Consider the following 140,237-nt stretch of genomic DNA (forward strand, 5'->3'; position numbering starts at 1 on the left):
TGTCATGTAGGTAGATAAAAATTCGTGATTTACGCATGCTTTTCTGTTAAGTTTCCCATCCTATGCAATCAAACAAGTGCATTTTTGGTATTCTATGGGAAAACCATATAATTCTCCCACCATTATTTCACCATCCAACTATATTCCGAAAAACAAGCTAGGCCTTAATGAGTTTCAATTCTTCCAAACAATAGGGAATAGAAGAAAAAAAAATGGTTTCTTTTTTCTTCTTATTTATTTTTTTTTTTTTTGGGCAAGAGATCGCTGCTTGGTTGTGTAGCCCTTGTACCAGCGCGGGGCCAATGAGAGAGTACGCAAGGGCACCAACACAGTTGGGATTTTTTAGTTTAATAGGGGTTGGACAATAATATTGCGCACTCTTGTCTCCGAGTGTAGGAGCCACGCAACCAAGCAGCTTTTTATTTTTAACAATGATGGAAAAAAAAGATAACTCAGTAAGGCTAGTTGTTTTTTATCCTCTCCAATTTCTAAAGCTCAGATGCCGACACATTGCAGCTCAGACATCCAAGCACTGCCAAGTGTCCGAGCTGCCACATGTCAGAATCTCCACCTAGCACTGCCGCACTACCAAGCTTTAAGCAATTGGAGAGGATAATTTTCCAGCCACCACTCTCCTGGTGAATCATCTGAGAGAATAAATTAAGATTGGCCAAAATAACCAAGTCTATATTTTTTCCGTTAGCTCTTTGGACCAAGGTTGGCAACAATGCACAGGGACACACCGAGCACAGAGCTTCATCTCAACCTACAAAACCCACACAAGGCATTGAGGAACCATTTTAAAAAGCTAAGAAACTAGTTCCTCAAGCCACTCCCAAACAAACCCTATAAAAAAAATAAAAAATAAAAAACTGATGGAAAACTCATCTCCATTGACAAATCTATCACAAATTCCGGCAACCCACCCCTTGTTCTTCTAATTATTAATCCCCTCAGCCACCTAGCCTCTCAAACCACCCCAATACCTACGCCCCAAGACACAAGCCTTGCCTCACATTCCATGCTTGTCCACATCAGGAAACGGCACTAATGGGAAAACCATTACAGGGTTCTTCTTTGGACATATTTAAAATCTTCGAAGAGGTTGAAATGGCTCCTTTCTCAATAGCAAATTGAATTGCCTTCATAGCTACAAAGCATTTGGCCTACAGAAATAAGGTTCCCCTGATAATTTTGGTGAAAGCGTGTCCCTTGTATTCACTAAATGAGAGAATACCATAAAAAAAAAATAGACCTATACAAGGTAGGTCTATATAAGGAAAGAGCATACAAAGTAATAGTGATACATAATATTACATAATATCCATGGCTAACATCCCCCTCAAAGTCAAGGTGGGTTACAGTAAACAAACTTGAATTTAGACATCAATAAATGAAAGAAACCAAAAGGATGCATTTTGGTAGATAGACCTAAAGGGGGATGGACTGGTGGAACAATGGAAGACTAAGAGTTCCGTAAAGCAAATGATGAAGTAAAAAAAAAACAATCAATCTAAATATGTTTGGTGTATTCGTGAAACATATTATGAGCAATTTAAGTAGCAATCTTGTTGTCATAGTAGATAGGGGTTAGAGTGGATAAGGTGCGGCACATATATCCTGAAGAAGTTAGTGTAGCCAAATAAGTTCGTAAGTTGCATCAGCAAGAGCACGGTACTCAACTTTAATACTAAAATAAGCAACAACACTTTGTTTCCTATTATGCCAAGAGAAAAGAGAATCACCAAGAAAGAAGCACTAGCCAATCGTGAAACATATATTAGTAACATTACCAACCCAATCAGCATCAAATAGGCCCTCAACTCAAGAGAGGAGATGGAGTATAGTAAGCCATTGACGAGAGTGCTCTTGATGTAGCGAACAATCCGAAGAACAATAACAAAATGAGTGGGTTGGGGAGTTCATGATGGACAACATTATTTTGTCAAGATGATGGATCAACAAGGTGACGGTAGAGGGTAAAATCAACCAAGGTTCTCCACTAGTTGCTCGCAACTTGGTGTTTAATTCAATAGGAGTGTCAGCTGTTTTGTTATTGGTGATCCTACTCAAGAGAATAGATCAAATGCATACTTGGCCTAAGACAAGAAATATCCACCAGTAGCAAAGGAAATTTTATGGCCAATAAAATATCCAAGTTAGGAGTGTGGAAAGCCCCTCTATTGTCTCACGCAGGTAGATATGTCTTGATAAAGTCGGTGTTGAATTCTGTCCCAACTTATTAGATGTTTGTTTTCCACTTCCCTATAATGGTCTGTGCTCAGTTATACTCTTTGTCAGCTAGATTTTGGCATGGATACAATGATGAGTCTAAGCATTAGTAACCTATGTTATACCCCATCCCCAGAAAAGTATTGATTATTGATGTTTATGATTGGCAGGTGTTTGATGGGTCCGTTTTGACGGAATCCGGTTCAAGTCAGCCCAATAGATACCCTACTTACAGTATAGGTAAATATAATTTAAATTATTTATAGCATTGAGTGGGTTAGATTTACCTTAAAAATAGTGTGGATGCTACCAGTGTTCCATGGTAAAGAGAAAAGACTGTCATATTGTACAACGTCTTCACGTGAGTTTTAGAGGACCATCTAGTCAGAGTTTGGGAAACCCAAAACTTGAGGAACGAGGGTAAACGAGTTACCTTTCAAGTGGGAAAAAGAATCACGACAATTGGACTTTAATCGACCAAGATATGGCCAATTTAGTAAGCAAGGGTCGATCGAAGGATCCTGAGAAGGCAGGCATCATGAACCAGTTGATCTGGTTTGTCACCGTAGCCACATTGGCTTGAGCCAATTGAGAACCGGGTGGACCAGATCTGACAACTGGACAAATATTTTCCATCCGATCATTGTTCGGCGGCTGACCGAGGTATATGGTTAGTTGTTGAACTGCCCAATCAGTCGGTCGAACCGATCGACCGTTTGTACCGAAAAGGATTATATTAGGGCCAATTCGAGTCATTTCTCAAGTGTTCTAATACTTGGCAACCAGAGAGGAAAGAGAAAGAGAAGGATTTAAGCCTAAAGCTTGAGATTTGGAGTACCGGATCGTTAGTAGAGGTTCTTGGATCGAAGGGGAATTAAAAGAATCAATGAAAAGCTCTCTAGTTAGGGTTTTGAGCTTGTAAATGTAAACCCTAAGCACCTTTTGATTCCTTTGAGTGTTTTGTTATGATTCGATTCATTAGAAAGTCCCCTAATAACATTGTTATGGTTTTAAAGTGATTTATATAGGAAGGGGACGAAATCGGATAAAGTTATTGGAGAAAAAGTAGTAAAAATCCTATTTTATAGTTTAAATTTTCTATTTCGGACTATTGGTTCGACCTAGGGATCAATCGGTAGTGCCCAGATGCCCAAGTAGGGTTGTAGAGTTAAGTTTAGTTAAGTATGGATGGTGGGGGACTTTACTTACTATTCCAAAAGTATAGAAGAGATGTTTAATGATGATGAAATATTGTGTAGGGATTCAATTTGATCCGGAGACGACAGAAAGCTAACAGATATCATTGTTTGAGAATAGAAAATACAGTATAGTGTAGATACACAAATAGGTGAGGGGATTCTATCATATCCTTGCATAGTTTTCTAGTATAGTATACAATATCATTGGTTCTGAGATTCTTTATGTTTTGTATATAAATGAAATGACGATTTTATGAATTGTTAAGCAAAGTGAGGCATGATAAGTTACAAGAATAGTAAAGCACAATAACGAATAGTTAAACACATTAGAGAATAGAAAATAATTGAAACTGAAGTTTTCTACAATATCTAGTTTAACAAAAGGAATGAGAGGGGTAATGGGGTCCCCCAATGTCCCCTTCATTAGCTGGGAGTGGACAGTAGAGATTCCATTAATATCCAATTCATCCCCCTAGAGTTGAGGTAAGCAGTGAGGACTATAACTGGAGGTTACTAAAGAAAGTAAAGAAATACTAGTGGCTCCAGAAAAGGAAAGGTCAGAAAAGCATAGCAAAGACCATATGACTACCAATCCTTTTCAGTAGGGGTATAGGTATTGGATGAGGTACACAGAGATTAGGGCATGAACTTCCTCGACGTTGAGGTGACTGACTAGGGTGGAGACTAGTCTTCCCCCGTACTTTGACGACTGGTCAAGGTGTCAATTCACATACCTCCAGAGATAGTTGGATCCTCACAGATCGCAAGAATTACATAGTATTGTATTCTTACCCTTACATAGCTTAGTGGTAGATTACATGGAGAACTGGACATAGTAAACCATAGAAAGAGAATAACAGATAAACAATACTTTCATTGTTTAGAGTATCATGCATGCCATATAATGTATGATCAGATATAGTACCAAATTGATAAATTATGATAACAACATATTCATAGCATGATTTATTACATTCAAGAGAATGATATGAAGTGCATTCTTTCTCTCTGAGCTAGTTAGCTCACCCTGCATTTTATGATTATTTTACAAAGCATGCACATGTCGAGTACTAGTGTGTTGACTGCGTTGGGAGAGCCGAGGGAAGAACATCAGGCCTTTCTAGTAGATCAGAGAGATTCACAAATTAGAGATTCTTTTTTATGTTTTTATATACTTGAGGTGTATATTGACAAATAACATTTTGTTATAATCATTACAATGGTGAAAGAGATGTATTATGGATCAGCCATGACTTATGGAGCGAAATGTTGGGCAGTTAAGAAGAGTAATATAGATAAGATGAGTGTAGCGGAGATGAGGATGTTGAGGAGGATGTGTGGTAAGACCAGGAGAGATAGAGTAAGGAATGACTGTATTAGAACCAAATTGGGAGTTGCACCAATCCAGGACAAGCTTTGTGAGAGCCGCTCGAGGTGGTATGGTCATGTCCAATGGAGACCTATGGATGCACCGGTAAGGAAGAGTGATCAAATTCAGTTTGACGAAGCTAAAAGAGGTAAGGGCAGGCCTAAGATGACTATAGGAGAAGTGGTAAGAAAGGATATGCATGCGGTAGGGCTCGATCTTAGTATGATCGTAGATAGAGTTGTTTGGAGGACTAGGACCCGTGTAGCCGACCTCTTGTAGGGGAAATGTTACTGGGATGCTGTTTTTACTTTTTTCCTTTACTTATTTTCTATTCTTTTTTCTTTTACTTCTTGTACTTCTTTTACTTCTCTTATTTCTTTTACTATCATAGACTCTTCAGATCCATGTAGCCAACCCCATTTAGTTGGGATAAGGTTATGGTTGTTGTTGTTATAATGGTGAAAGAGATGTAACAGGTAGATATTACAGTATGATTTATGCTAGTATTTACAGATGTTTATAGAAATGTTTACAGATTTTCTGTTGTGACATTCTGATGTCTATGATATATACTTATAGTTTTCGCATTTAGAAAGTAACATAAATAAAAGTACAACCGTTATTTAACGGCAGTTCGTGAGGACCGACACCATATCTTTATCCAGATTTGGGGTGCTACAACCTATCTCATGGAAATTTTTGTGCTTACGGGGTTTAGGTTTTTGACCCAATTTTTTTTCATAATAATGTCTTGTTGGTCAAGCTTGCGTGGAGGGTTTTATTCCATCCTTAAGTATTATGGGTTTAATTAATTAAGCCAAAAACTTTCCTAATACTACTCTATTAATCTTGGTGTTATAAATAAAAAAGGTTCCCTCAATTTTTATAATATTTGTTGTGCTCTTCCGTTGTTGAAACAATTGATTTGTTGTCGTGTTATTAGTCTTTCACCCCTCTCAATTTAGGATGAACCTAGGCTCCTAGTTTGAGGGGTTTCAAGGTTTCTTGGCTATGCCAAACGACTGTCCGTTTTCATTCTGTTCTTGACTTAATGGATGGGGAACCCTGAAATAAACGTTTGATATTCTCTATAGTCCCTACCACTGTTGTTAGATCTATTTGTAGAATGTCAATTTTTAACAATTCCACACTAACCAAATGGTATTTCCCTCAGTCTAATTCTTTGATGTTTTTGTCTCGAAAGTTAGTTGTGTTTCTTCTTAAACTTGAGTTAGCGTATAATTTCTATTCCTATAAAAAGTGTATATGGTGCATCTTATGGAAATTGAGAATCCACCCTTGGTTTAAAGAATTTTTGTGGAGGGTTTTGGTTGATGGGCAAGTTTCTTCGTGTTGATACTTTATGCCTCCTTGTAAATCTGCACCTGTTCCAAGCATATTTGGGTGGCTAGGCCGATGAGAGTGCATATGGAGTTCCTCCAAGCACCGTCCATTTGTGCTTTATTTGAATTGGTGATTCGTTCCTCTACTTATTCTACATCTGCTTGACACCATCTGTTATCTATCCATGCTATTACTATGTATGCTATTTGAAACGTTACAATGAAATAAGTGTATTTTTTCAGGATACTCAACCTTCACCCTATGATACTATCAAATTTATTTATGAATGGGCATATGATCTGTCGCTTCTCTTTGCTGCTTCTTTATCTAATTCGTCGGAATGCTTGTTATTGATGTCCCTTGCTAAATATCAAGCCTTGCCAACTGGGTATCATCTAGTTCTTATATGTGATGGCTCTTTTGAGGAGGATACTTATCGTAGTGGATGGGCTTTTGTAGTACTCTATAATTCCATTTTTTCTTATGTTGCTTTGAATTCTAGTATTACAGGGCAGATGTTACCGAAGGCCAGAGGGATCTTGTTGCTATTGTTGATGTCGTGGTGATTAGTGTGAGAACCAAATAAATTGTTGACAGAGCCTTATACCTATTAGTTACTGAACTGAGACCCCACCTGAACCATGAAATCATTCATGAATCAGATTGAACCAAAACTGAATCAATCCAAATCAAGCCGAACCATATAGAACCAAAGAATGAACCATAGAACGAGTCATTGAACCATCACATCTGTCACCTTACTGTACACAATGTGAGTGTGATTGTCACACTGTTGACTTTGTTGCCATGTGTCACACCACTCTCTGTCTGCTCCACTATCACTGTACACCACTGTGTAAGTCTGTCTGTCACTGCTAGAACTGCCACAATACCTGTGCATCACCCAGACACCTCCAATATGCCACCAAACATTGCCACACAAGTTGCAACAATGACAACCTATGATCCAGTTGTGCAACAAACTTCTATTTCATTATTATTAAAAAAAAAAAAAAAGATGATGCTCACTCCATTAATGTCCCCTCTAATAATTGTAATGTGGTTCATTGCTACTCATATATATGTATGATTTATTGGTCTTATCGTTCAATCCTTGCCTTCAACTTTTATTTTCTTGATGGTGTACACAACAATATGGTTGATAGGTTTAATTTTTCTTATCGTCCCCTTTAATTGAACTTAGAATTCTGAGAGGCTTTACTAACTAATAGCCCTGGTCAAGAAGACCATTTGACCTGAGTTTATGGACAATTGATAAGGCCTTGTTGAGAGATTAATTTACTCTATTAGTTGTTCATATTTTGGGATTTTAGTTTCCAATTCTAGTTTTCCTAATATGTTCTGTTAGCTTTCCTAGAATTTCTCTGTTATATGTTGTGTTGGAGACACCTTGGCAGATCCCTTTGAAAACTTTTTTTTTTTTTTTTGGGTATTTTGTCAATCTTATGTAGCCAGAGTCAATCCAGCCTGCACAATGGGAATAACTCCAACACTCACCGAAGAACACGTGCCTTCCAATGTTTTCAAATGTATCAAATTAAGGTGGTGACCGTTGGACTGTGATGGGCTAGGTTTACACCCCTTGAGCAGATAATGGTAGACCTATTCATTAAAGAAACGCTTTAGAAAGTGGACCAGAGCAAATGATTATGTGTATATGTTGTTGCTGGAATCTGATTTGTTGTGTTGGGAGGAGATCTGTGGACCAAGAACGAAGAACAGAGCAAGAGAGAGAGTCGAAACGGACTCTGAGGGGGCCTCTCTGATGCTTAAGTCATAAATCCAAACAACTACAGTATGGGCTGTGAGACTGAAAGAGCACGAGCTTGAGAGAGTAATTGAGTTTATCATATCATGTACCCTACCTTCCTATTTATAGGATGGGCAATGGAGAAGTCTGATTCCTAGTAGGAGACAGAAAATAAAAGTTTCCTTGTGAAGAGTCCCTCTTTGTGGCAGCTGCACGCTGAGAGATTTTAAGTCCCAATGGGCCATAGTAGCTTCAAATCTTCAATCATAATTTTCCGTGTTAACTTGTCTTCTGCCACGTGTCGATCATCCATTGGTGGACTTTTTTATGAATATTAGTATGGTAGAGTACAACTTATTGGATTACAAGTTGTTAAAAATCTACATCAATTTTACATTCAACCAAAGAGATTTGCAAAATTAATTTCAATCCAAACACTTTTATGAAGCTTTATGCCTTCGATGAGAAGAAATCTCAATATTAAAGAAAAGATAAATTCATTGTTTCCTCCCCTGTACTTTGCCCTGATTAAACTTTCCTCCCCTCGACTTTCAATTATTACACTTGGATCCCCTCTAGCTGACGGTGGTAGCCTGCTATTAGTTATATTTTGGAAAAGACTATTTTACCATTATCTGGTGTTAATTATAGTTTGGTTTAATATAAAAGCTCGGAGCCACCACTTCTTCTTCTTCTTCAACCACCATTGCACCCCATCACACCCTCCATTTGGGATCTCGATTTCAATGGGGAGGACAACCACCATTTCAATGGTGAGACCCGCCCACTATTACTAGGAAAAAAGCTAGGTAGGTCGCTTCACTCATAGTTTCAAGTGTTCATCAGTCGCACTAACCTAGACGCCCTACTATCCTACAGAGCAATTCATTCCGTCTAGGGTGACTCATTCTACTCTCTCTAAGGTCAGGTAGGTGATCAAAGTTGCCTCCATCTTGCTCTCTAGCCGTAGCCGGAGGAAGGGGCGAAGTAATGCCAAGAAGAAGCAGCTTTTGTTTGTGCCAACCCTCTTTTCTTTTCTCGCCTATAAGTAAGGGGAACTAGAGGTGATAAAGAAAGAAAGGAATGGAGCATAGGCAGAGAAGACAGGGCTATTGCAGTGGCAGCTATGGGGGAGGTGTCTTCAGGGATCAATTTGGTCGATTCGTTTTTGAGTTCTCTGAATACGTGGGCTATACATATGCATACGTGGCCAAAGCCTTGGTAGTCAGACAAGCTCTTCAAATAGCAATCCAACGTGGCTACCAACGAGTCATCATTGAGAGCGTAGGAGTTGGATGAGAAGAAACTCTCATGTCCGATTATGCAGTAGAGATGGAATTGAGCTGATCGACTACAAATACCTATTGCATCTTTAGTGGATTCGAATATCCCATTGGGATCCTATAAAACAATCACTTATCCCATTCCAACGAATGATCCTATACAGTTTGTATATCTATTTCGTAATTCGATCACGAAAACAGTTCTTCTTGAACGGGGAAGAATCGTTACGATGAAGGAGACTGTGGGAGAAGAAAAAGCTCATAGACCAGAGCTAGTACAAGCACTTTTAGATAAAGGGGGTGTTAAGCAATGTCTAAACACAAGTCGTTGTTTACCACCCTACAGTTCGAGCTCTTTTCTTTGACTTTCCTGCTGGAACAAATTCATGTACCACGCTGCCCCACCAAGGGATAGGTTTTTAAAAGATAAAGTGGCAATAAGAGGGCGAGCGGAGCATCAATCTCATCTCCGCACAAGTATTTGGCTTCGCCCCCCCCCCCCCCAAACAACCGCTGCAACCTCCAACCACCCTTAGCACAACTTGATGCAACATGTGCAACCTCCAATAAAGGGAGATAGCTGCCCCCACCCCCTTTCAACCCTTTCCTTGCAGCCCCGCCCCCACCCCCTTTCCCACTCTGTTCACCACTGTTTCTGCTCTCTTTCAGCTATACAAACCTCACTCCTAATCTCTAAAGAATAACAATAACTAAGCTTAGGCTGCAGCAACCAAAATCACCATTCAAAAAGATGTATAGCCAATAAATCATCAGCTATTTGCTTCCTCCCTTCACCAAACCCACTGCATCCGTAAATCCCAATACAAATTCTCAAATTTATCAACAGCACAACACCATAAATCAAGGGAAAAGCAGTGGGGAAAAAAAAAAAAGATAAACGATGAATTTCCTTGCAACAATTAACATCCAACAAATTGATGGAAACAGAATTCTGTAAAACAGCAACTTCTCAACCAATCAATCCTACCTATCTATCGTCATCCACAACCGAAAAATAACCCCAAAATCTATTCTTCGATCAAGAAAACCCTGATCTAAGTATCTAACACCAACAATCTACATTCATCGGAGGAAAGAAGAAACCCTAAAATCTCTACTCTAACAGCCACTGATCGGAACCTTAATTCCTGAACCACCAAACGACAATGCTTGAGATGTAATATAGCAATAGAAACCCCAATACAAAAACTATCTTGAAAGAAATTTTTAGAACACAATAGCAAAAGTAATGAAAGTTACATTAGAAACAAATCAAAATGTCTCGAATTCCACGGGCAATGTAGAAGAAATTCGAAGCTTATAAGGTAAGATGTAAAGATGAGGGAGAAGAAAATATCAAATTATTTGGAGAATATTGATAAGGATAATACAAAGATTGATGAGAAGAAATGTCGGAGAAGAAGGAAAGAAATAATAGAATGTTAGAGGAGAGGAAAGGAAAAGCTAGTGAAAGATTTTGACGATCTTGACTGGTTTGATCTCTGTTTTTCTTCAAATTATGACTCCAATAGCATCATCAATATGCCACCACCAACACCACAAGAAGCACAACCACCTTTACTTCAGCAGGTAGTCAATGACTGCAATGGAAACAAATCCATGGGAACAGAGAGTGAAGTTATGGAAAAAATTGCAATGACGATGATCGGTGCCCACATGTTTGTTTCTTGCACTGTCATCTAGGTCCATACCCTGGGAGTCGACGTCTCACCTTCGTCGGAGAAGATGAAGTTCAGAGGAAGAAGAAGGGCACATTGATGCCTTCTCATCCTTTTTTATTCCAAGGGTAATAGGGTCATCTTACATGCACCCAGAGTTATTTTGGGCATTAAAATTTTTTTTTCCTTGACCATGTCACGATTTAACAGATGAACACTATCAGATTGGATCTAATTGTAACAGATCATAAACGGTAGGGGAAATGGAGTAGTAATTAAAAGTAGAGGGGAGAAAAGTTTAATTTGCGGCAAAGGGAGGAAACAGTAAATTTCCCTTAAAGAAAAGGGTTTTTGACAAATACCCATTTATCCAAATACCGCCTATTACTTTTTTAATTTCACATATCCCCTAATTTCAAAACATTGTAGTATTTTGATCCAATCCGTTAATTTGGGATGTTAAACATTATTTTTAGGGAATCTAATAACCAAAATGCCCCTCTGATCAAAACCCATTAAAATTAAAGAATAAAATGACCAAATTACCCTCATCTTCCCCAAATGGTTAGGGTTTGAAACTGAAAATTTTTTCCCTAGATCGTTTAAGGCGCATTTGGTTGAAGGATTCTGAAGAGTCGGATTCGATGGAATTCGGATTTTGTCATTTTTTGCGTGTTTGATTTCTCGAAACCTGATTCCGTGTTGGGATTCCAAGAATCCATGAAAATCCATTTTTCAATGTAAATTTAGGAATCCACAAGAATTCGTCCCTTGGGGTGAATTCCAAATCAAGTCCAGGATTCTAGGCCCTCATATATATGGCATGGATTCTTGGGTACTCAAAAAATCAGGATTGATACGAAGTTCGATTGCTAGGGTTTGGTCTTCAGCCTTCTCGTTTTCTTCTCCAAGGAACCAAAGACAAAGACAGTGTGTGCAACACTCTTTCTCTCTCTGGTCTGAAACGAAGGTTCTTCACGACTCTCTTTGGAATCTCTGGTCTTCAGCCATCTCGAAACGAAGACGAATCTGCAACTCCGGAAGCGAAGACGAATCTGCAACTCCAAGGAAGCGAAGGTTCTTCACAACTCTCTTCCTCTCTAGTCTTCAGCCATCTCGTTTTCTTCTCCAAGGTTCTTCACTACTCTCTCTCTCTCTCTCTCATTGTTTCTCTGTCTCTCGCTCTCTATCTCGATCGTTGTCTCTGTCTCTCTCTCTGTCTATGTATCTCTCTGTCTCTCCCTTTATCATTCTCGTTCGATTGTAGTTAGGGCTTTTTTAAAAAAATTGGATTATTGATTGCTAACCAATTTTTCTCTCCATTTCAGGTTCTAGGAAGTTCAATAGGGTCATTTTGAAAATCTCCAGTGGAAGGAACATCTTGGATGAACGCAGGTATGGCACATTTCTTCGCTCTCTCCCTTATCTCAGACTGCTGCTTATATTCTTTCTTTGAAAACCTTATCCATCTCAAACAGTATAGTACTGTGGATGTCCATGGATTTCTCATATATAGTCTCTAGGTATATGCTTATAGCAATTAAGGAATATTAAATGATCACTAAGCTATGGCTTTAGTATTATGATGCAAGGAACTACAAAGATCTGTGATTGTAATTATTGACCAAGATGTGCTAACTGAGTTCACTTATTAACAGCTGTAAGGGTGGCAATACCAAACTTGATTCATACACCATTATGACACATTTATGGAATTTTTGATGGTTTGTACCAGCCGCATCTTCAACTAGGATTTAAATAGAGAATCAGTCTCTTCCCCTTGTCTGATTATTATTGTATAAAATGTAGTTTATCTTATACCAAGTTCTACATGACCAAATAGCATTCAAAAGCACCTATATAATCTTGAAGAAAGAAGGAAATAATATATTTGATATTAAATGTATAGTATTGATGATAGAATAATACTCCTTGTCTGCATATGGAGTTTATTTTTTTTTTCTCAATTTTTTTTCTTTGTTTTGTTTGATTTTCAGCCCCACAATTTAACCCCCTAGAATCCTAGAAATAACCTTAAACTTCGCTCCATTTATTTGGTTGCTGCTTGCATTCTTCCATCAGGCCAGGGGTTCTTCTCCAACATCATCTTGTATATTTGAGTCCATGTCTACTATTTCATTTAGAATTCAAGGTGCAGATGTGATGGTCAGGGCAAAGGATTGAATTGGAATGATGATTGGCTAACACACAGAAGAATACTTTGCATTGACAGGGAGGGTAGGATGAGAATTGGATGGGCTTGCAAGAAAGAAGAAGAGATGGAATACCTGACATAACTACCGAAGCATATATGAGTTTAGCTCTTTAGGTATCTAATATAGGCTATTGCATATGCTTGGGACTGTTCTTTTTGTAGCAACTAGGTAGTTTGGTGGTAGTAATTGACTTGTTCAGAGAGGTAACTGATGACTAATCCATGTATTCTGGAGAAGGAACATTTTCCATGTTTAGGATTTCTAGGTGCAAAGCTAACACTTTTATATTGATTGATGACCTTGTCTATGATTAGATGATAGATTCCATTAAGTTGTCCTTTTTAGGGCTGTAAGGGATCCTAGTTATAAGGGTACATCTAAAACTGTGTTGAACCACCCTACCTTTGCTAGTGAGCTGGAAAATTGAAGTCTAAGATCATTGAGATCCCTTCATTATTTTCCAACGTATATAATCTTATTGCAGCAATTCTTGCAATCTTTATATGGGTTTTAATCAAATACCGTAGAGATAATTCCAGGAGATTGGTACAGAGTAGTAATTCAATTTCATTAGGATACAGCTTCCTTAGGAGATTAGCTGGTGTTCCAACAAAATTTAATTACAAAGAGCTTGAAGTGGCAACAAATAATTTCCAATCACTGATTGGTGAAGGTGCATCTGCTTCTGTTTACAAGGGGATACTTGATGATGGCATGCTTGTTGCTGTAAAAAGGTTAACTTCAGAGCAACATGGAGAGAAAGAATTCCCGGCTGAGGTTGCAGCCATTGCTAGTGTGCAACATATCAATCTTGTGAGATTTCTTGGGTACAGTTTTGTAGTTGGAGGGCCACACTTCCTTGTCTATGAATTCATTCACAATGAGTCATTGGATGTTTCATTGCATACAAAAGGCTAATTATATATTCTTGTTTCAAGTATGAACATATTGATCATCCATATGTATTCTAGCTACCCAAATAAAATGATGGTGGTTACTTTAATTTGCATCTAATAGGAACATTTTGGTCTTGTGCCTTGTTAAGGCAAAGGCTTTATGCCTTGGCTTTTTGAGGACTCAAGGACTACATAGGATTCTTTTTTTCTAAAAAGAAAAAACTCACAGATATGGGTTGGACTGAACCCTCAACCCCCCCCCCCCCTACCCAATATGTTTCAATGAGCCAGTTTTGAGCTCAGTTTCCTAAGTAGCCTCTTCTCTGCCGGCTGTGGTCTGTCTGATTATTTTGTACAATGTATCTCCTACTTTACAGAGTGACTATTGATCCAACTGCAGCTTGGTCTTTCAAAAATAGCAGATTTGAATATTGTATGAAAGGTATCAGGAGTTTAATGATGGAACTGTGCTGATTATTTTTCTGCATAGAAGTTTTTGTTCTTGTGTTTGTGATAACAAAAGAAAGTTTTTAACTCCTTCCACACTGTATCTAGAGGAAGTCCAATGCTCTATCCTTCAGCCCTCTTATTCATGTAAACAGTTGTACTGTTTTTATCATCTCAATGTGAAATCGACCAAGAATGCATACCTAACAGAAGAGGGGTTATAACTTATAGGAGGAAGTGAGTGGTGTATAAGGAGAGAGGTAAATTAAAGAGAGGAGATCAAAGAGATATTTGAGAGAGAAGGACTGAAGTTGACAGAGAGGGGCTTATAAAATGAAGGGGACAAAAGAGGGATTAGAAAGCTAGAGCTTAAGGGGAATTGCTTGGGTGAAAAGCCTTTTGTTTTATTGAATGTTTGAATTATGGCTTGATCTGTGTAAATTTGATTGAAAATCATAGGATAGTGAAACAGGGCAAGGCTTCACTTGGGTTTATTTTGGCTTCAAAGGCTCTTCTGTCCTCTTTGCTTGTGAAAAAAGATTGATTGTGCTTAATTATGCTCAGTTTTAGTACCTTACATCATCCTTTCACTTTGATTACTCTTAAATTGCTGGATGTTGTTGTGGGGATCTAGCCCAGAACTTGGTCCTGTGGATGCTCTTCTTCATTGAAGAGTTTATGATCCTCCTGTAGAATTGGTTGCAGCCTGGCTATTCTACATTACTGTGAGTCCTTTCACCTTCGCTATGTTTACATTTCCTTTTCAATACTTAAATAGATCCATGGTTTATTCTAGGTACCTAATAATAGCAATTTTCCCCCTTCTTTTTTTTTTTTTTTTCTCTCTTTTAATGTAAGTGGCTGCTCTTTCTTCATTTTTGGACTTACTGGATCAATGGTTCTTGTGATCTGTGGGCTTCAATTCAGAATTGGAGAATTAACTTGGAAAGGCTTTGAATGAGTATGGTGGAAGCATAGGATTTGTTTTTTGTTAGTCTTTTCTTTTATTTTAATTATTTGTAAATTTCAAGCTCCACTTGATGGGTCTTTAGCTCAAATTGGTAGAGCACTTGGAACATGCGCATGTTCCAGGGATGATGGTTCGAATCCACCAAGGCCCTTTTTATTCAACTGTTCATAGCATAGTCAGTTATGACACTAATCCACACAAGAACCCAAATTTAATGACATCTTTACAAAAAATTTATATGTATGTACTTAAATTAAATGGATATGGATTTTTTACCATATGTAGAGATCTCTATTGTTTGAAAATGCCCGTACTATGAGTTTTGCTTTATTGAAATAACATAACACCAATTAGTGTTAATTTTGTAATTTTTATGGACACATGAAAAATTGGGAAAGACTTTCTTTTGAGAATTTTAATCCAATTTTTTGATTATCTTATTTTTTATAAAGTTATATTAAATGTATGCATATGTTGTATAACAAAACAAGGTTAAAATATTTTTTCAAACAAAATTCAAGTAGAATCCAACTGACAAACTCAGGGTAACCAAACAATCTTACATATGGATTCAGCCGGATTCCACCTGACAGAACCAGGGCAACCAAACAGTTTTCCAGCTGGATTCCACCTGACACATTTTGAGTAACCAAACAAGTTTTTTATCAGAATCCAAATCCACATGAACCAAATTCTTAAAAACCCGATCAAATTTAAGAATCCGACTCCTACGACACCTTCAACCAAACGTGCCCTTAGGGCTTGAACCCATCTGATTTGGGGGGGAAACTAGAGGGAAAATTATACCAAAATTTCTGACAATTTCGGATGGCTTGTGATCTTGAGGGGAAGAGAAAAAAAGAGCATGCGAGTTAGTGAGAAAACGAGATTACTGCACTCTGTGGACTTGAACTTGACAAATCTCTTGCTTTCCCCTAGAAATACTTCTGTTTTAGTTGAGCCAAATTGCCCGCAATTGGCATGTGGTGAACATTTTTTGAACATTCTCATGCTCTATGTGTAGGTCTCAAGAGAAGAATTCGCAAAGTGGATCTACAGTAGAGGGGAAGAATAGGAAATAATAGGAAACTAACAGAGAACAAACTGGAATAACAAAATAAGAATAGAATTCAGAACATGGAAACCAAAAATTCCAGAACCAAGGGAGTATTTCAACTAAGAAATCAATAGAAAATAGTAGAAAAACATCAACCACCGAATTTCAGACCAATCTGAACTGGAATAAACTCGATGGGAGAGAATTCCTTCTAAAACAGGGTATCACCTAAGACAGCAAAGATCTTGAAATCACTGATCAGAATTTTGAAGAATGAAAAAGGGAAAGTAAGAAATGAAAACTAAAACAGGAAGCGAAAGAAGTCCACTGTAGTTGGATTTGCATCCACTCAGCTCTCAATTTCGGAAAAACAAGATTTATTAGTTTAAAATTTGTAGGGGAGGCCTATGGACAGTACATCACTAATTCTCAAACAATCCTAAACTAACTTGGAATTTGACCTACTATTCGGAAAAACAAAATTGGACCTACAATTGACTCTCCTACTCAACCTAGGACTCCAAATTAAGTAACATATGTAAGAAATACCCATTACACAAACATGGTCAAAATTAAACAAAGGTAATGCACTCTACCTCCAGATGGTCCCAAGAAAATGTTCGAATCGTCTAATGCCATTGTCTCCGATCAAATTCTTGTTTGCTGATAAATTCTCTGTGACTAGCAGAATCCCATCAATGGCAAAGAAGGTTGATGTCTAGTCCTTGTGTCTCTCACAGAAAACACTCCATGAAGGTGAAGAGTGATGCATTACGTAAGACTAAAACCCTCAAAATCCTTATCCCTTTGTAACTACCACCATCAGATAGTTTCTCTCATGGATAGGAAAATGCACTAACCACCTTTTAGCAAAACTAACTTAAGTGATGTAACACTTTGGGCCACATCAGCCAACAACATAAACTGTAAATAAAAAGCACCTGAAATTCTTAAGGATTCAGTCCTCAAGGCGTTTAATTTCGGACAGCTTGTGATCTTGCTTTCCAGATGGGGTCAAACCCTAAATGATTTGAAGAAAAAAAATTTCAGTTTCAAACCCTAAACCATTTGGGAAAGATGAGGATAATTTGATCATTTTCTTCTTTAATTTTGATGGGTTTTAATCAGAGGGGCATTTTGGTTATTAGATTCCCTGAAATTAACATTTAACATCCCAAATTAATGGATTGAACCAAAACGCTACAATGTTTTGAAATTAAGGAGGCTTATACAATTAGAAAAATTGTAGGATGGCATTTGGACAAATGGACATTTTCAGGGAATATTTGTCAAAAACCTAAAAAAAAATAAAAGATAAAAAGCAGATCCACATACACACTCGAAAAATCCAAAAATCAAAAGAAATAGAAATTGAAAAGATCACTTCTACTTTCGGTAAGGCGGAACAAAGTAACAACGTTGCTTACTCGAATCACTTAAGGACCGGGCACAATGAAGATGTTGACAGTTAAAAGTATATTATATTATCTCTACCACAAAAAAAAAAAAAAAAAAAAAAAAGTATATTATTAATAAGGTGAAATCTGATTATAGGCTTAACGGTTAAAAATATGGGAGGAAAGGACAAGAAGTGCCACAAGGCAAGATGGAGAAGGAGAAGGTGCTCGCCGCATATCCCATGGAAGATGCGATCTCTCTAACACCATTTTTCACCCGCGGCCCCCCAACTTTTCCTATTAACGAAGAAGAGGGTCCCCCACGTTACTCCATTTCCACTATTAGAAGGGATTGGGCTTCTTCATAGTTTGACACGTGGTCAAGATGTTATTCGGATGGTGAGAATGGATGTACACATCTGAGCGTGATACACATACGATGAAGAGGAGGAAGTTGCTCTCTATCACTTTCGTTCTCTCAAAACTCAAATATACTAGACCTCAAGAAACCCTTATAAAACACAAGCCAAGCAATCTCACTCATTCTCCTCTCTTTGTAACTAAACCCCCAAACCCATCGGCCTTTAATGGCTATAAACCCTCTCCGCCGATGAGATTGAAGGGGAGTGGTGTTGGGTGGTTGCACGTCGTATCTGTTTCTCCGGCTGGCGAGACAGTGTTGTGAGGTTGACGGTGGCGATGGGAGTAACTCGTTTTTGTAACGTGGTATCTGCCCTCAACCTTTGTTCATCTGCTTTTATCTCCTCCTTCTTCTTCGATGTAGATTGCTTTGACGGCGGAAGGCAGAAGAAGGTGGGGGCGGAGGAGGGTTTTTTGGGGGATGACTGTTTCTTCACTTCATCGGAACTTAATCGCATCTCTTTGAAGCTGAAATTAATGAGGTGAGGAAGTTTATCTCCAATAGGGCAACTTGGATCTTTGGCATTTTTTCACTTCCTCGGAAGCTCTTTTCTTCGTCATGGCTGAACGGCTTATGTGATGTGGACCATACCCCCACCAAAAAACAAAAAGAAAAAAAAAAAAAAGGCTTATGTGATGTGGAGGTCCGTTTCGTGGAGTGTAGGTCTTCAGTCTCTCTCTCTCTTCTTCTTCTTCTTCTTCTGTTTTTCTCTTTTCTTTTCCTTTACTTAGTATGTGTTATTTTTTTTTTTTTTTTTTTTTTTTTCTGGTAAAATCCTTTACTAGTATGTGATGTAAGTGAAATATTCCAGCTTTTGCTGGAATTTTGATAGAGACAAAATACGTAAGATTTGTCAATTACTTAAATTGGAGCTTAAATATTTTTATTCACGTGTCTATCCTTACAAACAAATTTTTTTTTTAATCATATGAGTGTGGTATTAGGATAAAAGACCTAATGTTATAATTTCACAATCTGGTCTAACCTATACCTCTCCCCTCCCTTGCCCCCGTTCCCGTCCCCCTCGCCTTCCTTCTCTCCCCTCCCCCTACAACTCTTTCCCTCCCCCCCCCCCCCACCAACTCCACCCTCCTCCAACCTCTGCCCTCCCCGTTTAACTCTCTGGTGTCATTGCTGGAGTCTCCATCCTCGTCTGATTAGGTGTGGTGGGCAAACAGGGTGGCATGGAATGGGTTAGTGTGGTTGGCCTAGGTTGGTTCTGATCAACAAGAGAATTTGATTTTCATCCCCAGGGACCCAATGCGAGAGCCAAGTTTCAATATTGCTGGAGTTTTTCCCATGGAGGTGGGCTAGAAGTGCTCGACCTATGGGATGGCTAATTCCTTAGAAGCAAAAGTGTGGGTTTTTCTATTCGAAGATTTGATAATTCTAATTTTGAAACTAACGAGGCACCAAACAACTGAGCAAGCACTTGTCTGCTTTCCATTCATTATAAAGTAGACAATATTAGCAAATATAGATGAGCCTTCTGAATTGAGAGTCAATGAACTACAGTTTTATCATAATGGCCGCACGTTTTATGGATGGCCACGTCCATAGGGCATCATATCTATAGTTGAACCTCCTATTTGTACCACATAGCATGTCTAGTGAGTGAATTTCTGTAAAGTTAAACTCAAAGATTCTCTATTCATATGTAAAGTTTGAGTTCAATTGGAATTGGTCAAATAGCAAAATAAAGCTTTCAAAATCCAAGTCTAATTGAATTTGTGTGGAATTTGACAAATGATCAATCTAAACTATTTTCTAGATATACAATGGTCAAAATTGTCACATCATCAGACACAACTAGATGAGTTACCCATAGACACTCTATGGATGGAACCGTCCATAAAACATTTTTCCCTAATATCATGAGTAGTTCTTGACCTAGGTTAAACCTCTAAAGATAGCACAATGTGAAATAGGAGAATCGATCTCGTGACCTCTTGAGGGCATGCATTCTACTTGCAAGCTACCGACTAATAGAGCAAAGTTGTTCACTCTTTTTATGATGATATGACGGATTTTGTTTTCCACTTAATCGCATGTTTGGACTATGGAGTACATTTAGAAAGGCTTACTAAAATTAAAGTTAATGAGGCTCCAATCGTGTGACTTCTAGGCCAAAAGAAATTAATTGAGATTTGGGAGGGAGAGAAGGTTAGGATTTCCAATCAAGTACACATAATAATTATGGTAAATAGGTATAGACTCTTGCATAGGAAGCTGTTAAAGATAGGAAGGAGAGGGATTAGAACTGGAGGCTTGAGTCTTTAATTAGGCTACGTTTGATTGGTAAGAAAAGGAAAAAAAAAATCTGAAAAAGAAAACAGAGGGGACATAAAATCTTACTATATTTTTCTTAATTTGTTTTAGAGATATATTGATGAACCAATTGGATTATGGATATAAAAAGAGTTTTAAGGTGCCAAAGTAGGGCGTCCAGACATAGAGACGCACATAATGACCACCATACCCCTTACAAAAATAGAAATGATCAGGGATATGGTGATCATTTTGCACGCATCTATGTTTGAGCGTGTGGGCAATATGCACTGTACGGTCAATTGTCATTCTCTAACCTCTATTTTTAGAACGTATCATTAGTTCAATCTTAGCGATTTGGACAGTTGAGCTCATGTTCACATACGTGAGCGTGCGAGAACGGCTCACAGCCATGGGACCCATAGGGTGGATTCCATCTTGACGGCTGTGAGCTGTTCTTGTACGCTCACGTACGTCAACGTGAGCTGGACTCCGATTTGGATAATGCGTTGGAAACCAAAGCAACCCTGCACTTAGCAACAAAAAAAAAAAACCCGCACTTCTTTCTCAGAAATACCAATTCAAAAAGTCAAGAGTTCTATCCATTGCTGTTGAAGGGTAGTAATCTCTCTCTCTCTCTCTCTCTCTCTCTCTCTCTCTCATGTGCACACATGCACAAGTATATTATAAAAGTTTAATGGGCAAGTGATCTCTAATTAGTCGCATGGTCTCTACACAAGCGTTTGGACCAATGGGGAGCATGTCTGGGTATCTACCCATGAGGCAAAAACGTCATTTTACGATGCCCTGTGAGATAGCGTAGGAAAAACCACCAAGTAGGGATTTTTTTTCCCTTCATTTATTTGATAGATAAAAGCTTTATTTATACAAATCAATATCTTATAAATAAAATATGGATCCTCTAGACGTCACTATGCCTAGCACACTGTAACGCTTCACTATATCACTTGTTACATCTCAATGGCCAATTTTTACTCCAAATAAGTAAGGAAAGGTGCTCAAACTTTGATTCACAGTTTTAGTAAAATTACCAACATGTCATCAAAGAAGATGAACGTAAAATACAAAGTAACATCTTTTTTAATTTTAGCTATTTCCTCTCCTCATTTTATGCTGAAATTGTACCAATGAGATGCTTATCTGTTCCTCCATCATATGGAGTAACTCATGTACTAATATCTTTTGTAATAAAGTTTAATTTTATACTTTTTATGGCTCTAAGAGAATGATGAACAACTACACTTGGTATCAAAGTCATCTCTATTCCTTATGTGCTCTAAAAATCACAAATAAAATATGGATTAATTTTTCTTTAAAAAAAAACTGGTTTCCTACCATGGCCATAGCTAAGGTAGCAACCCAAGCCGCAGCCCAGGCGGTGTGGCTTACCACTTCAATCGCTTAAAGCGATAGAGGCACCTGTAATTGGGCGAAATTTTGTTGCTACACTTGTAGCAGGAATGAGGCTGGCAGCAAAGGAAATGAAATAATTCACTTCTGTTATTCCATTTCCTTTGCTGCCAGCCTTGTAGCAGGAATGGGAACATTCCTAAGCGCCTTTAGAGAGTCACCATGGGTGCTATGTGCGCAGCAACCCACAATGGCCCTGACCTACTCTTTCTCCCCCGTCGCACGCCCCCACTATACACAAGTTTCTCCCTCTCAAACGCCGTCGTTGCGCACAAGCCTTTACTCCAACCCTACCCTACATTCCCACACACTGGTCCTGCCCTCCCCGCGCATAGCTGGGCTGGGTTTAAAGACATGAAACCATGCTTAATTGTCCTCTCTATGATTTGTTTAAACTTTTATGAGCTTAACCTCATTATTATGTTTTTAATAAGTGGTTTAAAGGACTTTAGTTATTAGGCTTTCTATTTGGGTTGTTTAAACCCAGCCCGACACAAGGTAGCCAGTCTATTTATAAGCCCATCTCCTTTTAAAACCTGTTTTAGGACTAATTTTGTTAATAGTTTATAGGCCTCTTTTTTTTTAAAATATATATGTTTTGGCCCAAAGCCCATTTCCCATTTGTTAATAGCTCAAACCATAGTGTAATAGATTATGAAATATGGGCTTTAATGTTTAATTCTTGACCTTTATGTGTCAAGAGCAGAAACATCACTTGTGTTTAAAATAAGAGTTTTTAGGTTATGAGCCCAAACTAGTTATTAATATTTTAGAACTTCTAATAACTAATGTAAATTAAGGTTATGATAGCATGCTAAACAAGTTGTAATATCATGCATGAAATCGATGGAACAGATTTAAGGCTATATATCAAGGTAAATAATCGTTTTTCGTTAAGAAAAAAGATTTTCATTCGGATTTGTTTAGGGTCCACATTATGAACCATATAGTTTGAGGCTTTGTATAGTTAGATATAAAGTGCCATAAAGCTATGCAAAGTTGTGAGGTAAAAATACAATAAATTTTCTTCAATTTATAGCAATATTAAATGCATAAATTACTCAAGACTCCCTGAATACAGTAGTAAACATTTTCATATAAATACTTACCTGTAATCTTGACGAAGGTGACCCAGATGTTGGGGCTTGTTGTGTCGAGAAATCTCCCACCAAGGATCCTCTTGAGTTCAAACTTGCACAAGAGAACAAGATGGACACCAGAGAGCCGGTTTTCACCAGCAGGGGACTCTCCGATGTCTAAGTCAGATCTCTCTGAGCAATAATTAAGAATAGTAAAGATGGTTTGTAAGGGGTTATACCTGAGTATATATAGCGTTTAGCCAAAGAGTAGACGGTTTTTGCGAGAGTCTCAATATGGTAGTTTCCATATATTCTTTATATTTCTGAGAGAAATCTCTTTAGGAGTGAGATCCTTTCTTTCCTTTCTTCCAACTCCTCCTTTAGTAGTTTCCATATGGGAATGGATGATTGTGTGGCTCTTGAGACCGTACTTGGTTTTCTCTTTATGGATCTAGATCTCGGGTCGTCTTCCCCCGATGACGTGGTGCGATCCTATTGGGTGGTTATATTTTGGGTATAACAGGGCCACTACGGTCTTTGCCGCTTATGCCTTTGACTTGATGCGCCAATGTCATTGTATCAGACAATTTAAAAAAAAAAAAGATAAAGTAATAATAAGCTAGGAAGAAAAGAAGAGAAAAATATTACAAAATGACTAAACAATATACCCAAGAAAAAAAAATAAACCAGATGTGTTGTGACCCTCACGAGTCCAAAGTCAGGCAGGGGGGAATAGAACAAGGGAAAAGAGAGATAAAAACTCTAACAAAACAAGAAGAAAGATCATATCCTTAAATACCTATGGTAATCAACATCCATATATTGAATAAAATACTGTAATAGAAAAAGAAATAAAGAAACAAAATGGAAATAAAATAGAATACAAATGGATGAGTATGTGACTATAGCACCATAAGTAACCAACAAAAAAAAAAAAAAAAGAGTTGCTCCAACAAAAATAATGACCAGCCAATACTATACAAAACTTATAAAAATTTGCATTATTATCAATAAAAATTTTGACAAACGCAACTTCTCATCCATTAGAATAAAAAAACATACCTGATCAAGTTGAGCAACAATAGAGAGCATCACATCCATCATACTTTTGTGTGCTTCTTAGTCATGTTATCTAAGTCCTTGCCACCCACTTCTATGAGAAAATTCCACCACATAGACAACTCCAGAGTATATAAAGTATGAAATAAGAATATGCAACAATTGAACGAGGGGGGAGGGCAAGGGGAAGAAAACAATAAGCACATTAAGAGCAATCATCCACCAACAATCGCAAATAAAAGATTTTCATAATGTTAATCACAAGGTTCACTTACAAGTTCAACGATATCAGATACATGAGAGACTATCAGGACGATGAAATCCATCAAGATTTTGTTAACCTCAAAATAATAAACAAAGAATGGTAGCATTAATAAATAAACAATGCATACCACCTAATGTCTCTTCTTCACATTCATGTCAAAATGCATTAGCACTAAAATTTTCAAAACCTGATAAGAGAAAGATCGAATAAAATGAAGAAATGAATAGACATGGAAATGAAAGCTTTTACTTGCCAAGGTCAATTGCTTGAATGTGGAAGATGAAAAACCAATGATTACCTAGAAGAGCCCAAGAAATAGAACTATTAATATATTCTTCCACAAAAACATTAATACTCTCAGCTCAAATATTTCAAATGGTGGAAAAGGAAAGAAGAAATTTTAAGAAAGCTTTTACTTGCCAAGGTCAATTGCTTGAATGTAGAAGATGAAAAACCAGTGACTACCTAGAAGAGCCTAAGAAACAGAACTATTAATCGAGATGGAGGTATATCATCTATGGTGAACAAATTCTTTGCATCGATATTATGAGATTTATATTAGCAATCTTCCTCAATTTGGCAAAGTCCAAAATTGAAAGAGTTCGAAATGTATAGTAACCCTAAACCATGAATTGAACCTTTTTACAACTTGTTACAGAAATGTAACCCAATCGATTTAGGGTTTTTGAATCTTTGTAGGACTGCTAGAATTTTAATTGTCTAGAAACTGGCTAGGATGAGAAAATATATATTTTTAAAAAATCACTCAAATTGAGTCATCAACACCTGTCGACCAAGAGTCATCAGACAATAAATTGTAATTGTCTAGAAATCGATCAATAAACTAATCCAATGAAATGTCACATAAACTCCAAACAAAGAAATGCCAGGAATAAAAAGAAAATAAAGAAGGAACCGGGAGAGGAATAGTTGGATTAAGCCAAGAAACACCACAAATATTAAGCAGAGTCTTAGAACAAGTCAAATGTTCTCTGTGTCGAGGGCGCAGGTTGCGTCCACGCACATGGGGGTGGGTGAATTGACCACCCTGCCCCCCTAAATAGCAGACCCATGTGTCGGGCACAGGTTGCATTGCGGCACAGAGAACATCAGCCCATATATATACTTGGTGGTGTTTCCTACTTCCTCTCATAATGCACCGTGAGATGACGCCTCATTCGATTTGGCACATTCATTGTCTTTAGGACATACCTCTTCATATGGACTATGTTTCTCTGAAGTGACATATTCATACATAGGAGAGGCCCAAGTGCATGGATTTGGAATCTCCAAGGGAGATTGGATCGTGGCCATACATTTTAGGGACACATCACCTTGTAGAGACTCCTTGAAGGGGCACTTACACATATAAATAGAGGGTGGATGTACCTTTCTCTAATCGTCCTTGATGGTTGTTTCATCTTGGAGGTTGAAGCACTGGATACCCAAAATATACTAAGAAGAGACTGGGCGTTTACTACCTTAAGGAGAGTGCTACTTGTTGCATGGCTCAACCTTACATCACTCATTCCAAGTTCATTTGAAGATTGATTACTTGAAGATTAATTGGTTCACTCACCTTCAATAGTGGATACGTTTTTCTCCAACAAAGATAAATCTTATATTCTTTATCGTATTACTATTAAACACACATTATCTACTACAACAAGCCTCGTCCAGATCGCATTATCACCAATGCCAAACGATGGCTTGAGGACATTAGCCATTTCATTCATGTATCTGCAACTTCTTCCTCTATTCTTCCTAGTGATACATATAATAATTAATTTCCTATCCCCACAGCAATTTTATATCTACTTCTCAGCAACACTCAGTTCATTTAATCGGTATCACTTTCTTACCACAATAAGGACTGGCTAGTTGGGGATCTATAGTCTTTTTAATCACATCTTTATTTTGGGACATATGAATTTTGAAAGTGCAGGATGCATACAAGAGGCATAAGCACGAGCATTCCAATAAGGACTATGAGGGATTTCGACGTCATGAGTTAAAAAAGTTAGACGTATGGATCGATATTAGAGATTTTACTAATTATCTTGATTGAGAGCATTGTTTACCAGGTTATGGGACATATTTCTTACTGTATATAAACCTTTCTTTTTTCTCTTTTTTATGTGAAAAAACAAAATAACATTACTTTATAAGCATAGAGGATACATCTATATATTTTTTATGTAGAAGAAGATTTACTTAATTGTTGTATTTGCTTGGAAGAGAGTATTCCCAACATAGGTTTTAAGCTTAGTCCCATTAATCTTTTTTTAAAATTTTTGGTAATAACTTATTAGCATTAATCACAAGGCATCTATATACTACATGGCAGGTATCTATATAAGTGGACGGAGTATATTACTTTAGTATTGCACATTTCAAATTTCAAAATGGTCCAGCAACTTAACGGCTATATTACTCCAATTGCCACGTGGAAATCCATCATGGTTGGCGCTCTCTTTCAAATTCCGAATGGCGTAGAGTGTGAAAAACGTATTTAGTTTCCCGCGAGTCACTTGTGATACCAGACGGTACAATCCGTCTACAAACCCGCGTCTTGTGCGCGTACGCGCTCTTCTCAGTCTTCGCATTCACACTGTACGATCATCTACCGACGGACTCTTGAGTTTCTTAAACCCTAAAAGATGTAAAGATCTTCTCCCTATTGGCTACTATTATTGCTGCTGATTGCCCACGGTGGGCTTCCAGAATTCCGGCATTTTAATTTTCGAGACGGGAAAGAGATGTAAACAATAAAGGGTGGTCATTTTCTGTGAGGGGAGCGTGGCCCCTTGTGCGTGCACAGGTCAATGAGAGCATGGGTAAAGGTCTGGGTATTGGAACACTGAACACCCGATATGCCGATACTGAACGGTTTTGAAAGTGATCGATATTAATATCATGTTGATACTATATTAGTGAAACGGTATGGACAAGGATAAACATAGTAAAATATCAGTTTTTTAAGGAAACTCATGGGCAAATTTATCCAATACAGCTGATCTGTGCTAATATCGTATCGATTTTGAAGGTGATTGATACCGATCCGATACCAACCATTAAAATCATGAATGAGAGCATGCAAATTGGCGTCATAGGGGGGAGGGCGGTCATTTTGCCTCCTCCCCCTCTATGTTTGGGCCATAGTTAGCAAAAACATGAACGACAAAAAATAAAAAATGGATGATACAAGTTTTAAACGGTAAAAAATTGCAAAAGAACGGTACGGGTTTTAAAAGTTTATATTTCAAATACATGCCATCTAATATCACCCAATATCAATTCCCAATACATATACCATAATGTCCAAAGTTGAGCAATGTGGCTTGGTTATGGTGTTGCTCATTGTTGTCAACACAGCCAACACACTCTTGGAGGTGATGCATGTTTAGTTGGAGAAACCCTTCTTAGTAGATGCATCAGTTTGGAACTAGGATCCTCTGTCGTATTACCGGGTGTGCGGTGCACATCCTGCGGCACAGCAGAGGCCACGTGGCACACATGGCCTCTACCTCTACCGTGCCGTAGGATGTGCACCACACACCCGACAGTACAGTAGAGGATTTTTATTGATCAGTTTGTAGCTCAATTTCGGGGTCCTTGCATTGACCTTGACTTGAAGGTGATATAATGAGAAATGTAGTCCTTCGAGACATCTTCACGTCGGTGAAAGAATCAGGTCGACCAGAGTTCAAGAGAGAGTGAGAGAGATATGGTCAATTAAGTAAGTCATTGTTCAACAAGTCCAAGGTCTTAAAAAAGGCCAAAAAAAGGGAAACGTTTTTAAAACAGGAATGCTTGCCGTTTGCCTTTTTCCCGTATTTTTGGGAAACATATGGCAAAATGTATTTAAATCGGTAAAAAACAAAAACACGTTTAAAACTCGCATTTTTGCTAACAGTTGTCTGGGTGGTACACTCTTCCACATAGAACTTTTTTCTATATCTATAAATAAATAAATGGGAGAAAGAATCCAGCTCGACAGTAGTCGACAGTAAGGTGACTACACCCATACACAAAAGGGTGGGTGGGGAAATGATCACCCTGCCCCCATGAATATGAAAAATCCCGTCCTTATTGATAGTCCCGCACACATTGTGATTGGCCCATGCATTGGCACAGGGGCCATCCCACTAGGCAGAGAACCCTCTCCCTAAATAAATAAATTCCTAGGGATAGGAACAACGTGGTTGATTCCCTAGCTCGGAAGGCCTTATCTCTAGCGAGTGAGATAATTTGGCCACTCTCCACTCCGTGGGTCTGTGATCTTTGTAATTCAGACTCCATGCATTGGACTCACATTAATAAATAAGTGCGTTTTTCACCCCCAAAAAAAATAAAAAATTCAAAAGGTTATATGCATGAACTATGTATGTATATGATCGTGCATTCAATCATTGGGATGGTAGAGAGATGGAGGAAATATGTTATTACACTTTTGTGGCCACCCCCATCTAATAGTTGAACAACACATTCTTATATGTACACGATCATGCATAGAAACTAGTCTGTAAATAAAACAAAAAATGTCTTGCTTCTCTCTTCCTTGTGAGTGAATCACCATGATTATGGGTAGTAATCCACAAGAAGACGAAGACGAGATCATGGTAGGGGATGGATTTGCAGATAACACTGCAATATTGGTTTCGGTATGGAATGTTAAAAGCGAATTGGAGGTTTTTAAGATGGAAGCGGGTGATGATAGAGTTTGGGGTTTCAAATACATTGAAATGGATACAATTTCATGGTGTTCTTAGTGAGGTACTATCTATCAAACTTGCTTTCAGCGTTGCTCTAATAATAGGTTTGCCTAGTAAGGCAATGCAAGTGCAAGGAATGATATCCAGAGAACAAAGTACACCGCTGCTTGCTTCCACTTCGATTCAAATTCGTTATGGGGTGCAAGGGGAAATCATGTCATCTCCTTCCATTCATCCACTAAAATATGGGTCTTCCCTTTGTGGAATTGTTCCTAATCAAAGAAGCTCGGAGCGTGCCATGTTTTTACTCCTTGAGAATTCAAGAACCTAAACAACACACTCTTCCACCATAGCTAAGGGTTTTGCTAGGATGCCATTGCCGTCAGGCTTGGCTGTTGGAGACCAGAATTGCACCAAATATTCGAACACTATTCCACAAAGCACACACTTGCGTGGCAACATGTCATTGGGCTCTATTATCCATGTCATGTGACGCAGTAGAAGATAGGTGAGCTAGATATTGTTCTAGCACAAACGACCCTTGAATCCACAAAGTAGAAGATAAATGATGAAATTGTCAAATTTCAATAGATTTCAAGTTGAGGATTACAAACCCTATGAACCTTATATTAAGGGTGTCAAAATGGAATCGGAACCAACCATTTATGATCGAACCAAGCCACACTGCGGAAAAATGATCCGGTTTGATTTTATAGGTTCTCTTTCCGGTTCGATTTTGATTTGCACCGCAAAACCACGATTTTAAACCAAATAAGAAATCGAAAAAAACTGAATAGAAACCGGTACCTCTAACTCGAATAATAACTTATGCATCAATTGGATTAATTAATAACATATAGTTATTTTAATAAACAACAAATATTGCATCATACTTGAAACATAAAATAAGTAAAATTTCTTGGGTTTTAACAATATATTATATTTGTTTGAGTATAAATTGAAAATAAGGGATGATGTTAAAATGGATTAACAAACCCTACTTTCTAATAGAAGAATAGTTTTTTATTATGTGAGAGTGGACAAGGAAAAAAAATTGGAAAAACAAAGAATAGAAAAGGAAAAGAAGGATGTGCGAAAATGGGAAGTGTTTTTTTTTAATCTCATATGCATGGGAAATATGATGAGTGAGGGAGATCGGGAGAGAATGGGAAAACACGGGAATATAAAGGCCTTGAAAACCAAGGTTGTCTTCATTTCTGTTTCCCACAACATTACACAAACTGCATGTAAACTAGTTGTGAATCGGATGATGAAAATTGAATAGAAATCGGGAAAACTGGACCATATGCAAAACGATTATGATTTTGGTTGATTCCTATCCAGTTTGGATTTGATTTCACTTTATAAAAAATAAACCGCAACACAACCTAACCGAATAACCAGAACTGCACCAATTATCACCTTTACCTTATATAATAGGTCAAATACAATTCGAATTTTAAAAAAATGCGCTAAAATTCAAATATTGTGCCAAAATTCAAAATTCAAATTCAAAATCCAAAACTTCGGCTGGGTGTTTCACCTTTGAAACGCACACAACGGCAAAAAAACGCATACATCAGCACCATTGGCATTGATTCTTGAAGAGCTCGTCGAGATCTTCGATTTTAGATATGATTCGTCCCATTTTGCCCTAATACCTCTTAGTAGTCCGGGTGGACTTCTGCTGGTCCAACCTACTCAATAACTCATCTGGTATCTCCTCTATATCATCATGTCACCTAATGGTTCTTGAATCTACCATTATTGGTCAGCACATTTATACAGATTCAGTCGTTTCAGGACAACAGTAGGGGGTTACATTTATCAATGCTCATAAACCCATTCAATTAGGCAGCGGTTAGCCGGTTACACATCTCCTAGTGGTAATCAATCTCTTTATCTCTTGTTGGTTACGGTATCTAAAGCTCCACCAACGTTTACATTTAGTGCTCCTCCAAAGTCTACACTTAGTGCTCCACAAACATCTATATTTAGTGCTTATCAATTATAATTTGTGGTCAGCGGTTACAATTCCAGTGAAGCAAATTTGGCTTTAAGTACTGTTTGTGATTCTGATTGGTTAGTCTTCGATGAATTAAGTTTTTATCTATCATGGCAAGAAAAGAAAGACGACAAAAATGCCAGTGAAGCAAATGTGACAATCCAGATTGTGAAGATCGACACTCAAATGCCCACAATGGCTTTACCAAGTATGAAGACTATATTTAATATATCTTCTTGTTTTGTAGGTTGAACATCCAACTTTGTTTCTAAGGATACTAATGGTTGTATCCATTCCCTCGCTCGGAGGGTCTTGTTTATGACATGTAAGACAGAGCCATATTGCACTCCTTGGTTTCTAAATCTAGATGTTTTTGAAAGCTTATATATTATATGTCTTCTGTTTTTTTGTTTTTGTTTTTTTTGGTAAATGGAAATCTATTGAGAAGAGGAACTCATGGAGTCCAAATTACAAAGTTGAACAATCCATGGAGTGGAAATAGGCCATAACATCACCTCCTCAAATGATAAGGCCTTCCGGGCTAGTGTATCAGCAACATGGTTGATACTCCTAGGAATAAACTGAAATGAGACATGGATAAAGAAAGTGCTTAGGTGCTGTATATCCTCCAATATAGGCACAATTTCTATTGGAGGGTGCTTGGTAGTTCGCTGAACACAGTGGTTCAGTGCTTGATTGTCAGCTTCTACTATGATGTCGTCAAAACACTCTCCAATGGCGTGAAGCAGACCAGAGCGAATGGCTAGGGCCTCGCATTGAATAATGGAGGAAAACTTTATCGGGGCAGAAGCTGCGAGCAAACATTGGCCCTCCGAGGATCGAATTATGAAACCAATTCCACTGCGGTGACCTTCAGAGCCCACCGAAGCATCAGTATTCAGTTTAACTTTGCCTTCTCTAGGGGGGCACCAGTGAGGGCACGACTGAGCAGATAATGCCGGCAGACTGGGTGTGGAGGGAACCCCTGTTGCATTCCAAAATTCGTTGGAGGCTCTAACTGCACGACTGGCAGTGTCGATTGGGGAAGGCTGATCTTGGCTCTAACTGCACGTCTTCTGTTTAAATTGCAAAATAAATAAATAAAACAAAAAATGGATGCCCTAATTCCTAAGTTACCAATTGTTTTGCATTCTTGGACCAAAACATCCCTTTCATTTATCATATTTTGTAACGGATGGTTGAAAGATTAAAGTTTTATAGAAAGGTAGACCCAATAGTGTCTTTCTCACATGTTAAACCTTAATTCAATAAGAAACTGCCAAGATTAGATAAAAAGTTTCGTTCACAATCGTGCTTGCAACTGTTGGATGTGATTGATGATCAATGTATTGTATACGATCATGCCCATCTAATGGTCGAATGCACGAACAACACCATGCATGACCATGTACAAAAACTCTTGCCTCAAGATTAATAAGAGTTGCATGATAATGCTTTGATTACCAAAAATGCTTTGTGGAAAGAAAGAAAGAAAGAAAGAAGACAAAAGGTTTCGTAAACAATTGCCTGCAACCGTTGGATGGGAATAATGGATTGTGTACTGTACATGATCATGCTCATCCAATGGTTAAAAGTATGATCGAGCATCATGCACCGTGCACCACCATATACAAAAACTTTCCCCAAGAAAGAAAGAACAATGCCAAGAAAGAGAGTATGTGAGAGGATAAGTGATTGGATTAAACTGTAGAATTAGAAAATTAAGAAGTAATACATTATTAATCCACGTGGCACAATCTGACGAGTCACCGATGGTTACAACCTTTTGTCAAAAGTTTACGATTTTTGCCCCCCTACAGCCGCTTATCGCCTCTCTCTGTTCCATTCTGTCCCGTCTCTTCGCATTCCTTGAGAGAGAGAGAGAGAGAGAGAGAGAGAACTGGTGACCTATCATCTTCATCTCTTCATCGCTTTTCCTGTTATCGATCAAGAGATTCATGCCTAACGATTAATCTGCCCTCTATCGGATCTGTTGCAGACGATTACCTCTTTTATAGGTTATCGATTTCAAGTTATTGAGATCGAACGCCAACGACACTCTTCCTATTCCTATTGAAGTTGTCCTGTGAAATCCCGTATCCATACGACGAAACTAGGGTTTTCTTTTCTCGCTTTGTAAGGTTTTTGGATTGAATAAACCGCGTTTTGGCCCGCAGATGCCTGTGTTCTAGTAGATCTATTGGTTGACTTGTACCGGATGGCTAACGGCACGGATTCAGAGCAGTTCGTGTTGCTGTCCGGGGTTCGAACTGGTCTTAAACGTGAATTCGCTTTCGCTTTGAAGGTTCAATCGGAGCTATCTGGTTCACTTGGTCGGACTAGAGCGAGAAAGTTTCAGAATAGCCCCACTGCTAATGGAGTTTCTGGGAATTCGAGCAATAAGAGATTCAAGAATTCGCATGCGAAGAAGGAAGCGAAGAAGGAAGCGAAGAATGATGCTGCGAAGCCTCAAATTGACAAGGTGCTGAAGAGAGATGTGGACAAATCCCTAACCGAGGAGGAGCCCAAGGTCGATCTGGCGAAAGCTACGGGTGGAGAGGAGACCAATAACGATCTCTCCGAGGAACCCAAGGTCGATCTTCCGGAACCCAATAGAGTAGAGGAGCAGAAGAATTATGGCCCTGTGCGGCCCCAAAACGATGAGGCAAAATCCGCAAACGAGAGGGAGAAGAGTGAGATTGCGAAACCTGTGAATGAGGAAGTGACTTGCCTGGAATCCCCAATGCTAATTGATGATGGAAACAAAATACAGCATGCATCGGAACCCACGAGAGTAGAGGAGCAGAAGAACGATGGCCCGGTGGAAGCCAAAACTGATAAGGTAAAATCCGCAAACGAGAGGGAGAAGAGTGAGATTGCGAAACCTGTGAATGAGGAAGTGACTTGCCTGGAATCCCCAATGCTAATTGATGATGAAAACAAAACACAGCATGCATCGGAACCCATGAGAGTAGAGGAGCAGAAGAACGATGGCCCGGTGGAGTCCAAAACTGATAAGGCAAAATCCGCAAACGAGAGGGAGAAGAGTGAGATTGCGAAACCTGTGAATGAGGAAGTGACCCTGGAATCCCCAATGCTAATTGATGATGGAAACAAAACACAGCATGCATCGGAAACCATGAGAGTAGAGGAGCAGAAGAGCGATGGCCCAGTGGAGCCCAAAACTGATAAGGTAAAATCCGCGAACGAGAGGGAGAAGAGTGAGATTGCGAAACCTGTGAAAGAGGAAGTGATTTGCGTGGAATCCCCAATGCTGATTGATGATGGAAACAAAACACAGCATGCATTGCCGGAGAGGCCCCTGAGGAGGTTTACTCGTTCAGCTTTGAAATCTAAGCCAAAGCCCGTGGAGATCTTAGAGACTTTAAATGACGCTTCTTTTGCATTAGCAGATGTAAAGGGGAGAAAGAATAGTGAGCTGAAAGAGGAGCCAAAAAGTAACTCGGTGAAATCTCTGAGCGAGGAGAATCGCAGGACTGATCTGGTGACCCTAGGGACACCAGCAAGAGAAGTGAAGCTCGAGGAAGAGGGTTTTGAGAAACTCAACTCCGATAAGAAAATATCAGAAGTAGGGGAGCAACTGAAGAATGATCCTACGAGAGTTCAAACGGAGGAAGGAACTAGTGTGGAATCCACAATGGTAATTGATGGTTTTAGCGAAGTACAGAATGCCTCGCTCAAGGGGCCACCAAGGCGGTGTATTAGTCCCACTGACTTAAAGCCAAAGGTAGAACCAATGGAGGTTTCCACCTCTGCAGGTGGTGACTCTGTCGGATCAGCATATGCTAAGGATGAAAAATCTGCAACAGGTGGTTCTTTAATGTCAGAGGAAGCGAAGACTGGGCCTATTGAAGGAGACGAGTGCAAAACTACCGATGTTATTAGCCCATTGAGGGCATCACCCAAGAAGAAGTTAGAAATGAAAATGTCGAAAAAAATTTCTTTGACCAAATTCCCCTCGAAGCTCCGGGAACTCCTCGATACCGGTATGCTTGAAGGACTGACTGTCAAGTACCTCCTTCGAGGGAAGGTAAGTTTTGCCGGTCCCATCTCTATTTCATCTCACTTTCCACTGCCTCATCTGTCTATATGTTTCAAAGGGATGGCATATTTTGTTGAGACTTGTTTGATGGAACTTTATTGTAGAAAGGACTTCGGGGACTGATCAAAGACTCTGGAATTTTGTGTTGTTGTCCTTCTTGCGAGGGTTGCAAGGTAAGCATACTTCAATATTGAATTTATGTTAGTTTGCTATCATTGTTTTGTTGTAGCTTTTAGAATTCTGTTATGTATGCTTTCTTTATGTCATTTTTTTTAGGTTATTACTCCTATCCAGTTTGAAATCCATGCTGGTAGCTTAAATAAGCGCCCGGCAGATTATATTTACTTGGAGAATGGGAACAGCTTCCGCGATGTTATGAATGCATGCAAGGATGCTCCTTTAGACTCGTTGGAAGCAACAATTCAAAGAGCAATTGGTTCCTCTCCTGAGAAAGATGCTACTGTATGTCAGAATTGCAAAAGTGAGTGGGTTGCATTGAGATCAAATGTCATGATAACATTTAATAGTTTATTGAGTAATTTTTCTTCTAAATGTAATACTGTTGGTGTTTATTGTTCTCTAGGGCCTTTTACTGCATCATGCACTAGGAGGTCAATGCATTTATGCAGTTCATGTGTAGAGGCAAAGGAATGTCAAGACAGTCCACCTTGTATAACTGGTGCTACTTCTAGGTATGCTCTTGCAGCCTAAGTATCATATCCTGTAAATCTGGTACCACCTATGTATATGGATATGACTGCTGTATAATTATCTGTATGAAACAGGGTAGCCCACTTCAACTTTTGTGTCTATACTTATTCATCAAAAAGAGGTGAAAAAAGATGCATTGGTTTTTTCTTAAGGGCTCTTCATTGAGCTGAAAATATACTTTAGTTCTTATTTATCCAGAGAAATATATTTTGGTTCTTTCTTTTTTATTTTTGCTGCTACTCATTATTGTTGATTCTTTGACAAGTTATTCTCTGTTTCATAAGTCTTGAGTTCCACTCGTCTAATAGACTATTTAAAACCAATGAAAATCCCCATGGTTTGACTTCTCCCTTTCCAGTGAAATTCAATATGTGAAGTGTTAAATCTTTCAAATGAGATATAAATCTATGGAAACCATTCTTTTTAATTTTTATCAGGGTTTCTGAATTGTAGTTGGAGTTTGATCTTGAATGAAGTTAATTATAAAACTTACCTGAGAAAAAGTTTCTATGCAATTTTTCAAACCATTATGAGCTTGAATAACAACTAGTTGGCAATGACATCAAGCTTTCCAAATCGGGTGGGATGGGCTTCCATGTTGGAGTTTTTTAATGGAATTTTTTTATGGCAAATACTTAGACCAAGACCACAATTCCTATCTTCTGCTTACTAAGTTATAACTTGAGCTGTATGTTCAAATGGCATGATTCTAGAACTGAGTGAGGTTCATATAGAAGCCAAACTAATTATTGCTTCATACTCTGCTAGTTTATTTTCTAAAAGCAAAATTTATGTCTGTATTCTTTCTAATCCCCTTTTTAATATGCTCCTGTGTATGGATTGCATCAGGTCGTCAAAGTTGGCTTTGACTCCGAAGTGTTCTACCAATGTTTCGAAGGGTATCTCACCACCAAATGGTAGTAAAGGGAAGATAACAAGAAAGTTGGTATTCTGTTCCTGTGTTTATATATTGATGTTGTCCATTTGTAGCATGTGTTCTTGTTCTGTTTTGGAAAGTCAGTCACTAAACAGTGTTAACTTAGTTATTTCTTTATTTCAGAGACTTGAGATTGCATAAGTTGGTCTTTGAGGAAGGTGGGTTACCGGAGGGTACTGAAGTAGCTTATTATGCACGCGGACAGGTTTTTTGACAATTCTGCAAATAAATCTATTTTTATTTCAATTTTTTAACCCATAAGGTTTCCTTTTGGTAACACATAATTTCCTGATGTTGGACAGAAATTGCTTGAGGGTTATAAAAAGGGGTTTGGAATATTCTGTCGTTGCTGCAACAGTGAGGTACTGCAAATACTTCCTAAACAATTTTATTTTTTATAGATATCCTCTCTATGACACTGACATTTTGTATTTTTCCTAAGAGCAGGTCAGTCCTTCACAGTTTGAAGCACATGCTGGTTGGGCTTCACGTCGCAAACCGTGAGTTATAATGGCAAAGACATTTTTTGTGGACTCTAAAGCTATCATAGTGGCATTTCCACCTAACTTGAGCTTATGTTCTGGCAGCTACCTACACATTTACACATCTAATGGGGTGTCACTACATGAATTGTCGATATCTCTTTCAAAAGATCGGAAACTTTCTGCCAAAGACAGTGATGACCTCTGCACCATCTGTGCAGATGGTGGGGATCTGCTGCTTTGTGATGGATGCCCCAGGGCATTTCACAAAGGTAAAGTTTTACTTTCTGTGGATAACTGATCGTATATTTACCATTTTGTTTGCTTCAGTCATTAACAGGTCTCAGGTATTGAGAGCTTGATAAAGGGAAAAATTGCTATATACAATCTTGATTGGTTGATGTAATACTGTTGTTATAAGTTGCAAGGTTTTGAGGAAAACTTGGTCCATTAATTCATTGCATCTCTAGCGACTTGCTTCCTCCAAATTTTTGGATTCCCATTCTCTATCATCCTCATAACATAGATTCTTGTTTTCTAAAGGCACGTGCACTTGTCATTTCCTGCATCTCTTGTAGTCCTTTTTGTGCATCTCAACTTTGGGTGACTCTTTGTCTCGTTCTCTACATCTGTATTAAGCTTTAGGTAATCTCATTTGGGTTATTTCAATCGAAATGTTTAAATTCTCACAAAATATTTTGATTTCGAAAAGGGTCGAAATGAAATGACTACCAAAATTGACCGAATTATTTCCATTTCGGCAGGGGCCGAAGTCCCACCGAAATTGGAAATTTTTAAACCTTGGTTGGAAGGACTGTTTCTTGATAGTAATGAACTTGTGAATTTGGGCCTTCATCTGTCAATTACTAAACGTGTATAGGGCTTGCAATTTCACTGGTCTCATCTACTTGCATGGTTGGTGTGCCCTACCTATGTTCTCTAACTTTTTTTTCTTCTTCTGGTTGTGTATTAGACAATTTTACAATTTAGGTTGTTTTTGTTATGCATGGTTGCAACTGTATTCCTCAAACAATGACTTGGAGTATTCACCTTGCATCGGTTTCTATAAATTTAACTGTGGCTAGCTGATGTGGTCAAAAGTGTTCTAGTTATGAAACTAGAGTAAATTAAGTGCTGGAACCACACTTGAGGGCCAGGATCAGATAAAACTTGATAGGATCAAGGATTCAAGATAGAAATAATTTAGAGAATTTTAAATAACTCACAAAGTAATGGTCAGGATGACCAGAATTCCTCGTTGATTGTCACTCTTAGTGAGATCTGCCAATAGTATAATAATCTTGAAAATAAATCTACATATTATTGATGAAGCCTAGGTGGGTTAATTTCTAAGCAGAATTCAAAAATACTGAAATTCTAATTAGGAACTATGACCAGGTCCAGATAAAACTGATTAAAGATGATTCAAACAGGGTCTAGGTTACAAGATTTGACAAATAGAACCAAGGATGAGTAAGTAGGTCAACAACCAAACTACTCAGCCTTATCCCAACTTAATGGGGTTGGCTACACGCCTACACAGATCCTTTCACACACACACACACAAACAAAAAAATGATAGCCCTCCAATTGGCTCCATCTGAGGTCATACTTGGCACAGACTACGCATGGTCATTTTAGGCCTACCCCTACCTCTTTTAGCTCCTTCAATCGGCATCAGATCACTCCTCCTTACTGGGGTGTTCCCATGCCCCCTTCGCACGTGGCAAAACCACCTTAGACGACATTCTCAGAGCTTGTTGCTAATCGGGGAACCTCCCTCATCAGCTCTAATACGTTCGTTCCTTACTTTATCCTTCCTAGTTTTGCCGCACATCCATCTTAACATCCGCATCTCCCCAACACATAGCTTCGCTATATGGCATTTCTTAATTGTCCAACATTCCGCCCCATACATCATAGTAGGTCGGACAACAGTCCTGTAGAACTTTCCTGTAGTCTTTAAAGGATGTGTCTCGATCACATAGTACACTTGTTGCACCTCTCCGCTTGATCCATCCCACTTTAATTCTTTGTGAAACATCATCATCTATGTCACCTTCTTTATGTCAAGGTTCTAAAACTTGGGTTTCGACCAGCCAGAACACCAAATATGGTCGAAACCAATGATTTTTTCCCTACCAACTAGAGTTGGTTTTTTCGAGGCCTAGAAATGGTTTTTTTGATTTGATTTTTTGTATACAACTTTTTTTTTGAGTCCAATAAAATAAGTTAAAAAATCAAATTCTAAAGGATAAAAGGCAACCCCCAGTTCAAGAACAAAAACTGGATTTTCGGCGGTAGGTGAAATATTCAACTCTCTAATGCTGGGGTATTTCTCAAATCTATAAATTCCATAAATCTTAATATGGTAAAGCATTGCTAAAAACAAAAAATGAAGTAAATATTCATTTGTTTTGATGTCTAAAAAATTATTTCCATTCAGAGCCATTTTGATAGCATTCACGCACACCAAATTAACCTGATTGAGATTTAGTTCTATGCTTTATGTATGGTAGATCCCAGACATCTGAAATAGTCACTTTGCGATATCTCTCTCTCCTCAATTATCATCCTGTCATCATCCATCATAGTGTGACTAAAGTTACACCTCATATACTCCGTCTTTGATCTACTAATCTTAAAGCCTCTAGCTTCCAAGGTAGATCTCCACATCTCTAAGTTAGTATTAATCCCTACTTTTGTCTCATCCACCAAAATAATATCATTGGCGAAGAGCATACACCACGGTATCTCATTTTGGATGCTCTTCGTTAATTCATCCATGATAAGCGCAAACAAATAAGGGCTTAAGGCTGATCCTTGATCCAACTGAACCGTAATTGGGAATTCCTTGCCCTGACCTCCCACAAATCTCACGTTAGTCACCACACCATCATACATGTCTGTAATTATCTTTATATACTTACTCGACACCCCTCTCTTTGCAAGAACATTCCAAATTAAGTCTCTAGGTACCCTGTCAGCTTTCTCCAGGTAAATAAAGACCATATGGAGATCCTTGTTGCTAGCTCTACATCTTACCATGAGCCTCCTCAGTAGGTAGATAGATTCTGTCGTGGATCTACCTGGTATAAAACCAAATTGATTCTTGGAGATATTAAGCTCTCTTCTCAGACGAGCTTGAATAACTTTCTCCCAAAGTTTCATAGTATTACTCATTAGTTTTATGCTTCTATAGGTGTTGCAACTGTGGACATCACCCTTATTTTTGTATACAGGAACTACAATGCTTCGCCTCCAATCATCTGGCATTTTCCTTGTGATCATAATCTTGTTAAATAACTTGGTTAACCAATATACCCCACAAGTTGTCTAGGCTGGGCTGTAAGTTTGGGTTTTGGGGTTTAGTTTGGTAATGGAGGATCTAGAGTTTAGATGACTGTAAGGGGCAAAGGTGTGGATCGAGTGAAGGGGTTATGTTGGAGATGTTGTGGTTTGAATTTGGTGTAATTCTGATGGAGGAATAGGTCTGTGGGTAATTTGGAGTTATGGGGAATTGAAAAAACAAAAGGGGAAGCTTAGGGTTGGGCTGTAGAGGATTAGGATAAGTATGGTGTTGGGAATGCTTTCAGGCTTACTTGCAGTAGCAGGAAGTAATTGGCAGCAGCTTGTAATGGTTGTAGCTTGAATAAAAATTGGATCTTGGAACTTGAACATGAAACTAGAAATTGAAGAGAACTAACCACTCGGGCTTCATACCTCAGAGTGTCGATTGGATCAGACACCAATCCCACCAACAGGCAACAACACACTCGGACTTCACCCTGCAACGTGTCGATTGGATCACACACCAATCCCATCAGCTTTGATCACACACAAAGCAAATCTTCAGTAGAAGAACAGTTGCAGGAACTTGCAAGAGAGAAATTTCATAAATATTAAATAGTGAGGTAAAAAGGATCCCCACGGTTTACCTTTATTTATAATTGCCAAAGGCCTAATTTCTATGCTGCCTAGGAATAGGAAATCCCAATTCTTTGGCTGAGTCTAAATACAAAACACTCCCTCTCTAAAATTCGTGTAGAGGTGTAGACCCTAAAATATAACTTAAGTTAAGAAGATTTTATCCTAAAAGAATATTCTAAAATCACTTAAATTGGAATAGTGGTTCAACCGGTTCAATTTAAAACACTAAAACATGAAAATAAATTAAGTATAGGGCTAATCCCGTATGCAACTTATGTACCCCAACTTTAGGCCCATAAAAGTCACCTATTACATAGAAAATCCCTGGGACCAAAGGCACAACATGTTTATAACCCAACCCTAGACTTATTTCTAGGGAAAGAAGCCCAGTTTGGTTATAAACCTGCATCAGCTTTCCCCAGCTTGAAAAAATTTGTCCTTGAATTTTGTATTGATGAGGGGGAAACAACATGTGAGTAGCAGCTTCGACCATTCCCAAGTAGAATTTTGGTTGCTTATAGACTTTAGGGATGTTGTGTTGAAGGCGTGGACCTTTGTCTTCAAAGAACCATGGTGGCATAACAAACTCTATGGGCTCTACCTCTGAATCAATATCAATTGTGTATGTTGTGTTCATATAGTCTTCAATAGTGGTAACCTTTTCATCTAAGACTTGAAACGCAAGCTGCAACTCTTCAAGAATAGCATCTAGGGCTCTGTATGGCAATGTTTCTGTGTTTTTTTCAGCGTTTCTTGGTTCTACACACTTTATGTGTTTCTGTGTTTTTTAAGTGTTTCTAGGTCCTGGAATGCTGAAAGTAAAACATTTCTGTAACTAAGAAGAAACAGAAACCTGTATGGGTCGTACTTAACAGAATCATTTATGTTGTTAACAAAATAAACTGAAATTTCATGGTCTCATTCCTCACTTCTAACCCTTCTAAGAATAACAAATATCACATTGAAAGGGCAAGCAATAAGGGAACTGAGTGGGCCTGAAATCTGATCTGGCAATAGGCTTCAAACCAGATCTGATTTTTATTTGGATTCTCACAACAGAGGAAGTTTTGTGGGACAATCCAACATTACTCTGGTTCTCCTTAAAGAGAGACAATCCAATTACTCTGGTTTCCAACAGTTGAAGCAGCTGCTGGAAATGGATTGAAGTAATGCTCGAACTGCAGGAACCCATTTGATGATACAAGAAATTTGGATCACTGTTATAACCATATAAAAGAGGACGACAATTTAGAGAAGCTGCAAAAGGATCTATATAATTTGTCGTCTTTTCAACTCCATCGACCCCCCAAAATGAGAATTCATCTGCACATCCTTTGGCCTTGAATTCATCATCAAAGACGACCCAATTCTAGGTCACTATGGTCTTCGACAACTTATCTGGATCCTCCTGTTTTGCGATAGCTTTCTTATCACCATTGTAGCTTTCATTGATCTTCTTCTCTGAAACTTTTCCATTTATCTTTTGCTCGAGAACTCGAATATCTTCTTCTGGGATTTGCTCAACTCTGGGGAATTCTGATGCATTAAGAACTGCAAAATCTTTACAGAACTCAAAATACAAAGAGAGTTATTCTCCTTCCGATGCCACCTTCTGCAGAACACGAAGAGCCATAGAAGCGCCTCTATCTTCCCAGCATAAAAAATTCCCAGAAGAACTCCAGCAATACCACGACACATTCTGCTATAAATATCGAAGATCTCAATGACAATACAATCCATAGCTTCAAGAATGAGACGAACATTAATCCCATCTGCATATCCAGCAATGTCTGCAATCTTTGCAATTCAATAAGCACTTTCTCCATAGACCCATCTACATCTTTCTCATCTTTAAGATCATCAAGTGGTGCATCACAACTTAAGAAGAAAGATCTCTTATCAAGATCAAGGTTCGAGAACTCGCGAGATCTCGCCGAGTTTCTCGGTTTTGGGCAAAACCGAGTCGAGTTCCTAGTCGGTACAAAAAACTACAATTTCTCGACCGAGATCTCGCCGAGATCTCGAGATCTCGCCGAGATCTCGGTGATATCTCGAAGGTGAAAATCATGGTTTTTTTAGTACAAAAAAACCAATATCTCGCAGAGATCTCGGTTGGGCCCAAAGATGCTAGTTAGTTGTATTTAGCCCAATTTTCACCCAAAAACCATTTCCAACATAAGAGAGAGCAGGAACAGAAGTTCTTAGGCTCTAAACCAAGGGGAAAAAACCTCTCCTTCAAATTTCTTCTTCTTTCTTTCGATTGTTGGATGGAATGCACTGTTTGGAGTTAGATTGAAGTGCCAAAGTGAAGATTCAACCAGTCATACATGCCTCAAACTCAATATGACAGTAGCAGTGGATCTTACACCTCATACCAACAGCCTCCCATGTACCCTAAGATAGGGAGATTGGTATATGTTGATCAGAAGACTTATATGGAAGCTGTGTCACACTATTTGCAACACTATAGCAATTCCATGACATGGGAATTATATGTGGATCGATATAGGGATGAATTTCTTGTTCAATCTCATTTTATGTAACAAATTAAGTGAACATTGATGTAATGTACATTTTATTTGAATGTTTTGATTGATGTGTGCTAATTAGAATGTTTTGATTGCTAATTTGCTATGTTTTACTAAATTATATATAGATTATGTTGTTTTAGACTTTTAGTACGACTCGTCGCCTACCAACCTATGGTCCAAAGTGAAACTCATATTTGGACTTGTTTTTTGGCAAATCTGGGCATGCCATTGTGTTTAAATGGCCTGAAATAGGCTGGATACCAAGTTTCAGACCCAAAATATGTGTACAACCCACCGAGTTGGGGGTCCGAGTCCAAAAAAAAAAATTGCACCAACTCGCCGAGATCTCGGCGAGATCTCGGCTCGACTCGGTTTCTGGCCTAGCCGAGATGCCACCGAGACCCGAGTTCTCGAACCTTGATCAAGATAAGCAAAATAAGCACGACAATCCAGCTTCGAGTCTTCTCCATTCGTTTTGTAAGAGCCCAGATAAAGGGTTTGATGAAAGTGGAAGAGGTTCGTACCCCAGCAAAGACTCGCTGTGTATTCTTATAATCGATAGAGAATTCATTATGGCTGGTGGCTTTGATGAGCTCCGATTCAAGATCTGGGTGTCGAAAGGGTTTGAGCATTTGTGGGTTTCGAAAAGGGGAAATGTAGCAGAAGTTGTTCAAGTTGTAGCGGCCATCGAGATTTGCAACGGTTGTCCTCCTTTTCTTTGTATAGATTGCAGAGGACAGCTGCTCTTCTCCCTTCTCACCTTCGTTCTCCAGAGAATGGAGAATGGAGCCTTATCTTCGTCATTTTGTTATGTTTTATTGTCAAAAGACAGATATACCCTCACTCACTTAAGATGTTGTGGTGTTTCTCCGACATTTTGCTAGAAGCGTTTCTCACATGCAGAAACACCAAATTGATGTTTCTTAAAATGTGTGCTAAAAGTATGCAAAATGCTTGGTTTGTTAAAAAAAAAAACAAAAAATCAAACCGGACATACCATACAGTTTTTAGCGTGTTTCTGTTCCAAAAAAGCGGAAAAACACTAACAACGCTAAAAAAGAACGTTGCCATACAGAGCCTAGATTGCCAATGATTTCTTGTGGAGTGCTCTCAACCACCTCTTTAGTAACCACATGAATTGTATAGGTGTCTTCCTCATCAAGCATATTGTCATAATATCCAGCTCCATAGTCTCCCAACATCCTTGGGATAAGGTTGCAAACCTTCATCTTCAGCTTGATCTTCCTTCTCAGCAACAGAAATAGGCTTTCTACGATGAGGTCAGTCCTTGGCATATTGCCCAATGTCTTGGCAGTGAAAGCATCGGACATTGTCAGTACTATCCAGTATCCATAGGTGCCTTACCCTTGTTGTCAACTTGTGGAGGACCTGCAGGAGATGAAGATCCAGCAGTAGAAGAGCCAGTAGTAAAAGGGTTGGGTGCTGGAAAATGGTGTTGTTGACAGCAGGAGTACCAAACTGTTTACTTGGAGGTGCCAATAGCCCTTCGGCCTTAAGAGATTTCTCAAAGGAGTCCCTAACATTAAACACATCTGCAACACCGATGGCCTTGTTGATATTATACCTCAATCCCAAACGGTAACGTGACAATACCTGAATCTCATTCTCTCTAATGCCAGTACAAGAAAAGAGAGAGTCAAATTTTTGCATGTATTCAGCCACTGTCATGTTCCCTTGGTTTAGGGTGTTTAGTTGATCTTGCAATTGTGCTCTAAAATGTTTGGGCATATACTTCTTCCTTAACTCATGCTTCATCTCAGCTCATATGATAGGTGCAATACCATCGTATTCCATGTCACCTTCAGTGGTTCTCCACCACTCACGGGCAGGTCCTAGCTTGGTACGTGCTAGTTTTATTTTTCTCCTCTCTGGTATATCATACCAGTCAAGGTAGTCATCCAATGCAACTAACAATCATAAAATACCTGGGGCTCATGGTTGCCATCGAATTCCTTTAATTCCAACTTGACTTTCTCAACACTATTATATCTTCGACGAAGAACACCATTATCAGCATTTAAGTAAGACCTAATAAGGTCTTCAGAACTCATACGGTTCTCTGGATTTCTCTGTCGATCTCTATCTTCCCTGTCATCTCTATACCTGTCTTCTCTATATTTGTCTTTTATATGCCTTTCCCTATCTCTTCGATGAGGTCGGTGGACTTAGGATTGCACCTGATATCTGTCCTCTTCCATGGGCGGATTGCTGTCTCTAACAAGGGTAACCTGTCGTTGCTCAATTAGTTGCTGCCTATCATTAATAGTCCTCTGTTCAGCAGACATAGCTTTCTGGTCTGCCTGTAACTGCTGCAGCATTTCAAGAACTTTGTCATAGGGTCGGTTGATGTTGATGGTAAGGGCTGACCATGTTCATCCATGGCTCTAATACCACTTAATGTAGTCCTTGATTTGTTAGAGACCAACTAGGAGGAGGGATGGGTTCAAGGCTTGGATCGAGTGCTAGGGGGAGTGAGAGTGAGATTCGGTGAGGCTGGGGCAGGGTTTTGATGGTTAGAATTGGCTAGGTTGTAAGTTAGGGTTTTGGTGGTTTAGTTTGGTAATGGAGGATCTAGGGTTTAAATGACTGTAGGGGGGCAGAGGTGTGGATCGAGTGGAGGGGCTATGCTGGAGTTGATGGAGGAATAGGTCTGTGGGTAACTTAGAGTTATGGGGAATTGAAAAAACAAAAGGGGAAGCTTAGGGTTGGGCTGTAGACGATTAGGAGAAGAAGTATGGGGTTGGGAATGCTTTCAGACTTACTTGGAATAGCAGGAAGTAATTGGCAGCAGCTTGTAAAGGCAGTAGCTTGAATAAAAATTGGATCTTGGAACTTGAACTTGAAACTAGAAAAAGAGAACCACTCGGGCTTCACACCGTAGAGTGTCAATTGGATCACACACTAATTCCACCAACGAACCACCCGGGCTTCACACCGCAAGGTGTTGATTGGATTACACAACAATCCCACCAGCTTTGATCACACACAAAGCAAATCTTCAGTAGAAGAACAGTTGCAGCAGCTTGCAAGAGAGAAATTTCAAGATTTTATCGTAAAAGAATATTCTAAAATCAGTTAAATTGGAACAGTGGTTCAACAGGGACAATTTAAAACACTAAAACATGAAAATAAACCAAGTATAGGGCTAATCCTGTATGCAATTTACATACCCCAACTTTAGGGCCATAAAAGTGATCTATTACATAGAAAACCCCTGGGACCAAATTCACAACATGTCTATAACTCAACCCTAGACTTATTTCTAGAGAAAGAAGCCCAACTTGGTGATAAACTTGCATCAAATAGTTAAAGGCTTGAAGTAGAAACTACCAAGTACAGTGAACAATGCATATTACATAGTCACCCCACTACAGTGAACAATACATATGTCATAGACACCCTAGTCTTTCATGTCCTAACAATACAATACTGTGAGTCTGTGACTCTACTGATATGAACTATGATGTGCTGGATTGAGTCCACACATGGTCTGATGGAGCTGTCATGCATTGTCTTCTGTTTGCATGACATATGAATGTCACGTCATAGTGTTCGAGAAGAAACGAGAGTAGTTTTGCACAGCTGCCTGTAAATGGTCTTATCTACATACTGTATGTAATATATCATAGGGTATAGGTTACCATAATGTGAAGAATTAGCCATTGAGCCGCTTACATAAGATGGGAATGGATGCATGTACAGCTGATGGGCTGGGTAGGAGAAGAAGCTGTCGACAAAGAAGATCTAGTATGAAGCAATTGGTCTCTTTGTATTGATGTGGCAGCCCCTAGTAGTGTATCCCTGTAGTATTGACTATTAAGTGGTGATGTGGCAAAAACCTTTAAGATTCCATGCCTTTTCCCCTTCTCCAGGTTGAAACCCACAAAACAAACGAATTACAGTCGAAATTTCAAAATGAACGCGTGAGATATGGGCTTTTTATGTATGGGGTTGTGTCATATCGGTGAGATGGTACAAACAGTACCGAAATCTTGCTGGAATTAGGGTTGTCTTGGTCGAAGCATTGCATGTCTTATGTTTCGTATATGGTTTCGTCTCGAGCAGGTCGAGCTTTTGCCGAGATTTCAGCGAGTTTTTGAATTATGAATAGTATGGGATGGGGTTACTATTTGTTATGGCATATCAGTAATGTTAAAGAAAAACTAGGAAAGAAAAAGGTAGGTCAGGGAGAGAGAAGGAAGGAGATGGATACGTTTTGGCTCTGATACCAAATTGGTGGAGGGCTGGGTAGAGGAGAAGGGAAATCTGAGAAGAAACTCAGAGTTGCAGGGGATAGAGGAAACTCACAAACACACACACTCACAGAATAAAACCCTATTCAATTTTCTATTCATTTCTGTGTTTTCAACGTTGGGTACATGCAATCATGTAAATGAAAATAAAAACTACTAATGAGACTCTAAAACTGAAACATAACTTGCAATCCAACTCTAAAACTAAGTAGCCTATTCCTACGTATCCTATACAAACAAATAAAAATAAAAAATTAACTAATTACTAATGGAAGACTGCAAAATAGGGTTTACAACCCTAATAATAACCTTCAAACGCCAATGAACTCGGTGAGAACACTCAGACTTTAGGTAGGGAAGTAAATAGACAAATCTGAGAATAAATTTAAATGTCCAGAAACACAACAGAAGTAGGTTTTCTAAATTAGAAAGTAGTACTGATGAGTGTGTAGAAACCAAACCAGCAATGAGAAGAGATCCAAACTTGGATCGAGTGGAGCAGGGACGGGGGAATCTCTGCTGAAAATTTCAGCCAATTTCAATGGCTAACTTGTGAGTTGTGAAGGATTTCCCAAAATTAGAAGGTTAGGGTCTGCAGGCCAAACCAGTGAGAAACTGGGTTCAAGTCAGGGGTCGAATGTAGCCTTTGATGGTGTGATACAGCCTTCCAAATATCAATTGATTTCAGTGGTTCGTTAGGGAGATATCCCAGCCTAAATCTGCAGCAAAACCTGGGCAGAACAGCAGAGCCACAGGATATTCAAAGTCTCCCTTCGAATTGGTACAACAGCAGCAATTCTGGTCATGATTGGGACTTGATTGTGATCTTCCAGAGGTCTTCACAGCACTTGCAGCAATCTTAGAATGACAGCAGCAGTAAGGGATATCGAGCAGGGAAGGGAGGAGGAGAAAGGAGAAGAAGATAGGAGAACGGGGGTAGGGGATGGGCTTTCTCAGCCCTGGGTCTCTCACCCACAGCTATCCCAGCTGTTGAACAGGGGTCTTACTCTCATAGTTGAGTGCAACAGTTTGCCTCAGGCCCTCAAAAGTTCTTTCATTACTTCTGTCAATCAATTGCAATAGCTGCCTTTATATAGACTGAGTCTATATTAGCTAATGAAAATAGTAACTAATGGAAAGTATAACTTAGCAACTGTTTGGAAAATAGAAACTAATGAAAATTTTAACTAATGGAAATAAAAACTGAATGAACTACCCCTTCGAAATACAATTATGACCCTCAATATTATCCTAAAGACTAAACTACCCCTTGGCCTGTCGCCAGCCCTTGTTTGTACCTGAAATATTGGCATGTGGCTTGTGCTCTTGGCTTGTTTCTCTTCAGCATGGTTCTCCAAATAGGATCACACCTATCCAGCCAAGCTATTGCCTCATGGGCTGTATAACCAGCGTTTATGAATGCTGAAGTTGTTTTTACCTGTCCTTACAGATTCTCTCTGATGGATTTTCTTCAACATTGGTTTTGATGTGTTTTTTCAAATGGCATTTTGCAGCTTGCGTGTGTCTGTCAAACATCCCTCATGGTGATTGGTACTGTAAATATTGCCAAAATATGTTCCAAAGAGAAAAGTTTGGTGAGCATAACGTTAATGCTAGGGCTGCTGGAAGGGTTTCCGGAGTTGATCCTATTGAACAAATATCCCAGAGATGCATACGAATTGTCAAAACCTCAGAAGCTGAAGTTGGTGGATGTGCCTTATGCCGGTGAGCTAAACTAAGGCTGTTATGAAGGAAGAATTTTCTATTTAGTCTGTTGTGAAGCTTGGAAAATTTAATAATGTAACTAATTATTGATAGTGGTTCTAGCTAGCGTAGTTGAATAAAACCCAGAATTTGACAAAAATAACCACTTCTAGAAGATTTTTCAATTGAAGTTTTGCATGCTGGAAAGCTTCAGAGAAACTGGCTTCAGTACTTTAATGGCCCATTTGCCACGCAGTCTGACCAACAGGTGCATTGCCTGCATGGTCCGTATTACCCGAAGGACTGGTCTTCATCAATGGACAGCCTCTTCTGAATGATCAGAATGTCAAGACCGTTCAAGTCGGTAAGTTTTGGCTGGCTGGTCTGAATGATCAGAATGTCCAGACTGTTAAAAGTGGGAAAGACTGACTGCGTGACCATTGGGCCATATTTTTGTATTAAAATAATGTTAATTAAGACACCCAACTGTGGAGATTTGAACAAAGGATTGTTATCTTGTGTACTGAAGCCTTACTCATCGCAGCAATTGTTTTTTGTGTCCATAACTGCTCACATTTAGGCATTTTATCCTGATGCTTAGGTATGGCTTACCTTTTTGGATTAGACTGATCTGATTGTTTGACATGAATGTTGGAGTGTTTGACGGTTAACTGTGGGGCTAAAACGTCCTGATGTGTAGTCTGATTTTAAAACATTTGACTTTAATCAGGCTTGTGACTTGATACACGTTAAAGGTGGAAAACAATAATGCCTAGAGCTTGAGTTGGTGTGGCTGGCTTAGTTTTTAAGCCTTTGGCTTCGGCTTATGTTTGGAAAAGGTTCTGTGTTTGAGTCCTACTAACATGAAACAATTTCCTTATTTAAGGGAAAAATGCTTTGGTCTCTAGTCACAGCATCCATAACAGTCTAGGCACTCCTTTTGAGACATGTCTCATCTTAAAATTATAGGACCCACTATTGATCTGCTGTGGCAAAGATCAGTGTGGTCATTCGTCTGTTTTTTCCTTTACTTCAATTTGAAATTGTTCTTGATATTGTGTTAGTAATTATTATTTTTTGATTTTACTCCTTTTGAATTTTTTGGGCTTATTGTCCTTTTTTATTATATGTTGTGATTTGTAGAGGCCATGGATTTAGCAAATCAGGATTTGGTCCACGGACTGTTCTACTATGTGATCAGGTATGTGTTTTGTGTGCTCTCAATGTCTTCCTGTGTTAACTTTGGTCTGAATTTTAAAGTTATTGTGCTTTTGTTTTGTTCTGGTTGATCCATTATATATTGTCAAACTGATGGGTATTTTAGTCAATATGTAAACTTGTGGGTGCATTTAATTCCTTCGGTTTTATTCATTGTGTAATGTGTATGTATGGTTGGTTCTGATGTACTGCTGTATTTTTTTTCTTCCACCAAGACTGTTCAGTTCTGTCATCTCTTTTCTTCATTTTCACTAACAATTAGCGTATATTTGTATTTGCAGTGTGAGAAGGAATTCCATGTTGGCTGTTTGAGGGATCACAAAATGGCAGATTTAAGGGTTGGCTCATAAATTATCTGTTAGATTTCTAGATGGACTATTTGTCATCTATTTATACCGTGTATCTGCAACATCTTTCCGTGGATTGAAATCTTTATGTACTGTATATAACAGGAATTACCCCAGGGGAAGTGGTTTTGCCGCCCAGATTGCTTTAGGATTCATACTGTTTTGCAAAAGTTGCTCGTTCGTGGACCAGAGAAGATGCCAGAGTCTCTTTCAAACATTATAAAGAAGAAGCATGAGGAAAATGGTGAAGATGGTGATCTTGATGTAAGATGGAGGCTTCTCAGTGGGAAGTTAGATTGTCCTGAGACTAAACTGTTGCTTGCCAAGGCTGTGGCTATCTTTGGAGTAAGTAGTTGTCTGCTCTTCATGTATCATGATACTTAGTTTCCCAGCAGTTGGCTGCTATAGTTCCATCTCTAGAGAAGTAATTATAGGTTTATCTCTAATGACTGCACTGAACTGAAGTTAATGGTTGCCTATTTTGGTTAATTGTGATTCTTATTCCTTATGGTTTTTCTTTATGTTCTGGGAGCAGGATACAATTATTGCACTTGCTGATGGTCTGTCTTTTCTATATTTTTCCTAGGACCGGTTTGATCCTATTGTTGATTTTACAACGGGTCGTGATCTTATACCATCAATGGTCTATGGGTGAGCAGAAATCCTATTGTATCTTATTGTTTATCTTGTTAGGACCCCCTGCACGTACTTGATCTCTATTCTTTGTTGCTTTATTTTACATTGATTTTCTTTGAGGTATAAGACATTTATGCAGCATTGTGGTGGACAGCTACAAACGTTTTTGTGGATTTGGTGTTTTTTTTTTTTATAAGTTTGTTGACTTCCTGTCCCATTTCTGCCTCATGGGTTGATCATTTGGTTAATCTAATTGTTGGATAGGAGGGGTATGCCCCGGATAGACCATGTTTAAATTTGGTGCCTCTCTCAACCAGCATGTCTACCATTTATAGGGCAGCTCTCCCCCTTGTTTTTCCAACAATCCTGATTGGAAAGCCAGGCCGCCGGGACCCTTGCAGCCTTAAGTAAACATTGGATTATAATATATGCGTAGAATAATGAGTGAATGTCATCTTGAAAACATGCCATATATCCTATGCTTATTTTTCTTTAGTATATTGTGAAACTTATTTCTTTTCAATTTTTACTTGTATTCGTAGAAGGAATATCAGGGGCCAAGAATTTGGAGGGATGTATTGTGCAGTATTAACAGTGAAGTAAGAGTTGTATCTAACACCCAACCTAAGCACTAATCTCTTCAAGGTTGAGTTGTATCTGACACTCAACCTAAGCACTAATCACTTTGTGGTTATCTTATATGGGCTTTGCTTCTGCTTTTGTAGCTCTTCTGTTGTATCAGCTGGAATTTTTCGGATTTTTGGAACTGAAGTTGCAGAACTTCCTTTAGTTGCTACAAGTAGTGATAAACAGGGACAGGTGAGGGTGTTATGTGGTTCCTTTTTCCTTCTGCATATTCTATTCTTGAAGTCTTTATCTATGTGCTAAGCTTTCTACTATGCTTATATTGTGGACGTTGCTTAGACTAGAAAATTATGGCACTTCATGTTTCTCTATGTGCTAAGCTTTCTAATTCTCTTTTTATGCAAGCTCTGATACAAATTTCACTGGAGGACTTGCAAATTTTTATGCTTTTATTAAATAACCAGTAGAAGTACCCTCCCAAATGAAAAACCTGTACCTCTGAGAGAAAGATGCACACAACAATGGTTACCCTTGGTACATTCAGCTTTGGAAAAAGAAGGGTTTCAAATAACTTTTTATGGACTGCATGCAAAATCAAAATCTATTGGCTCATTCTGGTTGCAAGGAAAGTGAAATGAAATCAAAACTAAAATGGAAACTTTTGTAATCATTATCCAACATGATTGTGTAACTCTAGCTCTAAATCTTTCTACATTTAGTTAACTAATTTACTTTGCAATCAAATATCTTGGATTCGGAAAGTCAAATAAAAATCACACCTGAAAAATATAACTACCAAATATGTTGCGAGTTTTAATTAGGTTTCAAAATCATGAAAGGTAATGATTACAAAAGGTTTTCTTTTTCTTTTTCAATCCAGTTTCACTTTCCTTACCTTCTTTTTTACTTGTAGTATGCAAAGTGAAATAAAGTAGGCAAACAGGTTAATTGATACCCAACCCAGCTTAATTACAGATCAACCCATGTGTTTTGGATATTTATGCGTACCTCCCCTGCTTTCCAAAATAATTAGTAAGTAAATCCACTCAGTTAACATGGGACTAAAAACATTGTTATATATCATATATTGACCAAATTGCCCTTCTTGCTAAAATAAACCTTTTCTTCCATTATTTCCCTTATGAGATCACCGCAGTTCGGTCTCTTGGAGGTGCTGGATTTCTGGTGAAAATTGATCATAACAGAATATCAAAACAGTAAAGGGGGGTGGGGGATTATTACAGACCAATTAAATTGAGATAAAATGAAAACTAAAACAAAGGAAATGAGGGAAAGAAGCTAGAAGGTCGCTGATAATTACAGTGGCATTTCTTCTGTCATGATCAAAAGACATGAACCTCTTTGGAACTGTTTACGGATTCGACTGCAGTTCCAGAACCTTGGGTTACCCCTATGAAATCGAGATGATGAATAATGGAACAAAGAAGTGTTCTCTGGTCAACAATAAGGCTTCGATTCAAGCATCAGAATGACCGGATCCTATTATCGTAAACATTTTCCATGAACAATCTAAAGAAACAGTTGGATGCTACTAGCAACAATCCTTGGTTTGTAAAAATTACAGAAAATCAAACGCCAGAGGCATTTACCATAATAGTTCATAGCAATCCAAACATTCATAGAGATTTATCAGAGATATGGAAGGAAACACAGGTCAAAATCCCAAAACTCTGTTCTGGAGGGATAGATTTTTGTTGTTTATTAGATTAGATGGTATCCCAAAACTCTGTTCTGCAAAAAAGCAAAACCCATCAAAATCCAAGTCCCTAGAAAGCCCAACTGAGAAAGAAAGAAAGGTGGATGGTACAGGGAGTCAGTGTTACATAGGTCTCTCCAACCTAAAAGAACAGCGGCGGAAAATATTCTTAGGGCTTACCATCTGTATCTTGCCGTGAGTCCGTTCAAGAAGATTTCTAACTTCTCTTCTAATTTTTTTTCGCTGTCAATGCTGGGTCAGTTGTTCAGGATACGGAAAGCAAGAGAGATTTTGAGTTCTGCAACTCGTCCCTATCAAACCACACCTAAAATTGAAAGTTCATTGAAAATTATCACATTTTCAAAAAGATTTTGAGTTGCAGTCCCTGGAACTTACCTCAAGATGAAGAAATCCACCTTGAATTAGATTCGATAATCACAACGAAGAAAATCTCCAAACCTCTGAGAGATGACTTAGCCATCTATTGTTTGTAGCAAATGCTGGAGTCAGTGATGGCAGCTGCGTGAGACAATAAGTAACGTTGTTAAATGCAACAGCATAGGATCTCCCACACAATTGCTTGGGCTATGCGGATTGAAAGAAAGATTTTTTAAAAGCAGTTCAGAGACTACTGACTGCCTAAAATTAATTTGGGATCTTTTTGAAAAGCTGTTCAGAGGATCTTTTGATTCCCTCTGCTTTAATTTTGTTTTTGGCTTTTTGACTGTGTGATCTGTATTTGGTATCCTTGCTGCTTCCTTCTTATAATAATTTTTCTTAAAAAAAGAGTAGAAGATAAAGGTGCTGCAACTTGATAACGTATCAAGAAATGATATTATGAATGAAAGTCTTTAAATTGGCCACAAAGAGGAAAAAGTAAGGAAATTTTGTTAGCAAATTGTTAGCAATGTAAGTTTTATTTCACTTCACTTCATCTAATGAAACAGGGCCTTAATTTTGACCCTTTTTTTTGTGTGTGAGGGTGTTTGCCTTGTTTTGTGTTCTTTTTTTTTTCTTTTCAAATTGTTATATGTTTTGAGAAACTGTTTATTTTGTCGAGTGTCAATTGGATAAACACGGGGAGTACAAATTATCCAACTATCTTCTGTATGCCAACATTTTTTAATGAATAATCTCTCTTCCAGAGGTAGGGAGTGCCACTTGCACAGGAAGCCTGTTTTAACGTGAATTCTGTATGCATTGAGAAATGAGAACAAACAAAAGCCTTGTCCCAACTACGTATTCAGAGGGTCCTGTTACTTTGAGCTTTGGATAGGTGCATTCCTTGGTTGTGAAGAACTCTAATAACATGGAGCTCCTTCTCTTGGTGCAGGGCTACTTCCAGTCCTTGTTCTCTTGCATTGAAAGGCTTCTGGGTTTCTTACATGTAAAGACCCTAGTGCTCCCAGCAGCTGATGAGGCTGAATCCATATGGACAAAAAAGTTTGGGTTCATGAAGATAGCTCCGGATGAGGTGAGTGGGTAGTCTTATTTTTTTTGCACAGGAACTAGTTTAGTGGTGAATAACATATTAATTCTTATGGTGCAGCTGAGCAAGCTGAGGAGAGATTGCCAGATGATGACCTTTCAGGGAACTTCAATGCTACAAAAACCAGTTCCCAAGTGTCGAGTTGTTGGTAAATCATCTGGTAGCTGATAATAAAGCCCCAGCAGGAGTGACCAAAGATGAGCGAGCCTTCTGTTTTTGTTCGTTACTATGCAGTTCCTTTCACTTCAATTGTACAGGGAGCAGTCTATAATTTTTGTGTACATAGAGAAATGGGACTTGCTTCCCGAAGAAGAATTTGTTTTGCAATTCTATATTTTTTTTCTGGTTAATTTTGATGTAGCAACCAAAGAAATGACGATGGATCCAGTTGGTTGGTAGGTGATGTAGGAAATTGCTAGCAGTTAGTCTATAGTCGGAAAAATTCAATCTTTTTGAACCGAGGGATTGTGAAGGACCGCAGCATCCTTTTGTAAATTGTGGGAAGTTTAGAACCTCATTTTACCCTGGTATGCTCTCTGGTGAAGTAAATGTTTATTATTTATTTCTTTACTGTTGCTTGATTAATCTTTTTCTCCACTGTAAAGTCATCATTTTGCTCTGCGCTGTCCTCAACAGTGTTGAGTAGGGGGGGAGGGTGTTGTGTTTGTGTTTGGTTGTTTTATGTGAGTGACTTTATTGTCTCTGTTTTCTTAAGTATGCTGGTTTTCTTTGGGGTTCTGTCTGATTGTAAGTGAATGGAAATGAAATCAAAACAAATGCAAAAGGCTTCTCGGAATGGTATGTTGAACCTCTTGTAATTTGTTTGTCACTTCGAGTATGGAAAAATCCCTCACTTTTCAAAAATGTTGCGTGTCCCTTGAGGTTCTTAACAGTTAACAAATAGGCAAATTGCCCTCATCTTTCCCAAATCATTTTCTCAAAATTTGCAACTCATCTTCTTCAAACCTGCACAACTTCCCTTTCTCCTTCCATTTTTGAAACCTAATCTAATTAAAACCCTCAACCCATTTTCTCCATCTAATCTCAAAACCAAATCCATTGTCTATTTCTGAAACATGGACCCTCTCACAAGACCCGTCTCTGCCAAAACAGAGTTCACAGTGATTTCCATTAATAGTATGTTTGGAAAATTTCATGGACACCCCCTAAAAGTATCCAATATCTTTGAAACTTACCATACTTGGTCAAAATTTCACAGACACCCCAAACGTTAAGCACAGTTAGTACCCAAAGGTGAAATATCCATTTTACCCCTTAGGTATTTAAATAAAAAGACAAAACTGTCATTTCATCTTCTTCCCTAAATATTCATTTTAGCCCTTAGTTATTTAAATAAAAGGACAAAACTGTCATTTCATCTTCTTCCCTCTATGGCTCCGGCTTCGGCGACCATCACCTGCTCCGGCGACCATCAGTACTGGTTTCGGTTCATTTTTGATAGGTTAAAATGAAAGGTACAAGAGAAATGGAATTTCTCCGGATCTGCTTCATAAGGTTTCGAAGACCAATGCTTTTAAGGTTTTGCAGAGACGGAGATCTGACAAATCTAGCGTCGTCTCATACACAGCACCCACATGATGATAACACCAGAGAGCCGGTAATCAGTAATCGACGCCATTGGTTACCATCACCACCCATACGAGTAGCACCACCACCTGCAACACCATAACTTCCACTACCGGCACTGCTGCCATCGCCAGCAACATCTCCACCACCAAAGCTGCTTCCACCACCATAGCCTCCAACACTGCCATATCCACCGCCACCACCACCATAGTTGCCAGTCCACCAAAACCACTGCCTCCAGAACCACCATAGCTGCCCCCTCCACTTCCATAGCTGTTATCACCACCACTGCCGCCATAGCCACCACCGCCATAGCCGCCACCACCACCTCCAAAGCCACCACCACCACTGCAGAATCCTCCTGCCCTATCTGTCGCATAGTTCACTCTTACCCTTCGGCCTTGAAGATCCTACCCATCCAAAGCCTGAATGGCAGAAGAAGCCTCCTCACTAGATGTGTAACTAACAAAGCCAAAGCCTCGAGATCTGCCCGTTTCACGGTCCATGATTACTCTTGCTTCAATAACCTCCCCATAAGCAGTAAAGGCATCTCTCAAGCCTTGGTCATCAGTGTTATGTGAAAGACCTCCAACAAAGAGTTTCAAAGATGACATGCATCTTATGGCTTGGAAAATAGAAGGATTTGATGCTGACAATTCAGCATTAACACGTCCGCTCACAGTTTGTTTAAGTACATTCCCCAATTTACTGATGAAAGCCATTGTCAGAACCTTCAAGAGGTTCGCCGAGAGCTGCTTCTCTGCTTTCTCTTCTCCAAAAACCCTTGCTAGGTTTTCTAGGTTTGAGAGGGATTGTGTGAGAATTACCATAGCAGCAACGGGGAAAAAATTGCAGCGGCTGATTAGCCTGATTAGCCACGGCAGTAGGGTGGGGGTGGGGGAAAAAATTGCAGCGGCGGTGGGTTACGGGAAAACAGAGGAGGTGGGTCCTGAGACTTCTGGCCGGAGAGAAGGGGAGTAAGAGAGAGAGAGAGTTGTAGATGCAATCCTCGACATTGTTGAGGTGCAGAACAGTTTCAGTCGTCGCACGGAGACGGGGTTGCAGGGAGCAAGAGAAGGAGGGCTGGAGGGGGTGGCGGTGGTGGTGGTGGCGGCGGCGGAAGAAATAGCAGAAGGAGAAGAAGGAGAAGAAGAAGGGAAGAAAATGGGTTTCACAGGTAAGGGTAATTTCGCCATTTAAAAAGAGTTAACAGACACTTAACTACAGAGACTAACGGAGTGGACTAAATTACAATAAATTCATAAAAATAGGGGGTGTCTGTGATATTTTGACCAAGTATGATAAGTTTCTGAGATACTAGATACTTTTAGGGGGTGTCCGTGAAATTTTACATAGTATATTTATTGGCTTGTAAAGCACAAGAGCCCTCTATTCATTCAAAGGTAAATTTGGAGGATGGTAGTGGTGTTGCAGGATGTGAACCGTTGAAGCTTCCTCGTTTCTACTCATTGTTCCATATCTTTGCAACTCATTGGACATGAATGAGGAGACAGCTGGAGATTGGATGTGGGTGTGGCCAATCTTCACCATTTTTGGGCATCTGAGAACAGGGAACCAGAATTCCATGAGGCCTGAAGCATTGAAGACATTAGTTAATTCCCCTGTGGCTGTGTAGTCTTCGATAAAAATGGTGACAATCGCTGAAGGGGTTGCAAACAGAAAGGTTTGAATCTCTTTCAAAACATTAATAGCAGGTTGCTGCTATATCAAATTTAGTAGTAGTTAGTTCCAAGATAAGATTGAGTCAATTGAGGAAGTCATCTTTGGTTCGGTGTTGTGGTGGGCTATAAACTGAAAGCATGAATCATGGAAATCAATAATTTCTCAAGAAATTCCAAGATTCCCTTTGTCCTCTTCCATAATTCCCATGGATTTTAATGGTGCAGTTGGACAAAGTCCATTGTTCAAATCCTTGGACTTCTTATGGCGAGACTTTTTAGTAGGGATGTAAACGGATCGGATTCAGTTCGGATAGTGCTATATCCGCATCCGCATCCGATTAGCTTTCAGACGGATTCGGATAGTGCTAAACGGATACGGACACGGATACAGATCAAATATTTTATCCGTTTACATGTAAATATAGTTTTTCGGATAGCTATAGCCTATCCGTATCCGTATCCGTTTAGCTTTCGGACGGATTCGGATAGTGCTAAACAGATATAGACACGGATACGGAAACGGATTTTGACTATTCATTTACATCTCTACTTTTTAGGTTTAGTTGTCTGGTCTTGCAAGGATGAATCCATACTGAGACTTGTGTTCTAAGGTCACCTTGATGGTCGGTGGCCATGGTGGAGCGGCAATTCAATTAGGTTTTAGAAGGAGAAGAGGTAGTGAAGGGGTGAAGAGGGTTTTAGTTGTAAGTTAGGGTTCTTCAAGAATAAAAAATAAGGGAAACAATTTGGGGAAGAAGAGGGCCATTTGGTCAATTTCCCTCCTAATTTTTTTTTTGGGTAAAAGGGAGCTTTTATATTAATAAAGAAATAGAGAAAATAGATTACAATCGAAAGTATTTTTTCCCATTATCATCATTCCGTATTAACGCGGAAAGAGCCATTGGGAGATTATCAATACATAGATGGATCTCTTGGGGAGAGCGGAGAAACCCTGTCAAGAAGTCCGCACAACAGTTGATCTTTCTTACATGGTGAGCAAAAACTGCTAACTGATTGATATTAGCCCAATCCATAGCAGCCCTCCGTTTGCTAGGGTCATTGATACCCCTGGTATTCCATGCCCCAACCTTAATCATTTAGATTTTGGAGAGGAGGAGCGTTGCACTGGGTTGCTTCGAACCGGACTTCGATCATGCTCACGAGTAGGTAACTCCAAAGGCTCACCTTCACCATCTCCATTTGCAATCACAGTAAATTCTAAGTTTTGCAAAGTTACAAATCTGTTGTGTACAGAACCCTTTGTTTCACGTAGAGGAGGCTCTTGATTACTAGTTATGAGACCTGGTATTCTCGTCATCAAGTTTAGATCAGAACCACTAACCAAGTTCGGACCAGAACCACTAACCACACTAGCTGTACCTGGCCCACCAATAGCAATGGTTAAATCAGAACTGCTAGATGAACCAGCCTTGATAATATCCATGGCAGTCCTGTTGGAATCGTGAGTCACCACCATAGAATTATTATCTCTAGCATGCATCACTTTCTTCTCATGATCTCCATTTTGTGGCATGGTAGTTGGGTTAACAACCGATCCAGTTTTACTTCCTTTTGCCACATCATGGATAACCAACGGAGTGTCCCTTCTAATGTGCTTCGTAGTACCATATGCTGCGCTAAGCTTGCCACCTGTACCCCCACTCTTCATAATAGCGGTTATGCCAGTTGCTCTTGAAGCAGCGCTGGTGGTGGTTGCTTTGCCCTACGGTGGCACTGAGGATTCAAGCCTTATCGGATTGGAAGAATCCGATGGTAAGGGCCGTTTGCCTCGAGGCCGGCGTCTGCTAGGTGTTTGCCTATGATCTTCAACTTCCATTGGGGAAACACCTTCTTCTTGGGGTCTTGTTCAAGGCCGCAACCAGACACGCTCTATCTCCATATCCAAAAATCTTGTAATTATTGCACAGTGGAGGCAACCAAATCATACTCTACTAGCTGCTCCACAATTGTCCCATCGTCCTGCAAAATGGGAATCATAGTAGGTAATCCGTCTGAAGGTTTGATGGACACGTAAAACCTAAAACGATAAACATACTCGATTGAAAGTCCTCCGATCAGCACGGATGGGATGTCCTAAAACACTAGCAATACGTCCCATGGATTGGGTTCCCCAAAAATGGAGATTAAGGCCATAAAGCTGAACCCATAATGGTAATTCAATCTCCTCCTTTTAGAGAGGGAAATCTCTGGTGTCCATGGCCTCAAAATTAATGGCCGTGTACCCAAACTCCATGGACCTTCATCCAGTATTTGGCGACTCAATTCACAACCTTGAAAATCGAAGACGAAAATCCCACTTTCAAGTCCAAAGACCTCAACTTTCCCAACATGGGCCCATTTCTCCTTCACAAACCTTTTCATCGAGGAGAACGCTGGCTTAGGACCAATGACATAGCCGACCAGCGCAGCTTCCCATTTGTCTTTCTCCTCAGCCAATTCAATAGAGCAACAATGTGCAACCTTCTTCCCATCTATCACAGATGGCTCGAAAAAGGGTATTTCATCAGCACCATCTTTAACCTATCCACTAGGAAAGGACTAATCCACGACCATTGTTGTTCGCTCCCCTGACCATTAGCATTGATAGCTAATGAGGAGGAATTCGCATCGTGGGACTCCGACGTAGAGACTCCGGTGACCATGAAAAAGAAAGTCAGAACGCAGGTCAAGAAGGTGACACAGAATCTCCAAAAACTTTTCCCTCCTAATTTTAACGTTGTTAGTCCTAGACTAATGGAATGGGGGGAATAAGTTAACTGTTAAGAACCTCAAGGGGCTCGCAACATTTTTGAAAAGTGAGAGATTTTTCCATAATTACGTCAAACCTCAGGTGGGTACATGAAAAAAACCCTTAAAATAATTCAAACACACAAAGATCCAACATATTTTTTAGTCTAGCATTGTTGGCCAACCGATGCGCTAGCCTAACGAGAGATCTAGGTTGTTTAATAATATTACAGACCCAAAAGAAGCAAAAAAGTGTTTGAATATCAAAAAGAAAATAGAAGAGTTTCCACGGCTAGGGGTGTTTCTCTATATCCATCAACCAATGTGTCACCTCCAGAGAGTCTGTCCATATGATTAAGTTTCTGCAATTCATTTGGAGTGCCCTTTCGATTCCTTCTTTGATTCCTCTGAGTTCCGTTTCCTGTGCTGAACTTGCATAACCATAATTCATACAATAATCCACAGAACCATTTGGACTTAAAATAATAGCTCCCTAGCCTCCCTTGTTATTGGACATATTAAATCCATCAGAGATGATGAGGGCGCAATCAGAAGGTGCAAAGTTATGGTAGAAGACGAGGCTATGCCAAATCTCCTCAGGGGTGTCAAGCTCATCACCCTCAATTTCTGTTGAGGGCTCATCCAAAATCCCACTACTAAAGAGTTTATTTTCCCCGATCCATTGGTCCACTTTCTGCATGATTGAGTGAGGATAGAAAATCTTTTTATGAAAAACCACATCATTCCTGCTTTGCCAAATGAAGTAGAGGGTAATGTTGATAATGCCAAGAACCCTGTTTGCCTCCAACTTTGAGAGGGGATCAATGAATGTAGAGAGAGTAGCCATCAAATTATTCCTTAACACAAATTCAGTTCGAAGACCTAAGGGACCTGCTGCCCAAATTCTCTTAGTATAGCAACAAGAGAGGAAAATGTGCCATTGAGATTCAGGTTCAAACTTACCCTAGGGACAAAGCGGTGATACCGAGTTCATCCATCTAAGCTTATCACTGGTAGAGACCCCTTCTAAAAAGACTTTCCAAAAGAAAAGTTTGAATTTTGGGTGGATATTGAGTTTCCATATTTTATTTTCACAAAGGTGAGTTCGTAGGTGGGTCAGCCAGGGTGTTAGTGTGAACAAAGTTAGCAATAGCTTTCACGGAGAATTTTCCTATCTTAATGAGAGGACAGATTAGTTGATCATCATGTGGGTGGTTTGCCAGGGGGATAGAAAGGATTTTTTTAGAGATGGATTGGGAAAAGAGAGATCGTATGAGGGGAGCATTTCAAGACCTATCACAGATGAGATCATTAACAGTAGAGTAGTTGGGGTTAAGAGTCAAGGTAGGACTGGCAGCAAATGAAGGGTGCGGTATCCAAGGATTAGACCAGATTAATTTTTGTTCCAGTGCCCACTCTCCAACGGATCATACTTCTAAAGGTAGTTAGAACTGATTTAATACTATTCCATGTCCAGGATCCATTTGGGAGCCTTTCATTTGGGTTTAGCAGGGAATCATTTGGGAAATATTTTGATTTAAACAGAGTAGCCCAAAGAGAGGAAGGGGTTAGTCTCCAAGTTAGTTTAAGGACGAGGGCTTGATTGTGGACCCAATGTGATCTCAACCCCAAACATCCCTTATTTTTGTTTCTGCAAATTTTCTCCCAAGAGATAAGAGAAAGTCCCTTAGAACCATGCACTTTCCCTTTCCAAAAGCTAGAACTAATGGAATCAAGTTGATGACAAATGGACTTGGGGAAAAGAAAACATGACATTTGGTGGGTTGGTATTGAGTTAAGAACAGTCTTCACTAGAATGGGCCTTCCTCCTTGAGATAAAAGATTGCTTTTCTAGGACGAAAGTCTATTTTGAACTTTTTTGATAATGGGAGACAGTTTTAACTTTGGAACGATGGGAAAAAAGGGAAGTACCTAAATACTTAGAGTAGTCATCCATATCCGTTACTCGCAAGGCTTTGCGGATCTGAATCTGCAAGGCAGAAGGGGTATTTCTACTGAAGAAATCCCACTTCTGGACATATTAAGCTGCTGGCCAGAAAGTGATTCAAACAGATTTAAGATTGCCTTTAAAGTACTGACATCTTCCATGGAGGCTCTACAGAAGAGAAGGGTGTCGTCTGCAAATAGTAGGTGGGTAATTTCTGATGCATGACGGGAGATTTTAATTCCTTTGAAAAGATTTAAATCCCTGTAGGTGAGGAGGAGTCTGGATAGGCATTCCATATAAAGGATAAATAAGTAAGGGCTTAGGGGACAATTGACCTTGACGTAGACCCCTAGATGGTTCAAAAAGATCGAAAACAATACCCTCAAGTTTAATTGAAAAAGAATATTTTAGGATATTATTTAGATCACACCAGATTTGACCAAAGCCCAGGAAAGAGAAAAGCGAAGTTAAGAAACCCCATTCACACCGATGATAGGCTTTAGACATGTCAAACTTAAGAGCCAAGAAACCACATTTTTCCCGCTTTTCCCTTTTTCACTTCAAGTGACATTGGATATCTAATAAATAGCCTAAATTTACCACGTGTGGAATCTCACATTAAATTAAATTACATACCCTTCCATGAATTGAGATATTCTCTTCGTTTTAATTGTAATTTTTTTCCTCCATAAGTTTCATTTTGAGATATCATTTAAAAAAGTTTCATTTGTGACTGGATTTTTCGAGCTTAATTTTGCCACTTGGATTAACTTTGTTTGACTCAAAATGAGTAAGAGGTTATTACCATTACCTTAGAGGGTTGCATAGGATTCACTTTTAGGCTTACCATGGAGTTAAAGGTATGAAATCATGTTGCTTGGTGTATATTGGTAAATAATGGTACCTTTTGGATCAGTTTTTTATGTATGGTCGCATATGTATACCGTCGTGCCTTTCAACCGTTGGAAGGGGTGAGGGGCATAAGTGTAATAACTCATTCCCTCTCTCCTTCATCTAGGCTGAAGGGATGATTGAATAACTCATCAAAATTGTTATTCTTTCCCTTTCTTCAAGAAGAATGAATTCGCGAAGGGGTCTAATAAGACTTCCTTTCCAGTAATATAGGGATGGAATGAACATGCTTTGTGCTCTTCCCTAGGCGATGAATCTCATTCCATATTGATAGGAGTTTCAAGGGCCTTGTGTTATGCATATATTAGTTGCTCTCTCTTTTGATTGAGGATCGATACCCCAGAGGTCTCGTCTCAACCGGTCTGCTATACGTCGGAGCCACTACTCTTTGGGGCGTTGAGCAGTTTCGCACCTCAACCTGGCCATTCTTGAGGTGGCATGATAGACAATCAAACTAACACACCTTAATCTAAACAAGCAAAGGGCCGGCTATATACTACGGCTAGTAAACCAAAACAAGCAAGGGATGAACACAATAGAGAGTAAGCTTATCATAGAGTAAAGTTATGCATTAGCACATCTGCTGGGCATGTTGATAGGTCCAGTTCTAACCGTAAGTAAAGGTTAGGCCTAATGATTGCTTTATTTAGGGAAGCCAAGCGTCAAATTAACTATATACAAGAACAATAATGAGAGATAAAAGGTATACCTCAAATCACAAGTCATGTAGAGCAATGTGACACCTAGAATTAGCTAGGTAAGTCGTGGCTTTGCCTTCTATGGACCTCGTTAGCTTGTTTTGTTTTTGTTGCTTAAATACTGGAAGAGACAACAAGCCAGTTTTGGGCTGTATTTGGTATGCATTCCAGGTCGATTTCACATTCTTTGATTATAAAAATAGTTGTTTTTATCATAAAAAAAAATACAAAATCGACATAGAATGCATTCCAAGAATGCATACCAAGCACAGCTTTGGTGTGTTTTTACCTTTACGATTTTCTTTTTCCATTTCCTCTCCCCTATTCGATGCAACATTTATGGAACTCTTTGCTCACGCCCCAAGGACAGCTCCAGCCGTCTGATGGACGCTGGACACACTAGTGTGTTGGAGAGGATTTTCTTGCTTGCTCTCCCTTGTTTCTTCTCTCCCTCTCCGTCCATGTGGAGTGTCTCTCACAAAATCACAACGCTCCTACCCCCAACCACTCTTTTTTGAATTCAGATCATCTACGGCCTGTCTACCTGTAGCAGCCATAGCAGCACCCTAATGAGGCGCGGTGCAATGACCGCCTTACCCCTGCCCGAGCACCTTGCCCGAGCAGGGTTAAGGCGGTCATTGCGACGTGCCACATTAGGGCGCTGCTATGGCTGCTACGGGCAGCAGGCCATAGACAATCCTGATCCCTCTTTCTTTCCCCTTCATCGAGTCTCCCCCATCCCCACCTCTCTCTCTCTCTCCACCTCACAATTACACAAATAGTGAGTTCGGATCTCCATTTTTCTTTTTGGAAGTAACTCGGGGTAGAAGCAAGGTTTCAAAACACATAATGGACACCAGTCCTTGCCGGCTGGAATCGGAATCGGCCTTCAGATCTGAAAACTGAACAATTCTAACGTTTTGAGCAATGAGTTGACCATATCAAATCCGCCATAATTGAGATTATCACTGCCGATTCTGATCTGAATCAGCCGATTCAACAATCCCATTCAGGATTCTTAAACCCGTGGGTAGAAGTGGTAATCTCTTGTAAAATCACTCATGCTATTAGACGATCCTTGCTCTACCTATATAGCCTCTCTCAATCATGAACTGTTTGGCATTTTAGTTTTGTCAAATAAAAACATAATCTTGAAAGAGAAAATTAGCATAAAAGCAATGCTTGGAGGGGCATTGAATGTAATTATGGACTCTCTAGGTCATAGGATTGGACAGAAGGGCATGATGTTTGTATAAAACTTTTCCAACTTACTATGAAATCTAATAAGAGTGTCGAGCCAATTTAGGAATTTTCCTTAGTGGTATGTTGAGGAAGTTTAGGAATGGACTCATAGTTCCGAATTTTAGATAAAATTATTGGATCATCATATTATATGATACATGGATTCTAGGATCCAGGCTTTTTATAGTCACCTAAGAATAGTAAGTAGGTCATGAGTAGAAGTTTAGCCAACTGAGGCCACATTATATATATGGAAAGTGTTTACCAAAAAAATATATATATATGGAAAGTGGGAGGAACAAAGCCTCTATTTCTGTTGTCCACATGCAATATGGACAATATTATAAAAAATCCTCTGCAGTGTTTTAATCTTCCGGTGCCTTGCAGTTCGGACATGAGACCTAGACACGTGGAAATTGTTTCATTCAATGGTACGAGCTCGATCAATCCAGTTTTTTTTTTTTTTTTTTTTTTTTCTCGAGCTCGACATTGTTGGATGTCGCATCTAGCGTCCACGTGTCGAGCTCTCAGGCTTGAACTGCAAGGCACCGCAAAATTAAGGCACTGCAGAGGATTTTTTCCCCCCACTGTGTATCTACTAATTTAAACGAATATTACTTAGACCTTGTAGTAGCGGGAGCCTCGTTATCTTTCATACCAATCATAAGTATGAAAAAAGAAAAAAAATGGGAAAAAAAAAACGTAGCTTGGTTGCGTGGTTCCTGTGTCTAGACTTCCTAGTTAGCATGGGCATGAAGAGACTACTAGTGAACATGAGCATGAAGCGCACCATAGCTCACCAACTGCACTAGGCAGCTGTTGTTACTATTTCTAAAATTTAATCCATACATAGTCGACAGGTAATATGGATCATTGTCGAGTATGCCTGACCTTTTAACTTCCAGTACCCGTTCCACAAGCACCATGGGAGTATATCCTCATGAATTTCATTTTCGGTCTTCCCCAAATATTGTGAGGTGTGGATTCCATATTTTTGGTAGTCGAGCCCTTTTCCAAAATGCTCATTTTATTTCTTGTCGAAAGGCTATGAATGCGTCTTGTATAACTGATTTGTTCTTTCAAGAGGTTTGTAAACAATATCGAATTCTTGAGACAATCACTTATTGATTGGGATTCCAAATTTCTTAGACATTTTTGGAGACAATTGTGGAGTTGTATTAATTAGTACTACCTTGCAGTTTAGTATGGTATTTCTTTTTTGGAACAGGAAGTATCTGGCCTTCGGTTGATTAAATCCCTCAGGGCTTATGTATGACCCCACAACACCATGGACCGTGAACTACTGGTCCCCCCATGTTCACCAGGGAGTTTCCTCTCAGGCGGGTGGCCCCAAGAGGGCAAGCGGAGTCGAACTTAGGACCTTCAGCTTCCCTAGGCTTCCTCCATGGATCTGGCTCCTCTCCAGCGCAGGGGTGCGCTGGAAATCGACCAGCGCGGCATGGATTTCTGACGTGTGGACTCGGTTATATCGAACGGTTTGGATTAATTAAGCACAGGAACTTGCATTGGGCTGCGATGGAGAGAATTATTCTCCAAACGAAATAGTTCTCTTTCACAACCGCCAAACGAAATTGCAGAGACATTCAAACGAGTTCCCTCTTCGAATGGATTCATCTCCACCGACGACGGCATCGAACCTTACCACCTTCGTCCCACATTCTCTCCCTCTTCGAATCAGCTCCTCTCCACCGGCAAAGACATCGAAGCTTACCACCTGCGAGCGATCTGCTGCACTATGGAGACCAAACGAAGTTCTCTCCTTTCCCAGTCTCGCCCTCTTCGAATCGGCTCCTCTCCACATCTGCTGCACTATCTCCCCATCCTCTCCCTCTTTGGATTTTCTGCAGAACCAGGTATGCATATCGTTTTTCCTTTTTTCTTTTTTTAATGAAATTGTTGCTTTTTGTTTATACTCTTTCGGTTTGGTTTTCTGTGTATAATCAGTCCTGTTCTTGGTTGGATTTTCTACAGAACCAGGTATGCATTTGCATATCGTTTTTCCTTTTTTTTTTTTTTTTGTTTTATGAAATTGTTGCTTTTGTTCATGCTCTTTTCATTTGGTTCTGTATAATCAGTGTTGTTCTTGGTTGGATTTGCTGCAGAGCCAGGTATGCATCTGCATATCGTTTTTTATTTTTTCTGATGAAATTGTTGCTTGACTCTATATTATTTTCGTTGGGTTTTCTATGTATTATCAGTGCCTTCTACAATATTTGGGTTAAAAGATAATGGCCAGTGTTGCTGATGGGTATTGAATTGAGATTGTTAGTGATTAAAACAAAATCTTTCTGCTGTTGAGTTTAAATTTGGTGAGGGAAATCATTGTTGTCTAGCTCCAGCCCCTGTTGTATGGAATTAATATTTACCTCAAGTTGTGGGTTTGTGTTGATTTTTCTTAAAGCTGAATAAATAGGCAAAAATTTGGTATTTTTTTGTCTTTATTTGTTTGGTGGTGATTGTTACTAGATTTTAATTTTTTTCATTTTATGGAGGTAGGTGAGTCTTTAGCTCCAAACGGAAGAGCAGCTGGGGTTAAATCCAGTATATGGTGGTTCGAATCCACCGGGACTCCTGTTGAGTGTAAACTGTTAGCTTTGTGAGTCCTGCCTTTGATATTTTATTTTATGTACACCGAGAAAAACAGAAACCATTTCGTGTAATGCAATTGTAAAACTAAATGTACCAATAAACCCTTTAGGTGGATGTGGTGTGGTTGATGGTAAGTGTTTTAACAGATTTTAAGTCCTTTGAGGTGGACAAAAAACACTAAAAGTTCTGGGCAGATGTATAGTATTGGGTGACAGCAGATTTTGGAAACTTTTGATTGCAGCTCAGAAGTAGGTGTTTATGCATATGTTGCAGCTCAAGTCAAGAAAGCCATGGTGGTAAGTGCTCCAGTATATGGATTTTATTCTGCTGAACCCTGATTTTTTCCCTTAAATCAAGGGTGGGGTGAGTGTGTGCTCAGGTGTAGGGGCAGCAGGGGGTGGGGCAGAGTGTGCGAGTGTGTGAGTGTGATAAGAGAGCTTATACTAGTATTTTCTTATTGTTTTGTACCTATGACATGGTCTGCTTCCACTCTTGCTCGGAGTTTGATTTGTTTTGTCTAGCCATGCATGTTATTCATTATCATTCTGGTTGTTATTTGTATTTCAGTTTGATCATTGACGATCTATCTTACTTGGAGTATTGTGAGCACTGTGCTTATATATGGCAATCTGCTTTCTCATCCTTGTGTGGGGAAATAGCAACATCTATTGTCATCCTAGTTAATTCTTCTCTGAAAAAGCTGGCTCTGAAGCTATGGTTGTACCTGTGAACTACCATAATGTGCTTGTCTATTGCCTTCTTGTAATATTGCAGATACAAGCTTGTTGTCTCAACACCAGAACCTAAGAAGCCAACATCTCCCACCATCATAAAGACATAAACATTCAGGTTCTCATTCATCACTTCCTTCCCTTAATAATTTGGGGAAAAGAAATTGAAACGAAAAGTTTCTAGAAAGATGCAACACAGATTTGGATTTCTGGTTCTCTATTATTTTGCATTGCTACCGTAATTTCTGTTCATGACTGAAGGTTTCTCCGAGACTCCTACACTGAATGTATTCCTCTAAAGCAGTATGTGTTCTTGGTCTTCAAACAGCTTTTCCAGGTGTATGCTAGATATTATTTCCAGATGCACCTTGAAGCCTGTTTTTCCCATTCTGGGGGAGAAACATTTGTAGAGGCAAGTTCCATTTGTGTTACTAGACTGAAATGTTGATTGAGCATCTTGATTTGGAATTTTAAATATGTTTATTGGAGGTTGCTGCTGACTGCATAATTGATTCTTTTTTCCCCCTTTACTGGAGGTTCCTTTGTGAGTGTGTGCTTAGGTGTAGGGGCAGCAAGGGGTGGGGGTGAGTGTGTCCTCTGCTGCACCCTCTCCTGCTTAATAAAAACCTGCAATTTGGGTTATTTTTTGATCTGTTTGGTTTCATTTAAGCATCACATTCAAACTTAAGCAACTCGATATGGAAATACTAAAAAAGAAGGGAAAAAAAATAGATAATAGGAAATAAGAAAAAGAAGAACAAGCTGAAGCAAGAAGGGAGTTCCCACATAAGGTGGACTTTGAAACAAGTCCATCAAACCCTCAAGAGTTTGACCCTATAAATTCACAACCATTTACAAAGTTTTGCAACTTAACAGAACAAGATTTAGAGGAAACTAATGCTAGTTATAAAAGCAAACTTCCAAAAATTGCCCTAAAAATCTGCTTTTATATTGTTTCTATCACTCTCATTTTTTGTATTGTTTTTTTTTTTTTTTTTTTTTTTTTTTGGACCTAGTTTCCTTCCACCGCGGGGCAGGAGAGGGCGGGAATAGGTATCAGGAGAGTATTTTGGAATATACTAAAACCCTGGAAGGGTTTGTGAACCCTAGAACCCACCATCTTCAAATTTGAAACCTACTTTTCTTGTAATTTCAGTTCTTATCTAGTAGATCTAAGAAATTTTTACTTTTTTATGTTGGATGAAACTAATGTGGTTTATGGAGCTAGGTGAGTCTTCAGCTGAAAAAGGAAGAGCAACTGGGGTTACACCCAGTATATGGTGGTTCAAATCCACCGGGACTCCTATTGAATGTAAATTTTTAGCCAGCAAGGGGTGGGGGTGACTGTGTGAGTGTTGTGTTCAGGTGTAGGGGCATCAGGGGGTGGGGCAGAATGTGTGAGTGTCTACTTAGGTGTAGGGCAGCAAGGGGTGGGGGTGACTATGTGAGTGTTGTGTTCAGGTGTAGGGGCAGCAAGGGGTTGGGGTGACTGTGAGTGTTGTGTTAATGAATCCTAGGTTATGACAGCATAGAAGGTATGACTCAATAGCTTTCATTTAAGCAAAGACACCCCATCTGAGCAGGAGAGATATGATACGGCAGTGCATGAATCCTCCTCAATTTGTCTTCCACGTCTGAAACTTGAAACTCAGAAACAATAGATTTTCAATTAACCAAAATTTGAAGTTGAACATAGCCTGAAACACAACACTTCCAATAACAGTAAAACAAAAGTTCAGATTCCCCCTCACTCTATTCTGATGGGTAAATCAGTTCACTTCAAGATAACAAATTAAATAAGAAGCCACTGCTACATGAGAGTCGTGATGGAATCGAACCATCATCTCCTAGGAACAAACCCAGGTGCTCTTCCTTTTGAGCTAAAGACTCATCTACCTACATAAACCACAGACCAGAAACATACAGAAACTGAACAAGAACGAAAAAAAAAAATTGAAGCTAACCCACAGGGGAACCATCAAAAGCAATCAACTAAAAACATCTGGAAAGGCATGAGGATAGTATTTATGAAATCAGAAATTCAGAATGGAAGTCGAAGTCATTACTGTGATACAGTCTTATTCATGTGGACTTGAGATATAAATCAAACATCTGGAAATTCATGAAGTGAGAATGAATAAACCTCCTTTTTTTAAGAAATTAAATGCCAAAAAACTTAAAGGGATACTTAGATCAGATGGCTACTTGTAATACAGAAATAGTGAGAAATGAAGCAATATGAGTTGTTTATTATGAAGCAGCTTCCAGTCTCCTCTGTGTTTTAGTTTCTCTTTCATGCCTGAGATGGGCATGGCTTTTCCTATCCTGGGCTCAGGAGGTACAAAGAGCATTGACATGAATGTTTCCATAAGAAAAGAGTGAAAGTTGGGAAAAAGGGTAATGGTAATTTGAGTGTCAAGAGAATAAAGAAATTCGATTAGCAAGCACAAGACAGATCTGACCTGAGATTAAAGAAAAAAGAGAGGATTAGAAGAAGGCAAGAATGCTGAGATAGAGAACTCCGTCGCAGGTGGTAATCGCCGTAACCCGGTAACCATAGCCGTCGCAGGTGGAGATCAGCCGATCCGAGAGGATTCGAAGAGGGCAAGAGTACTAAGATGAGGAACAGTCGCAGAGTGAGAAGGAATTCAAAATTGGGAGAATAGTTCTCTCCATCGCAGCCCAATAGGAATTACTGTGCATAATAAATTCAAACCGTTCGATATAGCTGAGTCTACGTGTCAGTAATCCATGCCGCGCTGGACGATTTCCAGCGCACCCCTGCGCTGGAGAGGAGCCGAATCCTTCATCCCTTGCTAACTGCGCTACCCCTTGGTTCTTGGGAGAGTCGTTTATCTCTTGGGGAGTTCGCATATAATTGTTCAATGATCCGAACCATTAGTTACAACCCCATCTTAAACATTAGGTACTTCATGTGTAATTTACCGTTACAACCCCTTCTGTAAAACTTTGACTTAACTTAAGTGTCATTTTCTTTCTTCTACCCAAAAAAAAAAAAAAATGTCATTTTCTTAAACATTAGGTATTTCATGTATAATTTACCTTTTTTTTTCTTCCCATTTATTCTCTGCTCCACTCAAAACTACCAATATATTAAAAAACTCTACTCGATCTACATGGGCAAACGTAAGAGTTCTCGCACTTGATTAGGATTCCTAATATACACAATCTAAAAAGATGTCATATTGGTTGAATAATTTGTTCTCCATAAAACCATTTCCTCTCTCTCTCACTCGCCTCTACATCACCTTCCGATACCAAATAGGGTGAGTTGCAGTCAAATCTCTAAACTATATGAACTGCCCCTCTGCATCTTTCTCTTTTTGATTTCTGTAATAGGAAGGAAGCAGTGGATTTGGATCCCCCTACGGCCTGGGGTTGAATGGCCATCATATTGCACTCAATCCATAGGGTGCCATGTGGATTAATTTTACCAATCCAATGATTGGTAGATGAGCTCAATTCAAAATTCAAAACTACCGTTTAAAATTCAAAAATGGCAGATAGTCTTCTACTAACCATTGGATTGTTATAAAATCTACATGGCGACTTGTGAGTTAAGTGTAACGTAATGACCGCTCAACCTCTGGCCACAGAGGATCCAATTTCGGAACCGGTTAATTAGTAGGTTGAAACTTAATATAAAAGTTAGATTACTTTATGCCAAATCCACGATGACACTAGAAAAAAAGTGAGACCACCACTCACCCTTTTTTTTATAATAATTGTTCTACATCATCACTTACAGCTACATGAGTGCTTGTATAGGAAACAAATGGTAGAACCAATTTTAGGAATTTACCCCAAAAAAAAAAAAAAAAGACCCAGCTCTAGTAGCCTCCACCTAATTGCTGATTATTCTGGCTAAGCTCATTGCGTCCACTAAAGCTCTAAGCAAGATAAAGCTTAACCATTGATGCATCAGAAAAAGCTTAACCATCTCATAAGGTCATGGATGTATCGGTATCGAATCGCCTGCATCGGGCGATTCATACCGGTTTTGCATCTTATTGATCTTGATATCGATATGGTACGGACAATGAGTAATATGGTCAAAAAATAAAAATTTCAAAGAGAATCAAGGGCAAATTTGTCTGATATTATCGATCTATGTTGATACTGATCTAATACCATATCGGTTTCTAGGTTAACCGATACCCGTTCCAATAACAAGCACTAAAACCATGCATAAGATGATCCCATCCACTGTTTAAAACGCGTTCCAATACCGAGCACTAAAACTCCGTTTTAAACGTGTTCCTTTTTTTTACCGTTTTAAACACGTTTTTCTGTATGCTTCATAAACATACAGGAAAAATGGCAAATGGCAAACATTCTCGGTTTAAACGCGTTTAAAACACGTTCCCTTGTTTTTTAAGATCTTGGACTTAAGTGATCATATCTCTCTCTCCCGAACTCTAGTTGGCCTGATTTTTTCACCAGCGTAAAGATGACTCAAATGGCTGCCTTTTTCATGATATCATCTTCAACTCAAGGTCAAAGCACGGATATCAAAATTAGAAGCATGTATTTCAAATAAAATTCCTGAATTTATATGAGAATAATGTCGTATTTATAGTCCGTTTTTTTGAAATATAAACGTTTAAAACCTATATCGTCCGTTTTTCTTTGTTTACCGTTCTCTGTTTTTTTAACCATTTTATTTGACCGTCTATTTTCAATTTATTACCATTTAAAAGCCGTATCGTAATACTCTGTTTTTTTTCTGTCACTATGATCGCATCAGTCGTCCAACTGGCCACCAAGTCGTAGAATAGTCAGCACCCACCATCAAAAGATACGCGATCCTCCCAATTCCACTGCACTCATCATCACTAGCCACACCCCGCCCGCCCCTCTCTGTCTCTTTCTCAATTCTACTGCTGTACTCATCATGACTAAAATCCCCTTCCCCACCGTCTCTACCTCTGGCTTAGCCCCTCTCTCTCTCTCTCTCTCACAACAAACACACATGCTAAGCTCATACGTCCTTTTCTTAACTTCCACGCTAACCAACACTCACGTCCAGCATAAGTAGAACTCTCCATCTCTCCCCAAATTATGAGACGTAACGCCTCTTCCCCCACAAATCCACATCAAAATAACGTGAGCAACAACAACCCACCTCCCCCACCAACTCAACCATGAGACCCAAAACCAACATTTTATTTTGGTTTTCAGTCATTTTGGTCTCACTCTTTGCCTTTCTATTTCCCTTCAAAACAATCCCTCCTTATTCCTCTACTAACAAACTAATTACTAGTCCAGAAAAAACCATTGAGATTGCCTTCATCAAACAGGTGATGCAACAAGTTGGTATTGATGAGCTTCTCTCACTCTTGAAACGCATTGCCGAACCGATATCCGGTCGTCTTTGCCGGCACCGCCATCATAGGAAGAGGAAGCCTAAGATGGATTGTGAAGACACCAATGCCTTCACATCTTGGATTGTTTCAGAGTATGATGTCTCCCTCCTCCTCACAGTGAATTTGAATAAGGAATGTGCCAACTTCACTAGTGTTCAAGAGGCCATAAACTCTGTTCCTGATGATAGCCCCACTAGAACACTCATCTTTATTGATTCCGGTGTTTACAGGTCATTCATTATCTTTTTCATTTCTCATTTTCCATTTCTCATCTCATTTCCCATCTTTTCATTCTTCTTTTTTTATTTTTTTTATTTAGACAAGGCATCATGAATGCCCAATGAGGCATCCAACGGTTGGGCTGTGCCACACACATTCCGATGACTGACTGGATATACACCGGGATGTGTGCGACACAGCCCAACCATCAAATGCTTCATTGGGCACTCATTGGACGATGCCCTACGAGGAGAGGAGCCCAATCCATTTTCCTTACTTTGTCTTATTTGGATCCATGTAGTCGATCCCATTAAGTTGGGATAAGGCTGAGATTGTTGTTATTGTATCTTTATCGTATCAAACATTAGCTAATTGATTATTATTTAATCTTAAATTAATAAATTAAGTATGGTGGACTACAGGGAGAAGGTAGTGGTGGGTGCTAACAAGACAAACTTGATATTCCAAGGAAGGGGAAATGTGAACACATACATAGAATGGAATGATACTGCTAACTCCACTGGAGGAACAATTTACAGCTCTTCAGTTGCCATTTTGGCTCCTAACTTTGTAGCTTACAATATTAGCTTTCAGGTAATCAAATTTTATGGTGATTTGATTTGATTGGTTATAACTATGTGGGATAAAATTCTTTGTATTGGGGGCGCAAGGTGCGCCCAGACACATGGGGTTAGGCAAAATGACTGGCCCGTTTCCCTGGATGCCCAAAATCCCACCCTTTTCCCACCCCATGTGACTGCGCCCACATGCGCTCCCGGACAGAGAACGTGCGCCCTAACTATATATAGGATCATCATGAAAAATAATTTGTTTGATTTTTATTTTGGGTATTGGTGATGAAGAATACAGCTCCAGCACCTGATCCAGGTGAAGCTGGTGAGCAGGCTGTGGCATTGAGGATTGTAGGTGACCAAGCTGCTTTTTATGGTTGTGGATTTTATGGTGCACAAGATACACTTCTTGATGACCAAGGGAGGCATTACTTTAAAGAGTGTTTCATCCAGGGATCCATTGATTTCATCTTTGGGAATGCCAGATCACTCTATGAGGTACATATATATCTGTTCTTCAATCATTTCTTGGGCTATATGGAGTTTTAATTAGGCTTATGCTTTCATCTGAGGTTCTGAATCCAAATTATCTAACCCAAAAAAAAAAAAAAAAAAAAAAAAGAGTCAAACATGTTCATAGCTCATATACACCTCAGTCAAGGTATGGTCGATCTCTAGAGTAATTGAACCATTCAATCTTCTTGCTATAACCTAATCTGTGATTCAAACCCGGCCTGACTAACGAATGTGTTGAGGGTTGATGTCTCGTATTCTGTAGTTTGGGTTATGGGCTGCATTCAAAGGACTGTTAAAAGTCTATAGGATTTTAGGACCTTTATCCGCTGCTGTAACTGGAGCGCTGCTTTGCGCATCATGCGGCGCCGCAACGACCATGTATGCACAGTGGGGCCCGCTGTGCACACATGGCTGGTGTTGTGCCGCACGATGTGCACAGCAACGCTCCAGTTACAGCAGCAGATAAAAATTCAGGACTTTAAGGCTTGGAAGTTGAGTTTGTGGCATGCAGCCAATATATTTTACATGGGGGTAATTTAGGAAATTGATCAATCTCTTCTTTTTCCCCTAACTATAAATTTATAGGGATGGGGAATCTTTGTAAACACAAAAAGGCTTGAGAAAGAGAGCATATAACCCTTTCTCAATTACTAGTGAAAGTGCTCTCATATCTCCGTGGACATAGGCTGAATCACGTATAGCCTTGAGTCGGGAATCACGTATATCCTTGTGTTGTGTAGTTATTTGTTTGCTCTTTCGGTTTGTTTTTTGCATCATGAATAACATTTTGTTTCTAGAAAAAGGTGTTCTTAAGTCTGACTTGCTACTTGGATTATGTAATGGATTGGGAGGTGTATAGCCTATTCCTCGCTAAAAACACCAGAACCTTCCCGATTTCAACAATGCAGAGAGATTCAGATTGATGAGAGTTTAGACCATGGTTCGTAATCTCGGGATCAGATTGGTATCGACGAGGCCTATTCTAAATATTGATCATTTGGATACCGATCCAGTGGTACAACCCAAAGGTAAAAAAGTAATAAAAATCAATTTTTATTAAAAAGCAGGGGCAATTCCATCCAATCTGGACTGATTCAGGGCAAATCCAGATACTTAAACCATGGTTTACACTAGGGGTGTAAGTTTGACCTTGTCGGCGCGAGCCCGCCCTAAGCCCGATCAAGGCCTATGCTGAATGTTTCAACCCTGAGGGCGAGTTAGGCTTGAAATTTTCAGGCCCGGGATCAGGGTAGGACCGGGCCAGGGTTGAGGCCTCGGATTTAGCCTTGCCTAGCGTGGCACTGTGTTAGGTTATGCTTTACCTTTTACAATTTTTGTTTAGAGTGTAATTGCCTATTGAACGAAAGTTTGACAAAAGTATATACCATTTTAAGTTTTTAGGTTAAAGTGTATGATAACATCTCACTAGGGGCCTTCATTTTTTATAGAATTGTGACGCGAAGTTGTATAAGTATCTCCATATACCAGATGCTTGCTAATGAGTATTGCACCTTCAAAATTGTAACCTTGCCAATCGTGTGTCTTTTTTTAATATGTAGAATTAGAGTCAGTCAGGACCAACCCGGCTTGATCATGGTCAACCATGACCAGGCTAGGCTGGGCTGAGCTTGGCAGAGCTGGGCCTGGGCTGAGATATCTCAGCCCGACTTTAGGGCTAGGTTGGGCTTGGGCTGCGCTAAGAGGACTCAAGGTTGAGCTGAAATTTTAAAAAATCCGGCCTTGTTTCACCCCTAGTTTACACACACAGTCACACTGTCACACACACACTCACTCTCCCTCTCTCTCTCTCTCTCTCTCTCTCTTCATTCTGTCTATGCCTAGCTATACTGACAATGTTAGGGGATGTTATGGACACAGGATTGCACCATTGTTTCAATAGCCAAACAAATTCCAGGAGTGATTAGTGGATCAATCACAGCTCATGGAAGGCAGTCTATAAGTGAGAAGACAGGATTTTCATTTGTGAATTGTAGTATCAGTGGATCAGGGAAAGTGTGGCTTGGGAGAGCTTGGGGTGCTTATGCCTCTGTTATCTTTGCCAAAACATACATGTCTGATGTGATTTCTTCAGATGGATGGAATGATTGGAATGATCCCTCCAGAGACCAGTCTGTGTTTTTCTTCCCTTTTCTTCTTCTCTTATTTTCTTTCCCTTCAAAGCTTCATCTTAATTAAAGGATTAATTAAACCTTTATTTAATGTTATTAATTACTGTATTTGTAATATTTACAGAACTGTCTTCTTTGGAGAATATGAATGTGTTGGACCAGGAGCCACTGATAAGTTAAGGGTGCCATACACCAAACAATTGAGTTATTCTGAAGTGATTCAGTACTTAGACATTTCTTACATAGATGGAAATGAATGGCTTCTCCATCATCATCTTCAACATGGAGGATTTATTCAGAGATACTAATAATTATTGCAGCAATTTTGGACATCAGAGAAAAGAAGCACAGAAGACAGTAATTTAGTCTGAAATTAAGGATACTAATTAGGTAATTAATTAAGTGGAAGGGCATATAACATCAGTTTAAGAGGACAAATTAACGGATATATAATGCCCTCAAATTTATGATTTTTTTTTTTTGGAATTGTAATAAGGATATTATAGTACTAAAAAAAAGAGGAAAAAATAGTTCTTTTTGGAAAATCTTGAGAAGAGAAAATGATTTGGTTTAATCATCTACAATTCTATCATGTTTTTAATAATTTCATATGGTGCTTTATTGGGCTCAAATTTGGTGGACATGTTTATATCATCATCACCTATATTTTGAACTAATTTATTACAAACATTTTAAAATGTTTAATAAATGAACTCAACAGGGATTGTTGACAAATCGAGCGGAAGCCTATACATGATGGGCTATGTCCGAGGGGTCCCAAATCTATTATATGGCTGAAAAGTGTAGGCATGACGTGGAAACTCTATCCTTCGGATATTTATAGAATGGTTTGGAGTGACTACATGTCAAATTTCATACTCAAATACAAATATATACCTTCCTATGCATTTTGTATGCACTTTCTTTGTAGTTTTAAGTTGTCTTTGGTATGATTTATATTTATATTTTTCTGATGTATTTATTTTTTTTGTAGGAATTTGATATGATTTATGACTTGATTATCACAAATACAAAATAGAAAGATTGAAATTCAGAAATAAGCAAAGACCTATTTGTGATTTATGTTCATATATCTTTTTTAGCTATTTATATGCTAAAGGTTACTTGATACATGTCTTGATCTTTACCACAAAAAAAATAAATGTCAACAACAACTTCCTACAGTAGATGGTGAGTTGTGGTGCGCTTCATGCTCACCAGGAGGTTTCGAGTTCAAGCCTCTAGGCTGTTACTTTCCCCTCCCTATCCCCACCCTTAGTAGTAATAGTAATATGGGTAATTTACACATACCACCCTTGAGGTTTGACGAAAGGATATTTTCACCCCCCAGTTTTGGAAAATTCTACGTACCCCCCTGAGGTTTGCAAATGGTAACAAATAAGCCCATTCCGTCAGTTCATGACTAACACTGTTAAAAATTAGACTTGAACTGATGGAATTGCCCTTACAAGGAAAAAAAAAAAAAAAAAAGAAGTAAAAACGCCTGCATCTCATCTTCCCCAATCGATTTTGGGGAAGATGAGTTGCATGCTATAGATAGAAGGTCTGTCCATTAGAATAGCAAGCCCAGCTTTATCTCGACAAGGAAGCAACTTCAACCAAGGAGTTAGGTTCTCAGTAAAAACAACCTCCCGCGGCAGAGCACCACATCTAAGGGTACTTGAGAATGGTCGAAAGCTCCAATGTGGAGAAGCATAAGTAGTAGATGATTCCAAGCCCAAAAGCAAATACATCTTCCATTTCCAAAACCCCATCACCGACCCTCTCTCAAAACCCATCTTTGCTAAAACCGCCAGCATCTCCACTAACCCCTATTTCTCCTTTCATCCCTATTCTTTTCTCATTATTTTTTTTTATCATTTTCATTCTAAAAACCCTCATCCCACCATCATCGATTCTCCTCTCCATTTCTTTTCACTTCTAATCTAACCCACATCCTTGTCTAAACAAAACCCCAATCTGAATTCCAGCCATGACCCCACCCATCCTCAACTAATTTATCATTTATGATCCCATCATGTCTTTGATTTCCTTTTCCATTTTCCCTCCCAATAAGCATCGGATCCCTATTTCTTTTCTTTTATTCCCAGTTTTCCAAACCCAACACAGAATCAGAATCCATTGGCTGCCATCATTTTTTTTTCAAGCTCTCTGGAATCCATTGTCAGCTGTGGTGCAAAGAAATGTGGAGCAGAAAAAATAGAAGAAGATTAGGAAGAAGAAGAGGAAACCCGGACGGAGAAGGAGATGGGGAGGAAATTATTGTGCGGACATAGAAGTTAATCGAAGCACAGAAGAGACCCGAGAAGGTGTGGGTCAGATTTTTCCAGGTTGAATCGACTTGATCTTGGGGATATCGAAGACAACCCACAACTTAACTCCGGGAAGTTTCGCATTTGCGCTCGATACAGGATCAAATCCACCCCATCGTTCGTAGTTCTAGCGACCTTGCATGAATGACAACTCCAGCTCATGAATCCGGAATTTTTTAACCTAATCAAAGTAGCATAAAATCCCATTAGTTATTACTCTTTGAACTTAAATTGCAGTTTTGAAGACGGTAACAATTAACAAACCCTAGATTCTGAACAGAAATAAAACTGATCGTAGAGTTAAAAGCAAAAGCTAGAAACACAGATACAAATGGGTTAAAACCTAAAGCAAATGGAAGAGGGAAAGGAAAGAGACTGAATCAGGATCGGTTCCATGGTGTTCCCTACAAGGATACCTGCAACTTATCTTCCCCAAATCGATTGGGGAAGATGAGTTGCAAGTGTTTTTTTTTTTTTGGGTAAAGGCAATTCCGTCAGTTCAAGTCTAATTTTTAACCATGTTAGTTTTGAACTGACGCAGGGGGTACGCAGAATTTTCCAAAACGGGGGGGGGGGGGTGAAAATATCCTTTCGTCAAACCTCAGGGGTGGTATGTGTAAATTACCCTAATAATAATGTATAAGCTTCGTTTCCCAAAAAAAAAAAAAATGTCTTGATGGTTCTGCAGCTCAATTGGCTTCATCTTAACTAACTAGGTCCTTCTAGGCATCACTATGCCTAGTGAAGCATAACACTTCACTATTTGTCACTTCGTTGTCCATGAGTTAATAGTTTATGTGATAGAGGACCCCACATATATATTCATGGACAAATTTTATTCCAATGTAAGTAAGAAAGGTTGCTCAAACTCTGATGCAAAGTTTTAGTAAAATGACCAAAATACCATCAAAAGGAGATGAATATAAAATACAAAATACCATTATCTACTTCCTCTACTCATTTTAAGCTAAAAGTGTATTGATGAGATAATTGTCTGGTCCTCTATCACATGGACTAATCTATATACTACCATGTGGCAAATAGTGAGCATTATATTTCACTAGGCATAAAAACCGAACCAAAACTAAATGTGAACAGCAAGGTTTGGTTCGGTTTTTATTCAGTTTTGGTTTGTTTATTATTCAGTTTCATACTCATTTTTGACCCGGTTTATATTCGATTTCGATAAATTTTTACATCTTTTATCTACAAAAAAATCCCTTATTTGTTAGTGTCATAATCTATTAATTTTTTTTTTCCAAGATTAAAAAAATAATAGAACTTATCATCCACATAGATCATCCAATTTTTCCCACTTTAGACAATAATTAGGTTGGGCTTTAAATGATTATGTCTAGAAGGGTGATATGGTAAAATTGACTATCGAATATCAAGGGAACCCATATGTCAAAATTTCAAACTCAAATTCAATCATATAAATAGTTTATATGTAACGGGGAACATGCCGTCCACGTATATACTTCCATGCACCCATGTTAAATTCCTACATTTTCTTTTTCCACTTGGTTAACTTCTCATAGGCTAAAAATTGCCATGTGAGTCAGGGACCCATACTAGAAGACCTTCTTTCCCCTTCTTTAGCATTTGATTGAAGAATGAAGCCAAATTTGTATTTTTTTTTTATGTTTTCTTTTGGGGAAGAATCAAGCCAAATGTATCTAATAGTGATTCTGAGTTAGCATCTTTTGGGGGGATTTAAAAGCATTGGGACAATTGGTAACTATTTTGGTAGAAATGATGAATTACTTCTCTATTTTTGAGTTAGCTAGTAGACTAGTCTCCAAGGCTAGGGTAAGCAAGACATTTCTGTACGACGCCCGTGTGCGAAGGAATCTACATGCCAAGACACAAAAACAATGGGCCCTTTTATTTCTCTCTCCTTCAAAATCCTCCCTCAATTTTATGAATTATAATGAGTCCCTCCATACTAGGGGTGTCAATTCTAGGTCTGGCATGGCAAATAGGACCGAGTCCACCAACTAAAGCCTGACATGTTTACTAACTAGGTGGTCCCAATGTAGGGTCCTAGCCCAACCGATTACAATCCGATCTAGCCCAACCCTTTAACTTGTAAACTTTGCTAGGGGCTTGGGCATTGTTTGATTTATTTGCTCAAATCTGTTATGACATTAACTTTCTGTTGGGCTGGGCCTAATGTATTGAGCATATTTTTAAGCTTAAATGTATATCAGGGGATATGGGTCAGCACGAGTTGCACTATTTCAGCCTATTTCTAATGAATCAGCCATGTTCAAACGGTTGGAATATTCAATTTTAATGGGAAAAGATAGAAAAGAGGTGGCAAGAAACGGTTGTCGCAAGACGATACACCTCTTTGTAAAATTAAAACATTCAGTTTTAATGGGCTGCACCATTTAAAACCCGTTTATATTTAAACAAGGACATAGCTTGGTTCTACAATGTCTAAGGCTCAATTAAGGCCAGAAGCATGACCGAGCCCGACCAGGTCTTACCTAAATACTTAAACGGGCGGTCATGGTGAAGGCTTTAAGCACCATGAGGCCCAGTTAGGCCCGACTGAACCCGACTAAGCCCAACCAATTGACACCCCTACTCCATACGCTCAAATTAGTACTCTAGCGTTGAAGGGAATCCTCTCCCTTAACTTTACCCTAAACCGAAACAGTCAAACCGATCAAACCTAATTGAAAAATCTGATCCGAATCCCTATCAAGCTGGCTTCGGTTTGGGATAATTATAGAATCTCTTGAAAAGCGAACCCAACTGATAACAGCCCGAAAAAATAATATCAAAATAAATCAAATCCAAACTGAACCTTATCTTATTGGGATAGAAACCGACAATTCAACCCGACCAAAACCAAACCAAACCAAACCGAACTATCTGGCACCCCTAAGGACTTGGGGGACCCTTGCTTCTACCGAGTAACAAAAACAAAAGGAGACAACTATTGCCTTGTCCACCCTATCGCCCGATGAAACCTAACGGAAACAAAAACAAAAACCAAGAATGGCAGGAAAAGATGAGGAAGGAATGGGAGATTTAAATTTTGAAAATCAAACCCTAACGGCATTTTCTGCAAGAATTTTCCTTTGAATTCTTTACCACCAATAGAGAAGTAACACGTGGCATAGAATATAAAATTTACTTTGGAGAGAATAGTTTTCGGATTCTTATATTTCAACCCCAAAAGCCCAAAACAAATCCAACCCCACATTGAATCCGCAAACCCCAAGCCTCAGAAAACTTCGAATTGTGTGTTCTCTCCCGTTTCTCACTTTCTCTCCTCCTATCCGTTACAGGTACTTTGTTCTTTCTCTCTTCGTCTTCTTCTTTTCTGCTGTATTTTTTTTTCCCGATTTCTCTCTCGAAGATTGTAAATCAGTTTCGTTTGCAGGAGAAGTCAGAAGGATTCCAACTTCCATTTCTGATTGCCATTTTTTTTTGATTTGTTTTTTTTTTCTTTCTTCCCTGAAGGTTCTTGACGAAATCGAACGAAATTTTCTTGTTTTCTTCTCCTCTTCAAGCGATCGAAGTAGAGTCGCATCAAGAATTAGATAGAGATGGGTCAGATTCAGTACTCTGAGAAATATTTCGACGATACTTACGAGTACAGGTAAAATTCCTCTCTAAGATCATTACAGAATGAAATATATGAAGTTCCAGTTTTGAACCCTCTTTTGAGTCTTGATTCTTGAAACACCCCTTCCAATTGCGTTTTTTGCAGGCACGTCGTTCTCCCTCCTGAAGTCGCCAAACTGCTCCCAAAGAATCGCCTTCTTTCCGAAGTAAGTAAAAGGACAATCTCTGTGAATTTAACGAAATTGAAGGAAGAAAACCTCTTTAATTACCTGTTTTTTCTCTTTTATTTCATTCTTGTTTTTAAAATTTTTTGGGTTGGGTTTCAGAATGAGTGGCGAGCGATCGGGGTTCAGCAGAGCCGTGGATGGGTTCACTACGCGATCCACCGCCCTGAGCCACACATTATGCTCTTCAGGAGGCCGCTTAACTACCAACAGCAGCAGGAGAACCAGGCTCAGCAACAGATACTAGCCAAGTGAAAAGAATTTAACTCTTAATTCCCAACAATGCTTCTTTCTTGATTCTCTCTCAATCTTTTCATCTAGAAAAGAAGACATGGTTAGGGTTTCTGAAATTGTTAGTGTTGAATGTGACTGTAATTCTGTGCCATTGTAGGTATCTTGTTGGGTTTTCTGCCTTAGTTTTCCGTAATGGGATTCAAGCAATTCGTGACATTGTTATTACTTTTTCTTTTAGGGTTTCGTTTCTTCGTTCTTTAAACGTATGGTGTGGCCAACTGTAGAGTGACTGCTTGTCTATTTTGTCTAATTTCGTGGTTTTCGTTTCTCTATCCTTTTTGGATAAGAAGATCAGGGTTTCGCTTTTTTTTCCTTCTTTTTTAGATAATTTTAACCTAGTTATCTTCTGGGTAATTGTGATCTTTTCGTTTGAGAATCCACTTCCTTGAATGAGTTCTCTGGTTTAGAACTCCTCAAATCCAAATAAAAATTTGGAATTTAACTGGCCCCCATTAAAATTGGAAAACCCAGAAGTTCAAACAAACGATCCAAAATGGGTTTCCTCCCAAAGAAGTATGGAATGGAGTTCTAAGTTCTCAAAGTATATCTAGAGTCCATTTCTCTGGAGAAAAGAGATTCTTCTTTATATTAATACAGAGCGGCCATATCTGTAGAAAATGACTTAGATTGGTTGTGTCAAATTTTGAATTCAAATTTAATCAAATACCTTCTCCAAAGTACTGATATGCATCTTGTTTGAAGATTGATAGTTTTCAATATTTTGTGTTTTGTGCCTCCTTGTTAACTCCAAAAGTTCTTAAACTTAACTGTGTCCAAGGTACCCTGGGTTTACTTGTGCACAAAATTACACTGCCCAATTGACCTGCCATGAGTTGGAATTGCTTCTATTGACTTGCCCATGTTGAAGTTCTAGTCTTGCTAGCCAGTCTGAGTAACAGAAATTTTTTATGGTTTATCAATCCTCCCATTAAATAGGAATGATACTTGTTTGCCTCGTAAAATTTACTATATAATTAACCAGTTATGTGCAATAGAATCTTTTGTTTTAGGGACAATTTCGAAATCTACTAGATAGGAAAAAAAATTACAAAACATATAGATTTACAATAAAAGTAAGTGTCTGTGTGAGTGTGGTGTGTGTTGTGTATATACGCCATTCCACGGTCGTTAATCTTTTGGGATTGGTGTGTGGTTTGTATAATTACATTTTTATCAAAAAAAATAAAAATATCAAACAAAGTCAAACCTCTTATTTTGTAATACTTTTCTTTATCTAATTGATCTAGGTAATTTTCCCTTTCTCTGAGAGGAAGAGATGGGCATGTAGTAGGCAAACTATAATAAACATTAGGGAATATGTTGGGCATCGGGCCAGGTTCTGTGTCTATGCATAGAAAAGACCCCATGCCCATCTCATGGCAAGTAAGCGGGCAGCGTGCCCATCCCTAGTCCTAAACTTTGAGTTTTATTAACCAATGGAAAAATGCAGATCATATACTATACAAAACGAGGCATCTTTGTCATACTATACATACGATGATCAAATTAGTCATCTTTGTCTCTCTTTTAATTTTTCTAACATTGTGCATGTCAGTCATACTAAGCAAAAATTATTTTGACCAATGATCGAGCAATTTCAACCATTGGATAGAGAAGATCCATATGGGTTGGATATGCATCTCTTGTATTGTATAAATGTATGCCCTGTTTTAGTTATCCTTGTATAATTAGTATGTAGCAACCTAATTAATGCATTTTGAAAAATTGATATCAAAGGTTATGAAGATGCACATATGGATCTTAGAGCCCCATCTATGTTGCCATGGGGCATATGACCCTTTAATCCTAGAACCTTGTTTTGGCCAACTTTATATAGAAAAATCCATGATAAAAAATAAATACATTTTAACTAATAGATCTTAAACTGTTTCTCTTAATGACTAAAAAGATTAGTTCCAGGTAAAAGGTTGTTAGATGATTTTTGGGAATCATCAATCAAAACTCTAGCTCCAATGCAAGCTAGTATAATACGTGTATTATATTTTTACATATATTAAAAAAAAAAAAAATTAAAATCTATCTTAACCGTTAGATTAAAAGAAACTTAAAATCTAATAAGAACCGTTAGATGAAAAAAACCTAACTCTTATCTCTTCTTCCTCTTCGATTGCAGCGGTTGGTTCCCGACTTCCCGGTTCCCCTTCTCCATTCCTCTCTATCTCTTCTTCTTCTTCTTCTTCTTGCGTTCTGCGACTTCTGCCGGCGATTGCAGGGGTTGTTTTGCCGACGATTCTTTTGCCTCTTCTCCAGCGACTGGTTCTGCGATTTCTGTCAGTGATTGCAGAGCTGGTTCCCGGTTCCCCTTCTCCATTCCTCTTTATCTCCTCTTCTTTTTGCAGTCGTCAAGCCGGCGATTGCAGTGGTGGTCAAGGTATTTTCCCAAAACATTTCCCCCTCCATTCTAGGTGTGATTTCGGATATAGATAGAGTGAGATCTTAAATACTAGCAAAGAAACCAGTACAAGAAATTGACAAAAGACAACCATTCACTGCAAGGGGGCAAATATATTTACAATCTAAAATTCAAATATATTTACGTATCCTCTGAAGATGCGTTCCTTCCTCGAACAAAGACTTGTCCGTGGGGAATCCTTCAAATGTTGCTGGTAATGTCATTCTACCAGTTTAACTCGTATTGGTGGAATATAATCAATAACTATTGGCCACTTGAAAGAGTTCCTTCTATTTAATCCACTGGAGTTGTTATTGTATCTTGTTTGCTGCTTTTCTTAGTTTCATGCTTCAAATTGAGCTGGATTGTTTAGTGATTTAAATGTGGTGTTTGAATCTGTCTCTTTGTTTGCATTACAAGCTCAGTGGAATGGTTATTGGAATCTAGTTTTCAGCTCTTACTGTTGTCATTGTCTTAGAAGAAATGTTGTCTCCTCTGTACCTTTTCATTTGTCAAGCCTATCAGAGCTCGTAATGTTTAGTTGGAGGTCTTCCTGTACCATCCAACTTTGTCTGATTTGAAGAAAGGAATTATGTTATTCATGTCAATCATCCCTTTTGATTGATTGGTCATTTTAATCCCTATAATAAAGAATGTAATGAATTTAGACTTGTTAATCAATCAAACTATATATTTAAGCACATCAGTAAATATATACCCGTTTCATAGGTGTACATGTCTATTGCATCGTGAATATATACCCGTATTTTTGTTTCTAGATTTTTACAGAGCAATCGTATTATACACGTATTAAACACATACCATATTATTGCCATAGCATTTTATTGCGTCAGATTTTTTGAAAAATATTATTACCGTACAGTCCATTTGACTGCCATACGTATTATTTGCTACATTTTTTTCTTCACCACCTCAACAACGATACTTATTTAATTCCCCTTCCTTATCAAGTGTTGAGCGAATGCAAACTTGGCAAATGTAGTTATCAGTGTTATTATTTGTTACAAAGCAGCTCAAGTAGGGTCCAAATTTTATATTTGAAATTAAAAGAAAAATAATGTAAAAAAATAAACAATTTAAGAAAATTTGAACTGTTGAAAATATGAGGGAACATTGTCACAATTATTATAGGGAACCCCAACTACGAGACATGAATTTGAGTATGTTACCTGCATCCTTTGTCTTTCTTCTAAAATCTCTTAGAAAAGCCGAAAAACAAGAAGTGCCGTCTCCTCCGCCTCCCCCCCCCCCCCCTCCCTCCGTCCCTCCCTCACTCCCTCCTCTCAACTAATTGATTTTTGGATGAGATAACATTGCTTGGGCCTCTAGAGTCTGCATGCGCGCAAGCATCGATATGGGCAAGATTTTTGTTTGTCCATGAAGGCCGGGCGATACTTTCCAAGGGAGCAGGGTGATTCTGTGTCTAGGTGCAGGAGCCACACTGGCCACGTCACCAGTAACGTTCTTTTTCTCTTGTTTTTTTTCTTGGGGTGAAGCATGGTATTTTATCTGGATTGGGCTAGGTCAGGGTATTCTCAAACCTGAGGTTTTGGGTTCAACCCTGGCTGGTAGGGGGGTGGAGACTGGACAGAAGAAATAGTGACAGAATCCTAATTTTTGTCTAAAATTGTATGGAGACTGGCTGCGAAGTCCATGGAAAAACAATCCAACCATACATCATGGTTGATGGAGGATTGATTAAATTAGGAAGTCATCTGAGTTTTCTTGGAAGCCATCTGAATTTTTTTAGCAACATGTCACCAACGATTCTTTCCAGATTATGGACTGGTTCTGAGAAGATGCTAAAAGAATAAACCTGCGGCATGAAAAAGAAACCTTTTTGGAGAATAAGAGAGCTTGTGATCATACAAAGAGCTTGCATTAAACATCAGTTAGACATACTCTAAAAGAATAAACCAGAGGCATCAAAAAAGAAAAATATTAGTTAATGGTTCTGAGAAGATGCTACTATCTTCAATGACTAAATCTGGTTCATCATAACTGTGGAATTGGGTGATGTTTCAAGTAACTGATGAATTCTCTAGAACTGTAATGATCTGGAGATTCCCAAACTCTAGGCTTCACATTAAAGCCACCTTTTCTTTGGATTTAGACGGAGAGATCCGAGTCCTAGAATATCAGGAAACATGGGAGGGGAATATCTCAAGCTCCTATTATTGTTCATTTGAAGTGCAATCCTTGTCAACAGCAAGTCCAGCCTCTTGAACTAAAGTTCAAGAAGAACCAAAATAAACAAATTTTGGAATAAGAGCCATCCAAAGTTGGGACAACTATGTTACAAAGAAAGAAAGAAGTATCTGTTTGAAATAAACACCAGAAATAGAACACATTGAATCTCTGTTTAGCAAAGCAGCTTCCTGTTTCAATATGTGTGACGACGTTGGAAATATGGCACAAACTGTCAGCTATTTCTTCAGTCAGAGAAGATAATCTGATTAAATTCCCCTTTAAGAGACTTCAAGCTTTTTCTAATTTACCATTAATGTCAGTGAAATCTAAAGATAGGACCGGACCTTGAAGCTTCACTTAGATATCAGGCTTAATGAACAGGAATAAAAGCCAAAGTTTGATTGCCAAAATAATTGAAGCTGGTCAAAATCTTAAAATATCTGAAATAATTTTCAGTTTTCCTTATTTAAAGCTTAAATGTCACTTAAAAGTATCAAAACTTTAAACATTGCTCATTCTTAGATAGTCTGATTGGTTTGATCAAATTTTAAGGACACATTGCAAAGGTCACCCCCTATTTAAGGCTTTGCCATGTTTTTTTTTTTTGAAGACAAGGGAAGGGGTCCAAGGCATGCTTCATTTGAAATTTGACATGTTGCCAACCCAAAGGATTGGATCTCAGCAGCAGTCAATGTAAGGTGCAAGAACTGGAAGTTGAATTTTTTTAGGGAAAGGTTCTTTGAGCAAGCAGGGTAGGATGGAATCTCCCATAGCCCCACCTTATTGACCATCTGATCCCCCTCTCTGCATCTCAGCCTTTCAATCCATCCGCTGCTGCTACCCACTCTCTCTGCCAATGCACCTTCTCTCTCTCCCCTTGTCTCTCCCCCTCTCGCTGCTGCAACCGAATAACCTCCAGTCTTCAGTATGGAATTCGAAAAGAAGAGAAGAAAAGACTCCAAGCCTTTTCTAGACATTGCTGTTTTAATGGCCAACCTTCTCGTCCATTCACCGGAACAATGTTATAGCAATCTCTAACATAATCTAGTCCACCGGAAATGCTTAAAAAGGTATCCTATACGAGAAATGGAGAAGTTCAGAGGAAATAATCACCAAAAATATAATCAAAGAACAAAAGGTTTCGAGGTCCCCCTACCCCCATCCTTTCCAAAATCTCCCGATGCCACTGATGAACCAGGAAAATTTTAGATTAAGAAAATGCAGAGAGACACATAGAGGGAATGCAACGCAAGGAGAAGAAAAAGAGTAAAAAATCGGCCATACTTTAAAAAAAAGAGAGAGAAGAGAAGTAGCAGAGTGGATCTGGAGAGCAGGAGAAATAGATTTTCAGGCTTGCATCGGAAGGAAAGCTCTCGGAGATCCAGCCATTAATGGAGCAGAGCAATTGAGGTATTTGTTTGCTGTGCTTTGCCCATTGTTTGCTTTTCCTGTTTTGTTTTCTCTTCACTTGTTGGTGGTCATATTCATCAGTTGCAGAGAGAAGTGCAAGGACATCACCGCTTGCAGCGGCAAGGGGGGGGGGGGAACAGAGAGAGGTTGCAATGGTGGTGGAGAGAGCGAGTTGCAGCAGCAGATAGATAGACTGAACATCTGAGATGCAGAGAGGGTGATCAAACAGTCAAGGTAGGGGCGTGGGCTGTGTCGCTTGCTCAGAGAACCTTTTCCCAATTTTTTATGTGAGAACGAGGTTGTATTCGATATTTGATATTAACCAGTTTAACAGTTCTCAGGTTTGACATAATCAAGAGAAGAAAAGACATTCATATTCACACCACAAGGAATTCTTTTTTTTTTTTTTTTGGGTAAAGACTCCACAAGGAGTTCGAGTTCAAATTAAGTCAGGCTAACCAAATTAAAATTAACCCCCCCCCCCCTCCCCAAAAAAAAAAAAAAGTCACTTGCTCTAAAACGCCTCCAACCCCCCCCCCCCCCCTACCCAAAAAAAAAAAAAAGAAAAAAAAAAAGAAAAGAGGTCACATGAAGGATATGGTCCATGCAATAGGTGAGGGCTATTGTTTAGACGATCTGGATTGAAGATAAAAAATGACTCAAAAGTGCAACAGGGACTTATAGTGTTAACTAATTCTGTAAGACTCTTCATAAAGTTACAAGCTTCCTTGCCATCTTGTAGTTATAGCTACATTGCACAACTTCACCAATCCTAAAACTCTTTCTTAATTTTAATTTCCATACTTTCATGTGTAGGAGGATTTCATAAGATTCTTCTTTGAGCAACTAAAAAATTCTTCCTTTTTTTTAATCTTAACTAAAAATTCATTTTGAACTTAACAAGAGTCAATCTGCATTCTCTACACCACAACTTTTTTTTTTTTTCCCAGAAATTAATTCAGCTAATTAATTAACAAAAAAGAAAAGCTCGGAACTAACCATAAAAGGCACCAGACAGCATAGAATAAAGATAAAGATTAGGCTCTTGGGCTCTTTTATTTCCATGTAAAAAGGCAGAATTTTTTTTTCTTGGAAAATATTATATTTTTTTTCATGAAATATATGAGGGAAAATTTTACAAAAAAACAAACAGGGCAAGCAAAACCTCACTGAAAAGTTACAAGATACTAATTTACAGTTCAGCTATTTGTAAGCAGAAACCAAACCAAGAAAACGCAGGAATTTTGGCCAAGAACAGAGATGAAGACATTACCGAAGTATCTACCGACCACTTCCAGAGTTCGCTGGTTGATGAGAAGACTCAATGGAATCCAAAATCAAATTCGCGTGCTCCTGAACCAAATAAGCTCGTTTAGCCATAACCTTCGCCTCTGCAATATGCTGCAACCGCCACTCCTCATTCAAACGCCTCAAAACCGACTCGTCCAGAGACCCTAGCCCGTTTCTAAGGATTGCATTCCAAGGTAAACGACAAACTTCTTGCATTAAGAAGCAAAAAATTCTCCAAGGCCAACTTAGCAACAGGAGCAGTAACAGCTTCTCCTCCATTTTCTACCGTTGAAGCACGAGTTACCGTTCTCTCTTCGCCATTTTCAGTCACCGAGGCATGAATTCCTTTTCTCTTTTCCCCTTCCCTATTTTCAACCGGCAAAGCCTGATATCAGGTTTTCACTTTCCTCTTCTCATCGCTGGACTGTACAGAGTCCTCCTGGCCCTAAATCTTTCGGAGAGTCGGAAAACCTCTCAATCGAGAGAGGTCTTAAGAGTCTTCTCGTTGTTGATTTGTTTGGCGTACTTACCTCGTAGTTTACTGAGTTTATTGGTCAATTGCTTATTAGTGAATTGACCTCTGAAAGAGCACCGACTTTGTGGAAGATCAAAACAGCGGTGTTGGGCGGCGAGTCTGATCTCATCTTCTTCAGAGAACATTCTTTTGAACAGTTATTGGCTTTTAGACGTTTCCGTGGATGGATCTTCCGGCGGTTTCCGGCGCTTCTCGCTTGAATCTTCGCCGGCGGAACCTTTCTTTTGCTTCGACATTGGAAAGATTGCAAAAGGAGAAGAGAATCGAACACCAAAATTGAAGCTTGGGCCTGAAATTAGTGCGTATTGCGCATTGTGCGCAGAATGGAATTCATCTCGTTATATTGGCGTATTCTATAAAAATGATGATCCATGAGGTGCCACGTCAGATTTAGTTTTTTATTCTTTATTATGAGAGAAGAAAATCCATCCGTTCAATAGGTGGGCTCCGCAGTAGTCTATAATCCATAGCGTAGATGTTATATAATATGGTATCTCGCGAATTATGTTTCCTCGACAAATTGAAGGTAAAAAGGTAATCCCCGTACTGTAGAACGAAAGACGTTCTTTTTGCTCTCGCTTGGGACGAAGCAGAGGCTCTCTGCCTCTCTGAATTTTTAGTTCTTCTACTCTCATTCGACATTTCTTCTGTTCAGTTGGTCAACATTGAGAATTCCTGAATGTTATCCATCGATTGAAGATTAAAGATTGAAGATTGCAGCAAATTCAATCTTTTAGGGTTTCACCTGCCACGAGGTATCTTTCGAATCAAAGGTAATTCAATTTTTTGGGCAAGAATTTTCTTCTAACACCACTTTTATATCTAGATTAGAGATCTTGAAGAGATTTGACAATCGATAAAATAGAATCAATCTCGATGATTGACTTGGTTAGAAAGTTGATGATGATCCTGCAGTGTTTCCTTGTGATTATTTGATCTACATCAGGTTTAAAACTCTTGAATTGTACAACTCCCTTTGCTGAAACTGATTGATCAGAAGCACTTTTTGCTTGATATCCTGTCAAATGTTCAAATTGTAGACTGATTTATTGTTTATGGTGGTGTGGGAGATGCTATTTGCAAGAGAGAATCGTCATATGTTCGAATGGTGTCAATTAGATTGATTTTGTTGCACTGTGGCATGGGAGATGCTAGTTGCAACTTGCAAGAGAAAACTGTCAAATCTTTGAGTGGTAGCAATTAGAATGATGTTGTTTCTTGATGTGGTTTGGGAGATGCTATTTGCAAGAGAAATCTTTTCAATGATCAAGTGGTAGCAGTTTTATTGATTTTGTTGCTTGTCATGGTTTGGGAGATGCTATTTGCAAGAGAAATCTTTTTAATGCTCAAATGGTAGCAGTTATATTGATTTTGTTCCTTGCAGTGTGATGTAGGAGAATTGAGTTGGATCCAAAATTTTAAATTTCAATACCCTAAAAATTAAACTCCTTCACTCTCTTTGCAACCAATGTCAGGACCATCAATTATGATGTCATACACATACATTTAGTAAGTTGTGGTGGTTAGTTTTCACCCTCATCTCAAAGTTCAAGTTAGGTACTCAAAATTCCAAAGAATGAGCATTAGGTCTGGCTTGAAGATATGCAGAACCCTACAAGTGATATGGTGAAAATGAATAACATCACAGATGATGGGGAAAAAAAACAATCTGTTTCATTCAAATTCTTGAACTTCTTGGGTCATGAGTCTTGACTGATGGCATACTTTGACAGTAAGCTAATCAAACACAAACTGAATGCAAATACTTGAACTGCTGCTGTAGTTCACCTTCTTCTGGCATCTGCATCCCGTAAGAGTAGTGAATGAAGTTTCCGTCTAATTAATTCTCAACCTTAAAATCAATTAGCAAATACTTCCTTATCCTCACTTTCTTCGTTTCAGTGATTATTCATATAAAACCTTTCTGGACTTTTTTTTTGTGCTCACCTCTCCCCCTTCCAGCTCCTTTCTTTTAACTGGTCAAGAGAATGTAATGTTTTGGGCTCACATTTATGGTAGCGTTCAGAAGGTAAAGCAGGAAAAAAAATCATGATTAATTAGCCAATGAGCTTATTGCTTGCATTATTTTAATAAAATTCTAGGGGCTGCCCTGGGTCCCAGATAAATTCCAGGAAAAAAAAAAACTTATTGCTTGCATCTTCCCCCCCTCCCCCCTTTTTGGCAGAAGCTTTGACTAAAGAGATGTGATACAGCATTAATGGTATTCCTTTTGTGTATTCATTGCCAGATTTTACATTCTCCATGCCCCAGTTGCGCAATGTCATTGTTGCTACAGGCCTAGTAGCTTTTGCAGCTGCAGGCTTGGCATTTCCTTTCTACTTCGTGTGAGTTGAAAACAGCCCATTTCCTTTCTACTTCGTGTAAGTTCAAAACAGCCACTTATCGGTTCTGGGTTTAATTGAGTAGTTTCTCCTTGTCTCTTAATGCAGGACGTCAAAGACAAAGCCTGTGATCGATTCTTCGAGGCCTCTTCCACCTCAGGCAACCTTTCGAGGGCCCTACATAAATACTGGTTCTCGTGATATTGGACCGGATCATGGCACTTACCCTAAGGTGTAAATTTATTCTGTAGAATTGTTATTCACATTGGTCAATAAGATAAGCTATGAAACTCTTCTCATTCATTGTTTAAGTTTATGATACTTGCCTTGAAATACATTAGAGACATGAGCATAAGTTGTATAAGTATCTGATCAGGATTCTGGCAGTGGTTGCATACTACGTTTTAATATACATACACATGTAAGAAATTGAATGAGAAAATAAGACAAAAATTGAAATCATGTGTGGTGTCTTACAGAAACTTATCTCTTCACTCCTGTAATTGGTTTCTGACAGGTCTGAAGTATTGTATAATATCTTGGGAACAAGAGCGTCATGTTCAATTAAGAAAACCCTCTTTTTCCATGCCCTTCTTCACTTCAGTCCAACTTCTTTGGCTCTTTCTAGTCCCCCTTCCCCTCCTTGACCCATCAGTTGTTCTACTGCTCTCAGCTTAAACAAAAAGAATAATAGCAACCCTCCTCACCAGGTCTGAAGTATTGTATAATATCTTGGGAACAAGAGCGTCATGTTCAATTAAGAAAACCCTCTTTTTCCATGCCCTTCTTCACTTCAGTCCAACTTCTTTGGCTCTTTCTAGTCCCCCTTCCCCTCCTTGATCCATCAGTTGTTCTACTGCTCTCAGCTTAAACAAAAAGAATAATAGCAACCCTCCTCACCAAAGCTCCAACCTTTTTCTTCTCTCCCCACTCAATTTACAGGAATCTTGATTCTAACCTCTAGTCCAGATCTTTGATTCTCTGGAGGTGTACAATTTAACTTCTCATTGAAGAATTGCTCTGCGAACAGAGGTAATGTAATAGTGGTTTCTGTATTGAGGCCTAGTTACTTGTCAGGCTGAATGCACCACCCAAACACGGGTTCAGCTCCTCTCCTGCGAGCCCAGTGCCAGGGAGGCATCCAACGTCACTGGGTTTCTGGGTGTGCTGGGATGCGTGCTGGGCCCCATGCAAGCACGCATCTCTGTGGCTTCTGGGTGTGCTGGGATGTGTGCCGGGCCCCATGCAAGCACACATCTCTGTTCGCCCAGCAGCCCAGTGCTGTTGGATGCCTCCCTGGGTGCTGGGGTTGCAGGAGAGGAGCCTGATCCCCCAAACACCTAGGATACGTTTGGATACAATTCTAATTAATAAAATTTGGGTGAGAATTAGAATTGGCAATAGGGTTAGTACATGTGACTCAATTCTACAATGCTTCAACAAAGGAGGCACAGGATTCAGACTTGTAGCTTGGATCAATTAGGAATAATTAATCCAAGAGGAGCTGAACAAAAGAATTTGTAGTCGTTTTGCGATAATTTTGGCATCTGTCTCATATGTGGGGCTTACTGGTACAAGTTCCATTTCATGGTTGGTGCAACAATCAGTACTTTGATCGTCATCAATCTATCATTATTCTCCAATGTGAGTATTCTAGCCTGAAGGCACGGAACCATAAATCCGGAATTGGGTCAGAATTGGAAGCTACCCAAAACATATGTATTAGTGGGGCTGATTTGGAATAACAAGCTCACACTCGATTTTTAACTTCTCCATCACTAATTAAATGTCCTCCAGTTTCTGAATGTTTCTGTGCGACCTGACCCATGATATCTTGAATAAAGAGTGAGATGTTGAGATGAGAAGAACCCCCCTCTTCAACTGCTCTGTTCGCCATCTCCCCAAGCTCTCTTGCTTTCTTCTTTATCACTTCTGCTTCCTCTCCACCATCCATTAACAACCCTATGGCCTTCTCAATCTCTTCTCCCTTCACATACACCCCAACCTTTTCACCTTCCATCATAGGACAAGGGATGTCCACACCAACCCTTACTCCAATCCCCAAAATCTGCACAATCAGTTTCTCATTATAGAATTGATCTGCAAACATGGGCCATGTTATCATAGGCACACCTGCGCTCACCCCTTCCAGTGTCGAGTTCCACCCACAATGTGTCACGAACCCTCCTACTGCTCTGTGCGACAAGATCAGCACTTGTGGCGCCCAGCCTCGAATCAATAGGCCTCTTCCTTCGGTCTTCTCTTCGAATCTTTCTTCTGATAACCATCTCTCTAACTCTGCTGATGGTTTATTGTTGTTGCCTTGTCTGATCACCCATACGAATGGATGGTTCGATCTCTCCAAGGCCAACCCAATCTCTATCAATTGTGAAGGAACCAAGGGACATAGGCTCCCAAGACAAACGTAAACCACAGACTCTGCCTCTCTCGAATTCAACCACTCCAAGCATTTGTCCTCATCAATGGCTGCTTTATTACCTCTGTCAGCCTTATCTGAGGCTTCCTTGTTGTATAGTGAAACAGGGCCAACACACCAAGCTTTCTTCCCCATAAGCTTCTGGTACTTATCTACATAACAAGTTTCCAGTTCGTAGAAACTGTTGATCAACACACCATCCGATGTTCGCTCAGCCTCTCTGATTTGTTTTAGAAATTCTTGCAAGTCGTCGGAGTTATTGTCAAGAACAACTCCCAGTAGCTGAGCCTTTGTTAGCTCGATCCGATGAGGCATGTCTGGAACCACGAAGAGCTCTGAATCGGATTTGATTTTGTCATGTGGTCTGTAACGAAGTAAGTTTTGGTTGCACAAGAGACTGAAAGAAGACATGCCATTGAAGTAAATCCTTGGAATCCCAAACTTAAGAGCCGTATGAGATGTCCATGGGAGAGCCATGTCGGAGATTATGCAGCTTGAGCGTGGCTCAATTTCTTGAAGAGATTGTTCTAAGGCTGGTTGGAGCATGCTTGTTGCGTTGAAGAAATTCATCTTCATTTCTGGTGAGGAGATATGGTCGAGATTCTCACACCCCTCTGGTAGCCCGGCTTCTTTAGATGGGAAACGAAGTTGGAGAAGTTGAATTCGGAGGCCGGATTCCGCTGCTCGATCGATGATGGCCTTGAATCGGAAAGCGTTAACTGGGGTAGTGACGATGGTGACGATGACGCCTTGATGGGCTAGCAATCTGGCTATGTCTATCATTGGAATCATGTGGCCTTGGGCCATTAGAGGAATCAGAATGAAGCGAAGGTCATGGTGATCAGTGGAAGAAGACATGGGAGTTGAAAATCTTTAGGAGAAACGAGGGAGGGATTCAAGTTTGATGGACAATATGGGCAAGACTACACACAGTCCTCGCAAGAATTGAAAGCAGTTTCAGATTTTAGTGATAATAGTATGGTGGTGGTGGAAGCGGTGGTGGTGGTGGCGGTGGTTGTGATGGTGGTGGTGGGAACTGGGAAGTATATATGTTCTTTTTAAATCTGTCAAACTGGTCCACGATGGCGACCAAGTACTGTTATTAGTAGCGTAAGCGCTCACGTATGCTTTTGAGATTCAATGACTAGGCATGAATCTATGAATATCTCGATCCCCATATTATTTTTTAAAGGGCCAAAAGATTTGCATGTCGTCCACGTGTTGATTCTGAATTTTTTTAGAAGCCAAAGGATGTAAACAGATTAAATTCGGTCGGATAGTGGCATTATCATAATTGTGTCTATTTATATTCTGATTAATTCAGATAATATCTTATTAGTTTAGTGATTTTTTGAATACGGATTCTCCTAAATGGAAATACGAATTTTCGACTATTTGTAGACATCTTTACCGTTTTGTTGGTGAGGGTTAGGGTTGAGGCTTGAGAATTCAGCAATTATCCTTTCTTCTACTCTTCTTAGTCTTTGATTTTCTTTTTTTTTTTTTTAACTTTTGATTTTATCTTGTATTTATTTTAATAGATATGCGATTTCATGTATCACAGTGCATAAAATAATATATATAAACTAATAGAGAATCTAAAAAAATAATCACATTATCTTTACTTACAAAATTATAAAAATAAGAAAACAAAATCCAATAAGGTAACTTAATCGGATAGACAAAGACAAAAGATGTATTTTAGACATTTTATTACCATCGAATTGCTATACGAATCATATAATAATATATCGGATAGGGAGATTATCATATTTGCATCCGATTAGTTTTCAAATTGATTTAGATTCTCCTAAACTGATATGAACGTGGATCGAATACACGTTGACATCATTACATAGGCTCCATATATGTATTTTTATTTATTATTATCTATCTTAAAAAAGTGAGCTTCAAATGGATAATACCTTTTCTAGAGTATTATTGCTAAACGAATCGTATAATAATATATTCGATAAGGAGATTATCATATTTGCATCAGATTAGTTTTCAGACTGATTTAGATTCTCCTAAACTGATATGAACATGGATCGAATATCCGTTGACATCATTACATAGGCCCCATATATGTATTTTTATTTATTCTTATCTATCTTAAAAAAGTGAGCTTCAAATGGATAATACCTTTTCTAGAGTATTAATTGGGTTTGGGGTGAAGATTATTTCCATGTTTGCATCGCGGGAAATCCTCTCCCTATTCCAAAGCTCCCTCAAGCTTCCAACCCTTTGTCTAAAATAGAAACCGATCCAAAGTGTGATCTTGAGATCGATCCCAAGATTAGGAATCATGTTCAGGACCCACCTATATTTGTCTCATGACAAGTTGGTAATTTGCTCCAAAGCAGTAGCTACAACTATACAAAACCCTACTTTTGGTTAGGGAAAAGGCTTGGCACGCCGCTAGAGGGCCCTAGCATGTGTCATCCTCTCTCCTCTCTTTTTGGAAAATAAACCCCTAGTCCTCTTGTGTCCAGCTCTACGACTGGTACATGTTGCTAACTTACCAAAAGCTTGCCACATGCCCAACCCTCTCCCGTTTGAATTTTTAATAAGTCCTTATGAATTATCTCTAGAAAAGTGTAATTTTATTTTCTAGGAAGAGGTGAAAAAGAGAAGAATTTGAAAGAAGAAAAGAGAAGTCCCGAGAAGTACTGAGCTTAGCCTATCTCTATGGCAGAAGCTATGATACTATTGAAGTTAACGATTTCTACTGAGAAAAACTTTTAAGACCTTTATAAGTGTCATCTAATTTGAATTTTATGCATCTCTTGCTAAATATGTGTAGGGCAGTGTGTGTGTGTGTATATATATATATATATATATATATATATATATATATATATATATATATATATATATATATATGTCGAGCACACAGAGAAGAGGGAATCTCGATCAGAATAAAATTCGTGGACAAGGTTGAACCCAGCCACGACCACTAGGTGGCAACGGAGCAACCTTATAGTTGTGCACAGTTCAGCCCCTCTTTTGACTGGTGTATGCACAGAATAATACTCTCTAAAGACCTGCAGTTGACAAGGGCTCAACCATTATTGGGCTTAAATCTAATCGTACATACATGCTATAAAGAGTAGAAAATCACGTATCGTTGCCGTGGAAAATTGGATCTGTCTGATTTGCGTGTTGCACTTGCCTGTAAATACAAGGTAAGAGACATAAGAGAGGTCCGGAGTGAACTTCAGGGGGACTCTCCGATGTGTAAGTTAATTTCCCAAGCAATAATGATACAGACGGGCAAAGCGATAATGCGAAACTGGTCCACGATGGGCAACAAGTACTGATATTAGTAACGTAAGCGCTCACATCTGCCTTTGAGATTCAGTGACTAGGCATGAATCTATGAATATCTTGATCCTCATATTATTTTAAGGGGCAAAAGATTTGCATGTCGTCCACGTGTTTTTTCATAGGCCAAAGGATGTACACAAATCAAATTTGGTTGGATAGTGGCATTATTATAATCGCATCCAATTATATTCGGATGAATTCAGGTAATATCCTATTAGTTTTCGGACGGATTCAGATAGTTTTTTGATAGTAATTTTTGAGTATGGATTCTTCTAAATGGATACGAACATGGATCAAATACGAATTTTCAACTATCCGTTGACATCTTTACTGTTTTTTGGGTGAGGGTTAGGGTTGAAACTTGAGAGTTCAGCAATTACCCTTTCTTCTTAGTCTTTGATTTTCTTATGTTTTTGGTTTTTGATTTTATCTTGTATTTATTTTAATAGATATTTGATTCTATGTATCACAGTGCATAAAACAATATGTATAAACCAATAGAAAATCTAGAAAAAAGAATCACATTATCTTAACTTACAAAATTATAAAAATAAAAAAACAAAATCAAATAAGGTAACTTAATTGGATAGACGGAGACAAAAGATGCATTTCAAACATTTTATTACCGTTGAATTGCTAAACGAATCGTATAATAACATATCGAATAAGGAGATTATCATATGAGATAATTTCTTAGGTTCACTGGATAATAACTGAAATTACAACATAAGTAGGTTTAAAATTTATTTTACACCCATTAATTTCTATTTTAAAAAGATTTAGGGCATCTGTGGTATCATTTGTATATTTTATTTTTTGTTCAAAAAAGGTTTTTGATTGTGTTTGGTATCGTTTTTGGAGCCTATTTCTGTTTAAAAAAGATTGAAAAAACACAAAACCTTAAAAAGGATCGAAAGCTGATTATGGTTTTTTGTTGAAAACTATCTTTCACTATTTTTGCGGACACTATAATGAACACATGCTCATAAGCCCCAAAATTGAAAGATAAAATAGTCATTTGCTCTTGTAATTAGAAAATAAGTCTGTTCTTCTTCTTCCTCCTCCTCCTACAACATCGCCCGCCCCACCACCGTGTCCCAACAACACCATTTCACCCACCCCACTCTACCACCACCGTGTCCTTGCAACACCATTTCACTTTTCTCTCTCTCTCTCTCTCTCTCTCTCTCCATGGACTACTGTCTAAAGCAATGAAAACCCCAGAATCAGTCAGATCAGCTTCCTTCTCAAATGACACCGAAACTCTTTGAACCCCATCATTAAGAGCCATCTGGGTCTGCTCTTCCGTTGATCTTCAAGTATATGCTGGCCGGCGCTGCTATTCCTCCTGAAATTCTTTATCCCATCAAGAAAAGCCTTCTCGGTAATACTGGTTGTTCAAATTTGGGTTTTCATTTCTTTATTTCCTCCTCTGCTCTGGAACTTCCTTGATGTCTGATGGTGATGGTGTTGTTAAAGATATGATTGTTTCTTTTCTTTCTCTCCGTAGTCATACGGTTTGTTCGTGTTATCTTCCATTCTACTGTTGTGGTTTCTAGATTAGAGCATGAAAGCTACAGAAAAATTGAGACTTTCCCTATGTTTTTTTCCCCTTTGTTATACTTCCATTCTAATGGATTCCCTTTTGCCCTTTGTAGCTCATCATCTTCCATTGATCTTCTTCATCTCAACCACAGGGTATATGCACATTTTGATTCGATTAGGTATCAGCTATCTTAAAATCTCAACCCATATTTGATTTACTTGTTTGGAATTGAGGATTGGAGAAGAAAGTGGGTTTTTGGGGGAGAGAACTTTACTCACTTCTACCGTATGAGGTGGTCGGTGTTTGTGCCTCTGCTGTTGTTTTTACCTCTAGGTTTATTGAAGGAAATGTGAAGCCCTAGTTGCAGAGACCTGCTTTGCTCAACTGTAGAAGTGCCATAGTTGGTTGGAGGGATCCAGCTGGGACTCTGGGAGGGGTATCTTCTCCATAAAAATCATTTTTCACATAGTATACCAAACCTATTTCTTAGTCGACAATCTATTATGTCTATTGGTTTTCAAACAATTTTTATCTTTTGACAAAAACAGATTTCATTAATGATTTTTGTTAAATATACAAAAATCAAAAATAAAAATGATATCAAAGAGAGCCGTACTTAATCCCAATAATTAGTTATCTATGTTTGTGCTTAATTTTATGACCGTAACAAAGGGAAAAAAGATTTTTGGGTTTTCTGTACAGCGACTCAATAGAGGGTGATGAAATCTCTGTTCTCGAAGAAGACAAAGATAATTTCAATGACCCTCTTAGCGATTGAGATTAGAGATTCAAATCTTTTTTCTTATTTGAATAATTGATAAATATCTTTGATTTCAAGATCGGTTATTACATCAGAGGAGCTGCTAATGATTCTTCCCTTGCAGAAACCAAATGTATGATTTCTGGTGAGGTTTTAAACAATAGATCAGAGACTTTCGGTGGAGAGGAGACGTTTGTGGTGGATTCAAGGGACACCACTCCGCTTGAATCCTCTTTGTCAGAGGAAATCTGCAAGCCCCCAATTGAAGAAGCGGATAAATCTGTCACTGACGACGATGTTTATGTTACTGAACTTCTGGCTGCAGAGTTTCAAGGAAGTGGGTCTCTGGCAATCGAGGAGAAGGAAAAAGAGCTTCATGGACTATCTGAAGTTTCTGAACCTGAGCCGCTAAAGGATGAAGATGGTGCTGCCCTTGTTTTAGAATACATGTCACCTGGAAAAATCTGTAACTCAACAAGCAATGAATCTGTTGCAGAGACATCTTCGTCAGAGGGAAGCAACCCTTCACCAAACAAAGAATTAGAACAAGAAGTTTTACCAAACGACATTTCTGTTCTATTATTGTTTCGAAAACGTTTTGGAATGGATGTGCCGCCCTACCGGCTATATCTGTATACAATGCTGTTCTAGACTAGAAATGCCAAAGAATGTGTCTGGTCAATAACGAATGTTCATTATAAAAACAGTTATCCAATGCAGCCTATGTTTCCCTCCACCCATAGAGGACTGTCACCCACCATCCTAGGGTTCACAACCCCCCCCAAGGTTTTGGTATGTTTCAAAAGATCCTCCCGATATCCTTTCCCACCCTCACCCATCACACGGTGAATGGAATCCCATTTAATATGGATGAAGGGAAAGTCCGTCCATGATTAATTATCATTACATAAAACATACTAGAATTATAAACTAGGGAAAATGTTATCTGGGAGCAGGATGTGCACAGACACATGGGGGTGGGCAAAATGATCCGCCCCGCCCCCCTTGAATTACAGAATTAATGCACCCATCCCGCTCTGGGTCTGGGCTCAGCCTCTGTCCCCTGTGCTCTGGAGTCTGGACAGAGAACATCGGCCCATAAAAATAAATCATCTTAAATAAAATTTAATAAAAATAACTCTCTTTGATTTCACTTCAAATTAAATCACTCCTCTCCTTGATTATTTCTGAATGTTTCTTTACGACCTGATGCTTGATATCTTGAATAAAAAGTGAGATGTTGAGATGAGAAGAACCCCCTTCTTCAACTGCTCTCCTTGCCATCTCCCCAAGCTCTCTCGCTTTCTTCTTTGTCACTTCTCCTTCCTCTCCACCATCCATTAACAACCCTATAGCCTTCTCAACCTCTTCTCCCTTCACATACACCCCAAGCTTTTCACCCTGTGTCATAGGACAAGCGATGTCCACACCAACCCTTACTCCAATCCCCAAAACCTGCACAATCAACTTCTCGTTATAGAATTGATCTGCAAACATGGGCCATGTTATCATAGGCACACCTGCACTCACCCCTTCCAGTGTTGAATTCCACCCACAATGTGTTATGAACATTGCCACCGCCCTGTGCGACAAGATCAATACTTGTGGCGCCCAGCCCCGAATCAAAAGCCCTCTTCCTTTGGTCTTCTCTTCAAATCTTTCTTCTGATAACCATCTCCCCAACTCTTCTGATTGTTTACTATTGTTGCCTTGTCTGATCACCCATATGAATGGGTGGTTCGATCTCTCCAAGGCCAACCCAATCTCTATCAATTGTGAAGGAACCAAGGGACATAGGCTTCCAAGACAAACGTAAACTACAGACCCCGTCTCTCTCGAATCCAACCATTCCAAGCATTTGTCCTCATCAATGGCTGCTTTATTACCTCTCTCAGCCTTATCTGAGGCTTCCTTGTTGTATAGTGAAACAGGGCCAACACACCAAGCTTTCTTCCCCATAAGCTTCTGGTACTCATCCACATAACAAGTTTCCAATTCGTAGAAACTATTGATCAACACACCATCCGATGTTCGCTCAGACTCTCTCATTTGTTTTCGAAATTCTTGTAAGTCGTCTGATTTATCTAGTCGAACAACTCCCAGTAGCTGAGTCTTTGTTAGCTCGATTCGATGAGGCATGCCTGGAACCAGAAAGAGCTCCGAATCGGATTCGACTCTGTCATGTGGCTTGTAACAGAGTAAGTTTTGGTTGCACAAGAGAGTGAAGCATGACATGCCATTGAAGAAAATCCTTGGAATCCCAAACTTAAGAGCCGTATGAGATGTCCATGGGAAAGTCATGTCTGAGATTATGCAGCTTGGGCGTGGCTCAATTTCTTGAAGAGAATGTTCTAAGGCTGGTTGGAGCATGCTTGTTGCGTTGTAGAAATTAATCTTCATTTCAGGTGAGGAGATATGATCGAGGTTCTCACACCCCTCTGGTAGCCCGGCTTCTATAGATGGGAAACGAAGTTGGAGAAGTTGAATTCGGAGGCCGGATTCCGCTGCTCGATCGATGATGGGCTTGAATCGGAAAGCGTTAACTGGGGTAGTGACGATGGTGATGGTGACGCCTTGCTGGGCTAGCAATCTGGCTATGTCAGTCATGGGTATCATGTGGCCTTGGGCCATTAAAGGAATCAGAATGAAGTGAAGCTCATGGTGATCAGTGGAAGAAGACATGGGAGTTGAAAATCTGAAGGAGAAACGAGGAAGGGATTCAAGTTTGGTGGACAATATTGGCAAGACTACACACAGTCCTCGCAAGAATTGAAAGCAGTTTCAGATTTTGGTAATGGGAGTAAATATGGTGGTGGTGGTTGGTGGGAAACCAAGCATATGGTTTATAAATCAGCCAAGCTGGTCTGTGGGCTGTGGCTAACTGGTCCACGACGATGCACCGAGCACTGATATTAGTGACGTAAGCGCTCACATCTAACTTTGAAATTCCGTGACTGATCGGCATTAATCCTCATGAATCTTGATCCCCATAGTATCACCAATTCAAGACAATCTTTAACTCCTCAGGCTCCCAGCTCTTTCCTTCAGCCACCAATTCGGACCATTTCTCTGTTGACTCACACTAGAAAGTTTCCCATACAGCACCCACCTATGTTTGTCTCATGACAAGGTTGTAATTTGCTCTAAAGCGGTAGCCATATCTAAACAAAACCCTGTTTTTTTCTTACTCCTTGTAACAATTACTTGTAAGGTAGTAACAGTGTTTTTTTTTTTTTTGGGATGAATAGGTAGTAACAATGTTATTAGTCTAGGGATGCAAGTTTGGCCCTGATGGTTGGAGTTCGTCCAGAGTTCGAACAAGGCCTGGCCCTGAAGGCGGGTCAGAGCTGGAAATTTCTAGACTTGAGTTAGAGTCAAGGCCAGGTTGGGCTCGGCCAAGCCCAACCCAACGTTATCTTCTTCTTCTTCTTCTTCTCCCTAGCTTGCCGAACCACTACATCTCTTTAGGGTCAGCCCAACCTGGCTCTGAAGGCGGGTTAGAGCTGGGAATTTCTAGCCTTGAGTAAGAGTCAAGGCCAGGTTGGGCTCAGCCCAACCCAGACCGATGTTATCTTCTTCTCCCTAGCCTGGCCCAACCCCTACATCTCTTCAAGGTCAGCCCGGCTCGGCTCTAAAGGCGGGTTAAAGTAATTGGACTTTTCTAGCCCTGAGTTAGGGCCAGGCAAGGCGGGGCCTGGGCCTAGCTAAGGGGACTCAAGGTTGGGCTGGGTTTTTAAAAAGCCCGACCCAACTCGACTGTTGCAGCCCTAGTTACTACAATGGTAGATCCTAACTCTTTCTATGTCTCTTGTGATGAATCAATTTGGCATCTTTTCTTATCATGTGACTGGACTAAGCGCATCTAGGCTTTTAGTCCTCTTGGACTGAGAACTGAGCATTTCTCTGGCCCATCTTTCATCAATCTTGTTGCATCACTGCTTGGCACCTTTGCTATTGATAGACAATCCTTAACCTGGTTTTTCTCTACTTTATCTTGTTATTTTATTTGGAATGTAAGCAACAAAGTTATTATGTGTGCCTCTAAGACTGACCCACTGTGGGTTATTAAGAATGTATTAAAATGGTCATCGGATCTGAATGTCACTCCCCCATCAATGAACCCACCCATGATGGCCACTCCTCATAATACATCTTGCATTGAACTTACCCCTATCTCTGCTAATGTTGGAATGCATGCATTTGGTTTACTGGTCGCAGGAGTTTATGAACCAGATCTTAATTTAGCAAAGTGGACATTTAATATTTTGATAGATGGCCAGGGAATCCTAAATAATGCAGGTAGCCTCACCACAAAAGATGTAAAGGAAGCGGAGTTTTTTGGCATTTGGCAAGGTTGGAGAAAAGCAAGGGAAGAAAACATCAGCATCAAACAGATTTGGCTATGCAACAAATCTCTTTTTGACATACTAATCTTTTCAACAAACTCACCTATACCTTGGAACCTTATAAATATGTTTTTTGTTTTAGCTGAAGAAACTGAGACCTGGTATCAAGTTTCTGATGTACAGGAATAGTATGACTAACCAAAATCAAATGTACCCTGTCCTTTAGTTTTCCTTAATAAACTTTATTTTCATAAAAAAAAAGAAGGTAATTTACACATACCACCCTTGAGGTTTAATGAAACTATAATTTTACCCTCCAGTTTTGGATAATTTTGCGTACCCCTTGAGGTTTACAAACGTTAATAAATACACCCATTCCGTCAGTTCATGACTATCAATGTTAAAATCAAGAGGTAAAGTTACAAAAATGCCCCTTCAAGAAAAAATAAAAAAAACTACAACTCATCTTCCCCAAATCGATTGGGGTAGCCTCGAGTCGCAAATCTGTATTATAGCTTTCTTGGTTTCTCCCTTTCTCTGCAATTTCTTTTCCTTTTCTTTCCCCATCGTCACAAACAAAACGTTGTCTTAGAGAATCAATAACAGCTCAAGAACACTTTGTGCTAAGAATGTAAATTACCAGAGGGATTCTGTGATGCACAGAGGGTCCAACTCAACTCATCGGCAGAGAAATCTAGCAAATCCTCACAATCGTTGACGGCAGTGGAAAGACGAAAATCGTGCAAGGCATTGGCGAACTTGGAAACTAGAGAGGTGATCTTGCGCACTACGTCAATTGTGGATATGACAGAAGCTAAGAAATCTGAAGATAGAACATTGAAGCACTCGGTCTGCAGATAATCATCTGCGACAACGAGTGGGGATGAAGAGAGAGAAGAGAGGAGGAGAAGGAGGACCAAAAAGAGGAGGCTGATTGTGGAAATGGGACGCGGCGCCATTAACATTAGTTTACAGATGTTATTATGATTCCCGAGTCCCCCCTAGAAAGAGAATAAGGAGAGGATATATAATATGCAGTACATACAACTGTACAAGGGGAGAAACTAGAGAGGGAGGAAGCCAAAGTGCAGTATCACTACTGCTTTATTGCTTGAATTATTGAAGAAGAAGAAGAAGAAGAAGAATGAGGGTTGGAGCGAGGGGTGAGGAACAAAGTAACTGAAACTCTGCAAACTAAAGTTGGGAGTGAATGGAATCAGAAATGGCAGTGATACAAGTATGGGTTAGATGCATAATGATTTAATGAAACAGATCAAACCTTAATGAAACAGATCAAAGGTTTGAGGAGAAAATCCCATTTCTTTCTTATTTTCCATTCTTTCTCTTTAACCCCTGTTGGAAGCCATCGCCCCTGGTTCTCTTTTCCTCTGAGGACCCAGAAGAAGGAATGCCTTGATGCTTCAAGACCCACTTAATCTCACCCAATTGAGCGGCAGGAAAGCAAGGGGAAGTCCCAAAACAAACGTAGAGAACCGATTTGGGCTCCATGAAATCAAGCCATCTGAGACAGTCATCGTTCAAAGATGATATGATGAGCCATTCTCGTCCCCTCTCGTGACCTTCTCGTTGGTTCTGTTTGCTCTTTCCCCTCTTTTATTCTTGAACTCTTTTAGAGATAAATTCTCAGAGAGTTTGCTTCTCATTGATTGGTTTTCAAATGAAGTATTTCAGCATCTAATGGATCAAATTCGCTAGTGGGTTTCTACGGATGCCCATTTGTGGATCTGTAATATTGAAATGATTAGGGTTTCGGGTCTCTCATCTTCTGAGTTTAGAGTTTGGGATCGTGGGTGCATTTGGTAGTATATCATTAGCAATCAATGTATAGTTTAAAGAGATTTCTATCTTTTTATTATTATTATTATTTTTTATAGAAACATACTTATATTATCATTAGATAGAAAAAAACATATTTACATCATATAGGAAATGGGGCATTACATTCCTGTTTGTTATAGAGAAAGAGGCAAGGGAGCGTAGTCTACTAGTCCATATGTTATTCTTATGTTTAAACTGTACATTTATACCCTTTGAGGTTTGTTCTGCTAGTTCAAAAAAGGTGGGTATAAGGTGCCACGGAATGGGTATGTTTTGCTTGGCAGTCAAAAGATCATATAAACTCCGGTTAGTGATCCAAATCTCCTTAAGTTGGATTTCATCCTTTGCAGCATGCGTCCATCCTTGTAAGATCCCAGTTAGTTCAGCCTGCATGTCATCAGTTGAAGGTGCAAACCCTGTAGATGTTAAAACACTCTGGTTGTCTAGCAAAATGCAGTAAGCCCAACCTATTAGGCCTACATTTGGTTCAAAAAGACTTGCACAGCACAAAATAGGTGAGTTCATTGTATGGTTGGTGTTAGTTGTGTCAAATTCAAGATCTATATGCACACTATTTTCAAGAGGGTGGTTGTGCACAAGTGGTGGTTTTAACTCAAGATCATGAATCCATTTGGTAACAAGTTTGAGTACAGGGATGGGGTTGGGTGCTTCCACCTTATGGATTACTTTATTTCTTACATTCCAAATGAAGTAGCAGGTAATAAAAAAAATTGAAAAAAATCAACTGGTGGTCGATTTATCAAAGGTCTTGGATTGGAGGATGGTGGCACAAAGCTGTGCCAAACAAGAACTTCTTCGGTGCTCAGTTCTGAGTCTGAGGGGTCCGCAGGCCCAGATACACTTAGTCCATTCACAAGATAGAAAGAGGTGCCAGTGGGATTTATCATGAGCACCACAGAAAACACATGTAGGCTCAATCGATGTCCACTTTGAGAGAGTGCTCTTGACAGGTAAAACCCTCTTCTGCTTCCTGCCTTAGAAGATACCTAGCAACTGATCTTTCCCTTTTTCAAACCCTAAGTGATTTGGGAAAGATGAGCTGCAGGTTTTTTTTTTTTTTTTCTTGAAGGTGCATTTTTGTAACTTTACCCTTTGGATTTAACATTGTTAATCATGAACTGACGGAATAGGTGTATCAGGGTGATATGTAGAATTATCCAAAACTGGGGGATAAAATTATACTTTCGTCAAACCTCAAAAAAAAAAAAGTTTCTTTGGGCTGATAAGGTGGTAACAATGTTATTTCTTACCCAACAAATAAAAAATATATTTAAATAGGGAAAATTACATAGCAACCCCCTAAGGTTTGCCTTAAATACAATATAACCCCTTGTGTTTTTAAAATATACATTCGGACCCCTAAATTTAGGGTACTTGTTACACTCAGCCCCACTCTGTTAGAGCATTCCCGTTAGTTGCTAAGTGTTGGCCATTGATGTCTTAAAAGCTTGAATTTTTTTCCTCTAAGGTTCTTGACCATACGGTTCGTGAGGTTCTCCTTAGGGATGCTCAACACATGTCAAAGCTGTATTCGACGGTTAGCTTTTGAAAGACAACCGGAGTGCTGGTTCCCTATGAACCAGTGACTCTCTCTCTCCTCTCTCCACTATTTCCTCAAAACCACTCTCTTCTCTCTCCTTTCTCCTTTCTCCACTCTCCACGCTAACAACTAATGGATAACAGATAAAACAGCAACTTGATCCAAAATGAGGCCATAGACAGATACTAAATTATCAATCTTTGTGTGGTAGAATGAACTGTACAATGTAAGCCTTGTCCTGGGTGCAACGATTGTGAAGAACTGACCATGAAAATAGCAGTCTTGATAGCCATAGGTGGGTAATATTTACCCGTATCAAGTTCGTTTACCATTCTCCGCTTTTTGACTGTTTTTTTACCGTACCATTCTATGTTTTGTTCCGTTTAAAATCTATATCGTAAGTCTCCGTTTTTTTACCATTCCGGGTTTGCTATCAATGGGCCCGAGCCGCCCGACAAGATCGACAAGATGTGAGAAAAAGAAGGGTCATTAACGTTAAATTATCTACCATGATGTCATCCCAATATATAATGTCCTTACTTTATAGAGAAGGTGAGACTACAAAGAGTTCTTACCCAAATAAAAACAAAAACCTTACCAAAAATAAAATAAAATAAAAAGATTGGTAGAGAGAGTTTTGTTGCTTCTCTTAAAAGTTGATTAAGATTTATGAAAATAATATATTAAAAAAAAATAAAATTATTTAATCTATAATTCGGGCTTAAGAACTCGACACGTGAAAGATGTTTCATCCACCGGTACGAGCTCAAGGCTACCCAATGCATACGAACATTACAGTGGTACCCAAGTCAGCCCTCTTCTTAGTGGTGTATGCACAAAGTACTGCAACTGCAACTAGTACTGGGCTTTTTTTTTTGTTTTTTTTGGGTAAGGCAGTACAAGGCTTTCAGTTATTATTCTCCAATAACATCATCAGCTTTAACCAGTATTCTTTCTGAATGTTTCTCTGCAACCTGATGTTTGATATCTTGAATAAAGAGTGAGATGTTGAGCTAAAAAGAACCCCCTTCTTCAACTGCTCTGTTTGCTCTCTCCCCAGCCTCTCTCGCTTTCTTTCTTATCACTTCTCCTTCTTCTCCACCATCTATTAACAACCCAATTGCTTTCTCTATCTCTTTTCTCTTCACATACACCACAAGCTTTTCACCTTTCTCAATCTGACAAGATACATCCACACCAACCCTTACTCCAATCCCCAAAATCTGCACAATCAGTTTCTCGTTATAGAATTGATCTGCAAACATGGGCCATGTTATCATAGGCACACCTGTGCTCACCCCTTCCAGTGTCGAATTCCACCCGCAATGTGTTATGAACAATCCCACTGCCCTGTGTGACAAGATCAACACTTGTGGCGCCCAACCCCGAATCAAAAGCCCTCTTCCTTTGGTCCTCTGTTTCAATCTCTCCAACTCTTCTGATTGTTTACTATTGTTGTTTCCTTGTCTGATCACCCACACGAATGGGCGATTCGATCTCTCCAAAGTCAACCCAATCTCTATCAATTGTGAAGTAGCCAAGGGACATAGGCTTCCAAGACAAACGTAAACGACAGACTCTGCTTCTCTCGAATCCAACCACACCAAGCATTGATCCTCATCAATGGCTGCTTTATTACCTCTCTCAGCCTTATCTGAGGCTTCCTTGTTGTATAGTGAAACAGGGCCAACACACCAAGCTTTCTTCCCCATAAGCTTCTGGTACTCATCCACATAACTAGTTTCCAATTCGTAAAAACTATTGATCACAATACCATCCGATGTTCACTCAGATTCTCTAACTTGTTTTCTGAGTTCTTTGAAAGAGGGTTCATCGTCACGAACATTTCCCGATAACTGGGCCTTTGTTAGCTCGATTCGATGAGGCATGCCTGGAACAACGAAGATCTCCGAATTGGATTCGATGCTTTCATGTGGCTTGTAACTAAGTAAGTTTTGGTCGCACAAGAGAGTAAAGCAAGACATACCATTAAAGAAAAACCTTGGAATTCCAAACTTAAGAGCAATATGAGAAGTCCATGGAAGACCCGTGTCGGAGATCAAGCAACTTGGGTATGGTTCCATTTCTTGAGCTAAGGCTGGTTGAAGCATGCTTGCAGGATTGAAGAAGTTTATTGTTACACCCCCATCCCACAAAGGGATAAAATACAATAAAATGGGTATAATTAGGATGACACGTGTCACCCCACACCGCCAGGATCTCGATGCAGTGGCTTGAATCACAGTCAACTCAATACAACTCATATGTACATCAGAGTACAGGAAAAAATACATTTACAATAAAAGTAAATGTAGATGCAAAAGAAAAGAAGCGTTTACAATAATAAAAGCGTTCAACAGTCTATGTGATAGATAAATAATATATTACATTCTTTCTCAAGAGGTTAAATAAAACTAAGAACAACAGTAATTATTAGAAAGTTTATACCATACAAATGATGAAACTTAAAACGAATAAAGAAATAAGTGTCTCGATCCAAGTGCCCCATTGGCACAGTCATTAACATCATAGATATAAGTCACCGACCGCACGTCAGCAACACCGAGTAAAACATATCCAAGAGAAAGAGCCACAGAGATTTCCACTAAAGCATCACCTGCAATACATCTAAAAAGGTTGCGCAAAGAGGGGTAAGCTCCACTGAGCCCAGTAAGGGGATGGGGAACATACAAGAAATAACATATAATCCATGATGCATGAATTATTAACCAGTTATCCACCTAGTAAGCATATCTAAGTCACTAGGTACTTGCTACTGCAACAACTCGGGAAACATCACGGATCACTTATCTTATCACCGTCGATGAAACCTCAATTGTTACAAGGGAGCTCGCGCCGGTAGAAGCCACTTGTCACCTAGAGGCAAACCCCGATAACCAATGATCTCACCTGACCTGGCCTCGTATCACTCCTCAGGCACCACAGGTAGCCTTGGTTATCCAACACCTAAACCCCTGTTGGTAAGGGTCGTAGCAGGGGGATCGAAAATCCTAACCATTCTATATGAACTATCATGTCTAGAGGTTTTCCGGCACATGAGGTGTCACGCCCCCATCCCAACAAGGGATAAAATACATTATAAGGGGTGACTAGGACGACGCTTGTCATCCTACTAAGCTGCCAGGATCACTGACACAGTGTCCCAACGCACAGTCATAACTAATATTAAAACAATATAATATCAGAGTGCGGAAAGGGAAATATTACATTCCAAATGATCACTAGTTTTGCGGAAGCGTATAAAATTAATAGTTACAAGATGATCAAAGCCTATATGATAAATACTGTAGTTAATCCATTTTTCATTACCATCTAATAATGATCAACAAGGGTATAACAGTAAATGTTTATACATGGGCCTACGCCCTAAAATAAACAAAAGGGGAACAAGTCCCTAGAATTCTCACGGCCCGTAGGCACAATTGTCACAAGGACACCCGTTGCCATGTTCCTCTAACACAGCTTCCGGCTCCTCCGTACCTGCATCATAATCTAAAAATTGTGTACACGAGGGGGTTAGCTCTCCACTGAGCCAGTGAGGGGATGGGGATGCACAAACACACAATTCACATAGTCCAATGATGCATGCATATGTTAAGTAATTTTTTCACCTAACATCACAACTAAGTCAATGGCATATGCTACTGTGACAACTCGGGAGACACTGTGGGTCACTTAACTTATCGCCACAATGAAACCTCAATTGTCACCTGGGACCTACGCCGATCGAAGCCTCCAAGACCACTCAGTGGCAGACCCCTGATAACCAATACTACCATGACTGGCCTCTCCCACCTCCACAGAATCCGGTGTACTGATTACCCAACACCTAAACCCCTGTTGGTAAGGGTCGTAGCATAAGGGTGTAAAATCCTAGCCACAACTACATGCAAGTCCTATCGTCCCGAGAGGTAATCCGGGCGCATCAACTTTTCATCTGGTTTAGTGCCCGGTTACCAGCACGGCACGGCGCATACAGTTCAACATGACATTCAACATAATTTCTTCATAAATATATATATTATCCGGGGTTTCGGCACCGGCACCCACCGGCACCGAGACCCATCAAAGTAAAGCATCTCCAATTAACATCATAACATTCATATATAAAAGTATGCAATATGCGTAAGCATGCTTAATAATTTATAATGATGACATAATATACAATGCAATAATAATATCAAGCCCAAACAACCAAACCCACTCACAATATGTGTTATGCCCCGATGTTATGAGTTGTCGCCGAAATCAAGTAACACGTCACAAGATGAAAACTTTAAACCTAAATAAAGAGTGAAAATAGGGTTAATTAAGTAAAGGGACGGATCCCCAAAAGGTCTCCCATAAATCATTTAAGTATAAGGTTTCAGAAGTAGAGTGGTTGCAGGAGTGGTTTCATGCCCAAATTCTGCAACCACATGTAAATCCTAGGAAACCAGGGGCTCAGGACAGTTTCAGTCAAGGTCGGTTGCAGATGTGGTTTCAGAAAACTGAAACCGAGTGTAAATCCTAGGAAACCAGGGGTTCAGGACAGTTTCAATCAAGGTCGGTTGCAGATGTGGTTTCAGAAAACTGAAACCGAGTGTAAATCCGACCTTCACAGGGGCTCAGGACAATTTTAGTCAAGGTCGGATGCAGATGTGGTTTCAGAAAACTGAAACCGAGTGTAAATCCGACCTTCACAGGGGCTCAGGACAATTTTAGTCAAGGTCGGATGCAGATGTGGTTTCAGAAAACTGAAACCGAGTGTAAATCCGACCTTCGCAGGGGCCTTCTCGGGAAGGTAATTTCAGGGTGGTTTCTTGCTAGGGATTCATTTTCCAAGGGGTTTAAAGGTAGGGAGGCTTCAAGAAAGCTTCCTCCAAGGTCCATTAGGGTTCTAAGACCTCATTAGGTCCATGTAATCCCATGGATTTAAGAGGAAAAACAAAGAGAACCTAAATTAGGACATAATAGGGTAGAAACCTTAAATTTCCTAAATGGAAAGAGATTACTTAGGCTTAGGGCTTGTAATGGAGTGAAATAACTCCACCATAGTCTAGGTTTAGAGGTTCCATCGATTCCTTGGGTTCCAAGAGAACCCTAGGTCGAATCTCTCCCATTTCCCAAACCTCAAAACTCAAAATAGATGAAGAGATGTGGGTTTCAATGGCTTACCTTCCCCAATGTAGAAAAGCTCCACGTAGAGGGCTCCACAAGGTGAGATTCCAAGCCTTCAACCAAGCTTTTCCATTCCTCCTTCTCCTTTTCTCCTTCCTTCTTTCTTCTTTCCTTCTTTCTTCTTTCTTCTTTCTCCTTTCTCTCCTCTTTCTCTCCTCCACGATTTAGGTTAGATGGGAGAAGAAATGAAAATGAATGCTTCTCCCCCCCCCCTTTGTCTTATTTATAGAAAATGGGCTTGGGTCCTTTAAGTTAAATGGGTGGATCCAAGATAAATGGGTCATTAGGCCAAATGGGTAGTTTAAGTTAAATGGGTCAAGAGGGCTTAATGGGTTGACCCATGGTCTTATTTAGGGTACAGGAATGGGTTAACCCATCTTTGGGTCAAATAGAGTCAAATGGGCCCTCAAGTTGAATGGGCCTCTTAACTAAATGGGCCTGCCCATAGGTTTCAAATAGAAAAGAACCCACTTGGGGATGGGTCCATCCACCATGGGATTATAAGCCCATCACACGCTCCCTTAAATAAGGGGGACCCACAAATAGAATATTCCCAACTCAACTAAAATAGCCCGGGCGATCTAAATCTTGACCCGCACTTCGAGGGCATCGAGGAAAAAGATAAATAAATAAGCCAAAGGCTAAAACTTACTTCTCCATTGCCATGGTGTGTCAATGGTAAGCCCGTATCATGGTCAATAATTTGTAACTGGGTTTGACTACCAGTGAGAACAGCTCACCAGCACGTGGCAGTGATAACCACACGTCACGGGGAAGAAATAATAATTAATTATGATCCGGGGTGCGGGTATAACATCCTCCCCACCTTACAAGAAATTTCGTCCCCGAAATTTGAGGCAGCTAGGGTCTCAAAGGAGAAGGGCTGTTGGATAACAACATCCCAAGTCACCCACATCTTGAACTAAGTCAAAGGTCGGGTCAAGATGAGGCAGTGCCTACGTGGCACAGTAAGTCAGGTTCCATAATTCTCTTTTCCTTACAGGGTCGCATTACCACAGGGGTGTGGTTCACAATAACCCTAGAAAAGCAAGGTTCCAAATACTAAGTTAAGTTTCAAGGAACAGAGTTCCCTAAATCTTCCAGATCAGGTGATACCATTCTAGCCTTCACTACTCTGGTCATTCTTGGGTTAGAGGATTTAACCTGTCCATGTCCCAACATAGGGTTCACATTCTGAAGGCTTTCACATCTGGTTGTCTCATTACCTAACCCAACTTTAGAATGATTTGGAATATTGATGGAATCTCCTATTGTTCACTCCCAGTACGGAGGGGACGCATTTGGTGATCCATTATCCCATTCATATCTGTCGTTGGAGAAGGTCTTGTTACATCCTTCAATCTCAGCTTTCACAACCTTTAAACCTACAACACAGTTACCCCACAGGGAAGAGTCCACATCAGTCCTCTTTCGAGAACCAATAACCTTTACTAGCTTTTGTCCAAGTCAACTCTTCAAGCAGTCTCCATAATTTAACCTATCCGGTCATTAAATTCATTCTTCATTACCCTAAGGTTTGGTCAACCAAGGTCAGGGTTCCAGCTAGTTTCACAGTAAGGTCGAGGTAAGTCATACTTGTAGTACCAGAGAATCACTCTAGTCACACAAGTCCATGGTTCTAAGGGATATCTATATATATTTATCACACCAATATGTAGGCATAGATTCAATAATTACATTCAAATCCCTATGGACATATCTGTCATCTAGGTCAATCCACAAGAACAAGAAGTTCTCAGGTACGGTTCACTAAGTCTTTTTTTTTTTTTTTTTTTTTGGAAAGTCAAATCACTGTGTAGGACTTTCTCTATGAGTCTAAACAAGGTTTGGATGGACCAAGTAAACTTCAAATAGAGTCGTCACTAGCTTGAGGTGTTATGAATGACTTCCAAATACACGTGACCTTTATGGCTCAATCACATAGACCAGCCCAAACCAGCCTATTACTTTCCTTTCTTAGTACCTACCCATAAGGTTTGGGTCCTTAAATTCATAGGATCGAAGGTCTTCATCCTCAAAGGTAACTCTTCTCCTCTTATGTAAGAGAGGAGTCACAACGGTTACCAATGCCTGCTAGTTCTTATTAGCTGGCCCAGTCGGGTACAAGTCCTAACCTCTTTCAATTCAAGATATTGACTAGACTTAGGTGGTTCCCACAAATGGGTCACACAACGGGGTGTCCGATCTAGGGTATAGGCACATAATCATCATATATAAGTGTAGTCAAAGGTCTCCAAAACAAGCTAAAAATCCTAAAAGAAATTGGGTGGACTCACGAGCGGTGTCAGTACTCTGGGTCTGTTCGTGGCTCCTCCGCTAAAATAGGGAGATTGGACTAACGGGCGGATGTGGAATGCGAATCCGTTCATTTGTCCAATCTCAAAAGTCTCAATGGCCGAGAGGGTTTAAGTCAAACGGATTTACGGACGGATGCATGAGTGTGGATCCGTTCGTTGATCCGCACAGATTTATAATGAAAATTTCAAGTTTTACGCGAAGCGGATTCACGATAAGTGGATTCGCTCGTTCGTTCATGTGCAGAAATTTAACATAACAGAGCCGCGAGTTTTAAAACTCACTTTAGGCTCCAAAGAAAGGACATAACTGCAGGGAGAAAAAGCTCTACAGGGACTTCCTTTCAAGCTTCCCTTGGGTGGTTTTCTTGTAATCTCAAGGTTCAACTCTCAGTTGTTCAAGATATGGCTTTCTTCTCATTCCTACTTTCTCTTTTCTTAGATTTGGGATGAATCATTTCAAGTTGTGATCATGTCTTGACTTTGCTTGTAATACCATGACCATGTACACCAAATCCATGCCAAACCGATTGGAACTAGGGTTTTTGGGTGTAAATCAAGTCCTATTTGATCGATGGCACTAAGTTGTTGAATCCTTGTTTGATTATTGCATCTTTTATAAACTTTCAAGTCTTTGCAAGCATTTTAGAGATTATCACTATGCTGTCATGTCTAGTTGAATTTTACTTGGATTATGCCCAGGTTTTGGTTGTGGTAAAGTCCTCAATTCACAATATTTTGAAGAAACTCTTCAAGTTCAAATCTAATCCTTTTACATGCCATAAAATCTCATAGAAAATTATCACATTGTCTTATCTTCAAGCATATTCTCTTGTATACATGATCGTTGATAAAAATCCTTAGAATCTTTCCTCTCTTCCTCAAATAAATAATTCTTGTCTTTTGTTGAGGTATTTTCATCCAATAACTTGCTTGTTTCATATTCGTTGGGATGTAAAGTAGCCAAAAGTATATGTTGTTCACATTGATCTCATTATTCACGTCCATGCACTAGGGATTTCACACGGATTTTACATGTGCATTGATCTTATTCATTTTTCTTCACTCCAAACATCTTCCTCTGGTTATCATGTCTCATTTCCCTTATATGCTCTTGTCACAATACAATTTCCACATCTTGTAGACATTTCACTTCTATAATTTTATTTGTCAAGCATAAAGCTTAAGTTACCGGGGTAAGATATGCCACAAGAGGGGCGAGGGAAACATCAAATAGAGGTAATAAAAGCCTAACATAGGTTGGTTCATCAAGACAGGGCAAGAAAACCCTTTATGGCTTGGGCGGTTTTAGGTGTGGTTTGATAAGTTGCAACCACGGGTAAATCCGAGCTTTCACGAGAACCAATTTTGTTATTAGAAATTCATGGATTCTCAGTCGGTTTCACAAAATTGAATCCACGGATGAAACCGCATGGCCCAAAAATTAAAATTTTAAAACCCACGACTTAGAGGTTTATTTCCCTCCTTCAAAACACAACTCTAATACATTTGAAGAACCAAAAGCCGCGATCGTTCTTGCTCTCACTTCCCTCCTCGGTGGATTTTAGTGCTCCAAATTACTCCTCAACAACATCCAATCGCATTCAGGTAAGATCTTTCTCTCTCCCATCGAGTTCTCTCAAGGAGAAACCCCAAAACACAATTTAGGTTTTGGAAACTTGGGGGTTTTGCTTTCTTTTGCTCAGTAGACTGTTCACAATCTAATCTTAACCATTTTCTCACCATAAGCAACCTATACAAGGGCTTGCATACGATCTTGGCATCTAACTCAAGGATTTAGGTTGGATTTTGGAAAAACCAAAACCTACTCGAATTTTCCTCTTCTCTTTTGCCATGTATGAATCGGTCTTACTAGATAGGGCTTAGTTTACATCCTTTGAGTGGTCACAAGCCAACTTTACTTGTTTCTCAAGATTCAAACTTCCAATCACAAAATCTAAAAATTTTCTTTAAAGTTTATAGCATGTTTCAAGATCAAATAAGTCCATATTTTGCTTGAACTCACTGTTTTGCATAAAGCATTACTTTCTAGGCATATTATGACCATGAATCTTCATTATTTATCATGTCATTCACATAATGGCCATGCCTTCCCTTTTTCCCAACTTCTTAGATCACAATTGGATAAAATCAGAATTTTTTAGCCTAAGAATCCTGCTGTAATTTAATTTGCTTTGAAAGGAAAATCAAGGGCTAGGTTTTGAACTTCACAACCTTACATTGATCATCTACTTAGGCCTTAGCATTCAAGGTACAAATTTGCTATCAATCTTGGCTTTTGGCTGCAGGTTAAAATAATCAATGGCTCCAAGAACATGGCGTGCATGCGTTGAATAAGTTGCACCAACTGTCCTAGATCCACTATGGTTTCAAAAGATAGAGGACCAAGAGCTTTACCAAGACTACTTCCGCTTCAAAAATATAGTGGAAGGGCGGGATGTAGTGTTGGATGATCTCAAAGCTTCCATGGTGGGGCAGAGATTCGAGGCATTGGGGTGGACCAACATTCTCAACCTTCCTGAACCATACTACCTAAAACTCATTTGCCATTCTATACAAATCTGGACACCGAGAACCCAGGCATACAGAATTATCGGGTTGTTTCATGTGTCAAGGGGGTTCCTATAGCCTTCATTGCAGCACAGTTGGCCGGCGTTATCAACGTGTCCATTGGAGGAGCAAGGACCTATTGTTCACTTAGAAGGAATCCCTATACCTCAATCAAGTGGGAGGTATTGACATTCTGACGACCATAAGGCAGCTGAACCTACGAGTGGTGGATGGCTTCGATGAGGTCACGAAGCAACTCTCCAACCAGACTTGGCACCTAGAGGGTATCGAGAGAGGGGTAGGTGACATTGACACCTTTCTTGGTCGCGGTGGTGGCGGTGGTGCAAATGACTAGCCCAGCTTTCTCTCAACAAATTGAAGTTATCTCGGATCAGTTCTTCTAGTTTTTGTCTTAGGGTGCACAACTGAGAACTTTTTGAAATGATAGACTTGTATATTTAATCTGAGATGAATAGAATCAAATGTTTTGAGTTGGAACAGATGAGATCTTACATTTCGAGTTGGGAAAGGCACAGTTATGCCGAAGCAGAGAATCTGGAACAATTATAGTGTTTAGATTGGTATCTTTTGATTGAGTAGGATGGAGTCATATGTTTTTGTTGGAATAGATGAAATCATGAATGTTGAAATGGGAAGGATATGATTGCCTCCCAAGAAGATTTGGAATAATTGAATATTTATAATTAATCTTATATGTATCTCTATGTATTTGCTTAATTCTCTCTTATTTAAATCATTGTTGATAATTGTGCTTGGTTATGATTGATTCATTATTGTTTATGAATTATAACATATAGTTACCCATTTATGACCTACTTAAGGCTCAACCAAGCAATTATATAGTTGTAGCTTTACAGCCTATGGTTCAAGTCCTAAGTTCCATGTTACCTATTATCTTCTAAGTTCTTGTTTCACCACAATCAGTCTTCTCCTATGTCTGCACACCATCATTTATGTTCTTGAAGATTTTTAGTTTAGAACCTAATTGTGGAGAGTAAATCAAGAGTCCGCGAGACTGTGGTCGGTGCAGAGCATCATGGCTCTGATACCACTCTGTCACGCCCCCATCCCAACAAGGGATAAAATACATTATAAGGGGTGACTAGGACGACGCTTGTCATCCTACTAAGCTGCCAGGATCACTGACACAGTGTCCCAACGCACAGTCATAACTAATATTAAAACAATATAATATCAGAGTGCGGAAAGGGAAATATTACATTCCAAATGATCACTAGTTTTGCGGAAGCGTATAAAATTAATAGTTACAAGATGATCAAAGCCTATATGATAAATACTGTAGTTAATCCATTTTTCATTACCATCTAATAATGATCAACAAGGGTATAACAGTAAATGTTTATACATGGGCCTACGCCCTAAAATAAACAAAAGGGGAACAAGTCCCTAGAATTCTCACGCCCGTAGGCACAATTGTCACAAGGACACCCGTTGCCATGTTCCTCTAACACGACTTGGCTCCTCCGCACTGCATCATAATCTAAAAATTGTGTACACGAGGGGTTAGCTCTCCACCGAGCGGTGAGGGGATGGGGATGCACAAACACACAATTCACATAGTCCAATGATGCATGCATATGTTAAGTAATTTTTTCACCTAACATCACAACTAAGTCAATGGCATATGCTACTGTGACAACTCGGGAGACACTGTGGGTCACTTAACTTATCGCCACAATGAAACCTCAATTGTCACCTGGGACCTACGCCGATCGAAGCCTCCAAGACCACTCGTGGCGGACCCACGATAACCAATACTACCATGATGGCCTCTCCCACCTCCACGAGAATCCGGTGTCGATTACCCAACACCTAAACCCCTGTTGGTAAGGGTCGTAGCATAAGGGTGTAAAATCCTAGCCACAGCTACATGCAAGTCCTATCGTCCCGAGAGGTAATCCGGGCGCATCAACTTTTCATCTGGTTTAGTGCCCGGTTACCAGCACGGCACGGCGCATCGATTCAACATGACATTCAACATAATTTCTTCATAAATATATATATTATCCAGGGTTTTGCACGCACCCACCGCAAGCACCGAGACCCATCAAAGTAAAGCATCTCCAATTAACATCATAACATTCATATATAAAAGTATGCAATATGCGTAAGCATGCTTAATAATTTATAATGATGACATAATATACAATGCAATAATAATATCAAGCCCAAACAACCAAACCCACTCACAATATGGTTATGCCCCGATGTTATGAGTTGTCGCCGAAATCAAGTAACACGTCACAAGATGAAAACTTTAAACCTAAATAAAGAGTGAAAATAGGGTTAATTAAGTAAAGGGACGGATCCCCAAAAGGTCTCCCATAAATCATTTAAGTATAAGGTTTCAGAAGTAGAGTGGTTGCAGGAGTGGTTTCATGCCCAAATTCTGCAACCACATGTAAATCCTAGGAAACCAGGGGCTCAGGACAGTTTCAGTCAAGGTCGGTTGCAGATGTGGTTTCAGAAAACTGAAACCGAGTGTAAATCCTAGGAAACCAGGGGTTCAGGACAGTTTCAGTCAAGGTCGGTTGCAGATGTGGTTTCAGAAAACTGAAACCGAGTGTAAATCCGACCTTCACAGGGGCTCAGGACAATTTTAGTCAAGGTCGGATGCAGATGTGGTTTCAGAAAACTGAAACCGAGTGTAAATCCGACCTTCACAGGGGCTCAGGACAATTTTAGTCAAGGTCGGATGCAGATGTGGTTTCAGAAAACTGAAACCGAGTGTAAATCCGACCTTCGCAGGGGCCTTCTCGGGAAGGTAATTTCAGGGTGGTTTCTTGCTAGGGATTCATTTTCCAAGGGGTTTAAAGGTAGGGAGGCTTCAAGAAAGCTTCCTCCAAGGTCCATTAGGGTTCTAAGACCTCATTAGGTCCATGTAATCCCATGGATTTAAGAGGAAAAACAAAGAGAACCTAAATTAGGACATAATAGGGTAGAAACCTTAAATTTCCTAAATGGAAAGAGATTACTTAGGCTTAGGGCTTGTAATGGAGTGAAATAACTCCACCATAGTCTAGGTTTAGAGGTTCCATCGATTCCTTGGGTTCCAAGAGAACCCTAGGTCGAATCTCTCCCATTTCCCAAACCTCAAAACTCAAAATAGATGAAGAGATGTGGGTTTCAATGGCTTACCTTCCCCAATGTAGAAAAGCTCCACGTAGAGGGCTCCACAAGGTGAGATTCCAAGCCTTCAACCAAGCTTTTCCATTCCTCCTTCTCCTTTTCTCCTTCCTTCTTTCTTCTTTCCTTCTTTCTTCTTTCTTCTTTCTCCTTTCTCTCCTCTTTCTCTCCTCCACGATTTAGGTTAGATGGGAGAAGAAATGAAAATGAATGCTTCTCCCCCTTTGTCTTATTTATAGAAAATGGGCTTGGGTCCTTTAAGTTAAATGGGTGGATCCAAGATAAATGGGTCATTAGGCCAAATGGGTAGTTTAAGTTAAATGGGTCAAGAGGGCTTAATGGGTTGACCCATGGTCTTATTTAGGTACAGGAATGGGTTAACCCATCTTTGGGTCAAATAGAGTCAAATGGGCCCTCAAGTTGAATGGGCCTCTTAACTAAATGGGCCTGCCCATAGGTTTCAAATAGAAAAGAACCCACTTGGGGATGGGTCCATCCACCATGGGATTATAAGCCCATCACACGCTCCCTTAAATAAGGGGGACCCACAAATAGAATATTCCCAACTCAACTAAAATAGCCCGGGCGATCTAAATCTTGACCCGCACTTCGAGGGCATCGAGGAAAAAGATAAATAAATAAGCCAAAGGCTAAAACTTACTTCTCCATTGCCATGGTGTGTCAATGGTAAGCCCGTATCATGGTCAATAATTTGTAACTGGGTTTGACTACCAGTGAGAACAGCTCACCAGCACGTGGCAGTGATAACCACACGTCACGGGGAAGAAATAATAATTAATTATGATCCGGGGTGCGGGTATAACATGAGGTCCCATACCATCTTGTACAGGGTACCAGCACAACACGACGCATAACAGACCAATTATAAGCATGATGAAGATATTAACAAGTCACATCCATAACGCATGTATTTGTAATTTCCACAAATATAGTTATAAAAATGTAAGAATGAGTATACATGAGAAATGACATACAAGCATAACATAATGCTAAACACTCCCAACTTAAGTCAAATCCCAACCCTACTCACCTATTAGTTCGCGAATTCGTTTATTAGGGTTCATCGTCGATCAACGTATGATAAACCTCACCGTAAGAGTAATGGTGCCTAAAGAAGCGTGACAAAGCGAGTTAGGTGAGGTAAGAGGGGTCTCGAAGTCTAGGCTTAAAGGTAACACAATAGAGTTTAGGTGGACTCTTGAGTGGAGGCACAGTGCCTGAGTCCACCCCGGGCAAAATACTCTAAAACCCATGACTGGACTCTTGGGTGGATTCTGGTTTGAGTCCACCACTGGGTCCAACATGCACCAGTAAGCATGCGGACTCACAGGTCGGACTTTGGTCTGGGTCCACCTCTGGGTCTAGCGTGAACCAGTAAACATGCGGACTCTGGTCCGGGTCCACTCCTGGGTCTAGCACGAACCAGCAAGCATGCAGACTCTGGTCTAGGTCCACTCCTGGGTCCAGCGCGAACTAGCAAGCATGCAGACTCACAGGGCGGACTCTGGTCTGGGTCCACTCCTGGGTCCACCCTCTGCTGAATCCGAAAATCCCAAGGTTTGAGCTCCCAAACCGGATTTCACTCGGATTTTAGTCCGCAAGGACTTGGGGGAAGGGTCTTTAAACCACCTAGGGTCATAATACCCTAACCCAATTAAGGGATTGTTGGGTTCAAAGAGTAAATCAAACCCAATGATTCAAAACTAGGGTTTCTCCATGAAGAACCCTAGATCCAAGAAATAGATCCCAATAGAAGGTAAAGAGAGGTCTTAAAGGTGAGCTTCAAGCCCACAAGTAAGTAGGATATCAAATCCAAAAGCATCCCTGGGTTCCAAATGGAATCCAAGGTCAAAACCCCCAATTGAATGGTTTTTCCCCAAACCCAAAAGAAATTCAAGAAGAGAGAAAGAGATAGGTTCAAGAACTTACCTTGCCAAGATGAAGACTCCTAAAGTAGAGTGCACAAGTCCAAGATCTCCCAATTCCCTTCTTCTCTTCTTCTTCTTCTTCTTCTTTTACTTTCCTTCTCCTTTTTCCTCTTTTTTTTCCTTTCTCTCCACACCTCCACGATTTGGCTAGGTTAGAAGAGATAGAGAGGTTAGTAAGTGGGTGCCTAATAGTTTGTGAGTGGATAGGTTAGTTTAGCAAAAGTGATAAAGTAAGTGGATTAATAGATTAATCCACATAAATCCAAAAAATTTATTTGTCTTTAATAGGTCCCTAAGATATTTGTAATAGGTGAGTGGATAATTGAATTAACCCACATAACTCCAAAATCCTTATTTATCTCTAGTGGATCCCTAAGATATTTTAAGATCCCACACTAAAATACAAAAGAAGATGATGGGGCCCACGATACCTTATCCACAATAAATCATATGACAGGTGTGGACTCACCACTGGGTCCAGTTCAGGGTCCAGTCCACCAGAAATAGGGTAAACCCAAGGTAATAAATTTCGGGCTTCGGTCCACCTTTCGAGGGTTACGAAGGGAGCACATACACATAATATTTAAGGATTAAATGTTCACCTTCACACGGTCACATCGCCCATCAGATCGAAATTCCACCCTTTTTATTCCAGTTAACTCCTTGATTGTCACGACCCGCAATCACAGGTATTGACCGTTGACAACGCCGCAACATCTACCAGTGAAAGTTCAACGTGGTCCGAAGAATTAATGTATAGTTTGGGTGCAGGTATAACATTTATCATTAATTCTCGTGACGGAACATGATCGACATTCTCACACTCATCTGGTAGTCCGAATTCTGTTGATGGGAAACGAAGTTGGAGAAGTCGGATTCGAAGGTCAGATTCGGTGGCTTGATCGATGATGGATTTGAATCGAAAAGCGTTAAGTGGGGTAGTGACGATGGTGATGGTAACGCCTTGTTTGGCAAGCAATCTGGCTATGTCTGTCATTGGAATCATGTGGTCTTGCGCCATTAGAGGAATCAGAATGAAGTGAAGCTCATGGTTATCATCAATGGAAGAAGCCATGGGATCGAGTTGAAAATCTGGAAGAGAAAATGAGAGTTTCAAAGTTTGGTGGACTCAACAGAGTGAGAAAGTGGTTTCAGATCCCCCTTATATCATCCTTAGTACTTATGGAGAAAAAAAATCTTCTGTAGTGCACACTGCGCTTTGCGAGTTTGACACATAAAGGATGTGGCATTTAATGGTGGGATTTTACTTTATTTATTTATTCTTAAACTTGGCACCATTGATGTCGCACAATCCACATGTCAACATCACAAGGCCATGAAAGAGATTAAATTTGATCTAAATTCTCAATACCGTTTTTGGTATATGAGGTTGTGTATTTATATTTGAAGTCTACAGGAGTTTACAATTTACATTACTTGAGGATTACTCAAAATAGAAATAAGGCAAAAGCCGTGGCTGGACTCTAGGAGTTATCCTGGAGATAATCCATTTGAGTTTATGTCCTTTGAGGACTCTTGCTGTGACGTGGATGGCCCATCTTGTAACAACCGAGTTGTTACTCTATCAGGCCACACCACTTGTGGCTATGCATAGAGAAATGTGAGGAGCCCACATCACATAACTCTGATAATTAGTGATGTAAGCGCTGACATCGCTTTGGCTAGAAAATGTTATATGTATATATGGCTATCTGCAAATCTGCAATGCACCTTTGAGAACCCAATCTCCATGGTCTTATGAGACTCGGCTCCTGTCAATCCGGGCAGCTGGGCTGCATGTGCAGCTCCAGAGGTGAGACAACGTGCATTTACCGCCTTACCCCTACCCGAGCGTCTTGCCCGAGAGAGCGTTCTTTCTCCCAATATCCTTACTTTATAAATAAAGAGTGAGATTGACAAACAGAATTGCATGTCTAGAATTCTATTAAGAGGAGGAAATAATGAATTTTAGGATAAATTACATGCCATCTCCTAGTTTTCAAAGAAAACTTAGATCACCCCCTGGTTTTTGAAAAAACTCAAAAACCAGGCTCATTGAAGGATGTCAATATGCCAAACTCTTGATCCCCAAATTCTAGGCTCATTGAAGGATGTCAACCGGTCATCCCAGTTAGGCGACTCAGTCCTAAACGGTAGGCAGTACTCACCAATTTAAGGTCCCACACCATTTTTGTCTGTTTAGGTATTTGAGCCTTACGGGGGCAAGGCAGCCAAGATAATGCTAAACATGGCAAAATAAACATTTATATTGTGACCGTTGCAGTAGGAATGCTTGATTATTACTAAGTCAATATTTGAATCCAATCTTATAAAAAATAAAAAAAATTTGAATCCAACAAGTTTAGTAATTGACCAGACAAGACAAGTCTACCAGAATAAACTAAGGGCCTCATTGGTATTCTTCTTCTTTTTATTTTTTAGTAAAAAATAAACGTTTTTGGTTGTGTTTGGTATCGTTTATGGAGCCTGAGTTCTATTAATTAAAAAGGATTGAAAAAACATTAAAACTACAAATAGGTTCTGACACATTTATGTGTTATGGCCAAAAATCAGTTTTAGTCATTTATGCGGGGACTTTAATGAGCAAGTGCTCATATGTCTCAAATTCAAAGGGAAAGAGGTCATTTCTCGTTTAATTAGAAGTATCGACCCCTCTCCTCCTCCTCATGCAACACCATCTGCCACTTTCCCTTCTTATTTCTCCTGCAACTCCACCCATCTCATCTCTTTTACATGTGACCCCATCTGCCTCTACTGCTCCAACCTAATCCCCCACATTCGCCCCTTACACACTGCAACCGATCCCTTTCTGCAACGAGGATATATTGTTCAGCATCGATGTCGATCATGAATCTTTGGTGAAGAGGAAAGCTTTGGGCCCAAAATGTCGACCCATCATGAGATTGGATTCAATAAAAAATGCAGTCATGTAGGAACAAAATAACATGGGCAGAAAGTATAAGACTAGAAATATAGCAAGTAGTACGGCTCTGAAATATCCTTGTAAAAAGTACACCAATACACATCCTCTTGTGTAACCCGAATAGTAAATAGTAGAGTTGAGTCGCATCAAATGATGCTCTCCTTAAGATATTTAGATGTCACAATTCTGCAATCCGGGTTGACCATGCATCTATACCTCCAAGATAAAACAACTCTCTAATCACATAGGTTGCAGTTCCAAATGAGATTACAAAAGGAGTCCAAAGGCTATATTCAGTAACTCATTGACACTGACAGACTATGGTGGGGAAGAAAACATAAACTATAATTGCTTCTAAAGATGTTTTCAAAAACAATTGTTAGAGAATGAAGAAGGCCGGCCTCCTCTCTTTATATAGGAGAAGAAGAGACACCATTAAGGGATGTCTCCAAAAGATATGCCCCAAAACATGTATTTTCCCATGAGGCTTGTTTGTTAGCCACTCAAACAAGTCTTCCAATAGGCACTCATTGGCTATTTAGGTGTATATTAGGAAAGGACTTAACCCTCTAACACATCCAACAAAAACGTATTTTGAATCATTAATTTTAAAAACAATTAAAATTCCAACAAGTCCTCCTTTTGTCCATGCCAAACTCACCATAAATCTTGAGCACCGTTTTGCCTTCGTGGCTCTTGGCCAATCTGCTTCTTGGGTATCCCCAACTTCAAATTTTGCTTGCTTTCATTTTGTTCCATTAGAAATTTGATGTGATCTTCGCATAATTTTGTGGAGGTTTAATGGGGTTCTACTAGATTATGCGAAAGGTTGTGGGTTCTGCAATTGGCTTTTCTGCAATCGTGACCCTGATGTTTTGTTTTGTCTTTTTCATTATATTCTTGGTTACTTGGTTATCAATAGCATGATTTGAACTAAAGATTAGAACATTTGATGTGAATCACTGGATTATCTTTTCATTTTGTTGGGTGTTTCTCAAAGTATCTGAAGTTTGATGAACTTGTCGGTTCTCTGCACAAACAGGTTCCCCTGCGCCTGTCTATTCTTATCCAATTCCTATCGGAAGTAGTAAGAATCACCTGAAAAGTTGTGACCAATCGATGCTTATCCAAATTCCGAATGGTGATTCCAAGTGGGATCCATTCCTAGGAAGGAAGGTGGGTGAAGAGGGAATGTCTTCACCCACCACTTACACTATATATGAGATTTGATAATTTGGGACCATTTCTTTAAAAAAAAACATTCTACACATAGGCATACCAAACCAACCATTTCTCATTCTAGACTCTATTATGTCTAATGTTTATCAAACGATTTTAGTTTTTTTTTTTTTTTATTTATCAAAAATGGTTTCCATTAAAGATTTTTGTTAAATAGGCAAAAATAAAAAATAAAAATGATACCCAAGAGAGCCTAACTTTTAACACCTCTACCCTCTTTATCCCCTCCAGTTCCCTACCCGGCTGAGTTCCCCAGTTCCCCTAACAGGGGGACACAATGACCACCCTAGCCCTGCCCGAACACTCAGTCCGAGTGGGGTCCACCCCCCTACCCTGACTTCCAACCCTTTCCTTGGTCACTTTTTGCAACCATTTTTCGGTTAATACACTCATAGTCTCACAGTCAATGTTGTAAGTGACGAACCAACAATTCTTTGCATATTTAAACACTTGGTTCGTCACCTACAACATTGCTTGCAATTAGAAGCTTCAATTGGATCAAAATCCCTAATTTTAGGGTAGGGTTGAGGGTATTGTTCTTGGTAATTGAAGATGGCTTTCCAATTTTTGGAGGAATTTTTCTGGGTCAAGTAGCAGGGGAGTTAAAGGATTTGATTAAGGATACCACAGTTAAGGTCGTCTATTTCTGAAAATATCTTGAGAAGCTCCAGTTTAGCTTTACCCAACTGAGGACTTGTGTTGCAGGGATTTAAATTGCCTTGCAGAATTGTTGATGGTCGTGGGTGCAAGAGAAGAAGAAGAGGACATTAATGTTATTTTACCCCATCAAGGTTATATTGGTCATAAAATGAATTCAACACTCATATTGTTTGCAATTAACAGGAACAGTTAACAGAGTGGGTTTAGTTATTAATTAGTTTGGAAAACAAGGGAGGTATGCTTTATTTTCCAAACCTCACGGGTGAATGTAGGTGAATGTATAATTAAAGCAAACCTCAGGGGAGGTACGTTTAAAATACCCCAAAAAATTGTTCGTGGTTTTGCTTTATAGCTTTTGGTATTTATAAAAGGGTCAATTTGAATGTTGTAGGTTTATAACTAAATATATAATGTCGGGAAATAGACCTACTTGGGCCTGTGCGGTATGCTATCTCTGCGTGAAAAAAAATCTTCTCAAATTCCCTAAAAATGCAGTGCGGTGTAATTCGGGCCGAGAACTCGATACTTGCGAGATATTAAATCCAACGGTTCCGAACTTGAGAAAAAAGATAAAAAAAAAAATAGAGACAATTTCTTAGATGTACTAGGTAAGAACTATTACAAGATAAAGTTGGTTTCCGCCGATGGTGCGTGCTCTGATTCCGCCATAGTGCGTGATTCTCCCCTAAACTTCCTCCTTGCTCTCCTCCTTTCTCCTAGGGATCCACACTACCTAGAAATCAGTTGCCCAGTCATCGCCCTCCCATCAGTCCCTTCTTGGTTTCCTTATGGGTCCAATTGTCTGTCTTCAGCGTCTTATCTTTCTTTCCTTGGTTTTCAGTGCTCTTTTTGCCATGGAACACCAAAAACTCCTTTGCTCTTCTACGTCATTCTCCAGAGTCTCAGGCCATGAACAGTAGGTGGAACACAACGCCACCCACAGCCCCACCCCCCATCAAGCCCATGGCTTAGCGACGAAGAGGATGATGATGCTTTCGATCTGGGTGAGGAGTTGGAAGCACGGTTGAAGATCCAGTGCGAGAACTGCTTGGTGGGCCAGGTGGTGGTCTGTAGGCCCTACCGTAAGCAGGCTATCACGGAGGCTTTACCTAGCGCCTGGAACCTGCGATTTCCTGTTGAAGTCCTCCCACTACAAGGTGATAGATTCATATTTAAATTCCGTCATCCTCTCGATGTAGCAAATGTTTTGGCTGAAGGACCATGGTCTGTTGGTCGAAATCTGATCGCGTTGGAGGAGTGGAAGCCTGCGGAGGAACTATCTTTCCAGATGGTGGATTTTTGGGGTTCAGATCCACGACGTTCCCCATGAATTATTCTCTTTGGAGGTTGCAGCTAGATTGGCAACGAAGGTGGGGGTGCCTTCCCAAGTCATGTTGTTTGACGGGGTGCAGTTTGGGGTGCGCATGAAGTTCTTTCGTTGTAGGGTGAAGATTGATATTACAAAGCCATTATGACAGATCATAAAGATCAAGAGGAGATCTGGGGTGGAACCTATGGTGACGGTGAAGTATGAGCGGTTACCCAACTTTTGTTATTTCTGTTGTAAGCTTGATCATGAGATGAAGCTGTGTGTGGAGTTCTTTGAAGCCGAGACACAACACTGTGCAAACCATGGCTGCACTCCGGGCTCGGGGTGTTCTGAAGTTCCAATATGCAGTTTTAGACCGACGTTAAGGGGTTCGATGCCGCTGCCTAGACAATTGGAGAAGTTGCAGGCCGTCCGGATTGGGGAGCATGGCCAAATAATTCCACCACCATCCACGGCAGCTCCGGCGGTGGCGGATTGCGCCAGGCAGGAAGGTGCCAGGAGGGTGGGTACAGCGTCAGCGAAGGGTAAGGAGGTAACGGCAAACAACGGCTCACGTGGCCCTATTCATTTACTCCCAGGTAATTATGCCACTCCCCATTCTCCCTCTCCATCTACGGTTACCCCAATCAATCCGGCTATGAACCAGCCTTCCAACATGGCCCATTCATTTACTTTCCATAACTATGATATCTCTCACCTCTTAACTTCTCTCCTGCCCCACTTGCCCAATACCTCCACTTTAAATCCATATTTATCAACTGCCACAAATCAAGCTGTTGACCACACGACCCTAAATCAACTCAAGCACTTATCTCTGGATCCACATCGTCTACTTCCATGGGCTGTACTTCCATTCTACTTCCATCACTTCTCAGTGTGTCACTTGTTTTTATGAGCATCCAACGGCTTGTATTGTATTAATTCAAATTTTTTTGAAAATCTGATGAGACCCTCTTTGAAGCGGTTTAAACCCTTAAACCAAACCCACTTCTAATCGAACCATTTTCACCCAAACTAAACCCATCTCCGTTTCACTCATCCCCATTTCATTTGAACGAAAAGCCCTAAAAGTTGCAGAACCTCTCCATCGCTCCATCGATCCATAGCTCAATGTTGTTCATATGCATTTTGTCTATGGCACCGTCTCAGACTATTGAAAACCCAAAGAGATGATGATGATTCAAGCTCTGTAGAGCCTCTTCCATTTCTCCATAGCCTCGTTCCTTCTCCTCTTCTTCCGAAAAATCAGTGCTAATCGGGCTTCAAACTCAGAGCTCAGCTTCTTCCTGCTGCAAGCTGCTGGACTCGTCAAAAATGTAAGTCTCATTCAAACTTGGGGGTTTCTAATCAGATGCTCGTGGTTGTTCTAGAAAATGTCTCCTCCATGATTACAGTGATAGTCTTCAATTGAAAATTTCATCAATTTATATTCTGACTGGTTTATTGATTCCTCAAGGGAAGGGTACGGGATTATTGGTTTCTGTACAACTCTTTTAATTGCTATTTCTAGGCTTCTGATGCTCAAGATGATTTTTTTGGCTATAACCTTTCGCCTTTTATTAATTAGATGTATTTGTTTTCGATGGTACTGTTGTAAGAGATTCAATTAGGATACCAAAATTATTTTCACGGTGACTATCGAGAAGAACGTTTTCTAGGGTTTCGGTGGACCTCTGTAGCTCCGAATTAACCAAATGACAGGTTAATAAAAATTCTTTATTCACTGATGCAGCACCTTCTCTTTCCAATGTTTTTAATCCTAATCATGCCATTTAGAAAATCCTAAGAGAGCTTCAGTCATCTCTTTTATTTGTTGACTTCTCCCCCCCCCCCCCCCCCCCCCTTTCAACTTGAGAGCTTTTTAATATGTGAAATAGCTCATGGAACTCATGAACGAAGAGTTCAATAGAGTTCAAAGGCCAACAACCTTTATTTGCCACGGATCCCTAATTGTTTATGGCTACTGTTTTGAGCAGTATTTTCATACGATTTTTGAACATCATTGAGCACATGTGTTTGGGTTGATATTATAAATCAAAACAGGTAATGGCTTAAAAAAAGTTGGAATTGCTTCTGAATTTGGACAATTGGGGGATACTGTTCTGTTAGGTTGTTGTCAATAGTGGAGAGTTTGTATTTCTAAGCCAAGGGTGTGGCATTGTGATTATGCTACTAAAATCAATTCAGTTATCAACCAGTTTGAAAAGTTGTGTTCCTAAACTGAATAAGCAGCTGGGATGGCTAGAATAAAATTAACTTGTTGACAAGGATGGTTTAGCCTGGTCTATAATGATGGAGGATAGGGTGACTCTGGTGGAAGCATGAGATCTATACAGTTTTTTTAATTCTTCATTTTTTTATAGGTTGAGGCCTTAGTTCAAAATGGAAGAGCACCTAGGAATTATTTCCTAGGTTATGATGGTTCGAATCCATCAGGTCTCAAGGATTGCAGCTTGTGAAGTTGGGTTTTGTTCATTCTCTGCTTAATTTTGTCCTTTTTTTTTTACTTCCCTTTTATTTCTTAGTTATTTCAAACAACAAAATGTTGGGAATAATATGCTCTTGTTGTTGTATCTATCCTTGCTGTTCTATTAAGGGGCTTGAGTGAATTAGTAACTGGGTGGGTCAAAATCATGGAATTCCAAGTGTTAGGAATAATATGTTGGGAATAATATGCTCTTGTTGCTGTCTCTATCCCTGCTTTTCCATGCTCAATGTTCATTTTTTCACGTTCACCACCCTCCAAGTATCAAACACAGGAGTGAAGATCTTGAAATGATATTCTATATCAAACATAGAAGTGGAGATCTTGAAATGATAATCTATCTATATACAACCCACTTTCCTTGCTCTATTTGAAAACTCAGTTATCATAGGCTCGATCAGTTAGTTGCTGACTCTGATTTGTATTCTTTTTTTATTTTACTATCTACATATAAAATTTTGTTAGATTCAAGCCAGTACTCAGTTCTCTTAACCACTATCTGGTGAACAAGTCAGTTCAGGATTATTAATCAAGGTCGTTTGTGTTTATAAATCAAGCTTTGTGGACTCATAATCAAGATTTTATTTACTTTCAACCACAGTATTTACAGTAGTGTTGACTGTTGAGGGTCATTGTAAGAAGAGGAGATTTGGAAGTGAAGGAGAAGAGGGCATTGTGAAAAGAGATTAGGATCTCTTGAGTTGCTGAGAGCCATGGTGGATACTTGAAAATATTTACCATGACCTAGGCCCACTCTGAAATCCCTTGTGAGGATCACACATGGTAAGGCTCATAGCAAGAAAGTTACTTGAATCACAATAAAATGCTGGTATAAAGCTCTTTGTCTTTGTAGTGTGTCTTTTTTCTCCAACTACTGTACTAGAAGAAAAGACTTGTCAAGACTTCAGTGTTCAGCTCTTTCCTTTCCTTGGCTTTGGGAGTGGACAGACTTAAGCAATGGTTTTCTTTGATTTTAAGTAAACCAAACCCATAATACACCATTAAACTATGTTGAAGGACAAGGGTCAATAGATGTTATTGCAGTATTCTTAGGATTAGAGAAGATATATATATTTTCCATATAGAAAAGTTCTCCTTTTCAGTTAGTGGTTTTGAACTTAATTTACTGCCACAAATCCACAATATCAATTGAGTGCAGAGGAGAAACAGAGCACACTTGATTGTGGCTGAGAAAATGACAATCAAACAACCCATTTTTGGTTTTTAGTGTTGGAGAAGGAAGGGAAGGGGATGAAGCTCTGTGCAGTATAGTGTAGACCGGGTTAATTAAGCTTCCTCCACAGCCCAGAGTCCAGCAGTGAATGGAGCTCTTTAATTTCCTAACAAGAGCAAATTTTAGTGGCTGCTTTTGAAGATATGGATCTACAGCAGAGAGCTTGAAAAAGAATTTCATCAGCTACAAGCTGACTAGAACACCAAGATTAGATTTATAAAACACCAGCCAGAGAGCTTTAACAAAAAAAAATTGACACCGCAACAGTGAATCCAAATCCTTCGATCATATTGATTAGGGTTGTCCTGAACAGCTGCTGTCCATTCACAATATCAGCAAGCACGTTCTGTTGTATTAGAGCTAATGGAGCCGTTGGACTCTTAAAGTCAAGTATGAAGGAGAACATTTTATCTGTTGGATATGAAGTGGTCAATTGGAAGAGATAGTACATAAGCTGGGAAAAGCTATTGGAAAGAAAATCATTCAGACATCTAACCAACACTTGGGATACCCACAACACTGATTTTTCGGAAGAAGAGGAGAAGGAACAAGGCTGTGGAGAAATGGAAGACGCTCTACAGAGCTTGAATCATCATCATCTCTTTGGGTTTTCGATAGTCTGAGACGGTGCCACAGACAAGATGCATATGAACAACATTGAGCGATGGAGCGATGGAGAGGTTCTGCAACTTTTAGGGCTTTTCGTTCAAATGAAATGGGGATGAGTGAAACGGAGATGGGTTTAATTTGGGTGAAAATGGTTCGATTAGAAGTGGGTTTGGTTTAAGGGTTTAAACCGCTTCAAAGAGGCCTCATCAGATTTTCAAAAAAAATTGAATTAATACAATACAGGCCGTTGGATGCTCATAAAAACAGGTGGCACACTGAGAAGTGGTGGAAGTAGGATGGAAGTACAGCCCATGGAAGTAGACGATGTGGATCCAGAGATAAGTGCTTGAGTTGATTTAGGGTCGTGTGGTCAACAGCTTGATTTGTGGCAGTTGATAAATATGGATTTAAAGTGGAGGTATTGGGCAAGTGGGGCAGGAGAGAAGTTAAGAGGTGAGAGATATCATAGTTATGGAAAGTAAATGGATGGGCCACGTTGGAAGGCTGGTTCATAGCCGGATTGATTGGGGTAACCGTAGATGGAGCGGGAGAATGGGAAGTGGCATAATTACCTAGGAGTAAATAAGGTATGGTCGGCAAGGAGCCGGGACTGTCAGAAGCAAAATTGTAGAGACCGTTACGCAGCGTTTCAGTTCCAATCAGCTTCTTTGATGGAAGGTCCTGAATCGCACGGAAAGAAGAAAAAAAAGAAACCACACAAGAAAAACTATTAGTGAGTTTACTAATAGATAATAAATTAAATGAAAAAGAAGGCACATATAACACATCATGAAGAATAATATCAGGGGTGAGGTGGTGTGTGCCACGATGGGTAACAGGCATATTAATGTCGGTGGGTAAACAGACTGGTATGGGTGATGCGAGAGAGGTAACATTGGTGAGTAATGAAAGATCAGAAACCATGTGATCGGAAGCCCCACTGTCAAGGAGCCAAAGGTGAGATCCCATACCTGAAACCGAAAAACAGTGATCAATACCTGCAAGGTTGGCATTGGCAGCAGTAGAATCCGTGGTCAAGAGCGATAGGAGTTGCTGGATTTGCGATGGAGTGAGGCTAGAGGCAGCAGGGGACATAGGTGGTGGACTCGCAAGTGGCTGGGCCGGCAACGCAGCAGCTGCCTTGGCTTGATTTGCAGCAGAAGAACCAGCTTTTGAAGGCTGATTATTAGGTGAACAACGATGCTTCGAATGGCCTAGTGGATAGCCATGTAAGGGCCAACAAGTTTCCCTAGTGTGATCGTGGATCTTGCAATGATCACAAAAGGGGCGATTGCGATTGGGATCATGGCTGCTAGAACCAGTAGAGGTGCAAGATCCTTTGGAGGGTGCAGAACAATTGACAGCCATAGCAGCGGTGTCAGTGACAGGCGACACAGAGAGTGAGCGTTGCTGCTCCTCTTTGAGAAGAAGATGGTATGTCCGATTGACATCAGGTAGAGGATCCATCGCAAGTATTTGTGAACGAATCTGGGAATACATGTCGGATAACCCCATGAGAAATTGATACACACGTTCTTGCTGGCTAGCTGAATGAAGAGCATTTTGGGCACCGCAAGAACAAGATGGAACAGCCACATAAGAAGCGAGTTCGTCCCAGAGAACCTTCAATCTGGTGAAGTAAGTGGAGAGGGAATCAATCCCTTGTTGAATGGTTGCAATGGAGCGCTTACGGTGGAAAATGCGAGGGGCATTGCTGCGTGAAAAATGTTCTTCAAGCTCCTTCCAAAAGGAAGAGGCTGTCTCAGTATATATCACGCTGTCAGCAATAGTCCGAGTGAGGACATTAAGGATCCAAGAGAGCACCATGAAATTGCATCGGTCCCAAGTTTGAACATCAGAAGGCAGCGAAGTGGGACGTGGGAGGGTCCCATCCACAAACATCATTTTATTCTTGGCAAATAGAGCCATGCGCATGGCACGTCGCCAAGTAGGGTAGTTGTCGCCATTGAGTGGCATGCAGACGAGAAGAGCACCAGGGTTATCGGAATGATGAAGGTGATATGGGGAAGAAGGATCAAGGCTTGCAAACAATGTAGGAGGCTGTGATGAACCAACCTGCAGGTCGCCAGATACGTCAACGGGAAGGTTGTCTTGGTCCGGCATGATGAATCAAGGAAGAAGAAAGGAGAAAAATGAAAATAGAGAGGGAGACATTCGGATGAATTAAGGTCCAAGATCGTCAAGAAACTGATACCCTGATAAATTTAGAAGAAATTGATTTTGAATTGCTTGAAAAAGATTACATGAGAGTGCTATTTAAATAGAATCATTACAAGAGAGAATACAGCTATTATCACATGTGATATGGTGGGATTACATTGGAACGGTTTCCATTATCACATGCAATAATAGAAGGAAACAAATATTGCAGAAAAACTTTCCATAGGAGTCACGGAGGTGATCTCTCCTAGTAGATCACACTAATAATCTCCCATGGCCATGGGCATGTGGATGGTAGTGGGAGAGGCTGAAGAAGCTCCGTTGTTGAAATCTAGCCTTCCTTGATCTTAATCCCCCTGTGTGATGCATGCTGTAAACCTAAAAGTACAGCAGTTGCTGCCAGCTCCAACTCAAAATACGCCGTCAAAAAACCTGCATGAGCTACGACTAACTGGCCCTGAAACACTACACAAAAAGCCCAACCCGTGAGCTTTTTATTGTAAATTAAAGAGTTGCCATGCGTGAGCCATGAGCTGGGCTCGGTTGGCGCACAAAACGTTGATGATTAGTGACGAAAGCACTCACATCCTTCAAATAGAATATTCATCGTCCCTAACAATCTTCTTATGCGATCTTTGGGTTGCTCCTTGCTCTCTCGTACAATAATCATATCTGGTGCATGACTTGCAATTTTTGGGTTGCTCTCAGAAACCCTAGGTCATGTTTTACAACACAAATTTTCTACGGTGCGCTGCCCTATCCTGCCTGTGCTGCGCAGACACAAGGCCACATGAAATGACCGCCTTACCCCCACTCGGACAAGGCGCTCGGGTAGGGGTAAGGTGGTCAATGCGCGCTGCCTTATGTCTGCGCAGCACGGCAGGACGGGCAACCTGTGCTGTAGAAGATCTGGATCCCAAGTTTTATTGTGATTCTTTTGTTTTTTTTGTTTGTATTTATCTATGGTTGTAATCACTATTTGCTTGGAGGTTCAATTTATATGTGGTTGCTTTATTTACACTATAACACTAGCATCAGGATTCATATTTGCAAAACTTGTTCATACTTCGTAGGTGTTTATCTGTGGTTGAGTTTTAGAAGAATGCACTAAATTTGCAAAATTGGTTTATACTTCTTAAGTGTTTTCAAGACTTCTTAACTTATAATTTATGTTTCACTTTCTAGAAAAAAAAATCAATTTAACACTGTA

The 140,237-nt window shown here is 39.6% G+C and overlaps 6 protein-coding genes, 1 long non-coding RNA gene and 2 pseudogenes across 8 annotated transcripts; 4 read left to right on the top strand and 5 right to left on the bottom strand.

Moving 5' to 3' along the window:
• The first annotated feature begins 33,186 nt into the window (after nt 1-33,186).
• On the top strand, nt 33,187-56,306 carry LOC122650322 (remodeling and spacing factor 1-like). Its single transcript, XM_043843717.1, has 18 exons — nt 33,187-35,154; nt 35,271-35,339; nt 35,443-35,647; nt 35,750-35,858; nt 36,727-36,819; nt 36,938-37,019; nt 37,117-37,176; nt 37,262-37,314; nt 37,402-37,568; nt 49,546-49,756; nt 50,879-50,936; nt 51,235-51,291; nt 51,406-51,645; nt 51,887-51,951; nt 52,479-52,535; nt 52,662-52,755; nt 55,572-55,712; nt 55,788-56,306. Exons 1-18 carry the CDS (start codon nt 33,322-33,324, stop codon nt 55,893-55,895), a joined length of 3,702 nt encoding a protein of 1,233 aa, XP_043699652.1. The 5' UTR covers nt 33,187-33,321; the 3' UTR covers nt 55,896-56,306.
• LOC122650326 lies at nt 42,320-69,828 on the bottom strand. The gene is made up of 3 exons (XR_006331409.1): nt 69,818-69,828; nt 66,703-66,709; nt 42,320-42,648 (listed from the first exon to the last, which is right to left on the bottom strand). It is a non-coding gene; the product is annotated as an uncharacterized LOC122650326 (long non-coding RNA).
• Nucleotides 57,238-58,122, bottom strand: LOC122650324 (annotated as a pseudogene).
• LOC122650325 (cyclin-dependent kinases regulatory subunit 1-like) lies at nt 65,737-85,112 on the top strand. Of its 2 annotated transcripts, XM_043843720.1 has the most exons (5): nt 65,737-65,765; nt 68,670-68,673; nt 84,522-84,660; nt 84,772-84,832; nt 84,953-85,112. In XM_043843720.1, the coding sequence occupies exons 3-5, from the start codon at nt 84,608-84,610 to the stop codon at nt 85,103-85,105; spliced, it is 267 nt and encodes an 88-aa protein (XP_043699655.1). In that variant the 5' UTR covers nt 65,737-65,765; nt 68,670-68,673; nt 84,522-84,607; the 3' UTR covers nt 85,106-85,112. The 2 variants fall into 2 exon arrangements, with proteins under 2 accessions (XP_043699655.1, XP_043699654.1); XM_043843719.1 differs by lacking the exons at nt 65,737-65,765; nt 68,670-68,673 and adding an exon at nt 84,305-84,339 and having other exon boundaries at nt 84,520-84,660.
• On the top strand, nt 75,038-79,098 carry LOC122650323 (putative pectinesterase 14). The gene is made up of 5 exons (XM_043843718.1): nt 75,038-75,502; nt 75,914-76,085; nt 76,355-76,561; nt 78,458-78,708; nt 78,833-79,098. Exons 1-5 carry the CDS (start codon nt 75,051-75,053, stop codon nt 79,014-79,016), a joined length of 1,266 nt encoding a protein of 421 aa, XP_043699653.1. The 5' UTR covers nt 75,038-75,050; the 3' UTR covers nt 79,017-79,098.
• An 8,595-nt stretch (nt 85,113-93,707) lies between the features above and the next one.
• LOC122652207 lies at nt 93,708-95,807 on the top strand. The gene is made up of 3 exons (XM_043845887.1): nt 93,708-93,776; nt 95,252-95,348; nt 95,454-95,807. Exons 2-3 carry the CDS (start codon nt 95,266-95,268, stop codon nt 95,581-95,583), a joined length of 213 nt encoding a protein of 70 aa, XP_043701822.1. The 5' UTR covers nt 93,708-93,776; nt 95,252-95,265; the 3' UTR covers nt 95,584-95,807.
• A 1,288-nt stretch (nt 95,808-97,095) lies between these two features.
• On the bottom strand, nt 97,096-98,656 carry LOC122650445 (UDP-glycosyltransferase 73C25-like). The gene has a single exon (XM_043843860.1). The coding sequence runs from the start codon at nt 98,638-98,640 to the stop codon at nt 97,096-97,098; it is 1,545 nt and encodes a 514-aa protein (XP_043699795.1). The 5' UTR covers nt 98,641-98,656.
• A 5,881-nt stretch (nt 98,657-104,537) lies between these two features.
• Nucleotides 104,538-106,136, bottom strand: LOC122649985 (UDP-glycosyltransferase 73C3-like). The gene has a single exon (XM_043843265.1). The coding sequence runs from the start codon at nt 106,095-106,097 to the stop codon at nt 104,571-104,573; it is 1,527 nt and encodes a 508-aa protein (XP_043699200.1). The 5' UTR covers nt 106,098-106,136; the 3' UTR covers nt 104,538-104,570.
• A 5,939-nt stretch (nt 106,137-112,075) lies between these two features.
• Nucleotides 112,076-113,245, bottom strand: LOC122650446 (annotated as a pseudogene).
• Between the last annotated feature and the right edge of the window lie 26,992 nt (nt 113,246-140,237).

Source organism: Telopea speciosissima, chromosome 2, assembly GCF_018873765.1.
Source record: "Telopea speciosissima isolate NSW1024214 ecotype Mountain lineage chromosome 2, Tspe_v1, whole genome shotgun sequence".
Lineage (NCBI taxonomy): Eukaryota > Viridiplantae > Streptophyta > Magnoliopsida > Proteales > Proteaceae > Telopea > Telopea speciosissima.

Excerpts from the sequence above, each read along its gene's own strand:
- LOC122650322 (XM_043843717.1), top strand. The coding sequence starts at position 33,322 with ATGGCTAACGGCACGGATTCAGAGCAGTTCGTGTTGCTGTCCGGGGTT. Across the intron at positions 50,937-51,234 it reads CTGTTCTACTATGTGATCAG|TGTGAGAAGGAATTCCATGT; the intron begins GTATGTGTTTTG and ends TTGTATTTGCAG. Across the intron at positions 55,713-55,787 it reads TGAAGATAGCTCCGGATGAG|CTGAGCAAGCTGAGGAGAGA; the intron begins GTGAGTGGGTAG and ends CTTATGGTGCAG.
- LOC122650323 (XM_043843718.1), top strand. The coding sequence starts at position 75,051 with ATGAGACCCAAAACCAACATTTTATTTTGGTTTTCAGTCATTTTGGTC. Across the intron at positions 76,562-78,457 it reads ATGCCAGATCACTCTATGAG|GATTGCACCATTGTTTCAAT; the intron begins GTACATATATAT and ends TTATGGACACAG. Across the intron at positions 78,709-78,832 it reads AATGATCCCTCCAGAGACCA|AACTGTCTTCTTTGGAGAAT; the intron begins GTCTGTGTTTTT and ends TAATATTTACAG.
- LOC122650325 (XM_043843720.1), top strand. The coding sequence starts at position 84,608 with ATGGGTCAGATTCAGTACTCTGAGAAATATTTCGACGATACTTACGAG. Across the intron at positions 84,661-84,771 it reads GACGATACTTACGAGTACAG|GCACGTCGTTCTCCCTCCTG; the intron begins GTAAAATTCCTC and ends CGTTTTTTGCAG. Across the intron at positions 84,833-84,952 it reads AGAATCGCCTTCTTTCCGAA|AATGAGTGGCGAGCGATCGG; the intron begins GTAAGTAAAAGG and ends GTTGGGTTTCAG.
- LOC122652207 (XM_043845887.1), top strand. The coding sequence starts at position 95,266 with ATGCCCCAGTTGCGCAATGTCATTGTTGCTACAGGCCTAGTAGCTTTT. Across the intron at positions 95,349-95,453 it reads GCATTTCCTTTCTACTTCGT|GACGTCAAAGACAAAGCCTG; the intron begins GTGAGTTGAAAA and ends CTCTTAATGCAG.
- LOC122650445 (XM_043843860.1), bottom strand. The coding sequence starts at position 98,640 with ATGTCTTCTTCCACTGATCACCATGACCTTCGCTTCATTCTGATTCCT.
- LOC122649985 (XM_043843265.1), bottom strand. The coding sequence starts at position 106,097 with ATGTCTTCTTCCACTGATCACCATGAGCTTCACTTCATTCTGATTCCT.